Genomic DNA, 144,179 nt, shown 5'->3' with positions numbered 1-144,179 from the left:
AGTGAGATATTCAGGAAGTGAAAGAGCTTTGAGGTCCATGATTATTTGAAGGGGACACCAAAGTGGGATTATTCAATAGGTGGACTATACAGGTGTACAGAGGACTAGCCAAATGGAGCAGGGGGAAAAGGGAAGGAGGAACAGCAGGAAGGAGGGAGGGAGGGAGGGAGAAACTGCTCCAAATTTGACGCTAGAGAAATCTAGAATGAAGTGATCTTGTTTCAGCATTCACTGATTTTTGTGTTGTATGGCTGACTCACCTTTTATGTTTGTTTTGCATGGCATGTGGAGTGTGAGCTAGTTTTTGGTGCTGAGGGACACTTTGAAGACAAGGGCTAGTGACTGCCAGAGCTCCTGGTGCCACAGCCAGTGAACTTGTGAGGTGCAGTTTATGTTTGCAAAGATAGCTCTGGCTTTTCAAGACTTCAAAACAAAACTTCACAGTTGGGGTAAAGGTTTGAAGAGATCTGGAAAGCTTCAGTTTCTCAAGCCTTTAGAAAATTTAAGTTACTTGCTGTGTTGTAATTCTCATCCAGTTTGCCTTGAACAACCATTCCCAGGGCATGTCTGCTATTAATATGAGAGACTATTCCTTGAAACACCTTTTTGGGAAGCTACAGTCCTCCAGGGACTGAAAATAGCAAAGCAGCGTGTCCCAGTTTCCAAGGCATGGGGACAACAGTGGCCTGGCAGATTCCCAGCAGACACCTGTCACTGCAGCGGCCCTTCGGGCTCCTCCTATAGAGGTTCCCACCAGCATGGAGCTCTGAACCCTTCTGCTGCAGTCAGCATGGTGTGCTGGGTGACCCCTGGCGTGGCCATGGCCATGGCCATGCGGGACTTCTGCATAATTTGCTGTCCTCTCCATGCATGTCCAACCAGAGCCCTTCCCAGAACCTTAGCAGATGGTTGGCTCGGTGCTGTGTTCCTGAAATAACACTCTGCGCTTGGAAGAGAGATAGTCAATTATCAGGAGCCATCTGTGTTTGGGTGTCGCTGCCTGCTTCCTGGCTCTTCTACAATCAGGAACTGCCCCCGGAATGTGCTGCGCTCTCAGCAGTTGGTATAAATCTAGCATCTTATGGCCTTGTCCGATAACTATCCACCTTCATAAATCTACAGCTTAAATATTTGAATGAGAAGTTGAAACATTTAGTTGATTCATCAGATACTCTGGCAATATGAAACCAGCCATTTGGGTGGCCCCAGGTTCCACCCTTTCAGCATCGTGTAGCTACACTCTGAGATCTTGTTCTTTCTCCCTCCGCCTCTCATCACTTTCCAGGCACTGGAACACCTAAAAGGGGAAGTCTTACCTGGTGGGTAAGTCATAGTAAAAGGATTCCTCTTCACTAATTACATGTGAAATTATTTTTTTCTTCTTTTTAGGCACCAAAGGAATATGAATTAGATAGAAATCTAGACAAGATTGGATCTGAGATGCCTGATTCTTCGGTCTGCTTTACCTTCCCTCAGCTCTGTGATACTGGGCAAGCCAGACTCCACCTGCCAAGAGAAGGCTGCGCCCGGTGACCCATGCATCTTCCCGGAAGGTGAGCTCAGGTGCAGATGTCTCTGTAGGAGGGGCTCTTACCTGCTCAGCACTGAACACTCACCATGGCTGCTACACTTTATTTAGGAAAAAACTGAGATGGATGTGGGGTTCCTTAGGGGGGTGACATAATTCTTGTGATAAGGCCTGGGGTTATTGAATGTAAAGTGGGCTGTAAGGGCAAGGCCGTGCCTCCCTGTATGGAAGAGGGTCCTATCTGAAGATGGCCGATCACAGTGGTCCATTGACTTGGGTGTAGATGAGGTGACTGTCTCAGACTGAAGAGCAGAACTGAGTGGGAGGCCTGTGGGGGAGCTCAATGCTTACTGCAGACTCAAAAATAGCTGAGCAGTCCATCCCTGGGACCCCAGGCTCATCCTCTGAAAACACTATCAGAAACCCACTTTTTGTGGACCAGAACTATGAAGTCCCTTCTTAGGTGTCCTTCCTTTCGTTTTAAAAACGCCAGGCTGCTGTGTTATACTAAGAACATGGGAGTTCATTTGTTTGAGTTCCATCTGGGAATACTTAGAATAACACTGTAAAGAGAAGTGGCCTCAGGCTAGGAGCTGGGGGTGAGCAGTGGATCTACAGAGCTGTCTGCCCAGAGGGTCCCACGGTCCCCGTCCGCTCGAGGCTCTTTTCCCAGCATGTTCTGTGGCTATGGACAGGAGAGCAGTAGAACCATTGCCCTTCTAGGGGATCAGAGAAGTAAGGCCTGAAAATAGATGAAGATGGAGGGAAGAGGAAATAAAATCACACTCATACATGGAAGATACAGGTACAGAAACATCAAGCTGTTGTTTGTAACTCAAAACCTAAGGAAGCCACAATGGGGTTGCCCTCCATATGGCACAAATAGCTCAGAGTGTGTTGCAAACCTCTGGAAAGAATAGAAGCTGCCCCTCGCAGACCAGCGCAGGTAAGCGCCCAGCCTTCAGCTGCATTGGGCATGAGTGGGTCCTGACAGCCTCCAGACTGAAAGAGTCAGGATTATCACCGCCAGTAATAAAGGCAAGAGTTACAGTAATGAATCGGTTTGACAAAACTTTTGACACTCAGTCATCAAAAATAGTATCATAGGTAGTTTAATTTCTAAAACCAAAACAGTGACAAAATATAATATTGCTGGGAAAATCCTTTCTGTCCGAACTTGATTGCAGAACAGGCATTTGAGAACACATCTGAAACGGCGTCATTTAAAGGTCCCGGAGAGCAGGCCTTGGGGCGCAAGCTCATCTCGGAAAACCAGAAATTTAGAGCTGCGGCAACTTGCCGAGCGGTTCCAGTCCAGCAGACACCCCTGCCCTTAATCAGCAGGGAGGCCTGCCCTAGGGTTGTGGTGCCCAAGGTTCCTTCAGAGTTAGGCGAGGGGCGCGTGTGCCCGCAAGAGCTGCGCTTGGCCGGGAGCTGCCCGCGGTGCGGAGCCGCCTCTTCTCTGGGCAGGCAGAACCCTCCTGAGTTCCCATTCACGGGAATAGCAGAGCCTCGTTCAGCGAGTTGCTGTGGGGAGCTTGTAGGGACGACCATAATACCCTGAAACCCTACTGGGGTTTCGCTTTGAAATCGTTCTGGGCTGGGAGACTGAAGACAGGAGTCAGTGAGGTCTTGGGGGCCAAGGAATACACCACACAAAAGGCATTCAAAAACCTGCCTTATCTTCGCTGGCCTCCACCCTCTCCCTCCCTTCCTCGAAGCCAGAGGCCTCTCTGTGCCTGGCAGTTGCAGCCACTATCTTCCCCCTTTCCTATCTCTCCAACCCTACCCTGGATTCCTCTGGGCTCAGCCTGAGGCCCTGACATTAAAAATATGGACTGCACTTACCTCTTCCTTAAAGTACATTTCTACACATTTTAGATATATGTGCATATGGAGAGTTTACTCGAACTATACAAAATACCTTCCATTTCTTTAGATGCAGAATATTCTGCATCTACACACGCACACCATGGAGACTGATGCTGAGTGGGAAAGGACATCATGTTTTTACAACCCCTCTGAGATCTTACTCAGAGGAAGTCGTTCATTCCAGCTACATTTCATGAGCCTGACTTTGTTGGAGGTACTGTGCGAGGCTGTGGGGACACAAACACACCTGTTTGCTCTACCCAGAGGGAAGCCAGCTTCTTCATCAGAATAAGGTCTCTACAAGTCATAGGGTTAAATGTACCCATTAGCTAAGGTAGAATTAAAGTCTGTGGGCAGTCACATTACAGATACACCTGGATAGGTATTCAGCATATTACTAGTGAGTGATCAGGTTAGGAAAATAACCTAAGTTATTTTAGGGAAAGTTTTAGCTAGAAGTTGAACAGTTTTGGGTTTTTGTTTTTAATAACCTTGCAAGGGGGTCGGAGCGGGAGGAAGAAAAAGAAAAGAAACTTGCAAGGTACTTAATAACAGATACTATAAATTGACCCGTGAAATCTATAAGGTGATTTAATGATAACCTAAATGGCCTCATCCAAATTAGGAAACAAATCAAACCGCAGGAGGGGACAGTGAGCTTGATGTTTCAAAGCATCAAAGTTGTGCTCACCACAGTCAGACTGTGTGGTCCCCCTAGTGCTCAGTACTACTCTGAGTTTGCAGCCCCTAGGAGCAGGGCAGGGCACAGGGTTGGGCCTTCGCAGTGCCTTGGGGGTTCTAGGGGTCTCATTCCAGGGCCTATGGCAGAGACCTGATTTTAATTCATTTTCCCAAATAGTTAACTAATTTATTGGAGGTAAAGGAAATCCATGCCCTAAGGATGTAAGTGCTTCCTGGCTGCAGGTGTTTAGCAGCAATTATTTACTGGGTTTGGGATGAAGGGAAAGCTTGCATCCTCAAAGAAAGGCAGGACAGCCCCCATGAGGCACCTGGCCTCACCCTCTGGCCTCCCCATAGACAAAGCATGGCTAAGCCACCTCCTGCCCCAGTGCCCTACAGAGAGGGGGCCAGCTGTTAGGCAGCTGGTCAGCCAGGAGGAAGCCCAGGGAATGCAGAAGTGAGATCATTTCAGCAACCTAACGAAGGGCTTAGCTACCCTGGCTGTGGCCGGAAAACCGCAAATGGAAAAAGAAAGAGCTGCCCTGAGAAACATTTGAGAACTTGCAGTAAGCGCACAGGATCAGTACCAGAGCTGATTGCTGTACCCGAATTAAAACAAACACCATTCTTTGTGATTGCAGGGCTCCCTCTCCCGCGCTAGCCCAAGGCTCTGAGCCTTACAAAGGGCTCAGTGGAGAAAGGCAAGACTTGTCCTCCTCTTCAGTGTGGTTTTCGGAGGAGGGTGTGGGTGAGTTTAGTGAGTGACGTTTGGAGGGGAGAGGATGGGGATCGCTGGGCTCGGCAGTCTGTGTCCCCGAGCTTGCTGCTGTCCAGGCTGGCTCCTCTGGCTCTGTGCCACCCGCAACCTTAGGTTCCGGCTCTTAGCTCGGTTTCCTCACCTGCAAAGCATAGCCAGTGGTGGCGCTTCTCTCCCTGGCCTTGGAGAAAAAAGGAAAGGTAATTTGGTCCAAGAAAATCACTCTGGGAAGCCTTAAGCACTATTTCAATCCTTGGTTAACTATGAACTAAAAGAATCACTCACACAGAAACGTCAATGTCTACCCCAAACTAACTTTCCCCCTCTCTTTTCTCACTTCTTCTTTTTCACAGAATCAAGTTACACATCTTGTTATTAAATTAAGTTAATATACAGCTAGTGAGTTCTACAAGGACATTGAGCTAAAAAGGTTTATGTTGGAACACCCCTAAGAACCTTACCACCTAGTTGGGAGTATTAGTTTGTTAGGGCTGTTATAACAAAGTGCCGCAGACTGGGTGGCTTTTAAATAACAAAAATTAATTTTGTCACTGAACTGGAGGCTAGAAGTCCAAGATCAAGGTGTTGGCAGTTTCTACTGAGGTCTCTGCCCTTGGCTTATAGATGGCCTTATCCTATGTCTTTGTGTATGTCTGTGTCCTAATCTCTTCTTATAAGGACACCAGTCCTTTCCTATTAGGGCCCACCCTAATGACCTCATTTTATTCTGATCGCCTCTGTAAAGACCTCATCTCCAAATACAGTCACATGCTGTTATACTGGGGACTAGGACTTGAACATGAATTTTGAGGGACACAATTCAGCCCATGTAACTCTGGGAGGAAAATCCCAGGGCAAAATACCTCTAAAATTGAGATCAGTCAAAGGGAGAAATAAAGTAAAGAAACTCACTTATTTTTAAAAGCAGTTATCCCGTCTCTCTCTTGACCAGGCTGCAGCAACAGAGAGCTCTACCCAACCTCTCCGGTCCAGAGAAACCCTTGCAGGCCCTTGTGATTACCTATTGATATATAGATGGACTAATTCTCCCCACCCCTTGGAAACACCTATTGACATGCAGATGCACTAAAGTCAGGCAAGAGATTCTGGAAATATTACAATTTTACCCACAGCCCATGAGAATTACCAAATAAATGGTATAGACTGGGAGTCCAGATGTGGCCACGGGCATCTTTGAAGAGTCACAGAGATCCTTCTTATGTGAGGCTCAGAGATCCACACATGCAAATCCTTCTCTGGTTCTTTTGGTGATAAGCTGCTTGCAAACTCATGCTATTTAAATAATTTGCTATTTTCTAGTTAAAGAAATTCAATAAAATTCATAGTTTATTTTTATGTCTACAGGATATTATATCAAATATTCAAATCAAATGAAAAAGTCCAAATAATCATTTGAATAAATAACTTTGCTTGTTGAAAACAGTAACTAAGTTTATTATAATTTAATTATTTTTCCCCCTTTTCTCCTTTCCATATTCTTTTGGAATGGGGAGGGTTCACAAACTGTGGAGACTCTCCACTGTAAGTGAGCCATGCCATGGGGGCGGGTGATAAACACTGACCCAAGGGGCAGGGGAGATCTTAGGCCCTTAGTGGGCTGTGGCCTCCCTATAGACGAGGGGGCCTTAAACTTGGGACATGGTGTATCAATATACCAGTGGACTCAGTTGCACCATATTGTTAGAAGGGCTCCACGGAATGTCTCTACTGAATTTTACAGTGTTTCTACGATAGTTCTAAATAGTATTTCTCTAGGTGTATATACTGCAATCTAAAAATTCACTCTTTCTGAATATCTAGGATATTATTCAGCTCGACTCAAGAGTACTTCAATGAACATCCATACTATATATAATTTTGCATTTAAATCCTTACTCTTGTGTAGCCTTTTTTTTAGTGTAAGCAAAATTTTACACTCTCTGGACTTACGGTAACATTCATGGCTTGCTTCTGGGGCTTAGTCATTAGGATTATACTCAGCTCCTGAGCTGGCATGGCTACTACATACTCTTTCTTGACACACACACACCCTCACTCACTTCAGTGACTGGTTTTCTCTGTAGGGGATCACAAAGCAAAAAGAAGGAGCAGTAAAATCAAAAGCTAATGCAAACCTGGAGCCTAAGCACTTCAGTAAGCATCAGGAGTCTCATCAATGAAAGCCTTTGACATTCTTGGTAGGATTTAATGGGGTCAATGATAAGGTCTGAGTTGCCACCAGGGTAAAATAGAGACTTAAGGAATTATTTCAACAACTCCAGATAAAATTTTGAATAATTTTGCTGAAACCTTTAATTTCATTTTCTATACTATCAATTTTAGCTTACTGCCTACTCTAGAGAAATTGTTTCTTTCCTTCTTAAATAAGCACTTCAGAGACCATCATGGGATAGGGAGTGCATATTTGGCACTTGGTGTACAGAATAAGATTAAATATGTACTTTTCATCATTCTTCCCCTTTGGGTTAATTCCTAAATGTTTACAGATTAAGTTTTAAAATTAATTTTTGACTTATAGCACTACTAGAAAATCAGAAATGTAAGTACTTCTTGTTTTATTTATTATTTTTGTTTAACTGAATGGAATGGGAAATTCCCAAACAATAGTGAAGCTCTAACCTTGTAGTGAAAAAGAAGCCATAGACAATATGTACATGAATGGGCTGTGTTCCAATAAAGCTTTATTTATAGATGTTCAAATTTGAATTTCATTTCATTTTCATGTGTCATGAAATAAAATGATTTTCTCCTTTGAAAAACTATAAATGTAAAAGCCGTGCTGTCAGGCCTTACAAAAAAGGTAGTGGGCCAGATCTGGCCTGTGGGCCATGGTTTGTTTGCTGACCTCCTGACCTAGAAGAACTGAGACATCTCGAATATTTAGCACTCTCCTTTGGATAGTTATAGAGAATTGAAGGAAAGGTACTGCAAGGTAAGTAAGATGAGGTATACCAGCCAGGAAGTGAGGAATTCTTGCTTTAAGTATTTCTAGAAATTGGCTGTGGCCATAATAAGTCTCTAATTTTGGAGTCAAATCCTCCCCCACCCCTCAGATTGCACTGGCCACTGTTGTGGGATGGCTTTCAATAAGGGCCACACATGTTTTGAATGAAAAAACACCTGCTTACAATGCTAACCAGACTCAAAGGCAGAAAGCATAGCAAATGAAATCTTTTCATCCAAGCAAGCTTTTCCGGTAGTGAAACTAGAAAAGCAGTAGCACATACTGATGAATCTGTTTTCACGTTTGTACCTGAGGGCACGACCCAGTGATCCCCAGGAGTGCCTCTGCTCTGAGTTGCTGTGCAGGAGCCACTAGGCTTCCCAGGCAGGGAGGCTGTCTCATCAGTCTTTCATGTTGTGGCTCCATAACTACCTTTCATGTTGAATCCTCATTTTGTAAATCCCATTTTTAAGAGTTGTTAGGGAAGTAACAGAAATAACCTCTATTTTCTTAGCACTTTCATAATGCTACAGTGTCATTATCTTCAGCATCCTCATAAAGGTGTTAGGCTTGGAGGCAATGCAGTGTCTGGAACAGCATTATGCGTGATAAATCCACAACTGTGAGAGCTGCTTGCCTCCAGCTTATGGTCAAAGCAAAGGAGGTTCAGCAAGACACTGGCTATAAACGCACGTGTGAGTGACTCGAAGACCTTCACCAATATACTATACTACACTGTCTCTCAATTTATCTTCCCATGTTTTGTGAAGCTAGAACTGTTTTCTCCATTGTAATGAGCAAAGAGTCAGAGATGTCAAACAACTTGTCCAAACTGAATGAAATTACTGTCTTGTGACCTCAAGGCCAGTGCAGCACTTCTTTATGATTAAAATAATGTGATCAGGAAGGGAGGGTTTTAGGTTTAAAAATGAGAAGAAATAACTCATATTTATGCCACTAACTTCAGTCATTTGCAAAAAGAAGAGAATTTACAAAGTTCTTAAGAGCATAGTTTTTATTTATCAAAAATAAAAGCTTTCTCATTAATATACAAACAACCATCTTTTTAAAAATTGAGATATAACACTGAATTAGTTTTAGGTGCAAAACATGATTTTATATATTTATATAAAATTCATATATATATATTTTATGTATTGCAAAATGATTATCCCATCAGTTCCCTCACCATACATAAATTTTTTTCTTGCGATGAGAACTGTTAAGATCTCCACTCTTAGCAACTTTCTCCATTTTAGTGTTTTATTCTTTTTCTTACATGAGCTATAGTTGACATATAACATTATATTAATTTCAGGTGTACAACATGATTTGGTATTTGTATACACTGCAAAACGATCACCATAATAAGCCTAGTTAACATCTATCACCATTGTTACAAAAATTATTTTTCTTCCAGTGAAAACTTTTAATATTTACCCTTATTAACTTTCAAATTTACAATACAGTATTAACTATGGTCACCATACAATATATTATACCCCCAGGACTTAATTATCCTGTAACTGGTAGTGTATACCTTTTAACCACCTTCACCCTGCCTTTGGTGAAATCTGTTCTCTGTATATATGAGTTCAGTTTTTTTATAGGTTCCACATATAAGTGAGATCCTGCAGTATTTGTCTTTCTTTTACTTACTTCACTCAGCATGAAGCCCTCAAGCTTCATTCATGTTGCTGCAAATGGCAGAATTTCCTTTTAATGGCTGAATAATAATTCATACATATATGTGTGTCTGTATATGTACATATATGTATATCCATATATCTATCACATTTTCTTTATCCATTCACCCTTCGATGGACATTTAGGTTGTTTCCCTATCTTGGCCATTGTAAATATTGGTGCAATGAACATGGGGGTGTGGTTATCTTTGAGATAGTGATTTCATTTTCTTCAGATAAATACCCAGAAGTGGAATTGCTGGGTCATATTGTATTTCTATTTTTAATATTTTGAGGAAATTCCATACTGTTTTCCATAGTGGCTGCACCAATTTATATTCCCACCAACAGTGCACAAGTGTTCCCTCTTCTCCACATCCTCACCAATGTGTGTTCTTTCTTTTTGATACTAGCCATTCTAATGGGTGTGAGGTGGTACTTCATGGTGCTTTTAATTTGCATTTCCCTGAGGATTAGTGATGTTGAGCATCTTTTCATGTACCTATTGGACATTTGGATGTCTTTAGAAAAATGTCTATTCAGATCCTCTGCCCATTTTTTAATCAGACTGTTATTTGTTCTTATTTTGAGTTGTATGAGTTCTTTATATATGTGGATATTAACCCCTTATCAGATGTTTATGAATATATGACAGAAAATATGATTTGCAAATATTTTCCCCTATTCCATAGGCTGCCTTTTCATTTTGTTGGTTTCCATTGCTGTATACAAGCTTTTTAGTTTGATGTATCCCACTTGTTTATTTCTGCTTTTAGTGTCTATTTCAAAAACTCATTGCCAAGAGACTGATATCAAGGAGCTTATCCCCTATCTTTTTCTAGTTTCAGAACTTATATTTAAGTCTTTAATCCACTTTTGAGTTAATTTTTGTGTGTGGTGTAAGTTAGTGGTCCAGTTTCATTCTTTGGCATGTGGCTGTCAAGTTCTTTTTGCACCATTTATTGAAGAGACTATCCTTTATGCATTATATACTCTTGGCTCCTTTGCCATATATTAATTGATTATATACATGTAGGTTTTATTTCTGGGCTCTTATTCTGTTCCATTGATCTATGTGTCTGTTTTTTGACAATACCATATTGTTTTGATTGCTTGTAATATAGTTTGATATCATGACATGTGATTCTTTCAGCTTTATTTTTCTTTCTCAAGATTGCTTTGGCTATTTGGAGTCTTTTGTTGTTCCATACAAATTTTAGGGTTGCTTGTTTCATTTCTGTGGAAAATGCCATTGAAATTTTGATAGTGATTGCACTGAATCTGTAGATTGCTTTGGGTAATATGGACATTTTGAACAATATTCATCCTTCCAGTCAATGAGCATGGAATATTTTCCCACTTTCTTGTATCTTCTTCAATTTACTTCATCAATGTCTTAATAGTTTTCAATGTACAGGTCTTTCACCTCCTTGGTTATATTGATTCTTAGGTATTTTATTCTTTTTGATGCAGTTGTAAATAGATTGTTTTCTTGATTTCTCTTCCTGATAGTTCATTTTTAGTATACAGAAATGCAACTGATTTTTGTACAGACACACCTCCTTCTATTGTACTTCACTTTACTGTACAGATACTGCATTTTTTACAAATTGAAGGTTTGTGGCAACCCTATATTGACCAAGTCTATCAGCATCATTTTTCCAACAGCATTTGCTCACTGTGTGTCTGTTACATTTTGGTAACTCTCAAAGTATTTCAAACTTTTTCATTATTATTATATTTGCTGTGGATCTGTGATCTTTGATGTTACTATTGTAATTGTCTTGGGGTGCTATGAACCATGCACCTATGCAAGTTGCTGAACTTAACAAATATGTTTGTTCTGACTGCTCCACAGATCAGCTGATCCCCCTTTTCCTCCCTCAGACACAACAATATTGAAATTAGGCCAATTAACATCTAAGGGTTCAAATGAAAGGAAGAGTCAATTGATGTAGCAAACATCATTGTCTTATTTAAGAAATTGCTGCAGCCACCCCAATCTTCAGCAACCACCACCCTGATCAGTCAGCAGCTATCAATGAGGCAAGACCCTCCACCAGCAAAAAGATTATGACCTGCTGAAAGCTCGGATGGTGGTTAGCATTTTTTAGCTATAAAGACTTTTTAAAACTTATTTTTATTAAGGTATGATTGATATACACTCTTATGAAGGTTTCACAAGAAAAACAATGTGGTTACTACATTTACCCATATTGTCAGGTCCCCACCCATACCCCAGTGCAGTCACTGTCCATCAGTGTAGTAAGAAGTCACAGATCCACTAGGTGCCTTCTCTATGCTACATTGTTCTCCCCGTGACCCACCACACTATGTGAACTAAACATAATACCCCTCAATCCCCTTCTCCCTCCCTCCCCACCCACCCTCTTTGGTAACCAATAGTTCATTCTGGGAGTCTCTGAGTCTGCTGCTATTTTGTTCCTTCAGTTTTGCTTCATTGTTATACTCCACAAATGAGGGAAATCATTTGGCATTTGTCTTTCTCTGCCTGGCTTATTTCACTGACCATAATATCGTCCAGCTCCATCCATGTGGTTGCAAATGGTAGAATCTGTTTCTTTCTTACTGCTGAATAGTATTCCATTGTGTGTATGTACCACATCTTCTTTATCCATTCATCTACTGATGGACACTTAGGTTGGTTCCACATCTTGGCTATTGTAAAAAGTGCTGCGATAAACATAGGGGTGCATATGTCTTTTTTAATCTGAGAAATTGTATTCTTTGGGTAAATTCCAAGGAGAGGGATTCCCGGGTCAAATGGTATTTCTATTTTTCATTTTTTGAGGAACCTCCATATTGCTTTCCACAATGGTTGAACTAGCTTACATTCCCACCAGCAGTGTAGGATGGTTCTCCTTTCTCCACATCCTTGCCAGCATTTGTTGTTCTTAGTCTTTTTAATGCTGGTCATCCTTCCTGGTGTGAGGTGATATCTCATTGTGGTTTTAATTTGCATTTCCCTGATGATTAGTGATGATGAGCATCTTTTCATGTGTCTGTTGGCTATTTGAATTTCTTCTTTGGAGAACTGTCTCTTCATATCCTTTGCCCATTTGTTAATCAGGTTATTTGCTTTTTGGGTGTTGAGGCATGTAAGTTCTTTATATATTTTGGATGTTAACCCCTTGTCAGATATGTCACTTACAAATATATTCTCCCATACTGTAGGATTCCTTTTTGTTCTGTTGATGGTGTCCTTTGCTATACAGAAAGTTTTTAGCTTGATATAGTCCCATGAGTTCATTTTTGCTTTTGTTTCCCTTGCTCAAGGAGATGCATTCAGGAAGAAGTTGCTCATGCTTATATTCAGGAGATGTTTGCCTATGTTGTCTTCTAAGAGTTTTATGGTTTCATGACTTACATTCAAGTCTTTGATCCATTTTGAGTTTACTTTTGTGTATGGGGTTAAACAATATAATCCAGTTTCATTCTCTTGCATGTAGCTGTCCAGTTTTTCCAACAACAGTTGTTGAAGAGGCTGTCATTTCCCCATTGTATATCCATTGCTCCTTTATCATATATTAATTGACCATATATGGTTGAGTTTATATCAGGGCTCTCCAGTCTGTTCCATTGGTCTATGGGTCTGTTCTTATGCCAGTACCAAATTGTCTTGATTACTGTGGCTTTGTAGTAGAGCTTTAAGTTGGGGAGTGTAATGCCCCCTAGGTATAAGGAAATTTTAAAGGTATGTACATTGGTTTTTTAGACAATGTCATTGATTCTTAATTGACTACAGTATTATGTGAACATAACTTCTCTATATAATGGGAAACCAAGAAGTTCAACTCAGTGTAATGCAGTATTCACTTTACTGTGGTGGTCTTGAACCAAACCTGCAGTTTCTCAGAGGTGTATCTGTATATTCATTTTGTATTCTGCAACTTTACTGAATTCGCTTATTACTAACAGTTTTTTTGATGGAGTCTATAGGGTTTTCTATATATAATATTATGACATCTGCAAATAGACAGTTTCACTTCTTCCTTTCTGATTCGGTTGCCTTTTATTTCTTCTTCTTGCCTAACTGCCCTGGCTAAGACTTCCAATACTGTGGTGAACACAAGTGGCGAGAGTGGTCATCCTTGTTCGTGATCTTGGAGGAAATGCTATCAGCTCCTCACTATTGAGTATGGTACTAGCTGTGGCCTTGTCACATATGGTCTTTACTATGTTGAAGTATGTTCTTTCTATAGCAAGTTTGTGGAGACTTTCTATCATGACAATCATCTTTGATCCCTAATTTTTCTTTAAGATTAATACTTACTAAAAGCAGCTAGTTCTTATCACATGCTAGACATAGACAGCACTTTACATTAACTCATGTAATCCTCATGGCCACACTGTGAAATAGATGTAATTATTATTACTGTTTTCAGCTGGAGAAACCAGAGCACAAAGGAGGCTCCATTTCTAGATTCATCTCTGTGTTCTCACAGGTCTGGGGCAAACAGGGTTCCCAGTTTGTTAAGTCTCATTTGGGAAGAAGAGTGCAGTAGTTCTAAAAAGTACCTGAGTTCGAATCCTAACTCCCTCATTTACCAGCTCCTTGAACTTGGGCAAATTAGTCTTCTAAAACTCCAGTTTCTTGATCAGCAAAAATGAGCAAATTACTGTATACTTCACAGAGCTCTCATGTATGTCAAATTAGTTAATATATACAGAGCTTCAGCAGTCTCTGCTCATCCTGAGCACTGTGTTATTTTGTTTACCACAGTTGGGGTTGGCTCCATGGAGCCGTTTCCCAGCCCTGATGACTTATATTGATGTCATCCATTTTCTCTACTCTGCTCCATGTAATGATCAATGGCTGGCCTGGCAAACGGTTCAATGAAGTGATGCAAATAAGACCACATTAAAAACTATAGTTGTACAATTATGTAATAATATGTATAAATATTAATGTATACCCTTACATAAATCTTGTTTTACCTTTATGTAAATCAAGTACATATTTATACTTTTGTATTTTTTATTGTGGTAAAATACGCATAAAACTTACCATTTCAACATGTATATGGTTCAGTGGCATTAAGTCATTCACACTGTGCAATCAATACCACTGTCCATCTCTAGACCTTTTTCATCATCCCTAACATAAATGCTGTACCTATGAAACACTTAACTGCCCATCCCCTCTCCCCACAGCCTCTGGGAGCCACTCTTCTACTTTCTGCCTCTGTGTATATGACTGTTTTAGGTACCTTGCATTAGTGGAATCAGATGGTTTTTTATACTTAGATATATACACTGTGCACCTGTGGACATGAATTAGATGTCACCCACATGCTCCACTCCATTTTTTCCCTCCTTCTTCATTTTAAAAACGAACCATCTTTGTTTTTTCATGTGGAAGAAAAGGCTCCCCAAATCTGGGGGGGGATGGTAACCCACACTTTGGGACTGGGAAGTAGTGGCAAAGAAGGTAGAGATCTCTTCTACCTCGGTGGGCCCTTCTACTTTCTCACACATTTTATTCTTTACCCATGTTTTTCTGGACTGTTTCCATATGATGGTGGGAGTACTCAAAGCCATGGCTGGTGGTTTTTAGGCCTTTACTATTGATGGGTGAATCTTGTGCACAGGAACTTGATGGCACTCTGTATTTCTTGTTTAGTTGGGATGCCCTCAGTTGCAACAAGAAAAAATCTGACGCAATGGGCTTTGCTAATAAAGGCAATTCATTACCAAGTAGAGTTCACCAGCAGTGTGGTTCGGACCCAGAGATTTGTGGCTGTGGTTTATTCTTGGCAGTGGTTCTACCCAGGGGCTATTGCTTCTTGTTTACATCCTCTCAACCATATAGAGCAACTCCTATCTTCCTGCACATTGAAAGGACTTAAACTGTGTGTCCACTTCTGATCAATTGTTGTGACAGGACAGCTGGGACTATCCAGATTGGCTTTGACCCTTAAAACAGAGGCTAAAGTCCGTCCACCCAAGTCACATGGCAGGGGAATTCAGGATCCTTTAGGAATGGCTGATAGGTTGGTAACCACTAGAAATATCCTCTATGATAGTGCATGGGTTATTAATGCAAAGGCATGTATATTTTACTTCAAAGGACAATTTAGGGAATATCAAGTCAGAACTTAAAACCTCCCTTATCACCCACTGACTTGGGGTATTGATTCAGGTGCTGACTTATGAGCCTTGTCCTCTGCCTATGAGGTGATTCTATTTCAGGAGCTGAGTGTTGGATTTGGGCTTAAAAGACCTGAACTGAAGTTGTGGCTCTAGCTCTTAATAATAAATCTGCTCTTAGAGCTAGGCCCCAGGCCACCTACTGCCAACATCAAAACACTGAGAGGCACACAAGATGTGGGCCTCTATTGCTACTCTTGGCCTGGGTCCTCCAAGAAGTAGGGGCAAGCCTGGCCGTGGATTCATTGCAACTCTCTCAATCTCTGCTCCTGTGTAAGACAGGGATGAGCAGTTACTAAACATTCTCCTGGGTCTTACAGGCAAACCAGGGAGAGAGCTAGCTTCGTGAAGGTACATGAGAACTATGAGAGCATCACACACAGATACTGACACAACATAAAGTTGCTGCTATAAAGATTCTCTGGAAGGAGATAGATTGATTTGCAGGTTTTATTTTTTCCAAGTGCCCAAATATGTAGTTTTGACTACAGATTTTTTTCAAGATTCATGGCTTACTTCTTCAGCTGGAGCACGTCACTTTCCTCTAGGGTGAGAGACAGTTTTAAAAGTTGTCACATTGCAGTTACCATAATTCAAAACCTGAAATACTATTTAAAGAAGAAATTAAAATAAAAAGTTTAATGTAAGTTTTATAATTATTTGAAAAGTAGTAAATAGGAAAATTTGGTCTTTAAAATTCTCCTTTTGTGTATGAACAGTAAAAAATCTGACAGAGCAAGGCTAGAAAGTGTACTCAGAATTGGCACTACTGACCTCATGGTGATGCGAAAATCTCATTAATTTGTCATTTTCATTAATAGAATACGAAAAGTAAATTTACTTTTAATAGTCCTGTTGGATATGATTTCCCAGATCTGATGAAAACGTTCATGTAAAAACTTCCCTGGCCAGAGGGTGTATGAGGCATACATAGCATTTCATAATTCTGGGTGGGTGTTGCCTTTCTTGTAGGCAGAAAGGGGAAGTCAGTGGGTAAGTGAGCAAGTGCTCCCAAGAGCTCGGGGCAGGAGACAGAGATTCAAGAATTACATGTGCTGTTCTTGATTTTGAAACTAACTCATCACATGATTTCAGTTAACCTCAATTTCTCTAAACTGGAAAACGAGATGACACTACAAATACTTGCCATGTATTGAATGGTGCAACATGTAAGAAGAATTTTTTGCCATCTTTCCAGGAAAGTCCAAAAGGCAATGATGTGACTATTCTAGCTGAAGCTATAAAAGGCTATGATCAATAAAGGGTTTTTACATTTTAGCAGAGGTTTTCTGCTCAATGCTTCAACTGAAAGAAGTGGTCCATAAACTGTCATAGGACAGTGTGAAGGGTCTTTGGGTGAGCAATGCAGTCGCAGGAACTCAGGGGAGGGACTGATCCCACAGATGGTTGAAAGTGGGGACTGGAAGGCAAGGAAGTGACAGAGGCGGCCTCCTGAGGAAGTGATGTCTGAACAGAGATTGGAAGGCTGAGCAGCATGAGCAAAAGCTGGGGGAAGTTAGAGCAGCAGCATCAGGGCTGGGTGGCAGGATGAGGAGTGGAGGGTGACCAGTGAGACTGGTGATGAGCAGTAGCTGGGCCGAGCTGACCTTTCAGGTCATGGAAGGCACTGGATTGTGCCATGGGGGCAATGTGACAGAGGATTCGGGAGTGATACTCAAGGTTTTTCCTGGGGTAAAGAGAAGAATGGAACAGCCATTAAAGAATTTTAAGTTGGAAGAGATGAGTTCAGACTTAGAATTTAGAAAGAATGCTTGCTCTGGCTGCAGTTAGAAGATTGATGGGCAACATTCCTGGAGTCAGAAATAAGCTAGGAGACCATCAGTGCTAGGGATGAAGGTGGCCTAAACAATGATATTGTCAGTGAGAATCAGTGGAAAAAAGATGGTTCACCAATTATTTATTAGTTAGAAAGTCTGGCTGATTAAGTAGGATATCCATGATAAGCCAAAACTTATTTGGTCAACCAAGTGGAACAGTAGCCTCCATGGCTTGGTTACCATTTTCTACTGCCATGAAACCAACTTTCCCACAACTTGGCAGATTAAAACAGCATGCGTGTTTACCTGTTTCTGTGGGTCAGGAATCTGAGTGCAGCTTAGCTGGCTGTCTCTAACTCACAAGTCTCTGAGATTGCAGTTCAGCTGTTGGCCGGGGCTGTGGTCTCATCTGAAGGCTCCACTGATGAGGGATGTACTTTCAGGCTCACTCCTGTGCTTGTAGACCGGCCTCAGTTGCTTGCCACAGGGGCCTCTCAGTATGGCAGCTTATTTCTCTCAGGGTGAGCAATTCAAGAGTAAAAAAATATCCCCAAATGGAAGCCAGTCTTTTTGTGACCTAATCTTAGAACTAATTTTCTTTACTTCCACCAAATTCTATTTGTTAGAAAAGTTAATAGGTGTAGTCCACATCAATGGGGAGGAGACTTACACAGTGGTGTGACCACCAGGAGGCAAGGATCCTTAGGAGACCCTCATAAAGGCTGTTTACTCATTAGCAATTATACCTTGCATTGAAGACATCACCTTACCTTAGGTTGTCCACTAATAAAGATTTTGGAAGGTACTATTGCAAAATGATGTAAAATTCCAAAGAGAAATAATTATGAAAAGGTAAATTGGTATTAGTAGGAAGCACTAATGATTATCTAATGACAGTATACAGCTCTACTTCTCCTACTCTGTGGCTTTTTATCCAATTTTTTGTATGTCTCTTTTCATGCTACACTGTTTGCTGGTCTTATTTTCATATGCTATGGTATAAAATCTCAAAACAGATGGTGTCTCAGCTGTTATAGTTGTCTGGTAAAATGCAACTAGAAACCATTTCTCTCTAGAGAGAATAATACCAATTGACAAGACTGCCACTAGAATCTGAGGAGAAACTTAAAAAAATAAAAACTTCTTTGTGGGAAATTCAGTTCTTAGAAGATAAGCAATAATTGCTTCAAACTGGTTTATATTTTCTCCAACAGAAGAGCATGGGGCCATTCCAATGAATGGTATCTTTTCTGACACAGATGTTAATTTTGTGGGCATAAGTAAGTACATGTGTTGACTCCATGCAGTAGGGAGAGAAAGAAGAATAAACAGCCCAAATGGGCTTGGTCCCAAAGGGCAGAACTTGAAATTACCCTTTTCAGCACTCTCAGTTCTCTTGGGTCTCTTGTGTTTGTCTTGAGGCTGAACAAGAACAGAGCAGGACAGTATCGCTGTGCATGGAAGAGCAGACAGGAATCACAGGACCTACTGTGATCAACCAAGAGGTGGTAGCAAGACCTAAGAAGGGGGGCTCAGAGTGTTATTTTGTGCTAGAGATTACACCACAGAGATTGTTTTGAACTGTAAAACCTTGAAAAAATGCATTTATGTTTTCATGGTCTTAACAGTTAAATGAAAATAGCTGTATAAGGTTATAATGAGTGATGATACAATTTACTTAGCTATTCTTCTTCATGGAATATTGGGTTGTTTTCAAATTTTTCCTTATATGCAATGAATGTCTTCAAGTATATGCCTTTTTTTTTCTCCCTTTCAAGTATTTCCTTAGGATAGATCCTCAGGAGTCAGAAAAGTTACACAAAAGGAGTCTATCTGGATTGGACTATGGGCTACAGATCAAGAGGCCAGGAAGGATGAAGGTCATGTATGGAGGCAAAATGGAAAGGGACAACTGTGCAGCCAGTCCAATCAATGTATCAACGTGGAGGGCCTGGGAGGAATAGCAAAATCCAGAGATAAGGCAATAGACAAGACACCAGGGACAATAAACTGTATTTAGAATGAAAGGTACCTTCTGTAACTTAAATCCTGGAGTGGTGACCAGAGTCTCAGGTGAGCTTTAAAGGGTTCTAAGCCATCTCAGATTCTTTCCCACTGCTTTTGCAAAAGACACTAATGACAAACAGCCCATGAATAAATGAGAGTTCCAGTGAAACCACTGTGAATGAGTGAATTATTTTACCATGAACAGGTTAGCATTGGATGTTACTATTTTTAAATTGTTAACTGATGAAATATAAACTGGTAATATAAAGGTTGCTTTAATTGGTATTATGAATCCAAAGTCTAGCAGCACCTGGCAAGCTTATTTAATAAATGGTTATTTTGGGGGAAAAATATATTTCTTGCTTTTGCATACTATTTAAATTAATGTTTAGATGCTTTTAAAATATCCATTTCTTAGGAAAATAATTTAAAGAAAATGCATTTGAATGAAGGGGGCATATCTTACAACAGAGTTAAACAGTCCTACTACCTCTTGCTGTAGTACAAGTTGATAAGGGATTCCCCAGAATGATGGCCTTTCTGATGGAACCTCTCCTCTCTACTAGCTTTCAGGGAGAGGCTGCCAGGCCTGAAAGAGCTCAAGCAAATTCATCCAATATCCATAGCTACTCTAGGCTCAGAAACAAGTGGCTCGTTTAATACAATAACCTTCAACATATACACTTACTATTTTTAATCTGCTACTAATTCTTCATTGTTTAAAGGATTAAAAATATGAATACATTTCAATTGGGACAATTAAACTATCACAACCTTAACTTAGGACTTCATAAGCTCTTATTTGAAACCATATTTCTAGTTGGAAGGAGGAAAACTTTTATAATATTTCATCCTATGCTGTTAATATTCAAATCTGATAATTTCACTTTCCAGCTTAAATTCCAATGGCTCACTCCCAGCTAAGGATGAAATCTTAAAATTCCTAAGCATTTTTACATTTAATTCTAAGATACCCAAAACTTCAAAATGAAAGTGTTTTTTGTTCTCCAGAACTATCTCAAGGGGAGCCATTAGCAACTAACTAACCACATGTAGCTACTAAATAATTAAAGTGTAACTGGTACAAACTGAGATGTACTTTAAAATACACACTGGATGTTGAAAACTTAGTAAAAAAAAAAAAAGTTAAATATCTCCCTAATGGTTTATTTACATGTTGAAATGATATTTTCAATATAAATATATTATTAAAGTTAATTTCACCTGTTCTTTTCTATGTTTTAAATGTGGCTATGGAAAGTTTAAATTATATTTGTGGTTCATGTTACAGTCCCATTGCACGGTGCTGATACAGATGACTCTTATTAGTACTCCTCACTATTTCTACCAGGCATCTTGCAATTACAGAATGCCTGTAAATACAAGATGAAGATTTAATCTCCTCTTCTCTTGCAGAAAAGATAGTTTTGCCTCCAGGAACTCAATGTCCACTGGGGAGAGTAAGGACTTGCATGTGGGGCTGCCTCTAACCAGCCTCTCCTGCAAGTCTACCTCCTAAACCCTCTCCAATGTGCTGCTCGCCTTGGTCCTCATTACCATACACACGTCACTGATTGTGGGTGAGGGCCTCCTCCCATTCCTCCTGCTTCTGCTCAGGGCCAAATCTTGGGTTAGAGAGATATATTTAAGGTGGGCTCTTCATCCAGAGTCTCTGGGCCCCTACAGGGATCATGGATAGAAATCAGGTGGTCTAGGAACATAAAACAAAACCAAGTTCCTACTTAGCAGTACCTGTGCTTGGCCATCAACAGAAACATAGATGCTTTCATGTAATACTCTAAGTAGTTGTTACAACTTTCTTGAAATACAATTTACATGTCACTACCTGGAAATCGTGGTAGCTAGTAGACCCTCCAGCAGATTTCATTTGATGTGATGAACAAATGCTAAAAAAGGCTCCCACTGTATTCAGGATATAGCCAGTACTCCTCAGCACACCCTGCTTATTCTTCTGCAACTTCTCCATGAATGTCACATTTACTGATGCCAAACTGTAACATTCTTTTGCCTATGTATCTTCTAAATGCTGTTTCGTTCCTCAGAATGTCTTGTCCCAACTTGTTAACCTGGAAAATTACTACTCCTCTATATCGTCCTGTGATGACTTACCATGCTGTTCAAAGGGCAGCCTTTTCATGGTATGCACACCACGTTACACTCCCCAGCTCCTTACATAAATAATAGGGGACTGTACCATCTTTATCATTCATCATCCAGTCTATTGTTTCAAGTGTGGTATGTAGCATTCTTTTAGGAAGTAAATAGATGAAAATTTTTATATTAATGTACAAATATTAAAAGGGATAGTGATTTCTCATTTATGGCAGTACTTGAAATTTAAATAAATTTTAAGTTTTAGAAAATTAGCTGAGTTGAAAAAAAACTACCAGTAAAATATGAACATATGAACATAGAAGTGGCAACAGTATGATGGTAGCCGACAACTTTGCCTGAAGTTTGGGGAGCACTGGCCTGGCTGAAGTCCTGCCTTTCTGTGGTTAGGCCGTGACCTGGCAAGTAGATGAGGGCTTAGGGAGCATATCTCGTGGCCGCTCTAATCCCTCTGCTGTTTCCCCCAGAATTTGTCTGGGTCCACTTCTGGGTAGCCTTAGATAAGATACTAACATTTGGGAAAAGAGTGAATTATATAAAAACATTTTTGTGATAATTTTTCAACCCTTCTCTAACAGAAATTTTAATAAAATGAAAAATCAAAGAATGAAAGCAAATAGAACAAGATAATGTATTAACTTTATATCAACAAACAAAAATCTAAGTGAATGGATTATTTTCCAGGTAACTGGAAATTATTTAAAAAATTTTTTATGAAGGCATTAAAAACCTGATGAAAAAAGATGATTTAAAAATGCTACAATCAAAGTATCTTGCTTAAAGAGGTATCAGGTTCAATTTTCCTGGAGTTCTACCAAGGGTTCAGTGGACAGGTAACACTAATGCAACTTAGGACACAGGAAAAAAAGGAAGACTCCCCAAAGCATTCTGCAAGAATAGTCTAATTCAGATACCAAACCCTGGCAAGGTGCACAGAAAATAAACACAAATTAAAAAAAAGTAAATTTATCAAGTGAAGTGCAGAAGTAAACTAAAATAATACATTGTGATAAAGCAGAATTAATGATAAAATGCAGATATGGTTAAATAATTTGAAAATTTTAAAGTAATTTAGTATTAAATAAGAATAAAAACTCTAAGAGAGAAGTCTTTAATTTTAATGCAAGCTACAGTAAGATTTAATAGCAATGCTTCTATCCTTTCACTGCAAAATAAAAAGCAAGGAATAAGTGCCATTATTGTAACATTCCTGGCAGTTCTAGCCAAAACGCAACAGGAAAAGAGTGAGCAGTAAGAGGCATACATACTGGCAAAAAGAAACACACATGTGGATGTCATGACTGCCTATGCAGAAAAGCAAGATCAATCAATTGAAAAGCTAATATAAGAACTATTAAAAAGAGCTCAGTAAGGTGAATGGATATAAGACATCAAAAGCCTTTTTACATATGAATAATACATCTATTAGAAAATGTAACAACAAAAAATGCCCCATTCAAAATCAAACAAAAAGTATAAGATACCAAGCAAGTATAAAATACCAAGAGGATGTGAGAAGGTAGTCCGTTTGTGAGGGTTCACTCTGTACTACTTAAATTGTTAAAATATGTATTCAATAAAAAATATTTTTAAAAACTTGGCAAAAAAGAAAAAAATGCAAGACTTACACAACTGGAATGAAGCTTTACAGAGATGATCAGAGTAATGGAAGGACATATTAAGTTTTTGGACAGGAAGATTCAATGCTCTGAAGATAACACTCGTCTTAAACTGAAAATTAAAATTCCAAAGGATTTTAATAATTGAACCTGACAAATTCAAGTTCATCTAAAAAAGTAAAAATGCTCAGGAAAAGCCAAGAAAAATTTGAGAGACTGATGGGGGAATTTGCAACTATCAACACATATAACAAAGACTATGGTAATCAAGAACGTAGGGCACAGGAATGGACAAATGAGCCATAGAACACAAAGAATTCCAGAAAAAGTTACACATAGAGGTGAGATTTCAAATCAATGGAGAATATTTACCTCATTTAATAGAAAATGATGTAGCGATTAGCTATTCACCTGGTGAAAAAACTGGATACTTAACACATGCATTTGGGTAATATGTGAATTGCTCATGCCTCACTAGTAATCAGGACATGCAAATTAAAGTAACTTTGTTGATAGATTGATAACAGTAAGTGAAAACAAGCAGTGTTTTTCAAGGTGTGGGAAAAGAAGCCCCTTTCACTCATAGTTGGTGAGAATACACATTTTTGGATGGTGACTGGCATGCCATACCAAACATACAAGCAAAAGCATGTCCTTTGACCTAAAATTTCACTTTTGGAACCTACCCTTGAAGTATCTGCAATTACAAAAACTGGGAACAATTTGAATGTTCACAGGTGATGGTTAAAGAAATTCTAATGGATTGGCACTATGTGACTATTAAAAACGATAAGCGCAAATATGTATATAGGGATCTGGAAAAATTTGTAAAACATTAAATTAAAAACAAATTAAATGTCAAAATAATATAATCCCACTCCATCATGTGCACAAGCATTCATTGCACAGGGAAAAGTCTTAAAGGATGCATATCAAAGTGTTGGCAGTGAAGGGAATGTGAATGTGAAGATGGGGCTGGAGAGGAAGGGCTCAAGGCAGGGGATGAGGTAGGGGATGTGAGAAGGTAGTCCGTTTGTGAGGGTTCACTCTGTACTACCTAAATTGTTAAAATACGTATTCAATAAAAAATGTTTTTAAAAAGTTTTGAAATTTAACAAGGAAAAAAAAAGACAGTTGGACTAGAACAAGGGCTGCTAGCTTTCTCACTTCTCTTTTATCCCAAGCAGCTCGAGGGGCTTTATTTTTTTATCTATTTTACATATTTGACTTTGTGGTAATATTTTATTTGAACATGGGGGCTGCTAACCAACTAAAGTCCTTTTGAGTACTAATAACCTGTAAATAAATTTATAAATCAGTTATATTTGTGCATGATTAGCAGGCAGGAATATTTCGATTTTGGTTAGGCTTCCTATTCATATATTTTCAGGAAGACAAGTTAGTTTTAATATTAACAATATACAAGTAAAAAAGCATATTGTGGAAAAAAGTGTATGTATGAAAGTTAAGTGACAAAAACTAAAAAATACTTGGTGATTTTTGGACATCTGCTTTTACCCCTTCACCTCCTATCCCAAGTTAAATAAAGTCACATTCTAATTTTAGGGATCATATATAGGTAACTGTGTATGACCAGTGTAGCCATTATTTTTAAAAATGGTGACGTTTATTCACTATTCACAATTGCCACACACAGGGTGAAAAAGTATAAAAACCAAGAACACTGACCAATTTCGATATTATAAATTATAACAAATTAATTTAATTCTTAACGACCAGCTTGACTGCTCTGTATTGCAGGGCACTCAGCCATATGTTGTCAAGTTTCAAGAGACTACAGCTAGTATTGCTTCTCCATTCTCCAACAAAGTTGTTTTTTATTTAATAATTACTTTTTTCTAGTATTTATTGGAAATTCTCCCAATTTCAAGTTCTTCTGCTCCACTACAACCAAAAGTATGTTTTGTTTAATGTCAACATGCTCACACTATTAAAAGATAAAGGTCCGGAATCCCCAATGGCCAGAGTCCTATGTCCTTGTCTTTTTACCTACTTGTAAAAATAACTGAACATACATTTTGTATGAATACTGAGCAACACATATTCTTTCTGCTTTCATTGCCAACAATATATTTCATATTGTTTTGCAATGGAAAATTTGAAAACACTCAACTTGATAAAACAAAAAGATGTTAAAAGGCAAATTCCAGATGGAGCCAAGACATGAAGACTATAATAAAGTTCTAGAAAAAAGCTTGGATAAATGTATGTATTTTCTGGGAGTAGTAAAGATCTTTTAAGGACAAAAACTCAGAAGCAACAGAGGAAAAAGACTGATCGATCTGACTGCATAAAAATGTAAAACTTACATATGGAAAAAAGGTCACAAAATAAGCCAACAGTAAACTGGAATTTGCCACACCTACCAAAGACAAAGGCTCTTTAATGTACAAAGGATTCACACATATTAAAAAAAAAAGGTAACCATCCAAGATAAAGGATAGGGACGGTCAGTTTAAAAGACAAAACTTATTTTTTAAAGACCAAAATATATAAAAATATGTTCAAATCTCATTCATAATTAAGGAAACACATATAAACAAAAAGATACCATTTTTTTCACAAATGAGATAGCAAAAATTACAATGTTTGATTATGCCCAGAGCTAGGGAGCGTGGATGGAAACAGACAATCCTATCACAGCACAGAATAGCTAATAATTCAACAGAGGAAAACAGCCCAGTTGTCCATCAATAGGGAGCTGTTTAAATCACTTATGGCATAGTCAGAAGACAGAATACAAGATGGCCACTGAAGGCAACGAGGTAGGTCTGTCTATATGTACTGACATGGGAAGGTCTTCAAGATATACTAGTAAAAAAAAAATATATATATATATTTTATAAAACAGGGTGGGTTATTGAATGAACAGAGCATCAGTGAGGGGAAAGAAGTATATAGGGTATATTGTGATTCCTTTCTGTCTTTCAGAGGCATTACAAAATACTTCTAGCTGTGGTTATCTTTAGATAAATAACTAAAGGGTAGGAGAAGAGGATGGGGAACTTGTACTTGTCATTTCATACCATTCTGTACTGTTTACGGTTCTACCCTTAAAGGTAGAACATTATTCTAAAGGTTATAAAGGTATGAAACATTATTTCAGCAGAAGTAGGCAGATAAGACTGTAACTCATTGTTTTCTCATCTCTCTACATTTAAAACAAAAAACCATGTTCTTTTTTTAACACAAACACAATGTTAAACCAAAATATACAAAATTAAAACACATACACACATATACACACACACTGATGTTAAGCACAGGAGAAAGCCTACCTTTTCCATATCAGACATTTACTATCCTAATGTATAAAATACATAGGTAAATTATCCAAAGATATCAAAATGCTTCATTAATATTCATTAATCTTCTGGCAGTTTCCATTTCTTATGGTAATATAAGACTATAGGTACAAAACATCAGTGAATACAGAAAGAAATTCCAAATGTCTCATCTGAATAATGTTCTGACCACTACATGATGTTTTTGTCCTGGTACCATCTCACAGTCATGATTCAGAAGCTGACCTTCGGATCAGGTTCCCAAAATAAGCAGTGATTGTCTTTAATTTATTATTAAGAAAGTTTTGTTCAATTTCCACTTGACCTCCAGGCCCAGCTAAGGATGCCACCTAAAAAAAGAAACAAGAAGGTCACACACACATAACCATGATTTCAAAATCAATCTTTCATTCATATGCTTCATCTAATAAGATTTTTGCCTTTTATTTAATAAAGTCCTCATAAATGAGGTATTACATGTGTTCACTGTTACTTTCCAGATAGGTATTAATGCAATATTTGGTGGCAGAAATATTTGTTGTTCAGACATTTGATATTATGGGCAAGACCATAGTGTTACCGTACAGGACCCAATCTCTCCAATACCAGAAGCTAGAGCACTCAGACGAAGAGAAAATGAACATATCCTTCTTTATTATCAGGTTTATTAAGATAGAAACTTACAGAACAACCCCCTTTCCTGAAAACTTCTGTCCTGCTCACCCTATCTTCTTCATCTTACCCGTTCATTCATTCAACAATATTTACTGATTATCTGCCACACAATGCTAGGAATATATCAGGGAGCAGATATGATCCCACTCTGATGTGCGATTCTAGTCTTTACTGCCTGCTTTTTCCTTCTCTAACTGGTCTCTTTTACTATTCTCCTAAGTAGGTTCACCTCTTTCACCTGTTGCTTGTGTGTGTGTGTGTGTGTGTTTAATCCCCCCTTTTTTGTAGTAAAATATACTGCTCTTTTTGAGGTCTACTACATTACAGTGACAAGCTCATCCCTTTACTAGGAAGCTAAGAGCACCACCCTGTCTCCACCTCTGCAGACTTAGTATCAAAAGGATGCTTCAGACAAGCAATGCTTTACTGTAAGTTCTTGTTCAGATGAAGCTTTGTTTTAGTCCAACCTCTCAGGTCTATTAACTACCAAATACATTACCCTGTACCCCATGACTACATCACCAGAGATCAGTTTCTGGGGCCAGTAATGAGAATGGTTAAGGGCACGGGGAATGCAGCGGGAAGCTCCAGAAGTCACAGCATTGGAGACACTAAGTGTTGGAGAAAAGGGATACTCAAAGTATTAGGGACAGGTACAAACAAGGAGGCATGCATTTCCTGCCATTATAACTAGCAAAGCTACAGTTGTTCACTTTGCAAAGGAAGCGCTGTCAGTCTAGTTTGGCTTGGACACTGACAGAGCTCAGCTCAGTGGCATGACACATACTACACCAGCATCTGGCAGGAGGTAAGGCCGACTGTGTGTCACCAACGAGTATGTATTTTAAAGCATCTCAACTTCCTCTTAGAAAAAAAGTCACAGATACAGAAATAGGAAAGAAACAACAGTCATTCTATGGTGCATTCTTAAGAGGAAAAGAAAAAAAAAGCAGCAGCAGCCGTCCCGCTAACCCACCCACAAACAGCACCTTGAAGAGATGCTATGTTATCAATAGGAATAAACAACATTGCGAGTCAAACACGGTATCTGTCACAATGATAAAAAGCCCACATCCACCACACTACTTGCAAATGAGGAATATAATAATTAAAGAAAAACCAGAAATCTAAAATAGCCAAGTCATCTCAGAGTGGCAATTATTTGGAATAATTGTTTTATTTTCTATTTTAGTACCTTTCTATCAGTCTAATTTTTCACAAGGAAGGGCAAAACAATTTTTTCTTCAAGCTATAAAAGACATTTGATGAGTGTATCTAAAATATTACTGTTTCACAGTAATATTTCTATGAGTTAAGATACTACTTAAGTGCAGTGCCTCTTGTGTTCCTCTAAACAGTGATGTATTTAAAGAAAGTAAGACAGGCAAGCTGAAGTTTTCTCTGGGGGAGGTGCTGGGGAATGGAGTGGGGAGAAAGGACAGGAGGAAAGAACAGGCTGAGCTGGGAGAACTGAAGTAGAGCTGAAACAAGAGCACAATCTGCTAGGATAGGGCTAGTGACAAAAAGCAAAGTCAGAGGTAAGTTTTAATACTAGTTCTACTACTAATTTGCTGCACCAATTTATAAAGCTATTAAGATAGGTTGAAAATGTGTATTAAGATCTGAAAAACAGAAATACCACCTATCTCCCAAAAAGGTGTATTTTGTAATCTATAAATAGAATTACATTAAAACATATCTCTGAGAAGGTTCCTTCTCTCTCTCCACTTTTCAGAGGGTTGCCTGAATTTGGGTAGTCTGGATTGAAAAAGGAATGAAGATATGCTTACATGGGAGTTTTCTGAGGTCTGTTACAAAATAGTTAAACTATTTTATTCAACAACCTTTTACTGAGTGCTTATTACAGGCTTTTGTTCTAGGCAGTGAAATGTAGCAAAAAAAACCCCAAAGGAATCTCTGCCTTCATGAATCTTACAATCTAGCTGGGGCAGTGAGAAGATGGACAAATAAAGCAAGTACTGCTCCTGATATTGAGGGAAGGATGAATCTATGTCAAAATATGATGAGAAAACTTGAATCTATTTAGTGCTTAGAAATATTTTTTTAAAAAAACCCTGAATATGTTACTTTCAAGGGTTCTAATCTTTTTCTACTTTTTCACAAATATATGTATTTTAAAGGTCAGAATGCTGGAGTTAGAAAGACTGTAAATATCAGATAGTTCAAGTCAATAAATACTTTGCTTCAAGCAAACAATGCCATCAATTTTTAACTGTCTTTATTTTTCCTGAGCAGGTTTAACTGACAACATGTATTTGATTCCTTCCCCTTTCTAAAAGTTTAATAAGTTGAGGGGGGAAAAGATGGGGGATGAAGGGAAGGTGAGGATGGGAAGAGAAAGAGGGAGAGGGAAGGAAAGACAGAAAGGGGAGAAAAGTGTAGGTAGGTAAACAAAGATCAGCAACTCTGGATTACATGCTATGTTTTGGCATATTACCTAAATAGACTAGATTTACCCCAATTAATTTCAGTTAGTTTGGGCTGGAACCAGAACTACAGACTGAACTTTTCTCAACTAGATTTTTTTATAGGGCAATAAAGTTGTTCCTTGGGCACTGGGAAAGGAGAAATGGGTAAAGATCACAATGAAGGTAGTAACTTTAGTAAAAAAGTAAGCCATAAAAGATGAGTCAAATAAACACTCAAAACTGCATTTCTTCAAATGCAAGCTGATTTAAAGTAAAAATGTATAGTAACTGAATGAGAGAAAATAATTTCCGAACTGGATCCTAATGTAAAAATATATAATAAATACTAAGGATAGGAACACTTTATTACAAGAAAAATTAGAGTGCTAAAAACATGTCCTGTTACTACATTGGAAAGGAGATTATATCTTCAGTATGCAAAAATTTGCTTAGAAAAAAATCACACCAGGTGAAAATTAAATCTATTTTTTATGCAGCCTATGGATCTCTGTCAATTACAGTGACAGGTGCAGCTGGCATCTGAAATACTGGCTGTGATTACAGACCTAGTGTCTTATCTACTTCCTTTTGTCCTCATGTTCTTTTTGTTATATCTAAAAACTACACACAAATAAAAGTTGGGTAAAAAGATTTCTAATGAACAGTTCTCTGGGAAATAAAATATTTTTTGTAATTGGAAAACCATGCAATACTCAAGCTTATAAACATTAAATTAGTTCCATTTCTCTGCACATAAACAGAAATGAGATTTCTCTGCTTAAGTGAATAAATCCTAACTTTTTTGCTGATAGCTTTTCAGAACACTTGCTTTCATAGATATTATTTTCCCTCTCTTTTTTTTCAAATATTTACTTTTTGATTAAAACAAATTAATTTAAAAAGCCACCACTGTCAACAGGAAAACACTGGCATTAGGTTAAAAAAACTCTTCTGGGCAACAAAAGCTCAACTACATTAGAAGGCTGCCAATAACCCATTCATTCACCCAGCTTTGTCCCTTATGTATTCTCAGAACCAGATACTAGGAACATGAGGACTGTTCTTGAGTTCAAGAAGATACACAAAGCACGACAGACAAGATGCCCTGGAAGCCCTGCTATTAGCATAGGACTTGTATGTCGTGCTAAGTGCGGCATCCTTCTACTTTCTATCTACATCATTTACTGAATAAACTTACTCACCAGGAGTGAAGGAAATACAGCTTTTGTTCAGAAGCGTTTGTGCCTTCCCAAGTTGCTCATGAGGTAGTTGCCAGCCCCTCTGGAGAATGACACAATACACAGTACAAGGACGAACAATACTGCCCTAACTGTCCAGGGGCAAAGCTGGTTAACAAACATTAGAAGCTGATCGATTGTATCCCTAATTGCAATGTATGATTAAGCGGTGGATTTCACTAGGAACAGAGTGGGTCTAGAAACCCGGTCCCAGTTATCAAATGAGATAAGAGGATACCAGTGGTAGATAAAGTTCAGCAGCAAGTGCCTTTAATTATGTGGTGTATTTTCAGCCCTCGTTTTTCTCACCACTAAGGAGCAGAACAGAGCTGGTTCAGCAGAATTTATGTGTAATTCCCTTTGCTTCTCTTGCCACCCTGACTTCTAGTCACCATTCCCATTCTCCTGGTGGGTGAACCCAGAGATAAGAGATGAATCTTTTCTTCTCCCTAAGGAGTATTTTGTCAGTGGAAGCCAGCAAGGAACTAACTGCCATGGGGCAGAATGATAAGGCAAGTTACTGAACTTCCCTAGCTCACTTGCCAATAAAATCGGGCCAATTTCCTAACTTGCTCACTCCAGATCTGTTAGGACAACCCATTGAAATGTGCAGAGGAACCTTGCAAAGTCTAAGTTAAGTATGTCATTCAGACAAGAAACATATCTTCAGTTCCCATGCTGTATACGAATGCAGGGCACTGGTCCTGTGTAGGAGGAATGTATGTTTGAGTGCTCTGAGTGTTGAAGGTTGGTTATTTTCAGGTTAAGCAGTTTTAGAGCTTACTTTTCCTACATGTACCAGAAGTTCAATCCAGTCCTTATAGCCTTCACTGAACTCTCTCCTACTTCTGGTGCTTACACTTGGCCTAAGGGTCCTCCATTTGCTGGGACAATTTTATCATATTTACATGGATATAGTTTTGGCTATATGAGCAAGCTGCCATTAGGCCAGATTTCCACTATAGAAATTTCAGTTAGAACAATTTGACACAAATTTATTATCAAGTACCTCAAGACAAATGCTGGGCATAGAAGCCACAGGGCATAAATCTGCAAAGAAGTAAAAAGCTAACCTTTTCAAACAATATTGCCTCTCTCTCACTTACCAACTTCACATTTCCCTGTATGGCCCCGGAAGATGACTGGTTAGCCAGAGACGGGTAAGATTCCTCAAGGGAGGAACAACCTAAGACAGGCACAGTTGCAGGGGGGCCATCAGGTGAGAAATTGGGGATCAACAGAGGTGAGGCTTAGAACCTCACCCCCATTTTGACAGAAATCTTCTGCATCCGTGGATGTTTTGTTGCCCTTGCCTAGCTTGGAATAATACTTAGTCTATAGGCACAGACCTGATCATCTACATTTGCCCTCTTAAAGCACTAAATTATGTTTTCTACCTTTATCTTGCATCTACCTACCACTTCAGCATTTTATTAAAATAATAATAATAATAAGGGAGAAATGTGGGATTCACATATAAATCAAGTATAAAAATCAAACGAATAATCATATCTGACTTGATTGTTTATAGTTCATGATGCGTGATCAAAACCGAAAGTGTCTGTGATATGACTGCCCTTGCACTGTTCACCATGTAAGAACTTATTCACTATGTAAGAACTTGTTCACCATGTAAGAACTTGTTTGTTATGCTTCAGAAGATTGGAGACTGTTGAGAATTAGGCTTGGGGTTGATTAATGATTGTGCATTGAGTCCCCTATACAGAATTTTATTGTTGTTAACAACCATTTGATCAATAAATATGAGAGATGCCCTCTCAAAAAAAAAAGAATAAAAAAAAATTTATCATCAAGCTTTATATTTAGAAACTAGTAAGGCCTCAGTTTTCCATTTATGAAAAAAGCAGATATTATAATAGCTTAGAACTAATATTTGCAAAGAAACCAGTGGTAAATTTTTATTGTATTAAGCCAAACAAAACAATAAAAATGCTAATGAACTGAATTTAGTTATATTTAAAATATTTTTCTAAACAATTTCCTAACAGTTTTCACATTCATAAATGTTTAACTATTTGAGTGCATATAATTATATTCTTCTATATGGGTTGTTTCAGGAATGTCACCTATAAATAAGTCCATTCTTCTGACCTACCTGCCTACCTATTTAGCCAACTACTAAAAGTGTGCTGACAGCTATAACTAGAACTTTTCCCTTCCTAGACACTATACACTGGCTCCAAAAGGAGCCACAAGAACTCTGTCAACTAGAAGAGATCTCGATTTAAATCTCCCATCAATTTCTGTAAAGACACAACTTAAACAAACACATGCAGGATTTTTCCTAAGGTATTGGGTCAATTTGTAACTACTTTCTCACTTTACTAGGAAATAAGGTAGGTGGGGTTTGGCCTGAGTATTAACATGATGTCTGTCTGGGGGAGTCGTGCCTACATCTAGCAGGCAAGTGGCAGGTGTTACAATAATGTGGGGCCACCCAGTGGATTTTTTTCAACATAATTCTAAGGGATGCTGTTCAATGTTGCCTTGATTTCTATACTGGTATGAACAAATTATAAAGAAAAGTACATTAAATTAATTAGACCTAAAACTACAAATGCTACCACTTTTCTGAGGCTAGGCATTTTAAGAGTTAAGACTAAAGAAGTACTGCTTCAATTGAACTGGGAGCCCTCACTCTCCCCGTTCCAGTGTCTGCACAAGAGACAGGACTCCTGTCTGAGATTTAACCCACAGCGATTTCATACAAAGATGTCTGACAACTGTTGCTGTGTAACTTCTTTGGGGAGGCTAATCATTCTACTCTGCTAAAAAATGATCCATATGGTAGATACTTACTATTTAAAATAAAGTTTTTCATGTTTGGAAAGCATCCAGGATCCAAACCTAGTATTGGCTGCAATTCTATGGCTCTCAAAGGAAACAGATGAAGGAAAACACAGCGAGAAACAGGCATCAAACAGATAAAATAATTTACCCTGGGCTCTCTGAATTGCATCTAATCAGTTTCCAAGTTTCAATACTTGTTTCAGAATGTGAGATATATACCTTTCCTCCAAAGAGTCTCTCAAAAAGAATTTCAAAACTACTCAATTTTTGAGTTTGATAGTGTGAGTTCAAATAATAAGGAATACGTGTCCTGGAATAATCCTCAAACAGTAGGTAAAAAGGGAATAAGAGAGTGAGGTAATAGGGGACCTAGAAAAATATTTTACTATTTACAGAAAACGATTAGCCTCATATCCCATATGGAAAGACTGCAAGACAAGCTATATGCATACTAAGTTCCATACTCAGTTTACTTTCTTAAATGTAAATATTATCCAGGGTACTAATCATCTTGGATGAGAAATTAGCTGTTATTTTCAGACATTCCTATGGGAAAAATGCAGCTTGAGTTTTAAACAGCACACTCATAAACTTTAGGAACCCAGCCCATTTCAGTTCAGGTTGTTGTGACATCCTCAATGTTCCTTAACAAAAAAGTCAACCTCTCTCTCATCTTGCAGTACTGATTCTTCTCTCATTTTTAAAACTCTACATATGGATAGATTTTCTTCATTTTAAAAAGAAAAGCCGATACCCCAATTTTATTTATTTTCAAATTTAATACCAACCTAATGCACCTGAAATGTGGTTTCCGTTTGACTTTTATTATTCTCTAATGTCATTACTCCCTCTAGTGGTAGAAAATGTGATCAAACTACCAGCTGTAATTAAGGTAGGTTTTTGAGGTGAACCAAAAACACAAGTTAAAAGAAAAAAATTTAACTTTCTTGTTGGGCAAATGTTAACTAAGAAAATTTACTCACTGTAACTTTTACAATAAACAGTGAATTTTCAATTGTCATTCAAGTATATGAGAAAAGTAAGAATTACGGAATCAACAGGCTCTACATTAACTGGGAGTCTACCTTAATCTGAGAGACCTGAGTCACATGAGTAGCAGCAGGTATTGGGTTTAATAACAAATTTGATATAAAAATGCATGAAGAAAAGAGGATACTGCTTTTTCTTGTAACTGGTGCAGTATATGGTATTTGGGAGGTGTAATGTTTAGATATGATGGCTTATAAATAGATGACTGACAACAATATCTAATTTCATCTCCCTTTAATTCAGAAAAAGAGCTTAGGCTTGTTGATTTTATCTCCTTGTCTTTTAACCCAGAGAATCTCAACTCTGGCAACACATTATGATCTCTTGGGAAATTTAAAAAATTTATGCTTGGGCCCCATCTCAGAAAATAAATCAGAGCATCATTCCTGGTGGACCGCGGTATCAGTAGTTTTAAAATGGTACTAAAACTATAAAACTTTCAGAAGACATAGGAAAAATATCTTCATGACATTGGATCTGGCAATGATTTCTTGGATATGACACCAAAAGTGCAGCCAATACACAGAAAAAAACAGGTAAGCTGAACTCCATCAAAATTAAAGACTTTGGTGCAGCAAAGGACACTGTATCAAGAGAGTAAAAAGACAACTCATGGAGTGGGAGCAAATACTGGCAGAGCAAGTATTTAATAAGAGATAGTATCAATATATGCATATGGAAAGATGCTCAACATCACTAGTCAACAGGGAAATGCAAATAGAATCAAAGCCACAATGAGATATCATTTCATATGCAGTAGGATGCTTCTTATCAAACAATAATAACTACCAAGTACTGGTGAAAATGTGGAGAAATTGGACATCGTGCGAATTGTTGCTGGGAATGCAAAAAATGGTTCAGCGGTTGAGATGAACAGTATAGTGGTTCCTCAAAAAACTAAACAATCACCATATGATGTAGCAATTCCACTTCTGTAGAATTGAAAGCAGGAATACATACTTTTACAGCCAAAAGGTGGAAAACAGCTCTAAATGTCCACTTGCGAATGAAGGGATGGATAAACAAAATGTAGCCTATACAAGCAATGGAATATCATTCAGCCTTAAAAAGGAAGGAGATTCTGAAATATGGAGGATGACCTTTTAGGACATTATGCCAAGTGAAGTAAACTAAACACAAAAGGACAAATATTGTAGGATTCCACTTACATGAGGTACCTAGAGTAGTCAAATTCATAGTCAGAAAGAAGAATGGTGGTTGCGAGGGGCAAGTGGTTGGGGTAATGGAGAGTTAGTGTTTAATGGGTATAGAGTTTCAGTATAGGATGATGAAGAAGCTCTGAGATGGTGGGAGTACTTGTACGTAATGCCACTGAATTGTATGCTTACACATGATTTATGGTACATTTTGTTATGCATATCTTAGCACAATTAAAAAAAAGCCACTTGGGCAGTTTTAATTTGCAATCAGAGCTGGGAACCAGTGTTGCAAAGACAAAGCAGATAAACCAAGAAAGGGAGAGTGTGACAAGTTAACATGTGAAAATATCCAGTATGAGCAGTGTATGTTTCTGACAGGAGGAAGAATAAAATCTATAATCTGGCATGTATTTCTATAAATTAATTCTATCATTTCACAAATATTAAAGATGTCCGCTCTTTCTTCGAGAGAAAACATGTCCTCTTTCCATACTGGTCCTCTTGAAAATCCAAGTAATGTTTACATTCTTCCACGATAACTTTATAATAGGATCTAAGTAACAGACACAATATTTTATTGAGGGTTTATGGGCTGGAGGTACTGTAAGGTACTGTGATAAATGCCTTACCCACATGTTTCAGTTATTCCTTAGAACTATCACCAGAAAGCTAGTACTGGCAGGGCTGAGACTAAACTAGGTCTGACTCATTATCTCCTTTTTATAGCCCATTACCTGAAGATTATCCACATATTCCTAGTCCTCTGTCATTGGCGTTCTTGCTACCTTCTCCTACAACCGATTCTTCTTTAAAGGTCAGTTGACATGCTGTATTATCCAAGCTTTCCTGAAGTCACCTACCAGACAGCCAGAGCACTTGGCCTCCACCTTTCTTACAAGAAGACTGCGTTATTGTTATTACATACTTGCCTTGTAATCCCTAGAAAGACACTGACCTAGCATGACTGCTGTCTCCTGGAGACACTACAGAGGGAAACCACCTTTGGACAGACCTGGGATGGTATGAATGTGTGTGTGTAGGATGGAGGGTGGTGCCTCAGCCTGGGGCAGGAGGCACGTGCTTGTGAGAAGATAAGAGAGGACACCGGACGCCGAGAACTTAGAAATTTTGTTCCTGCTCCTCCCTACCCATTGCCTGTATAAACACATATGCTGCCTCACGTGCAGCCCCTGAGGGATCTGGTCTATGTTCAGGAGTTAAGGTAGGGCAGTCTAAAAAGAAGCCCTGCTGTGAAAAGCTGACAGAGCCAGGAGACAAGCTCTGACAGCGGCTTTCTCACCCCGCCATCTCCAAACCCCAAGAGCTGATCAATTATACTCATAGATTATAGAGCACAGCCTTCAAATGCTGCTTTTGTCCTGCTCCTCCCCAAACGTGGGGAGTTGCATCCTGAGACAGTGTTTTGTGATCATTAACTGCAGTCGTGTGGTACCTAGTTAGCAACCCCATAGCTCGTCTACCTTCATCCCTCAAGGTTATCACTGGGGCTGACACGGGCTCTAACAGTGGTCCTCAACCCAGGCTGCACATTAGAACGACTCAGGGAGCTTTAAAAGCAGAGTCAGACCTATTTTTGCGATGGGGCTTGGAGAGTCAGTTTTCACAAGTGCTCCCAGTGATTCTCAAGAGCAGCCAGAGTTGGCACTGGATTCAAGCCTGGCTTCTCTCCTTTTGGATTACTTGTATATGGCCAATACCCAGTTAGACAAGACATTTGAGGATCACAAATATTTCATGAAAGAACAACAAAATGTATCATAAACTATATCAAATACAGAAAAGATTAAACAGATTAATTTAAGCCTTCTATTATAATAATGTCCAGTAAGATATATTATTAGAGTATTAAAGAAGAAAACAGAAAGCAATGCAGAAATATTAAGTATATAGAATTAACTAAAAAATACAATAGATAGGATAGATAATACAAAGTACATTCTGAGGAATGAACTAACTGGAAGACCCAGTCTCCAGAATGAAAAAGGAAGAGACAGAGCACCAGAAAATAGTCATGGAGGATTCATATCCACATAGTGGATGTTCCGAAAAAAGGAAAAAAGATAGAGAGAAGAACATAGTTGAACAAATAATGGAGTTAACTTCTCCAGAATAAAATAAGTTGAAAAAGCTAAGAATGATAAGGCCAGCTCTCAGAGTACTAAATAGGAAAGGAAACACCCACACTTAGCAATACTGATATAAAACTTAGAATATGAAAGACAAAAGATTTTCAACAGAACGCTTAGCACACAGCAGATATGCAGTAAGTATTCATAAAAAAAAATCTACAGCATGAAATAAAGACATCATCAAACTTTTATAAGGCAGTTATTGTACCAAATTCAATTATACTAGGGGGAAAAAATAACATGATGAACAAAATGAGGATATTTGAATTTGGTCAAGTTTCTTAAATCTCAAGACTGTTGTTAAAATTGTTTCTGGTGAAATTCAAGTTTTATCTGTATATTTTTAGTTCTGCTACTATTTTGGGGAATAATCTAAAACCTCCATTCTCAAGGTAGGTTTCAGTAAAGACAGATATTGGCTAGTTACACACATTTGAAACACAACACACCGTCATCCTTTCCGGATACACAATTAAAGACCCAGAGTGCTCTATTCATGTGTAAGTACACCAGGAGCTGAGGGGATGAAGAGGGTGAAACAGGCATGGAGTTAACTACAGAACACTTCCAGTTCTCTAATAATAGTCAAAAAGCCAGGGACTGCTCATAAGCACGTTTTCAATTACAGGAATGACTTTTATCTTTTTTTGCCCCTTCTTTGTAACAGTTATGCCAGAGGCTCATAGAAGCTTTTCAGTAATGGCTTACCTGGTCAATATCAGCATTTCTTGGAAGAAAGTAAACTATGTTATTAGTGATCTTCTTGGACAGTCTGAAAATTTCAAAGGTGGACAGCATTAAGGAAAAGAACAAAAACAGCAATTAATTTCTGTTATTATATCATAACCTAAATGTACTTTGATATGTAAAAATAAGACACACATTTAAATCCTTTAATGGAACCAAAAAGAGAATTAGGTACCACATTTTGCAATTCAATAGCATACTGCTACAGAAAGGTCAGAGATTAGAAGTTAAACCTATTTATTCAATTACCCTAGTGGTGGGCAGACAAGAGTCAGAGACACATTTTCTCTTTCTGCCATTTCCTAATTATTGTGAAAATAGAAAGAACAGGAAAGCATAATACCATCATTTTCCGGTAAATATAAAGACAAGTAAATCTGGTTGCGGTAATCTATGTTCTGAATTTTAATTAGCAATTTGGAAACACATTTCCTGTTACAGTCAAACAGAATTCCTCTGGGAGTAGAGATAAAGAAAGGGACAAATAATAAACGCTATTCTTTATGAAATAGGAGTTTGCTTCAGTATCTTGTAAGAGTAACAGGAAAAATTTGGAGATGCACAGAGAATTAGCAACAAGTCAGTGTGAGTTGGAGACAAGTTAAGGGATAGTCACCTAGACTTTGGGAACATGTCTTGAGGAATTCCCAATTTCCAGACAATATTTCCAAACAATGCATTCTAGTTCTTGTTTTGTAATAGCAAAACTGAATAGTAACCAAAGGAAATATGACCTCACATTTGCTACTATTTTGTAGGTCAACTACCACTTAATTTTTACATACTTGCTTTTTATGTAAATTAAACTGTAATCTTTTCAAGAGCTATTATTAGCTGATCTCTCTCCTTTTCATTAATCTCTTTGAAACACACACACATCCTTCCTCTCCACAACCACCATGTGAGTAAACCCTTAGACTTCCAAAGGATATCCATCAGGAGACATCATCGTCCTAATGTCAAAGGTCTCTGCAGTGGCATAGTCTGGCCCTCCCCAAGGAGGGCTAAGGAACACAACATCAGCCTTTAAATGAGAAGCCAACAGCAAGAAATCTCCACAGATGAACTCTATTTTGTCTGCTATTCCATAAACTTCTGCATTATTGCGAGCAAGATTGATCTTAACGGGATCAATATCAATGGCAATCACTAAAAATGGGAAAAGGAAAGATGAGTCAGATGACACTGATTATTAGTTATACAGAACAGTTCCTCTTCTGAGTAGTCTGTTGTTTTTATTTTTCTGTCAAGAGCTTTCTTTTTTTTTCTCATGTTGCCTATGCACTTTTTTTTTGAGCAAGTAGTTTTATTTTATTTATTTTTTATTACAATTTTTAAATTAAGGATCATTGATATACACTCTTATGAAGGTTTCACATGAAAAACAATGTGGTTACTACAATCACCCATATTATCAAGTCCCGCCCCCCCCATTCCCCACTGCAGTCACTGTCCATCAGTGTAGTAAGATATCACAGTCACTACTTGTCTTCTGTGTGCTACTGTCTATCCTGTGACCCCACACCATGTGCACCAATCATGATACCTCACAATTCCCTTCTCTCTCCACCCCGCACCTCCCCCGCAACCCCTTGCCTTTGGTAACCACTAGTCCCTTCTTCGGAGTTTGTGAGTCTGCTGCTGTTTTGTTCCTTCAGTTATCTTTCATTGTTATACTCCACAAATGAGGAAAATCATTTGGTACTTGTCTTTCTCTGCCTGGCTTATTTCACTGAGCATAATACCCTCCAGCTCCATCCACGTGGTTGCAAATGGTACGATTTGTTTCCTTCTTATGGCTTAATAGTATTCCAATGTGTTAATGGACCACATTTTCTTTATCCATTCATCTACTGATGGACACTTAGGTTGCTTTCATATCTTGGCTATTGCAAATAGTGCTGCAATAAACATAGGGATGCATGTATCTTTTTGAATCTGAGAACTTGTATTCTTCGGGTAAACTCCTAGGAGTGGAATTCTCGGGTCAAATGGTATTTCTATTTTTAGTTTTTTGAGGAACCTCCATATTGTTTTCCACAATAGTTGAATTAGTTTATATTCCCACCAGCAGTGTAGGAGGGTTCCCCTTTCTCTGCATCCTCGCCAGCATTTGTTGTTTGTCTTTTCAATGCTGGCCAACCTAACTGGTGTGAAGTGATATCTCATTGTGGTTTTAATGTGCATTTCCCTGATAATTGGCAATGTGGAGCATCTTTTCATGTGCCTGTTGGCCATTTGAATTTCTTCTTTGGAGAATTGTCTGTTCATATCCTTCACCCATTTTTTAAATTGGGTTATTTGCTTTTTGGGTGTTGAGGTGTGTGAGTTCTTTATTTATTTTGGATGTTAACCCCTTGTTGGATGTCATTTACAAATATATTCTCCCATACTGTAGGATGCCTTTTTGTTCTGCTGATGGTGTCCTTTGCTGTAAAGAAGCTTTTTAGCTTGATGTAGTCCCTCCTATGTGTTCATTTTTGCTTTTGTTTCCCTTTCCCGAGGAGATGCATTCAGGAAAAAGTTGCTCATGTTTATATTCAGATTTTTGCCTATGTTGTCTTCTAAGAGTTTTATGGTTTCATGACTTACATTCAGGTCTTTGATCCGTTTCAAGTTTACTTTTGTGTATGGGGTTAGACAACAATCCAGTTTCATTCTCTTGCAAGCAGCTGTCCAGCTTTGCCAACACCAGTTCTTGAAGAGGCTGCCATTTCCCCACTGTATGTCCATGGCTCCTTTATCGTATATTGACCATATATGCTTGGGTTTTTATCTGGGTTCTCTAGTCTGTTCCATTGGTCTATGGGTTTGTTCTTGTGCCAGTACCAAATTGTCTTGATTACTGTGGCTTTGTAGTAGAGCTTGAAGTTGGAGAGCGTAATCCCCCAGCTTTATCCTTCCTTCTCAGGATTGGGTCTTTTGTGGCTCCATATGAATTTTAGAACTATTTGCTCTAGTAGGTTGAAGAATGTTGTTGGTATTTTGATAGGGATTGCATTGAATCTGTAGATTGCTTTAGGCTGGATGGCCATTTTGACAATATTAATTCTTCCTATTCATGAGCATGGGATGTATTTCCATTTATTGGTATCTTATTTAATTTCTGTGCAGGAGCTTTCTTTGAAGACTAAAGGAGATATGGCCACATGTAATAGATACAGTTTAATTAAAAATTTTAAATCAAAATTAGATTCACTTGTGTTGTACCAAGGAATGGTGATCGAAGGAACTGGCTTTCAGAGTTGTCTCATTCAGCCAGCTTTACCAAAGCAAGCAGTGAGAGTTGCCACCATTTCCTGAGAGACAAATCTGTGCTAAGCACTATGCTCTGTGGACTTTAAAGCCTGAGCGACAAACACTTGGAAAGATCACTGACAGCATGTAAAGCCTATCATGCTAAGATCTCAGAGAAGACCAATTTCCTTAAAATGAGGCAACTTCAAAGGATGACAAATTTGAACTTCTTCAGAAAAGTAAATTAAAACACATTTTGACAAACATACATAGCCAATTTATGATGAAGAAATGTAAAAACATCTGTTGATAATGTTTAATGAGACCTTTTAGGTAGAGGGAACAATGTTACATTTCTCCAAATGGGCTTTCATTTAATTTATTTCAATTTCATAATTAGCAATGCAAACATGTTAATTTTAACTCACTCATGTCTTGCAGTAAATAACTCAATGCACCTGTATGTGCACCAGTGTGTTAGCGGCAATATTTTATATTTGGAAGGGCTAAGTGGAATCCTGATGCATATGCCACGATTTTCATGGAAACATAGCTGTTTCCCAAAAAATGCCAGTTTCAAAATTTTCAACAGTGCACTAAATAAATCACTTGAACAATGAATACAAGCACCGATTATATGTTGTAAAGCCATGCATTTACAACGCCATTTCTTCTGTTCTAAATAAATTCATATTTATATGAGAAAACATGAGTATGTCCCTTTCAGCTGCTCTGTATAGACACAGTGGAAAGATATTCTGACAATACCGACACTCAACAGGAAAAGTGACCTTCAGCATCAAATGTATTTTGTTAATCCTCATGTTTCCATCTGTACTTCTTTTATAGGCTGACTTTGTTTTGAGGCCTAACAGAATGGCAACACTCTATGACACAGATGAAATACTGACAAATGTTGGATGATACTGTATAGAACTGCATTGTCCAGAAATGGTAGCCATTAGCCACAAGTTGCTATTACCTTTAAATTGATGAAAATGAAATAATATTCAGAATTTAGATGCTCTGTCACACTGCCACATTTCAAATGCTCAACAGCCACATATGTCTATGGCTACCACCCTTGTCAGTGCAGATATAGAATATATCTGTCCCAGATCTGTTGCTTCATCAGAGGGCAGATATTTTGTCTTGTTATGATACAATGCCAAAACGAAGACAAATGTTACAACTTTTGAGGAAAATCATTTTCATGCAATGAACACTGATTTTTTTAAGCTCACAGGAATGGCTAAACTCGCAAAGGCAGAGAACCTTTAGAGTAAATAGTGAATTCAGAGAAAACAATAAAAGTTATTATTTCAAGTAAACATGAAAATAGCTTTCATCTCCAGGCTGTTAGGAGGTCATATAACATTAGCAAATGTCATGTCCTGGAGCATATGAGATACTGAATAAGGCCAGTTTATCAGCATTACTCTTAAAGTCAATGTTAAGTTTCACTTCATCATTTTCTAGCTTCTATATTAAGCTTTCCAGAATCATACTCTTTCCTAGTTAACATTAAGAACTTTATATGAACTAATGAGAATCAATTGAAATTTACTGAAATGGAAACTGTATGTGTACTATAAAGGCACTGGTGGAAAAAAGCATCTTCAGAGTATGACTTAACAACTGATGTCTCTAAATACCCTATCATACTATCCCCTAAAGAGAATTTAGAAAGAACAGGAATATCAGACTTAGAAAAAAACAAAAACAAAAATCGAATAAAAGCCCTGGCTTCATGACTTAGTGATGCCCATGTGAGCAGACTACTGAGTTTCATGCAGCCTTGTTTTTTTTCTCTGCAGACAGCACAAGGACTACCTATGTGACACGGTTCTGAGGAGATGCGTGGTATAGATGTTTTCTTTTGTGTGATTGCAAAGTCAACCATGAGATGACCTAATATTTAAAAGTCTTTTTTCTAGTGTCTTAGAATGTTAAAGCTAAAAGGTATTGGAGGTTATCTCAGTTTAATGTCTTCTTTAAATTAAGGTTAAATGATGTCCAAAGTCATCAAGTGATGTGTGGCAAAACTGGGACTCTGTGCCCGTTCTTCTCTTCTTCAAAGAACAGTCTTCCATTTTAGTCTTTTTAGTTTTATATAATGTTATAACCTTGGCTCCACCAAGCTGTGTCTGTGTAATTGTGGGCAAGTTACTTCATCTCTTTATTTCCCAGTTTATCTGTGAAATACAGATAATAAAAGATACACCAAACAAGATCACTAAATAAATTAATATATATCAAGCACTTATACCAGCAGGTGATGCAAAGTATATGTGTAATATATGGTATTTTTATTTTAAATATTTGGCGTTAAATTATTAATTATATATTAAATTTCAGCAAAGATAGGCTGAAGGATAACGCAATGTTTACTGAATATATTAAAGTAAATTATTTTCCTTCCACCGATGGCTGATTACCTCTCTTTCCTGTTAAGGCAAACTGAATGGTATTTCCTCCAACTCCACAAAATGCATCTACTACAATGTCACACTTGAAGGACTGACTGACCCGGCCAGCAATGTGCTCAGCAATCTTCTCAGGTGTAACTGAAAACCAGCCCTCTGTGAAGGAAGAGGATTTCTGTTAAGAGGTTCAATTTCAAGAAGCCAAGCCAAGCATAAACAGAGCAAACATTACTTATATGTAACACCCTTAAAAAAAATTTTTTTTTCAAAAAATTATAAATTACCTAGTTTTAGAGAAGAGTTCTACAAAGCTTGCTATAAAAAGGAGAAATACCACTTCCATTCTCAATTTCCACAGAAACAACCACCTCAATTCTTGCCTGATTCTTTTGCAATATACCTCCAATAACTGCATGCAATTCTGAATTTTCAGTTTGAGGTATCAACTATTGACTACTATAGAAAATGAAAAGTTCACTCTTCTAATTGGCCAACTCCACTGAGTTTCCCAATTATTTCATACCTAATGGGGAAGCAATGAACCAGATGTGTACTGGACATTTTGGAAAAATTAAGATATCCAAAGGGTGAGAAATAGCAAAGAGCTGACAGCAAAAGGCTGCAGAGCTGTAGGAATAGCAGAACCCTCACCATTTTCAGAAATGAGGTCCAGAGGAAAGAGGACATTGCCTTCCTTCTTTCCCAACAGAAGAAATTAACTTTTCAGAAAACTATTTATCTGAACAAAATGGTGTACCAATTTTCCCATTCCCTTTCTTCACCATCACTTTAAATGGGTCCTCATTGTTGGGAGAATAAAATAAATAAACTGCTTTTATAGGATCAAAGGCTTTTTTCTTGGGTCAAAAGTCTTACTTCTCCTAACAAACTCCTGTGTAGTTTCCTCAATATACAACATTTTGTAAGTAATTATAAGAGGTTCACAGAACTCCTGAACTTCTATTCCAGAGCAACATGTCTTCATTTTCAATTTATGGACCAATATTTAGGTACCCCAATATGAAACCATCCATTCACAGAATTGAATCAAGTAAGCTGTTTAAGGTCACAGTAGGAAAACAAGAGAAAGAATCCCAAGTTTCCAGCATTAACTCATTAAGTTACATATTTCTGCACTATGTTATTTCTTCATCAGATGTTCTGTTCAATTATCTATCAATTCTTTTTGCTATCTTAGGATGCTACAAATACAGATTAAACCTGAGTCTGATGTTTTAACAACAAATATAAACCCAAATAGAGAGACTGTAGAAAGTAACTGGCCATTGTTCTCTAGAAAATATCTAAGCCATAAGAGACAAAAAAGGGTAAGCACTACTCCAGATGAAAGGAAAATAAGGAAACATGAAAACTAAATGCAGTATGTTATCCTATAATGGAAAAAGAAAAGGTTTAGAGGACATGACTAGGATAATAAACTATGGACTATGAATTATATTGTAATAATATTAAATTTGTAATTTTGCCTTGTGACATAAAAATACACACAATTCTATTTCTTAGAAAACATACACAAAAGTATTAAGGGGTAGAGGGCTACTGGTTCAGAGAAATACACACACACAGAATGATAAAGAAAATGTGCCAAAATGTTAAAAATAGTTGAATGTGGGTAAGGAGATAGGCAAATTTTCTTATTATTCTTGCAACTTCCATGTAAGTTTGAAATTATTTCAAAATAAAGTTAAAAAATTACATAAATACTTTACCTCTGTCTAATTTAATCCCATCATCAAAACGGGAGAAGAGCCTGTATCTCTGGGCCCAGTATTTTGCCAACTCAGGAACAGCAGCAATTTCAGGAGGCAGACCAATTACCTTTCTGTTCTTGGTTTTCTTCTTCTTCTTTTTAATTTCAGCTATAATAAAAAGAATATAGAGAATGCAGATGCTCACTATGAAAAAGAGGAAATCACAGGTGAATTTATTTAAAAGTGTAGTGACATCAAATACTTAACAATCTGGGCTTGCACTTGAGAACAAGTATGTGAACTCATACCAGGAGAAGCAGGAGGCACAATGGACACAACGCTGAGTTCAGATCATAGCCTCTAGTTTGCATGTATTGGCCCCCTGAGCTCTGAAAAGTAACCCAGGCTCTCTAAGATCCACTTTTTTAATACCTCAAGAGGAATGAATGAGCAGTATTTCACCTACTTCAGAGGATTATCAGGAGATAGGTAGAGGTATTATCACAAGTATAAAAGTTATTATGTCTGCTAGATAAGACACTGCTTTAGTTGGTGATTTACAGAGATCCAAATGTTTCCCTTCCCTTCTTTAAAATAGTATCTCCCAAGGATTGATTAAGCTCTAAGTCTCAGCTCATTAATCCTCCGAACTCAGCCATGATCTAGAAGTCCCACAACCTCCGTGAAATGCAAACAGGTGTCATTAGCTCCACTGAGTAGAAAAGGGCCTCATTCACTCAGAAACTGACTTTTTCTTAGATAAACAATTTTTACTAGTTTGGTTATTTAGTTTTAATTCTGAGATTAAAGAAGCAACTTAGAAAGATGAGAGTATGGTCACAGCTAAGTTTAATGATAAGAAGTAATGTTGGCAAATAAAACACTCCTTACATTTAAATGGTCCCCAAGGATAGGACTGTCTTAATATGGTCATTGCAAATAGCAAAAGGTGTCATCAAAAGCAAAGTGCAGCGTGTGTTTCTTAGGAGAGGGGGACACTGACATTCTGAGTAAACAATTCCTTACTGTACAATACCACCCTGTACGTGACTTAACATTAAGTGATCCAAAGTAGTAAATGCTAGTTAGTATTCTCCAGATCATTCTGACAACTGACATCTTCCAAATGCTCCTGGGATGGTGGCATAACCTCAGGTGAGAACTACCAGCACTGTGACTAGTAGTGATTAGGCAGGTAGGGTAGGGCAGGAAATGGGATGGAGGAATCAGACAACTTGGCACTCCTCGCTGTGCCACCTTCCAGCTGTGTGAGCTCAAATTTCTTAGTTTCTCTGAGCTTTACTTTCCACACTTAGAGAATGGGGATAATTCCACCTATCTCCCTGAGCTGCTTTGCACATTAAGTGAGAATAAAGGCACATGAAAGCATTTCAGAAGTCTGCAAATATTACATGAATATCAGTTGTATAATGACAATAAAAAAAACTTAACCTACCTTATGTATGCTACTGAGAAAGGCAAAGAACTAAGTGACACAAAGATCACAGGTTTACACACACTTAGGTCCACAGAGAAAATACTAAGGTCCAAATAAGGCATTTTCTTCACTACTAAATTAGGAAAGAAACCATCACAACAAATATAATTGCTTCATTAGGGCGAGAGTGAAATAATTCATCAATAAAACTGAATACTCTGTCACATGAAAATTTCTACCTTATAAAATTCTCAGTGTTCTACTGTACACAATTATTTTTTAAATTATGAAAGAACATTTGGTGTAAATTCAAATTGTACAGAAAGGTATAAAGTAAAAGTGTGGCTCTGTTCTCCATTCATTACAGCCAACTACTATAAATATTTTGTCAACATACCACCCAAAAACAAACTATCTCTATTAACATCCATGACAAAAAGCAAAAAGAAGAAAAAAGAAAAGAAAGCCAGGGCAATACCAAATTTCAAAAGGAATAAAAGGGATTGGCCCATGGGAACAGTTGAGCAGTGCAGACCAATCTTAATGGCACAGGTGGAGGCCTGCAAACACAGTTTTCCCACGTGCTTTCCCTTCTATTTTATTTACTCTCTTAGTCAAGAGTGTGGTGTGCTCTGTGTGCCAAAGCACAGCCATCAGCACATTTACATTTAATATGCCTTCTCTCAAAAGCATTCATGGACATTAGTAGAAAACATATATAAAAAATGTATTTATCTAATATCTAAATCCATTAGCAGACTGAAGCACAGTCAGTCTTACCTGCAGTTTCTATGTGAAGAGAGTCTGGTGTAACCTGAGTAACACAATCTTCCTTATCTGTAATGGCTGCTACTGTGCTGGCCCTTCCGTTTTTTCCTGTTTCGAGTTCACCAGTTGAAGACGTGACATGATCCTTCTCAGGTTCTGGAGTGCTTGTCCCCAGAGGGTCGTTGTCTTTTGTAACAGACATTTCCTGTTCCTCTGAATCAGTACTTGTGCAAGTGTCTTGCACATTGTCATGAGAAACTGACTCCTGTGATGCTTTCTCATCCACTGGTTCATTTACCCACTTTAGGAATTTTTCCACCTGAAATTTCAGTTGTCACAAGTGTGAATTAATTCCAAATTACACAGAATATTACCACCTGTTTTAGCTTTACTATTCATGACTTGACTGATATGCTGTGTCATGATCATTAGTGATTAGATTACTAATCTAATCAGATTACTCTGATATGTTCACTGTATCATACAAGCTAATGTGAGTAGGTAATTATGAGCTAACTATAGTATCTAGACATATCATGACCTTAATTTTTCAAATTTTATGGAGCTTTCTGTAATGGCCCAGGCTACAAGCTACATTAAAGGGTACTCAGCATCAAAGATAAACTCTAAAAAGATTTGTGCCAATTATCTTTTAATGAAGCAGTAGAGTCAGTAAAATGATCCCTAAAAACTAGGTTTCTGCTTCAAATGTTAACAAGGCTCCAGGCCAGGTAACATATGCCTCTTGCAATTTTCTGAACAAGAATGGTCTTCATAACAATCTTCATCACCATCCTAAGAGTTAGGAAATGAGAACAAAAGATGGACATGGTCAATAACCCAGAACCTTCCTTTTAGGAGATTGTGCCTACAGAGCATCAGATCTTTAAGGACACAACAGCCACATTTTTTCTTCAATACTTAGCAGTTATATTTCTGCTCTTCAACTATAGATGAATGTATGGGGCCTATCTCATCCAACACATTACAAAAAGTCCCATCAGACTGATTGGGAAATTGTTCCAGATATAACCAGTACCACTAAAATATTAAAATATCACCAGCAATCAACCAATCTGAAATATAATAAAAATAGAAGCAGTTATAAATTTGTAACATGTTTTGGAAAAATGCTGAAGTTAGGAAGGCTAGTTCCCTAAGGGTAAAACAGTCATCACAGGGGCCGGAACTTTTGTTCCATTGCCTGAAGAGCTGCTGAAGATGGGACTGACACAAAGGTCCTGCTCACTAGCAGATGTTTTCTTATGTAATGGAGAAGGATCACTCATTAGGCCTAGCAGAAAGAACTCCGACTACTTTTGTGTTCCAGGTTCTTAGAGAGCAGGTACAGCAAGGTCCACAAGAGGGGATAGGAATATTCCATGAGAGTGGACAGGAATATTCCAATTAACAATGTGAATCACTCAATTAGCACAAGACTATTAGGATGAACTTGCAAAGTTTGACTGATCACCTCTAGATAACCTAAAAAATTAAGGCTTATAATAGATGCGGTAACAGAAATTAGACTTCCAGGATCCTACTTAGCCTGGAATAGATGAGAGATAACCAGCCTGTTACTACTATGCAAGGCAATGTTACCTATTTACCTTCCCAGATACTACTACTTTGTAGCTTTTAAAACATCCCCCTTTCATACTGCTTCCAAATTACTTTTTTCAAATTTAGTTCCCACAATATATGCCTTTAGAAAGTAAGTTATAAACCAATCTTAGGTACCATTTACAAAATTTTAAGTATATCTGGTAGAAACAGGTTTCCCACTTGAAAACAATTTTAAGGAGTCAAGCTCACAAATGAGATTCTATTGTAAATATTTATACATACCTTACTCAAAGTTTTGCTTTTCTTGAGAAATGTTTTTTCTGACTCTTCAGTAAAGAAGATGTGTTTGTTTTTCATATTTATCTGTCTTCTCATGTCCAAGAACTTTGACTTGTACTTCACATTCTTCTGTAGAAACCTTACCCGCCGATGACTGAAATTTGAAATTCCACCGTATCTTACCAAACCAAAAGAAGGTGACTCAGACCTTAAGTTCTATGAGTTTGTTTCCTTACATAAAAAAAGATTAACAATTTACACTATTTTTCTGTTAGCAGCCACCATTTTCACTTTTCTTAATTTTGCAAATTATGAAATAAAATTCAAACTGCAAGGAGTTTAAGGTCTAGCTTATGTGTTAATTCTCAGGTAAATGTGAAACAACAAAGTTGGGAATAGCAACATGTCTTTTATATAGAGCAGAAAGCAAAAATTATGTAGTAAAATATAATTAAGAAAGAATAGGAAATAAATTTTTTCTCACTGTGATGTGTTACCAAAGCTCTTTAACACTTAGCTGAATATGTTTATCTTAAAAGTGGTCACTAAATTCTTAACCTAAAATAATCCAAGCTTACCAAAGAGGCAAACACCTGTTATCAAAATAATTAAGAGAATGTCTGCTCATCTACCCATTTGAATTTTTCAGGTCCTGAAATACATATATTTGCTATGAAGCCTTCTTTTGACTACATCAAACCTCTTTTAACTGCCTCTCCTATAGATTGGAGACTTAACAGTGTAATACAAAATTTAGTATAGAATTTAGCACTTATAAACTCATGAATGGTTTGGTTTTAAATGTCAGTTGTTATCTTTTAGCTATATTAGGAACTTCTTTATAAAAAGTCTTTATCTTGTCCTTCTTTTTAAAGTAGAGTCGGGTACCCTAAATAGGAGTAGAGCTAAGGTAAATCGCAGGTCACAGAATAAATCCCTATGAGTGAATACTAGGAAGAGTTAACTCAGTAATTTCTCAATAAAAATTACATGTGGTTAGAAATAAATTCTGCCAGGAATTTAAACATGGCAATACCAGGAAAATGTCTTATATTACTAATCTTTATGAGCCTTAGCCTTAAATGATTATACAAACTACAACTGTCTTGAAGTATCAAGACAAAGAGAAAATAAATAATTTTAAAAAATATTCATAGGATCATTTTTATGAGCATGCATTTTTTTAATTTTAATTTTTTATTAAGGTATTATTGATATACACTCTTATGAAGGTTTCACATGAAAAATCAATGTGGTTACTACATTTACCCATATTATCAAGTCCCCACCCATACCCCAAATGCAGTCACTGTCCATCAGTGTAGTAAGATGCCACAGATTCACTATTTGCCTTTTATGAGCATGTATTTCTGAGCTGATTTGGATTCAATTTGTAAGTCAACCTTGAGATTTATGCCCTTTTATGGCTGATTTCATAATGTGTAGGTATCCATTAAATTTTCACAACTAACAAAATAAGTCTCAATCTTCAGAAACATCAAAGACCTTAATCTTTGTTTAAATCACTGGTGCAAGCTGACATCCATGGCGGGTCTTAAGTATGCCTTAACTACTCAATCCAGTCTTTGTCAGATGCAGGAAACATTTCAGTTTTCTGATATTTAATGCTTGGGCATTTAATCCCAGAGAAAATTTTTATTTTCTGGACAGAAATGTTCAGAGCAGCTTTATCTGTTAATAGTGAAATGCCACAGACAATTCAAGTGTCCTTCAACAAACAAATGGTTGAACAACTATGGTACATCCATGCTATTAAGCATTAAGAAGGAATGAGCTATCGGTACAAGCAATAACCTGGGGGGCCTGCAAGGACACATGCTTAGATCTTAGGAACAACCCAGATGTACATACAGGATGATCAATTAAACACACAAGGATCAGATATATGTGCGTGTGCTGATATGGCAGGGTGTTCATGGTACAGTGTTGAAGGCAAAATATGCAACATATATAAGAAAGCAAGCCACAGAATATGTATGGTATGATTCCATTTTTGTGTTTTATAAAAAGGGAGTAACAAGTGTGTGTGTGTGTGCATGTACATAATTATAAAAGTAAATTAGGAAGATAAATGCCAAACTGCCTATCTATGGGGAATAACTTGAAGGAAAGATTTTCTCTCTTTTTACTTGTTTTAGGTTTAATTACTTTCATAATAAAAAGAAAAAAGACCACTGCAGCTTTGAACTTTTCATGGCATCTACACAGATGTAGACACAGGAGGTGCTAAGTGTAAAGAGAAAAATGTTTAGAAGTCTCAGGAGCTGGCTTGCATCCCTTCTCTGGGAAATTATGTGGTCTTCACCAAGTCAAAATCTCTGTAAGCTGCAGTTGCTTCATCTATGAAATTGGAACAACAGTGGATTGCGATTAAGCACAACTGAGTTACACACGTGAAGACATCAAATGTACAGTGATATCTCTAAAATTTCTACCAACAAGAGTGTTTTAATTATACCATCGCAAATCCTATCCCATACATAATCGTTATTAGCTCTTTGGATATCAGAGAGCTTTAAGATAACTGAAGAGGTTAAGATTTCTGAAGACAAAGCATTTATGTATAATTACTTTTGTCCAGAGCCATGCTTGAATCCTAGAATGGAACCACTGTCATCAAAGTCTGAATCTGGGTTTTCATCAATGTCCAGTTCATGACTAAACAAATAAACAAAAGGTAAATAGTAGTAAGTCATTACTTGCAGAGCCCACCAGCTCAGGCAAATATAAAAAGGTACACGTAGTCAATCTATGCAAACTTCCCCACCACAACAATCAATCGCAGCTTACAAATCTAGGAAGACAGAAGAGTACTTTAATCAGGATTTTCCAAATGAGAGAAAGTACCTACCAGTGTTTGGAACATAGCACTAAGCACTCAATTGTTAAACCATGTCAAGTAGTTATCTCTATTCCTGAACATATACAAATATAGATCTCTCCATCCTCCTTTGGAAAAACACCAGTAAAAGTATAGGATCATTCTAGATAACCCAGGATCATCCATCTATTAGGGATGCGTTCCAGTGCTCCCTACACCCTGGGCAATAGGACCAAGTGAAGAAAAATGGTGAGAAATAATTCTTACAAATTAAGTTAAGGTCACTGTACCCACTAGGTCCCAGGAAACATACACATAGTCACTGCCTCTGGGAACTAATGGAGGAGTTAACAAGCAATGTCTACCACGCAGAAGGAACACACTTATAGACATACTTCTAAGTACTGAGTTACTGCGCCTCCAAAGCTTGATTACTGTTTCTCTAAAAGCTGTATGGAGCATGAAGGTGTTATGTAGAGCACTTCATTTCCTGTCAGAGAAGTAAAATGCTTTCAGCTAATACCCAAGTTCTGTAATGTCCATCCTTTCCTTGTATTTCACAGCATTAACATTTGACCATATATCCTACCTTCCACTATTCTCTACGTGTTTGATTATGTACATCACTGCCTCCAGAAGAGTTGGTCTTTAGCCTGAGAGCTGGCATTGTTGCTATGTAACTGAGCAACGTGCTTATTTTTGTCTTGTCTTAGTATTCCTATTTGTAGAATGAAAGCATTGGACTGGATATTGGAGGTCTATTTTAGCAATAAAATTCTGTATAATATGTACTAAGACTTTTGGGGAAAAAAAATCAGGACTTCCTCCAGAGAGACCATATCTACTTATATATTATTAGTTAAAAGTTATCATCCATTGATAGCTACTGTCAGACGTATTACATGCTAGGTTCCAGTCCTCCCAGTAAGCTCACAAAGAGGTAACATGGAACTTGCCTCCTTTTGAGTTTGCTTGGCTTATGTTCAGGTGGATCTTCTTCACTCTCATCTCCATCAATACCATTGGGGTGTACTCTTTCTTTGACTGTGTTTGCTTCTGAAGACTCCTGTGAATCTGAAGAGGCAGAGATATTACAGTGGTTTTTCCCCCATGGTTAGACAACTCTTCTGCCATTTACAAAGGCAATCAAAACATTTCAGTGCCTTTTCTACAAACTGTATGTGCATGACAGGCATAGTGCTAGACCACATCTACCTATTCTGTATATCTATATGCAGAGACTGAGCATAAAAAAATGTAGCTATGTCCATTAAAGTTTAGAAGTTTCCACAATCTAACTATTTAAAAAGCAAACTAGAACTATTTATCTTCACAGCTGTCCAGATCTACATAAATTAATATATGAAGTTACCTTTGTGATAGCTGTCAGCTATCACATTTTGATGGAATTTTAATCTAAATGACTATAAAGACAGCATGATCACATTGATTTAAAATTGATTGCTCTCTATGAAGAAGCAAACACAGTTAACTGTGTCTAATACAGCTGTTAAATTCATAGTGGAAGTTAACAGAAAGATAAGCACCACCTTTTTTTAAAAAGCATATTTTTAACATGTGGTGCTTTCAACTGAGGCATATGTCTGTCTTTGTTCCTTTTCTTTAAACTAGAACCAAGTGGGTGGGTGGGACTACAAGTGGAGAGGTGCCTGCAGTGTAGGCAGTGGGAAGCTCTGACTGTGTGGGGGCAGAATATTTCAGGAGACCACCCAGTATAAAGTATGCTTACACAGAAATGCAATATACACCTTCTGTTTTCATCTCAAGGGAGGATCTGAAACAAATCAAAATCTAGAATTCTCAAGTTGATCCCAATGGCAGTCACACTGGAGCTAATTATAGAAATGGCTAATTATATACATAAGTAAGAGAACAGACAACAGAAACATTCAGCCTATACATGTGACTTGGGAAACAGGTCACAGAAGGCAGACTGTGAGGTTTACAGCATTTGACAAAGGAAAAAACTGGAAGACAAGGGAAGATACTCAAAGGAAATAACATGAAGTAGTAAGATAGGGACCAATACATTGACCAATATATATACTTCATGGCCAAAATAAGTACAAAAGTAATTGGGAGGGTATAAAAGAGTACCAAAAGACTAATATAAAATAATCACAGAAAGATAAAAGGATGAAAATAACACCAAAATAGAAAGGCAGAATACTGTTCTGAAGTAAGCTCCACTGTAAGAGCCCACAGAAAAGAGAAATAAGAAAGTAAAGAGGGCTCTTTAGTAACTTTCTAAAGGAAACTCTCAACTGCAATCTGCAAAGAGCAAAGCAAACCCCAACATTAAGCAAAAAGCCCAGACCTTCTGTTTCATATGGAACAAAGCTAAAAAACAGAGTCCTTATAAACAAGACTTTTCTAGCACCAAACATCAAGGATGCTAAGACAACATCTTATTAGTGGGCTTCAGGAAATTCCCAAGTTATCAATACTTCCTCCTCCCCCATTTTCCTGGGGGCCATCAGTTGGAGAACCCTTCTCCCTGGCAAGAACATGCTTACACACTCCACTCTAACTTCTCTTAACGTGCCTCTGACTGGTTTCTTTAGTCCTGAGGGTGGCACCAGTGTGCACGAAGAGGTTTTTTTTTTAAATATCACTTAGGCATGAGTCAATTATTTTCCTATTCTGGATATTTTATGAGAATCCTGAAATCAACCCTCCCAGTTATAAATTAATACCATGCCCTGTTGAGATTCTCTACAGAGCAAGACATCATTTATCCCTAATGAATTTCAGATATGACTCAAAATCATACTTGCCTAATGTCAAACATGTAGTATGAATATCTCTCTAACATGACTACTATAAACTCATTTGCTCTGAAGAAACTTGCAAGTCCCAAACTCACTGTAAATTAGATTTCTCGAGGGATATCCAAGTTTTAATTCACTGGCCACACCAAGGTATAAGAGGAAGGAATGTGATACTTTTGAGAAAGGGTAACAAGCAACTTGTGATATAAAAGTAAGACGGATCATTTCATTACACCACCATAAAGGATTAGTGTTATCTTGTTATTAAACAGATTCATTTTCCTAACCATTACTTAGTAGGGTAAGTCTTGGCTAGTCTTACCCTGAGCTGGTTGGTTTGTGCTGCTATTCCCAGACGAGGTGCTTTCCTTGGCTCCTCCATTACATGGTTCTCCTTGGCCAGAAGCAGGGCATTCTTTTCTGCTGTTAACTTCACTTAGCCCCTGATGCCCATCACAGCTTACAGAGGAATCCAACTGGCTCTGTTCTACGGCCTCTGAATTCAGACTTATGTTACTAATTCCATCGAGTATTTCATTATGCTCTTTATCACTTGAACTACAGCTTTCACTATCAACTGTAACAGATGGGGATGGGAAAGAAATTAAGTCTGCTTTCACACAACTTTCATCATTCTCACTGTCAACTTCTACTTTAGACTCACAAGTACCTGTATCACAGGTTTGTGAGGCATCAAAAGTCCAACCCTGAGCTTCCCAATAGTGGAACTGTTCCAAATAATACCAATAAAGTTGGCTGTAGTGTTGTTCCCATTCTTCCTTTGTATCAGGAATGTTCCAAGGTTCAGAACATAGAGTTTGATCTGAATGTTTTTCTTGCCAGCTTTGCCACAGCAGCCCTCCACCATATTCATTCCAATACTCTTCCCATTTCTTTGTAATTTCTAGCTTTGGAGATAATGTATTTTCAGCAGGAAGATTTTCAGTTTCAGTGTCTCTTTTGGTTTGAGGGTTACACGTTCTGGTTTTCTCACACTGGTTAACTGAAGATGGATCATCGGAAGCCAGAATGTCATCCTCTTCATATTCTTGTCTCCAAGATTCTCTCATAATTTCATCTAAGTACTTCTTTTGATGTTTTTTCTTTTTCTTTTTTATTTTAACTTTATTTCTACTATTCATAGACACCTACATAAAATAACAAATATAAAATGTATTTCATCAACTGTAAGACAAAATAGAATCCAAGTCTTTTTTGATGTCAAATGAAACAAAACACACTCAAACTCCCACCCTGGGCTTTCAGTTATAAAAACAAGGGGATGTTACTATCTAAATTTCCAAAAGCAGGAACAATCACATCTGGGACACATCACAACTTGTAGTGTTGGTTAATTTATAAATACACACATTTAAGATGAGTGGAATACTCTAATTTATGAATGCATTAGATTTTGGATAAAAAAATTCCATGTGGTATTGAAGAAAACTAAGAAACAAAATAAAAGTAAACCAATACCTCAAAATTCTTATGTGCAGACACCCCACCAAACTGAAGTGGCAGTCCCATGCTTCTCATGAGCTCAGCCTCAGAATCAAGTTCACTTTCATCTAGGTCCATGCCTTTGCTGTCATGTGACTCCGTAGCGCCCTGGGAGTAGCCATCTTCCTCTTCTTCTGTAGCATGGTCTCCTACAGATAGCATTTGTTAGTTTTAGAGAAAATTTAAACACAGGTTTTATCAACCTTAGACCCAGATTAATGCAAATGGTTTAATTGTTAAGAGGAGAAAGAAAAGGAACTGATGACAATATGGACCAGTAAAAAAATAGCAAACTAAGAATCAAGAGACAATTCCTGGTCTGTCTTTGCCTGGCACTATCCATCCAGCTGCCCATTCAGCTTGTGTTTACTGAGCATTTCCTCTGTGCTGGATATAAGAAGGAACCTGGTAGAGTAACTACAGGGGAAATACTTCCATTCACATTCTTTTTCTGCAGTATTACCAAACTAAATCAATGGATTTAAAATAATGATTTGTGAAGTTATTTTAGGAGCTGGTAGGAGAGGTGAGAGGTACGTCTTCAGGGCCCTCATGGGTACTGCAATAACAATTGGGATTTACATCCTGGGACTCTGTGGGAAAGTAGATCTAATAAAAGCATTCTGCTATTAGAAGTCTGAAATCCACTGAACTGACCGATCCTTTCAAGTCCTCCAATTCTAGGTCTTATTGAACCTGCTTTGTTAAAACAAGTGTTACTTTATCTTAATATGGTTACAAAAAGTAGGTCATACCATTAACTGGACAACCATTCAAATACTCTATTAACAATTTTAAATGTGAGATAAAAATCACTTTCTATTATTAGCATACTCAATTAGGTCTGAGCTGCACTCCAGCTAAATGATCTAAGGTAACAGACAGTAAATTTCCCATAGCAAACATGGAGACTGAAAAAAAGAAATCTTATGTGCACACATTCTACTAAAACAAAGGGGGGATAAAGGCATTTAAATAAGGAAGGGGATTCCACTCACCATCCCAGTAAATGAATTTATGAAAGCTCAGGAGAGAGCAAACTAGGGACAATGAATCAGCTAAGAGTTATGCTCCTTTCATGGTATATGTATTTCTTACGTTCAGTGGGAGCCTAGTGTCTAAAGTAACCTTACTTGTGCAGCATTACATTGAAACGCAAACTCAACATTTCATCTAGTGTTTAATTGAAGAAATGGTGATTGTTCCATCATTGCGAGAGTTAAAGGATTTTCAAGGGTAACATGACACATTTTACTTGTGCTGATTTTAGCCTATTAATTCATGCTGCCATTTCCTGTGTCTAGAGAAACATAAAAGATCTGTGTGGAAAGAACAATTGGGGTCATGATAGGAAAATCTAAGAGAGCTCAAGATGGTTTTTAGGTAACTAGGTGAAGCTCACAGTATAGACCAAATTCTGTTTATTATTCGGGAAAGTTAGCCCAGATGGTAGCCTCTTTACTTTAGGCAAAAAGACTATGGACGTTCACTTGGAATTCATCCTGAATAATTTATCTGTACAAAAGTATTTAAACAAGGAGGCCATTAAGACAGGTGGCTCTGCCTTGGTAGCTCATGTAAGCAAACCAAAATCTAGGCCAGAGTCAAAGCATTTGTATCTAAGAAAATGAAACTTAAAAGCCACCAATCACGCACAGCCAACTATGTTTTCCACTGCTTAAGCTATAACCAATCCAATCACTTCCCTGCGTGGCGCCTGCATCTTCTCTATAAAACCCTTCCTCTGGCTCCTGTCATGCAGCGTACCTAACCACCTTTGGTTTGGTGCTGCCCAGTCTTCGTAGATGTATGCACAAATAAACTTGAAAATTTTTAATGTGCCTCAGTTTAACTTATAACACAATAAAATTCTGCTAAAAAATATATGTTCTCTACTTTCCAAAGCTTCAAATTTTGGGTTGCTTTCATCCAATGGTGACAACTCAGGAAGAAATGCTACACAGGGAAAAAGAGGCTACCTTAGGTCCACACAGGAACCAGCTACAGGGAAAGAAGAGATGCTCTGATAGGGGCTATAAAGCCACGTTATAATAAACAATAAGGACTATCTATAAGAACAGAATATTTGTCATTTATAATTTTTATGCTAACAAATCAATACAGTATTATAACAAGTTAATACATATTAACAAGTTAATAATATTATAACAACTTAATACACCATTATGGTTAGTTTGAGCAAAAAAGAGCTATAGAGTTTTATACTGTATTACCTGCATTGCTGCCACTGTCTTTGACAAAGTAGCCTTTTAATCCTAAATTGCATAATTTTCGATCTCTGTGAAGCAAATTAAACAGTCAATATTGAAGTAAACTCAATTATAAATTCATAAAGAAAATAAAACAAGTTCAAGTCAGCATAGATTAGTTAATAAAAAGTTAAAGAACAGAAAACCAATCTGCTACTATATTTTCCTCATCTGGAATATGGAGGTAGTAATACATATTTTATGGGGTTGTTACAAAGGGTGACAGTTTATGTAAAATATTTAGTACATACAACATGGCAAGCATTTACAACCACTAATTATTAAAAATGAGTGGTAGTTCTGGATACTGGGGGAAGAATTCAATCCTCCTTATGATATATATAAACAATGAAGGTGTTCCCTAAATTTACTGTAAGAAGTGAGCATAGAAATGGAAAGATTTATCTTATACATATATAAATCCACATGCAGACACAAGTCTATTTGCAAATAGAACAAATTAGCCATTGCCTAGTAGACAGGACATTCATGGTCCAGGCAAAGGCTGTTTTGGGGAGTACCATACAATGAAGTTCTTATTCAAATATTTTATGAAGCTGAAACATAACAAGACAAAACAATCCAGTCTCATGATTTTTAAAAACAGTGAATGGTTAAACCTTTCTTTACATATGTACTTCTAAATTTTTCTCTATTTACTAAGATTGGAAATCATATAACCAAAATAAACTTAACAGACCACTTGAAAAGGGAGGAAATGTTGCTATTATTATCTTTCTACCAGTAAATTCAGCTGTAATAAACTCCATCATAACTGCCATAACAAGGTCGTCTTCAAGTAATAGCTAATACTACTTTTCTAATGGACTTACCTATAATAAATCCAACAAAATGAAATTCTTGTGTGCTTAATATATTTTTTGATACTTTATAAAACATAAAGTGACTCTCAGCAGGGCAGTACATGGCAGAGGGGATGAAGTGCAAGCATGCATTGGTAGCATGCCCACCGGCCCCCAAGGCATGGGACGGTGGAAGGGGCCAGGGCAGTGGGGAGAGCAGCAAGTGCAGAGGCATCAATCATGTGCCATCAGCACCCAAGGACATGGGCACTAAGCTGTCGGGTGGAGGAGAGGGCAGATATGGTTGCAAGACTGGTCACGTGTATGGAGGATAATGATAGCCAAGAGGCTCCTTGTTTATGTGTGTACGTAAAATACGCATATATACTGCCTAATGTTGTCTGCCAAGAGAGCGCAGAAAGATGAAATTCCAGGAGCAGTGAGCATAATGAGCACCTAGGTCTTGGTTTATGCATAGTATTCTACACTAAAAGGAACCAAGGTGCCTTGGAGAAACGGCAATTTCAAGCTGAAGCACAGACTATAAAAGATAAACTAGGATCATCTTATTATGTTGGTTTGGAAGAGTTCAAAGAATGCCAGTGACACAGCAAAAGGATACAGGAGACACTCAAGGGACCTCCACTAGCCAAAACCGAGACAGTTGAATACAAAACAAATAACAATAAAAATGGAATATAACCCATTAATAAACTAACAGTTTAGAGTCCATGTTAATATAAATAAAGGAAAAAACAAACACATGAGAGAGAAGGGAAAGTGCTCCATATAGAATGCAAACTAATAAAAACAGAAGCAAAGGCAGTATAGCACAGAGAAGACAAGTAGTGACTCTATAGCATCTTGCTACGCTGATGGACAGTGACTGTAATGGGGTATGTGGGGGACTTGATAATGGGGGGAATCTAGTAACCACAGTGTTGCTCATGTGATTGTATATTAATGATACCAAAAAACAAAAACAAAACAGAAGCAATGAGGGAAACAGAATCATTCTGGCAACCTTCAGAGGTAGCTGACTCAGACATGAACATGTGTCATGTTGGAATATCTGCCGACAAAATACTAATTCATAGAAAGGGAACCACTGTGATTTTACAGTGGAGAAACCTGGGAAACAGCAACATTAGGAGATGGAGGTCAATGCCACAGTGGTGGCATGGGTCTATAGAAAGTGACTCCCGAAGGGACGCAGAGCCAAGCACAGGACCCTTTCTGCAGCATTCCTGCCAAGAAGGCATGGCCTAGTTCTGTGCCTATGGAAATGTCAAAGAGACCCAGGTTAAGTAAGGTTATCCTACAGAAAGTAAAGTCTGTACTTTTTAAACTGCTGAAGGCATGAAAGGAAGGGAAGAGTAAAGAATTTGTCCAGATTGGAGAATAATGGCAAGACAGAAGTAAATGTAACATGTGGAACTACGTGGAACGCTTCATCAGAAAGGTAAGAGAAACAGTTGGGAAAGCTGGGGAAATTTGAATCCTTCTTTTGGTAAAATACACAGTGGAGATTAAGGAGTGATGGAGAATCTCGTGGTCTTAAATGGCTCAGAAAAAGACTAATGATTATGTGTGTGTACATGCACGTATGTGTATGTGTATGGAGAGGGAGAGATGAAGCAAATGTAGTTAATCGTTCACACTTCGTAAACTTGGGTGAGGGGAATATGGGATTTCCCTGAACTGTTTTTTTGTTAAGTTTTAAATTATTTCAAAATGAATTACCTAAAAAATAACTAAGTAATTAAAGCCTATTATTTATAGCACAAGCAAATTTATAACAAAAATCTACCACTCCGTCATTTCTGCATTTTCCTATCTATGTTCTATTCCAGGCTTTGCATATAAATATACAAAATTTTTACATAATTGTAATCAGAGTAGGTATTTTATATTTAGGTATATTAAGTAATACAAGGTATCTTTTCATGTTACCGCACAGCCACTGTAATGATTGTTTTTAAGAGTTCCGTAACATTGTAATTCTGTGTCTTCTTCATACGGATAACTTATAGAAACTTAAGTGTGTGGAGAAAATAGGATTACTATTCTAATTACAGAGTTCATAAGATGTATGTTAATATACTATCCTCAGAAAATAAAAATCAGTTACACTATTGTGTTTTACTTTGTGCCCTTGAGGGGAGGTGTACAAATAATCCTACTTAGTATGAGAATCAACTCAATTACTGAGAAGTTGTTTGGCACCTATGCTAATGCTTACTTTCTATGTTTTCTGCTATACGGTACTAATCTTTCAGTTTAATAATTTATTCTAGAATTCTGCTGACAATCAAATCTGTTGTTTTAAGAGTCTGGAACAGACCTTTTCCTGCCTGCAAAGTCAAAATTACACTTACAAACTCTGAACTTCACCCTGTCTCCCACTCCCAAGTACTTAGCAATGACTACTGACAACAATTTCAAGATCTTATCTCCAAGTTATTTTTGTTCGAAGGAGTTCTAATTTGTCTGAACATTAAGTGATCTGAAGGAAAAAACCATTCTTTTCTCCTTAATAATTCTGAACTCGAATGTAGCTTCTAAAAGTGAAGTAGAGCTTCTCAGTTTTAAGAATATGTATGAAATTATCCATAATGGAATAAATGCATGTTTTAGTTCAAAAAGACTAAATTCAAAGTAATAGATTTTTATGCTAATTAAGCTGTGCTTTAAATAAAGTCACTTTAATTGAAGTACAGTCATATGTTGCTTTCTACAGGTATTGCATGAGGATTTCTCTCAACTCTTTATATTTTATAACTTACATTCCTTGCTCTTTTTTTTTTGGAAAGGAGGCTTCATGAAGACAGCACCAAGACTCTACTGGGCTGCAAGCTAAGAACTAAGTGTGTGGCCTTGGTTGGTACCATATGCGAGAGGACTCTCTTTTCTTGGTCTGTACCTCCAACATACAGCCAGGTAATCTTTTCTAGTGAGCTCCAGAGCCCCATCACAGTGCCAGCCTGCATGCCTTATGGGGACTAGGCTAGCTTAACAGGTCATGCCAGGTCCTGAGAAAGGAGCAGAGAGACCCTTCTTCATGGATGAGAGGTGAAACTGGTGTCCAAGGTTATTACTAGTATGTACCAAGGCTATGGAGAATGAGGTAGAAAGATAAGCAAAGCAGAGAGAATGCCAGCTTTTAAACTTTTATGAAAACTGTTTTCTGCTTAGGCAACTTTCAAGTACCTCTAAGAGCATTCATCACTGGGAAAGATGGATTTCTGATGCCTGGTATTCAAATTTCCTGTTATACTTGTTAAGTGTTTTCTATAAAGCACCTGCTCTATCAACTAAATCCACAGAGTATGGTGATTCTGGATGAGTACTTGAACGTGGCACACTGCAAGGACTAAATAAACCTTAACTGCTGAGTTAAATTGCAAAGCGAAGACCAGGCCTGGATTGTAGTAACCCCACTAAGAGCCTTGACTGAGCAGTTCATCATCTCTTGAATACAACAATCGTCACTACCATGCCAAAGTCATCCTTTTATCACAGTACCTAACACATGGGTAGGCAAAATACACGCTGAAGTAATGATTCTCAGAAATTTCTGAAGTACTATAAGCAATTTCTCTACTGAAAACGGACTGTGGATTAGTTTCAAACAGTAAAAGGGGAAAGAGGTCTTTCTGAGAGTGCCGCAATGGGCTCCCAGAAATACTATGTGACTTGCCCAAGGCCCTTCAGCTAAGTTTTGGTAGAGGAGAGGTGTAAACAGATAGATATTCTGTGTCTAAGGCTGGTGCTCTTAATTTACAGCTCAGGAACTTGTGGGGAAAAACTCAACAAATGACTTTGTTGTGCTGTATACAGAATACTAGAGATCACTACCAGACACTGTCACATGGGTCTGATCAGAGGTAAATACAGGCTCTTTAGTTTCCAGAATCTATCTCAACTAGAATACATATGTGAAAGTATCACAGGTCACCATCTGTTCTAATGGCTTTAGATCTCTTTAATATCTTAATCAGGAAGAATCAATAAGATCACATGTTCTAGACTAACAAGAGGACAGTAAAAAAGCTTTGGAGTCACACAGACCTGGGGTTAGTGTATTCACCTAACTGGCTGTGTGATTTTTTTTAAGACCAATACTGAGACCTGGTTTTCTGCCTGGATAAATTCAGTAAGGGTAATAAGACATACCTCAGGGGGCTGCTGGGATGCCTAAATGGGAAAAAAAAGTAAGAAAATCAGTGCCTGACACTGAGTGAGTCATCAGTTTGGTAGATGAAAAAAATTTTTTTTTGCCAATTCTAGTGGATATCTTTAGTTCTCATTTGCTTGATACTACAGCAGATTTCCAATGTAACACCTTCAAAAGTTTGTTGACAGCATACTTGAGCTTGCCTTCTACCTTTCTCAGTTAATCCATGTCTCCTTCTCTTTTCATCTTTAAAATGTTGGAAATCCTCAAGGATGGATCCCACCTCCATAACCCTCCCTAAGCATGGCTTTCAATTACTGTTTGCACTAGAATGACTCAAGTTTTTAAGATAGCACAGACATCTCCAAAGCTCCAAACCAATGTATCCAACTACCTGTAACATCTATCCTGGAACATTTCTTAGGTACTTCAAAATCAGGATGTCCAAAATTGACTATCTTCTCACTGCTTTCCCAAAATAAAAACCCATGAGTCTTCTGAGGTCTCTATTTCAGTGAAAAGCATCAGAACAAGCCAGAAAACAGTGAGTTACGCTTGACCTAGTCTCCTCCTTCCCAGCCTTGATTTTTCATTTAGTTTACATCAGTTTCTCTGATATTTTCTCCTTCCTTCATTTCCACTGCCACCAATCCTAATCAACCACACCATATTCTGTTATGGGGAAAACGGTTTTAAGTGGTTCTCCTCCAAACCATCTCCATGTTGCTGCTACAGTGTAACATTTAAACTGCAAATCTGAGCCTGGCTTCTACAAAGTCCTGCATGTTTTGACCCTGCCTACCTCACCAATACTATCTGCTCTCTTTCTTTCTCTGTCATTTTGTTTCAGGCTTTGGTTTGCTCCCTGAAGGGGTTTACACAGAGTTCTGTTCGCTGGGAATGCTTCCTCCCACTCAAACATACCCCAGTTTATTTCCACTCACTATCCTTAGACCTCTTTTCAAATGCTACTTCCTCAAAGAAATCTCTGGGATTTCAGGTTAGGTTTTTGTTATCACAGCATCCTGTACTTCCCTCTTATAGCACTTACAAGTATAACTAACAAAATAATTATGTAAGTTATCTTAATATTGACCTCCTTTGCTGAAAAAGTAAATGCAAAGTGGGTAGGGACGGGCTGTGTCTTGCACCCAGTGCCTACCAGCACTCTTAATACAAGAGCACAAATAACATTCCTTGAAAGTACACATGAATACAAACACAACGCTTTTTACATTAAATTTAACGTAGTCTTTAATTTCTTTTCCTATATTCCATGAAAACACACGATTAGTAAGAATTTCTCCAAACTTAAAACTCTACTGCATTAAATTACATTCAAATTCTAGCACATAAAATTCACTTCCACAAATTGAATCTTACAATGAGCTTGTGAGAGGATTAGGGTAAATACACCTGTTTTAGAGATGAAGATTCAAGGGGCTTATTACTTCACACACATATTAAAAAATAAGTCATCTGTAGAATCTAATTCTTCAGTTTTTTCCTACTCCTCAGCTACCTTCCCATGCAGAGCAATTGCTACCGGAAACAAGTATTTTCCAAAAATACAGACAGCTCAAAAACTGCTATAATGAATTAAATCTTTTATCTAAGGTAATTATAAGTTCCATTTATGTGCATTTACACTTTAACACATCTTAAGGTTTTAAAAAAGATGTTAGCCCCAAAAAGTTACTCAAATTTAAACCGTCACTTGTGACATCATATCCATTACCGATTTCCTTTTTAAGGTTCACTTTCCCCAGTTTTAAAATGTCCCCTCAACTTAAAAATGAAATGACATACATGAGCTACCACGTTTTTTCCTAACAGTCTACAAAGCTGTTTACTCCTTCACTTAGTGGCAGTAGGCGACCGCTCCGTCAAGTCTAAGGACTTGTTTTCCTTCTTAAACATCACCTTGCCCCAGGGCACATACTCTGGCCTTGGTTTCAGGGATCAATTGCAACTAGTTTGCAACGCCTCCATTACTGGGAAATGATCGTGCTAGAAATGAAGAGGAACACGTCGGTACTTACTCCACAAATGCCCTGGAGCAGAGGCAGAGTATCTTACAATCCTCCTCCAGGTCCTCAATGAAGAGAAACATTTCGGCCACGCGGCTCCACTTCTCGCAGCACATTTTACCAACCCGGAGGAGGAAGCCCTGCGCAAGAGGCACGAGCCCGGCCTCCGGCCTCGGCTCGGCTCCCGCGGATCGAAGGAAGGCCTCGGCCGCGCGCCTTGGGGGTGAGGAGTGAGGAACAAACCCGGGGCCGCTCGATCCGCGAGAGAGCAGCGGGGCCGCCGCCGGAAGTGCCTCCGGGCCGCCACAGGAAGGGGTTGGGCGAAGGGAGGTGTCACACAGCGCCGCCCGGGATACAGCCGCGTCTGGCTTGTGCTTTACAGGTTGCGCGGGGAAAACCGGCAGCTCAAATCGCTCCGCTTGCCTGGGTCGCTGAGCCACCGGAGAGCTCCCGCCGCTTGCGGGAGAGGACGAGCCGCGCCTGCCGCCTCCCGCCCGAGGTGCGTCGGCCCCGCTGGGCCTCCGCGCGCTCCTCCCTGCCCGATGCCGGGCGGCGCGTCAGTCTCGCGGGGCTAGGAGCGGCCGCGGCCGCGCGTCCATTCTCCTGGGGCCGCTCGGGAGCCGCCGGCCCGGACGGGCATGCTCTGCTCCCCGCAGGACTCGGGGTTTGGTCCAGGCACCGGAGCGGCAGGGAGGGGAGGCCCTTCTGGGTCACAAAGATCCTATTCACCTCGCCCTGCATCTCCCTCGCGCTCAAAACCTCCAGTTGGGCTTGTTTCCTCTCAACTTAGGTGGTGGGGCGAGGTGACTCCAGACTCACTAGAGGCCTCTTCTTTTGCCGAGAGATTTGATTCCGGCATCTGAATTGAGCCTACCACGTATAAAAGCTAAAGGAAATGACGTGATTATCACGAGAGTGTAGTTGAGAGGCTACGTGAGTGGTGGCAGAGGGATCGCGCGTCCAGACCCATCAAGACTCCTGGTTTGTGCGCCTTTATTACCTGTGTTACCTGGGCGGGCGACCTCACTTCTCCGAGCCTCTTGGTGATATTCTGTAGAATAGGGGTGATTAATAGTACCTGTTTCCTAGGGCTGTTGAAAGGACTAAGTGAAACTGTTATCAAACCTATCATATATGCTACTACTAATAGTTTGGGTCGATGCATACTTTATATGCGTCGGGCACTGTCTCGTCCCTGGGGTTTGCCGCCTGCAAAACAGGTCTCTGTCTTCAAGCTGCTGATTAATAAGAAAAATATTCTTGCACATAACCAGGGCGTCTAAAACAGCAACATCACTGCTAGATTTGAAAGAAAGCAGTCAGTATTTAATGTGTGGTATGCGTTGATATCGCCCAAGCAGCTTCTACAAAGAAGCACTTTCAGACTTCAAGGCTGTTGGAGCACTCAGGGCTTGGTTTCTGCTATTAAGACCAGAATGCCATTGATATTTCTTTAAAATATATAAAAACTGAGGTAAAATCCAGACGTATAGAACAGTCATTAATAATTTGATCATGTTTACTATGAATGGAAATAAAAGATTAATTTTCAAACGAAATGCTTATTCCCACATTCCTTGTGCCTTGCTCTGATGTCAGAGATGCCCATTTAATGACTCAAGAAGGTAAAGAGCTGCACAGTTGTAGATACACCAGGATAGATGTGCAACATTTTTGGAATGAGATTAGGTTCAGAAAATAAGGGAAGAATAGTGATTATCAAACGGGGGAAGATTTTAGCTAGATGTTGAAGGACATTCTAGAATTAAAAAAAAACAACTTTGACAAGTAATTCATATCAGAACCTAGAGTTTGAAGCTTGAAATCTAAAAGGTATTGTTTAAAGATAAAATGATAGGTTTGGCCAGATACCTTACTTGAAATTTAGATAAACTTCAGCTTTATTGATGGATTGAAGTAAGTTGTATGATCACTTAAAAGTGAGTACTAAACCCTGTTGAACCATTATAAAATATGTGGAAAGGAAAAAGGGAAAATTAATTTATATTTCAGTATTTCTTTTAATTGGCAGTTTCAGCATGTCTCCATTGTGGCTCATACTGAAAGTAAGAAATGGGTCTGTTACTACATGGTTCTAAAAGTACTGGTAATGTGTGTTTAAAAATAGGTTCATTTCCTAAAGGTTTTGTAGAGAACAAACAAAACAGAAATCCTCTGTTCTCTATTAGTTTTTGAGATATTCTAATTTTCGACATCTGCAGTCATTTATAGTGTTTCTCACTATCAGTATCAACATGGTGATATTTTAACATGTCAACTGCCTAGGACTGTGTTTTATTGTAGATTTTTTTTGATAGGAAATTACCTGGAATTTGATAACTTAAATATTATATCTCCCCAAAAACATCTTTTAACAGTTCAGTTTTTATTGGGCTAAAATAAAATGATAAGGAGTCAAGTACAACCTATGGCAAATGGGAGGGAGAGAAGGGTGAGGCAGATGTAGAGGAAAGACAAATTGCAATATTAATACTTTCAGCCTTTCTGTCAGAGAGAGAGAGACTAAAGAAAGTGTAATGACAATCAGAATAGGAAGGAGAACCATATTTTAATTTTGGCTCTTACTTTTTCACTGAATTAATTTAGTAATGTTGGGCATGCCAGCTTGGCTGTGTTTAACTTTTGTTTTCTGCAAAATCAAGAGGTTGCATTCATTAAGTTCTAAACCCATTTTCTCATATTTTAAAAAGTATTTTTATCAACTCAAAAGCTTGTTATTCAAACTCTAATAGTTTTTAATGACAAGTTTTGGGACACTTATTGGTTCACATTTTTGTCAGAGATTTGGGTGAGCACAGTTCAGACCTGTCTATATTTAGCTGAAATTTGTTAGGTGCCAACTGTGTGCCAGTCATATTTTTCAAAGTGCTTTATCTGTTTTCTCATACAACCAGCCATGTATTTTGTTGACTGATACATCCCCTGTGTTTGGAATAGTGTAGAGCACAAACTACTTGCTCCATAAATATATATATATATTTTTTAGAGGGCATATCTTATATTTATTGATCAAATGGTTGTTAACAACAATAAAATTTTGTATAGGGGACTCAATGCACAATCATTAATCAACCCCAAGTCTAATTCTCAACAGTCTCCAATCTTCTAAAGTATAATGAACAAGTTCTTACATGGTGAACAAATTCTTATATAGTGAAAAGTTCTTACATGGTGAACAGTGCAAGGGCAGTCATCACAGAAACTTTCGGTTTTGATCACGCATTATGAACCATAAACAATCAGGTCAAATATGAATATTCGTTTGATTTTTATACTTGATTTATATGTGGATCCCACATTTCTCCCTTTATTATTATTATTATTATTATTTTTAATAAAATGCTGAAGTGGTAGGTAGATGTAAGATAAAGGTAGGAAACTTAGTTTAGTGTTGTAAGAGAGCAAATGTAGATGATCAGGTGTGTGCCTGTAGACTATGTGTTAATCCAAGCTAGACAAGGGCAATAAAACATCCACAGATGCAGAAGATTTCTTTCAAAATGGGGTAGAGGTTCTAAGCCTCACTTCTGTTGATCCCCAATTTCTCACCTGATGGCCCCCCTGCGACTGTGCCTGTCTTAGGTTGTTCCTCCCTTGAGGAATCTTACCCGTCTCTGGCTAACCAGTCATCTTCCGGGGCCATACAGGGAGATGTAAAGTTGGTAGGTCAGAGAGAAGCCATATTGTTTGAAAAGGTTAGCTTTTTACTTCTATGCAGATTTAGGCCCTGTGGCTTCTATGCCCAGCATTTGTCTTGAGGTATCTTTAGCACTTGGAGGAATTATGATACTTGGTAAATTCGATATGAGGCACGAATTCTATTTAAGGGTTGTAATTAGGAAGGAAGAAGAAAAGCTATAGAGGTAGCAGACGGAAGAAAACATGGGGAGATTGATTATTTCTTTGACATACCTTCTTGTAGAGTAATTTAAGCATGTATAAGTTTTAAACTACTAATTAAATTGCACACACATTAACATAACAGGAATACAGTTACATAACCAAAGCAGATCTATAATTACCAGCCATCTCCAGTGAGGCCAAGAAAACCAGTTAGGCACCCTAGGCAATTGTGATAATTTGGCTATGATATGATGGATATTGTCCAACTGTACTTGAACAGTCTGAGAGAAATCAGACAAATTAAAACAGCCCATTCCTGGGAATTGTTCACATCCCATATGTTCTTTTAACAGTAGATAGTCTATAGTCGCAAGATTTTGGAGCGCTGCAACTTGGCACTTCTCCTAATTCTTAGTTGAGTTCCGACAGTATAGATCCAGTCAAATTTGTTGTTTTACTGTATGCACAGGCCAGCTTAGATATCTCCTTCTTCATTCCAATGGCAAGTCCAGGAACCAGTGGGATGAATGCAGCTACAACTGCAGCATCGCCTGGATCTTTGTTGAGGTTTTTTGATGATCATCTTCTCATATGACTCTTCCAGAGAGTGCTGATGTTGGACGTTCTTCTTCATATCGGATCTTAGTTCATTTTCTGGGTAGCCAAATTAGGCTTTGATCCTCTGTATAAATACAAACAGATCCTTTGTCCACACATCTGCCCTTTATACCATTGTGTAGAACTCATTGGAGGTCACCACACAGGAACTGTTAGTCCGTTCTTGGATTCTGTGATTCCGCTGCTGTTTTGTTCCTTCAGTTTTTCCTTTGTTCTTATACTCCACAGATGGGTGAAATCATTTGGTATTTCTCTTTCTCCGCTTGGCTTATTTCACTGAGCATAATACCCTCCAGCTCCATCCATGTTGCTGCAAATGGTAGGATTTGCCCTCTTCCTATGGCTGAGTAGTATTCCATTGTGTATATGTACCACATCTTCTTTATCCATTCATCTACCGATGGACATTTAGTTTGTTTCCAATTCTTGGCTGTTGTAAATAGTGCTGCGATAAACATAGGGGGTGATTGGTCTTTCTCAAATTTGATTGCTGCGTTCTTAGGGTAAATTCCTAGGAGTGGAATTCCTGGGTCAAATGGTAAGTCTGTTTTGAGCATTTTGATGTACCTCCATACTGCTTTCCACAATGGTTGAACTAGTATACATTCCCACCAGCAGTGTAGGAGGGTTCCCCTTTCTCCACAGCCTCGCCAACATTTGTTGTTGTTTGTCTTTTGGATGGCAGCCATCCTTACTGATGTGAGGTGATTCCTCATTGTAGTTTTAATTTGCATTTCTCTGATAATTAGTGATGTGGAGCATCTTTTCATGTGTCTGTTGGCCATCTGTATTTCTTTTTTGGAGTACTGTCTGTTCAGTTCCTCTGCCCATTTTTTAATTGGATTATTTGACTTTTGTTTGTTGAGGCGTGTGAGCTCTTTATATATTTTGGACGTCAAGCCTTTATCGGATCTGTCATTTTCAAATATATTCTCCCATACTGTAGGGTTCCTTTTTGTTCTATTGATGGTGTCTTTTGCTGTACAGAAGCTTTTCAGCTTAATATAGTCCCACTTATTCATTCTTGCTGTTGTTTTCCTTGCCCGGGGAGATATGTTCAAGAAGAGGTTGCTCATGTTTATGTCTAGGAGGTTTTTGCCTATGTTTTTTTCCACGAGTTTAATGGTTTCATGGCTTACATTCAGGTCTTTGATCCATTTTGAATTTACTTTTGTATATGGGGTTAGACAATGGTCCAGTTTCATTCTCCTACATGTAGCTGTCCAGTTTTGCCAGCACCATCTGTTGAAGAGACTGTCATTTTGCCATTGTATATCCATGGCTCCTTTATCAGATATTAATTGACCATATATGTTTGGGTTAATGTCTGGAGTCTCTAGTCTGTTCACTGGTCTGTGGCTCTGTTCTTGTGCCAGTACCAAACTGTCTTGATTACTATGGCTTTATAGTAGAGCTTGAAATTGGGGAGTGAGATCCCCCCTACTTTATTCTTCTTTCTCAGGGTTGCTTTGGCTATTCGTGGTCTTTGGTGTTTCCATATGAATTTTTGAATTATTTGTTCCAGTTCATTGAAGAATGTTGCTGGTAATTTGATAAGGATTGCATCAAATCTGTATATTGCTTTGGGCAGGATGGCCATTTTGACGATACTAATTCTTCCTAGCCATGAGCATGGGATGAGTTTCCATTTGTTAGTGTCCCCTTTAATATTTCTTAAGAGTGACTTGTAGTTTTCAGAGTATAGGTCATTCACTTCTTTGGTTAGATTTATTCCTAGGTATTTTATTCTTTTTGATGCAATTGTGAATGGAATTGTTTTCCTGATTTCTCTTTCTATTGGTTCATTGTTAGTGTATAGGAAAGCTACAGATTTCTGTGTGTTAATTTTGTATCCTGCAACCTTGCTGTATTCCGATATCAGTTCTAGTAGTTTTGGGGTGGAGTCTTTAGGGTTTTTTATGTACAGTATCATGTCATCTGCAAATAGTGACAGTTTAACTTCTTCTTTACCAATCTGGGTTCCTTGTATTTCTTTGTTTTGTCTGATTGCCGTGGCTAGGACCTCCAGTACTATGTTAAATAGCAGTGGGGAGAGTGGGCATCCCTGTCTAGTTCCTGATCTCAGGAAAAGCTTTCAGCTTCTCGCTGTTCAGTATAATGTTGGCTGTGGGTTTATGATATATGGCCTTTATTATGTTGAGGTACTTGCCCTCTATTCCCATTTTGCTAAGAGTTTTTATCATGAATGGATGTTGAATTCTGTCAGATGCTTTTTCAGCATCTATGGAGATGATCATGTGGTTTTTGTCTTTCTTTTTGTTGATGTGGTGGATGATGTTGATGGATTTTCGAATGTTGTACCATCCTTGCATCCCTGGGATGAATCCCACTTGGTCATGGTTTATGAACCTTTTGATATACTTTTGAATTCGGTTTGCTAATATTTTATTAAGTATTTTTGCATCTACATTCATCAGGGATATTGGTCTGTAATTTTCTTTTTTGGCGGGGTCTTTGCCTGGTTTTGTTGTTAGGGTGATGTTGGTTTCATAGAATGAGTTTGGGAGTATTCCCTCCTCTTCTATTTTTTGGAAAACTTTAAGGAGAATGGGTATTATGTCTTCTCTGTGTGTCTGATAAAATTCCAAGGTAAATCCGTCCGACCCGGGTGTTTTGTTCTTGGGTAGTTTTTTGATTACCGTTTCAATTTCTTTGCTCGTAATTGGTTTGTTTAACTTTTGTGTTTCTTCCTTGGTCAGTCTTGGAAGGTTGTATTTTTCTAGGAAGTTGTCCATTTCTTCTAGGTTTTCCAGCTTGTTGGCATATAGGTTTTCATAGTAGTCTTTAATAATTCTTTGTATTTCTGTGGAGTCTGTCATGATTTTTCCATTCTCTTTTGTGATTCTGTTGATTTGTGTTGATTCTCTTTTTCTTTTAATAGGTTTGGCTAGAGGCTTATCTATTTTGTCTATTTTCTCAATAAACCAGCTCTTGGTTTCATTGATTTTTGCTATTGTTTTATTCTTTTCAATTTTGTTTATTTCTTCTCTGATCTTTATTATGTCCCTCCTTCTGCTGACTTTAGGCCTCATTTGTTCTTCTTTTTCCAATTTCGATAATTGTGACATTAGACCATTCATTTGGGATGTTCTTCCTTCTTCAAGAGTGCCTAGATCGCTATATTCTTTCCTCTTAAGACTGCTTTCGCTGCGTCCCACAGAAGTTGGGGCTTTGTGTTATTCTTGTCATTTGTTTCTATATATTCCCTGATCTCTATTTTAATTTGTTTGTTGATCCATTGATTATTTAGGAGCATGTTATTAAGCCTCCATGTGTTTGTGAGCCTTTTTGTTTTCTTTGTAGAATTTATTTCTAGTTTTATACCTTTGTGGTCTGAAAAGTTGGTTGGTAGAATTTCAATATTTTGGATTTTGCTGAGGCTCTTTTTGTGGGCTAGTATGTGGTCTATTCTGGAGAATGTTCCATGTGCACTTGAGAAGAATGTATATCCTGTTGCTTTTGGATGTAGAGTTCTATAGATGTCTATTAGGTCCATCTGCTCTACTGTGTTGTTCAGTGCTTCCGTGTCCTTACTTATTTTCTGCCTGGTGGATCTATCCTTTGGAGTGAGTGGTGTGTTGAAGTCTCCTAGAATGAATACATTGCAGTCTATTTCCCCCTTTAGTTCTTTTAGTATTTGTTTCACATATGCTGGTGCTCCTGTGTTGGGTGCATATATATTTAGAATGGTTATATCCTCTTGTTGGACTAAGCCCTTTATCATTATGTAGTGTCTTTCTTTGTCTCTTGTTACTTTCTTTGTTTTGAAGTCTATTTTGTCTGACATTAGTACTGCAACCCCTGCTTTCTTCTCGCTGTTGTTTGCCTGAAATATGTTCTTCCATCCCTTGACTTTTAGTCTGTACATGTCTTTGGGTTTGAGGTGAGTTTCTTGTAAGCAGCATATAGATGGGTCTTGCTTTTTAATCCATTCTGTTACTCTGTGTCTTTTGATTGGTGCATTCAGTCCATTTACATTTAGGGTGACTATTGAAAGATATGTACTTATTGCCATTGCAAGCTTTAGCTTTGTGGTTACCAAAGTTTCAAGGTTAGCCTCTTTAGTATCTTACTGCCTAACTTAGCTCACTTATTGAGCTGCTATATACACGGTCTGGAGATTCTTTTCTTCTCTCCCTTCTTATATCTCCTCCTCCATTCTTCATATGTTGGGTGTTTTGTGCTGTGCTCTTTCTAGGAGTGCTCCCATCTAGAGCAGTCCCTGTAAGATGTCCTGTAGAGGTGGTTTGTGGGAAGCAAATTCCCTCAGCTTTTGCTTGTCTGGGAATTGTTTAATCCCACCGTCATATTTGAATGATAGTCGTGCTGGATACAGTATCCTTGGTTCAAGGCCCTTCTGTTTCATTGCATTAAATATATCATGCCATTCTCTTCTGGCCTGTAAGGTTTCTGTTGAGAAGTCTGATGTTAGCCTAATGGGCTTTACTTTATAGGTGACCTTTGTCTCTCTAGCTGCCTTTAAAACTCTTTCCTTGTCCTTGATCTTTGCCATTTTAATTATTATGTGTCTTGGTGTTGTACTCCTTGGATCCTTTCTGTTAGGGGTTCTGTGTATTTCCGTGGTCTGTTTGATTATTTCGTCCCCCAGTTTGGGGAAGTTTTCAGCAATTACTTCTTCCAAGATACTTTCCATCCCTTTTCCTCTCTCTTCTTCTTCTGGTACCCCTATCATATGGGTATTATTCCTTTTGGATTGGTCACACAGTTCTCTTAATATTGTTTCATTCCTGGAGATCCTTTTATCTCTCTCTATGTCAGCTTCTATGCGTTCCTGTTCTCTGGTTTCTATTCCATCAATGGCCTCTTGCATCTTATCCATTCTTCTTATAAACCCTTCCAGAGTTTGTGTCATTTCTGTAATCTCCTTTCTGGCATCTGTGATCTCCCTCCAGACTTCATCCGATATCTCTTGCGTATTTCTCTGCATCTCTGTCAGCATGTTTATGATTTTTATTTTGAATTCTTTGTCAGGAAGACTGGTTAGGTCTGTCTCCTTCTCTGGAGTCTCTGTGATCTTGGTTTGCCTGTAATTTTGTCTTTTCATGGTGAGAGGAATAGTTTGCAGAGCTGGGACAAGTGACAGCTGGAAGAACTTCCCTTCTTGTTGGTTTGTGGCCCTCCTCTCCTGGGGGAACAGCGACCTCTAGTGGCTTGTGCTGGGTAGCTGGCGCAGACAGGGCTTTTGCTTTCTGCCCGGCTGCTATGGAGTTTGTCTCTGCTGTTGCTGTGGGGGTGGCCTGGCTCAGGCTGCTGCCCCTTCGAGAGGTGCTGGGTTCTCGCAGGGGTGGATGTGGTCTGGCTGTTATCCTGTGTCCTCTGGTCTCTATTCTAGGAAGAGTTGTCTTTGTTATATTTTCATAGATATATGTGGTTTTGGGAGAAGATTTCCGCTGCTCTACTCACGCCGCCATCTTGGTTCTGCCTTCATAAATATTTATGAAGTGGATTAATGATCCAGTGATCTAAGTCTTCTCTGTGCCATCCCCTTTTTGTACCCTGTAGTCTGTCCCCGCTGGCCTGGTCAAGGACAGGCCCCAACACTGTTCTGTCCTGCACCATCTGATTCTGATTCTACAGTGTTACCACTGTCTGCCCATTTCTGACTGCTCTCCCTATCATTCTTCCTCAGCTGACCGTGATGCTCCTCAGACCACACCAAGTGTACACCCTTTGTACTTCTTTTTCTTTTAGCCACAAATTCTCTTCCAGATACCCACATAGTTTGCTTTCTCACTTCCTCAGGTTTCTGCTCAATTGTACCTTTTGGAAAGGCTCTCCCAGACTACCTGGTACCCGCCTCCCCCCTAACCTGCTATAGATTTCCATAATCCTCTTACCCTGCTGTATGTTTTTCTCTGTAGCACCTGTTATCATCTAACATAGTATGTATACTGTTATTCCAATTTTACAGGTCTTAGCAAACTGAGACATAGGTAGGTTACTGTTTATGCCCCTCTCAATATCATGTAACTGGAGTCAATCAAAGGCAGTTACCTGAGTGGTGAAAGGTTATGAAGCCAAAGTCTAATCTGAGGAGTGATTGAAAGAATCAAGGATTCTGACTAGCAAATGCGATTGCTCAGCTTGTGATAGCCATCCTGAGACCTCAGACAGAGGTTGTCTAATGGAAGAGGTTCTATGTTACAGATCTAGGTCCAGTAGGGAAAAGTTAGGGTGATGTAAGCATAAGGTGGGTAGATGGTTTTTAAGATGGAATGGGACACCTTTTGAGTTTTCTGTTCTGGAAGGGTTTAAATCAAAACCAAGGATGACCATCTGTGGAGGAGGTTCTTGCATGAAGCACTGGGGCACTGTTAAGGAACTAGATCTCATGAAGATTTCTGTCTAACCTCTCACCCTGGATGTCTGTCTGCACACTGTCCCTCTTCCCCTTACTGTGTGTTAAGTTTGTATAATAAATCAGAATGTGATAGAGGATAAGAGGTAAAATTCTATTACCAGTTTGGTTGCGGGCGGTACTAATAAGGCTTTAAAATCCTAAGATTTTACAATCCTATTAAAAATAAAAAAATGAGACTAGATTATTTGGGAAATTGTATTAAGCATTAAGGATCAGATTACCAAAATGATTGCCTTTTAGGCCTAGGAAAAGCTCCTTTTAACATATTTGAGAGGCTATCATAAATTCTAATTTATTAATTATTTAAAAAGCTTTTTCTGTTGAGATGTAATTCACCATAACATTCATTATTTCAAAATGTACAACTTAGTCGTTTTTAGTATCACAAGGTTGTACAACTTTTGCTATGATTTAATTGTGGAACATTTTCATCATCTCGAAAAGACACCTCCATTTTTCTTATCAGTCGCTTCTCATTGCTCCCTTCCCCAGCTCTTGGCATCCACTCACTAATCTTTCTGTTTCTATAGATTAGCCCATTTTGGTATTTCATGTAAATGGAATCATACAAAATGTGGTCTTTAGTGTCTGACTTTTTAAATTTAGTATAATGTTTTCAAGGTTCTTATATATTTTAGTATAAACCAGTATTTCATTCCTTTGTATGGCTAAATAATTTTCTGTTGGATGGGTATAGCACATTTTGTTTATCCTTTCATCAGCTAATGGATATTTGGGTTGTTTCCACTTTTTGGCTATTATGAATAATGCTGCTGTCAAAATGTTTGTATACAAATGTTTGTGTGAATATATCTATTTTTAGTCCTCTGGGATATATACCTATGAGAGAAGTACTGGGTTAATAGTAACTCTGTGTTTAAATTTTTAAGGAACTGTTAACTGATTTCCACAGTGGCTACACCATTTATATTCCCCCCAGCAGTGTATGAAGGTTCTGATTTCTCCAGATTACTTGTTTTCTTTTTTTTTTATTATAGCCATCCTAGTTGGGGAAGCTCTCATTTTAAAAAGTAATAAGTTTGACATGTTGCATTCTAAATGATCAAACATTGATAAATTATGGGCTTAATGTGTGCTGTATTCATCTTCAGTTAACCATAACAGGCCCAGATTTCTCAAGATAAATGCTATTGGTTATAAGAAAATTAGACTGAATCCTCCATCCTTGAGAACAAGTCAAAGTGCAGGCCTTGCTAATAGTCAGTTAGGAAGTTAATCTTGGTATAAAGACAACATATAATTGTTCTTTTTGTCTGTCTGTCTCTGCATCCTGTTCTTCCAATTATTCATTTCTTGCCTCACCCACAAGTATTTGAGATGATTTTCAGAAAGATTATGTCCTATGGGACCGTGATAAATTATCTCTTAGAATAAGAACTAGAGAAAACAAGAATGGAAGAAGGAAATCTTGCATAGGAGAACATGATCATAAGGGCTAACCTAATAGTATCATCAAATATCATTGACCTTATTATCTGGTAAAGTTACCAAGTAGAGACATGGTCAGTTATGTATCAGAACTTCTTACTTTTCTGTGAGGCAGCAGTTTTTTATAGCTCTGAATTTAAAAAAAGCTTTGGGGGGCTTTATACAGTGCAACTAAACTGTAGAGGTGTCCTCACTTAAGCATTGGTAATGTGAATATAATTTTTAATTGTGATACTCTCATGCAGAGCTGTAATATTTGTCAGATTTGTGTATATCTCGCTATTTATTTTATGGAAATTCTAACTCTGAATATTAATGATTACCTTCTTTTAATCATATTTTTCTTCCATTTGTATACTATATTTTCCAGAATACATACATTGAAGCTTGGGACAAGATATTTCTTTAATTTCTGGTAAGTTAAGTGACTGGTTTATAGAGTGCAATAAAATAATTGTATGGCTTTACTTTTAGTAATTTAAGATTTAAGAGAAATTTTAGTGACTATAAGATAAGATACTGATAAAGTTTAATTATTGAATAATGTCAAAAGAACAGAGAGGTTTTCTATAAATCTGCTTATATATACGAGAATACCCCAAAATGTATATCATTTCCTAAAGAACAGGGGTATTTTTATTGAATAAAATATTGATGTTTTCTTTTGTAAAGAACAGATATCTCAACAGAACCTAGTTTAAGGTACAAATATTCAGTATGATCCATTTAAGATATGTCAGATTATTAAGATCAATCTGAAATTTCATTCTTTATCAGCTTTGTTTTCCTCTCTCAGTTATAGCTTTGGAGTTATTTCAAAAGCTAAACATGACATGCTTCATGAGCAAATGGAGTCATAATTTTCACATTGAAATCTGCAACAAAGTTAACCATTAATCTACTAATTTTTGGTATTAAGAAATAATTCTATATAGTACTTATGTAGACTAAAATATTTAATTTCTTAGCTATGAAGAGAATAAATTGGATTATTTTTCCCTTTTAGTGGCAAAATTAAAGACCTGCCATGACAATGAAGAAGGAGACAGAATTTGTCATTTTCACCTAAAGAAAGATGATAGACAAAAATCAAACCTGTGGTACAGGACAGGATTCTGTGCCCTACATGACTTGTCTGATTCACATACTTGAAGAATGGTTTGGTGTGGAGCAATTGGAGGACTATTTGAATTTTGCAAACTATCTCTTGTGGGTTTTTACACCACTGATACTTTTAATACTCCCTTACTTTACAATATTTCTTCTCTACCTTACTATTATTTTCTTACACATTTATAAGAGGAAGAATGTATTAAAAGAAGCCTATTCTCATAACTTATGGGATGGTGCAAGGAAGACAGTGGCAACTCTGTGGGATGGACATGCAGCAGTTTGGCATGGTAAGCAAGATTAATTTGATCTCTGTGTGTTGCTATTCTTGTGTCATCCCATTTTATTTATTGAGAAGATACTGAAAAATATAAAATGGAAGAGATATTTATTATTACCTGCTAGCTATTTGAATGCATTGTGCATATATATGTCTTTCTTAAAAAAGATTTTTATAAACACATACTTTCCATAGAATCACACAGCAGTGTAGATAATTACTATCAGCTAAAATATAAAAATTTATTTTTAAGATACCTAAGAGAATAAAAGACTAAAACTATATAGAAACCTTTAAAAAAATTCTTTAATTAAGAGGATGTGGTACATACACACAATGGAATATTATTCAGCCATAAGAAGAAAACAAATCCTACCATTTGCAACAACATGGATGGAGCTGGAGGGTATTATGCTCAGAGAAATAAGCCAGGCAGAGAAAGATAAGTACCAAATGATTTCACTCATATGTGGAGTATAACAACAAAGCAAAAACTGAAGGAACAAAACAGCAGCAGACTCACAGAACCCAAGAATGGACTAACAGTTACCAAAGGGAAAGGGTCTGGGGAGAGTGGGTGGGAAGGGAGGAATAAGAGGATTAAGGGGCATTATGATTAGTACACATAATATGGGGGGGCATGTGGAAAGAAGTATAGCATAGAGAAGCTTACTATGCTGATGGACAGTGATGGTAATTGGGTTTATGGTAGGTACTTGGTAGTAGGGGAAATGTAGTAACTACAGCGTTGCTCATGTGAAATCTGAGCATAAGATTGTGTATCAATGATACCTTAATAAAAAGAAATACTTGAACAGTAAAAAAAAAATGCTTTAATTATTCAGCATTTACTTCCATTTTGTTCAGAATAAGTTTGACTTTCCTAGTGTAGATTTTTAGAAGTTAGTATTAAATATAACTTACACACAAAAATTTACCCATTTTGTTTGACTCATTTCAGAAGTCACTATGTCTTTCTGAATAAATGAATAGCAATAAGTTTCTCTCCAGCATATTCATTCTTTATTTGAGAGATTGTGTAGTCATACATTTAACAATTGGTGGTTCTTCTTTGTTTGACCATCATGAAAATTGCCCTCTAGTGGCCTGTTTTCAAGGACTTGGTGTTTTTCTTTACCAATTTTTGTCTTATATATTGATCTCTTTTGTGTTTGGATTATACAAAAATACAGAGGATTCTATAGGCATGTAACAGATATGTGCTTTCTATATCATGTTGCTGAGAATCAAAGAGGTTTCACAGCAAGACCTGGAAGTGCAGATTTTGAAATAGACCCTTGAGGTTAGAAATCACCAAAGGCTGCTATAAGCAGAGATCACCAGTGACATACTTATTAGGCTAATGTGTTATCATTTTAATGCTATATATATTCTTACAAATCTTTTTTGAGCACTTACAGTGCCATACACTGTCAAATACTTAACATGCATTATTTTTAAACCCTATAACATAATAGATAGATTCCCTGTATTATCTGTAATTTACAGTTTTCCCATGAGGAAACTGAGAAACAGAGAGGTTGTTATTTACCCAAGGCACGGTAGGAAGCTAGGAAGAAGAGCCAGGATATAACTTCAGATAGCAGGCTCTAAGGTCTGTGCTCCCTTGATGTGTGTGGTATGGTAAGTTTGTCCTAGGTTGGGGGTTCAGGGTCAAAAGTAATGGTAATCAGCAGGTTTGTAAACAGGAACTATATCTTTGATGTGCTGAATTTTTAATATTTATTCATTAATACCAGTGCTCTTGATAGTCAGTACAAGGCTTACAGCCTCTCATGGTGGTTTTACATGAGGCAAGCTGATGCTCTGGCTTTCCACGTGTATGTGTCTGCAGAAACTGGCTCTGTGTACAGTGCTATTGTTCATTTGTCTTTAAAACAGCGATACAAAAATTCAGTGGCATCCTTTACAATACTGGTTGGGAATGTATATCTGCCTACCAAATATGCACCACCTGTATTGTAAGGAAGTTAAATTTGTTTATATTTTAGGAGACACAATTCAATTTGGATAAATTTAAGCATTAAACTTATTTTGTAGCAGAATATATAATTTTGAGGTATTTTTATTATTTATTTAAAAATATGCACTTATGGCTCAGTAAGTAAAATATATCATTCTTTGCCTGTTTTAATGTTTTATTATGATAACAGTTTATTAGGATAAGTGATACTTTTGCAAATGATTTTCTCTTATTCAGCCATAAAAACGGAAATCCTATCATTTGCAATAATGTGGATAGACCTTGAAAGCATTATGCTAAATGAAATAAGTCAGATAGAGAAAGGCAAATACTATATAATCTCACTCATAAAATGGAATCTTAAAAAAACCCAAATATATAGAAAAAGAGACCAGACTTCTGATTGCCTGAGGCCAGGGCAAGAAGGTGGGGAGAAGGAGGATTAGAGGAAGGTGGTCAAAAGGTGCAAACTTCCAGTTATGAGGTAAATAAGTATCAGGGATGTAATGTACAAAATGATGATTATAGTTTTAACACTGCTGTATGAAATAACAGGAAAATTGTTGAGTACAAATCCTGAGTTCTTATCACAAGGAGAAAAAAATTTGTTCCTTTATTTTCTTTCCTTTTTGTTGTATCTATGTGAGAATATGGATGTTAGCTGAACCTGTTATACTTACCATTTCACAATGTATGTAAATCACACCATCGTGCTGTACACGTTAAACTTCTACAGTGACATATGTCAAAAGTTTCTCAATAAAACTGGAAAAAATTGCTTTTCTTTACCCTGTTCTTTGATGATATATATAAAAGGCATTTCTGTGCATATTTGGACTTCATGTTGGTGTCAAATCAATTTTAATTCATGCTAAAGAATCTCAATTTGTTAACTAATAAAAATGTTCGTTGAAAAAATATGGCAAATAAAAAAATTTAAAGAAGAAAGTAATAGTTACCTAAAATTTACCATGCAGTTGAGTTGTTCTAAAGTTGTGGTGTGTTAATCATTTTTTATATGTGTGAGACTAGTAGTTTTCATGTCACTAATCAATCTTAGTGACTTCTAATGACTACATGGAACTCTGTAAATCCTGTAACTAATTTAGTCACCTTTTGAACTGTCATTTATATATAAAAATTTTGTCTTTTCAAAAAACATTATTCCTGGAAAATATAAATGATATTTTTAAAAGCTAGATGTTTAATAACTAATTAAATGACTTACCCTGAAAATTAATATAATGAGGAAGAGTCCTCAATAAGTCACTTAAAATGTTTTTGAGAAGATTAAAAACTATGTATTTTAGCACAACTGTAAAGGTAATGAGGACCATAGCGTTAACTTCAGGGAAATAAGGAATATTTTATCTTCGGGGCTTTTTGTTGCTTGTTTTATCTTGCTTTATTTTGTGTGGATATGTATGCATCATTGTGGTTTTATTTTTGTTTTACAAGATAAATTTACTTCATTGTTTGAAAATGATGTTTATGCTTATCTAACTGGTTTAACTCATTGGCAATATAAAATTTTGGAAAAATGCAGTGGTTTGATTAAGTAGTCTGATCATATGGTTTATTATTTATATTATGAATTACAGATTTTAAAAAATGGACCATAAAAGCACAAAATAACTTTTTAACTTCATATTTATTATTGTTTTTTAAATAAAAGAATATATTTTATTCACTAAAAAGGTCCTATAAATTAAACCATATGTAGCAAAGTTTTTTATGAGATAATTAAATTGGGGTATCAAAAGACATGCCCTGTACTTCAGTTGGATAAGTCTCCTTTCACCACTTCTGTCTTTCATGCAGTGAAGGAGACGTCTCCGCAGTCAGACTCTCTGAGCTTAAAACCAAGGTCTCTCCAGTTACTGGCTGGGTGACCTTGGCAAGTTACCCAACTTCCTTTTCCTTTTCCCCTTTCTCCCTCTCTTCTTCCCTCCCACTCGTCTTCCCCTCCCTCTTCCCTTCCTTTTGCAATAACTGATTTTTTAAAAATATCATTTTGAAAAAAATTTATAATTACAGAAAAGTTGCAAAGTCCAAGAGTTCCTGTATATTTTTCACCCAGCTTCCCCAGTTCGCATCTTATATAACCACTTGTATAATTATCAAATTAACCATGGTACAGTATTCATAACTAAACTACAGATCTTACTTGAATCTTAACAGTTCTCCCACCAGTGTCCTTTTACTAGGACCCCATACTGCATATAGTTGCCAAGTCTCTTCCTATCTATAACAGTCTTGTACTCTTTTTTCTTCATTACCTTAATGCCTTTGAAGAGTACTCCTTAGTTATTTGGTACACTGTCTCTCAATTCAGATCTGATGTTTTAATTATATCAAAGTTGTACATTTTTGACAAGAATACCACAAAATTGATGATATGTCCTCAGTGCATTAAATCAGAGGTTCATGATGTTGAGATGTCTTATTACTGGGAAATTGATATGTCTTATTAACTTTGATCATGTGGTTTCTGCCAGGTTTCTTCACATAAAGGTTTCACTTTGTAATTGATAAATATCTTGGGAAAGCTACTTTAAAAGTAATTTGTATATAATGCTTCTCCTCAAACAAGATACTTAACTTTTTTGAATTTCATTTTCCTGGTCTGTAAAATGGATTATTATAATTCAGTGAAGTTTCATGTAAAGTATTTAGCATAATTTGTATTACATTACTAATTGTTCAATAAATGTTAGCTATCATAATTATAGAGCATCCTCTAATAATTTGGAAGGCACCAAAATACATTGTCTATGTCTTGATCATTGTTAAGTTCAACTTAACTCACCTAAAGGTCCCTAGTGTTTTCAAGATACAGTTTTAGGCTATCCAGGTTTTTACTGTTAAACCTAGTAAGAAATGTATTTTGCAATATAGTATACACACATATATATATACTGTTCATGAAAGGTATATATGTTTTCTGCATGTGCTCTGCTCTATTTTCTATTGTACCATGTTTTATTTAAAAAGAAATATGCTCGTCATAACTTACTAAATTGATTTTACATCTCCCTGATTGACTCAACTAGCTTTTGAAAACTACAGATGTAGGTTAGCATTGCCATACCTGTAGGAGGTGTGGTATGGGGCAAGAGCATAGATTTTAGTTAGGTTAATCTGAGTTTGCATCCCGGCTCCCCATTGTGTGACCTGGGCTGTGGCTCAGACTACTTGGAATCTGTATATTGAGGCTCCCCCTCTCTGAGCAGTGGTTGATGGGCAGTGACAGTACTTGCCTTTGTGATTGCTTTCTCTGTGCTTCTACATGTGCTCTGCTCTATTTTCTGTTGTACTGTGTTTTTTAGCATAATATCAGATCCTCTGAAGATTGGTATAATGTAGGCAGGAGAAGATGGGCTGCGCTTTGAAACTGACATTGGGAAGGAGTGGCAAATTTAAGAGAGTTTCTGGAGGTAAAATGCACAGAACTTGGCGATCAGGTGAATATAGAGTGTGAGCAAGAAGGGATTAAAGTGCCCTAAGATTTCTGCTAGATGGAAATATTGGACAGGAAGTGCTCTGTAGAGACAATCACATGAACAGAAGCACAAAGATGAGAAAGTACAGTTAGGGAGCATTGTTAGTCCATGTGATTTATGAAAGAATCTGGTATCACTCGTAAGGCAATTGGAATCTTACAAGCTTGAAAATGCTGGACTAGAGTGATAATCCACTGATGCTTTATGAGCAAGGAATGGTATGATCACGTCTGTGTTTTAAGAGGGACACAGTTAAATAATATTTGGACTTCATGTTTAGTGGCACTATGGTAAATTATACTTCTTGTCAGCAATTGAATTGATTGAATTTTTCTGACTTCAGATGATTTGTTATTATATAAATAGGTCAGTTATTTCTTAAAAGCAAGAGAAAAATTCAGGAATACTCTGTTCAGAATCCCTCGAAGAAGTATTTCTTATTCCTCACAAAATTTATCTCATGGGCTAATTAATCCTTTTGGTTATTTCAGACAGCATCAGTGATCTGTAGAGCTTAAATTGAATTACTTGAATTAGAATTAAGTAATCGGAAAGAAATATTAAAAGTAAGGAAGCATAGAAAATCTTGAAATATGATTAAGTTTAATTTACAAAAATATTTTCTTGAGTTCATTTGAAATATTACCAAGTAGTTTATTCCTTCACTGCTAGAATCACAGTTACCACACCTAGTTTAATCTACTGATGATGTTATGAACTACTTGAAAAATGAATTTCCTGCTCTAAAATTTACACTGAAGTCTTCATTGTTTGAATGCTCATTTCTTAGCAAATCAAACAAGGATAACTTTAAGGGAAGAAATGAACTGAAAGTTTAGATTTCCATATTTTGGACTTTCCTTTTGTCCCTTAGGTGTAAGCGGCAGGCCTTGGGCCAGCTTTTCTGAGTAGGGCAATACGGCTGAGGGGGCTTCCTTTCCTTTTCTGCTAGTTCTTGAGATATTCTTACTTTTTAACCTTCCCTTTACCTTGAGCCTAATTCTTGGCCTCTGAATGCTTGCTCTTTTCTTTCTTTTTTTTTTTTTAGAGAAAGAATTCTAAAACCTGCTGTGTTAAAGTTTTTCCTAGACATTTTATTCTTTTTTGATGTAATTGTAAATGGGATTGTTTTCTTAATTTCTCTTTCTAATAGTTATTAATGTATGAAACAAAAATTTCTATATATATCTATTTCTATTTGTATCCTGCGACTTTATTGAATTTGTGTATTAGTTTTAACAGTTTTTTGTTAGAGTTTTTAGGGTTCTCAGTATATAATACTATGTCTTCTGCAAATACTGACAGTTTAACTTCTCCCTTTCTAATTTGGATACCTTTTTTTTTCTTCTACTGGCCCAATTTCTCTGGCCAAGATTTCCAGTACTATGTTGAATAAGAATGGTGAGGGTGGGCCTCCTTGTCTTGTTCCTGATCTTAGAGGAAAAGCTTTCAGGTTTTCTCCATTGAGTATGATGTTAGCTGTGGGTTTGTCATATATGTCCTTTGTTATGTTGAGGTGCATTCCCTCTATACCCATTTTTAGAGTTTTTCTCATAAATGAATGCTGAATTTTGTCAAATGCTTTTACTGCATCTATTGAGATGATCATGTGATATTTATTTTTTCATTTTATTGATGTATCACATTGATGGACTTGTAGATATTAAACCATTCTTGTATCCCTAGAATAAATCACACTTGATCATAGAATATGATCCTTTTAATGTATTGCTGAATTTGGTTTGCTAATAATTTGTAGAAGATTTTTGCATCTATGTTCACATGGATATTGGCCTGTAATTTTCTTTTCTTGTGGTATCCTTGTCTGGTTTTGATAACAAGGTAATGTTGGTCTTGTTAAATAAGTTCAGAAATGTTCTGTTTTTTGGGAAAACTTGTGAAGAATCCGGTAGAATTCAATGTTGAAGCCACTCAGTTCTGTAATTTTGTTTGTGGGTAAGATTTTGATACTCATTCTATCTCCTATTAGTAATCAGTCCATTCAGATTCTGTTTCTTCATGATTCAGTTTTGGAAAGTTGTGTGTTTCTTGAAATTATTTCATTGCTTCTAGGTTGTTCAATTGGTGGAATATAATTGTTCGTACTTGTCTTACTATCTTTTATATTTCTTTGGTATCAGTTAGAAGGCCTCCTCTTTCATTTCTGATTTTCTATTCACTCTCTCTTTATTGGTGAATCTAACTAAAGCTTTGACAATTTATCTTTTCAAAGAACCAGCTCTTAGTTTCATTTATCTTTTCTGTTGTCTTCTTAATCTCTATTTCATTTATTTTTGTTCTGATCTTTGTTATGTTCTTCCTTCTACTAACTTTGGGCTTCATTTGTTCCACTCTCTTTAGTTTCTTGAGGTATAAATTTATCTTGCTTATTTGAGATTTTTCTTGTTTCTAGAGGTAGTTGTTTATCACTGTGAACTTCCCTCTTAGAACTGCTTTTGCTGCATCCCATAAGTTTTGGTATGGTAAATGTCCAGTTTTAGTTGCCCCAAGGTATTTTTTAATTTCTCTTTTGATTTCTTCATCGATCCATTGGTTGTTCAGTAGGCTTTTTCTTTTTGCCTGGACAGCTGAGGCTGTGGTCTGTATGGCATGCCCAAGAGTGGTAATAAGGGAAGGAAGATCTTATGACTAAAGCCATGCTCACAGTCTGTTAGTTCTTCAGAGTTATCACTTCTCAGCTCTTGTGATATAATTTCCAGGGCATAACCCCCTAAAGCATATGTGATGCTTTCTTAAGTCTTTCATGTTCTTCTTAATCCACCAACAGCACAGGATTGCTGTGAAAAACGTTGTTGGTGGTTGGGAGCAGTGTAAAGGACAATACCCCTCCCCCATTTTAACCACCAGTTATTCCTCAGTGTAAGTGTACTGCTGTTTTTTTGTTCATTGTTTTGCTTTGTACTTATATTCCACAAATAAGTGAAATCATATGGTATTTGTTATTCTTCACCTGGCTTATTTAACAGAGTATAATACCCTCTAGATCCATCCATGTTGTTGCAAATGGCAGAATTTCTTTTTTTATGGTTGAATAATATTCCATTGTATATATGTACACCACTTCTTTATCCATTCATCTGTTAATAGGTTGATTCCATATCTTGGCTATTGTAAACAATATAAGCAGTAAACATAGGGATGCATATACCTTTTTGACTGAGGGATTTTATTTTCTTTGGTGAATTCCTAGAAGTTCCTAGAAGTAATTCCAGGAATTATTGGATTGAATAGTATTTCTTTGTTTAGTTTTTTGAGGAACCTTCATACTCCTTTCCACAGTGGCTGCAGCAATTGACATTTCAACCAATAGTTTTCTCCACATCATTGCCAGTACTTGATGTCTTTTGGAAAGTGGCCATTCTGACTGGTGTGAGGTGATATCTCATTGTGGTTTGGATTTGCATTTCCCTGATGATTAGCAATATGGAGCATCTTTTCATATACTTGTTGGACATCTGTATTTCTTTGGAGAAATATCTGTTCAGGTCCTCTGACCATTTTTTTTAATTGGGTTATTTGTTTTTTTAGTATTGAAGCATATGAGCTCTTTGTATATTTTGAATGTTAACATCTTATTGGATAAATCATTTACTAATCTATTCTTTACTGTAGGTTGCCTTTTTGTTCTGCTGATGGTGTCCTTTGTTGTACAGAAGCTTTTTAATTTGATGTAGTTCTGCTTGTTTATTTTTGCTTTTGTTTCCCTTGTCCAGGGAGATGTATCCAGAAAAATATTACTCATGCTTATATTTGAGACTTTTGCCTATGTTTTCTTCTAAGAGTTTTATGGTTTCATGTTATATTTAAATCTTAAATCCTAAATTTTGACTTTACTTTTGTGTATGGAGTTAGACAGTAATCCAGTTTCATTCTCTTGTATTTAGCTGTCCAGTTTTCCCACCACCAGTTATTGAAGAGGCTGTCTTCTTCCCATTGAATATTCATGGCTCCTTTATTATATATTAATTGACCAGATATGCATAGGCTTATATCTGGGCTTTCTATTCTGTTCCATTTATCTATAGGTCTGTTCTTGTGCCAGTACCATACTGTTTTGATTACTGTAGCTTTGAAGTATAGCCTGAAGTCAGGAGCATAATATCCCCAGTTTTTTTGTTCTTTCTCTTTGGCTGTTTGGGTTCTTTTTTGTGGTTCCATATGAACGTTAGAACTATTCTCATTCATTGAAAAATGCTGTTGGTATTTTCATAGCAATTACATTGAATCAGTAAATTGCTTTGGACAGGGTGATGACCATTTTGACAATATTAATTCTTCCTACTAGGAGCACAGGATAGATGTCCATTTATTGGTGTCTTCTTTAATTTCTTCTTTAATTTCTCTCATGAGTGTCTTACAGTTTTCAGAGTATAGGTCTTTCACCTCCTTGGTTAGGTTTATTCCTAGGTATTTTATTCTTTTTAATGCATTTATAAATGGATTGTTTCCCACATTTCTCTTTCTGCTAGTTCATTGTTAGTATATAGGAGCATAACAAATTTCTGTGTATTAGTTTTGTATCTTGCAACATGGCTGAATCCAGTTATTAGTTATAATAGTTTTTTGATGATGTCTTTAGGATTGTATATATATAATATCATTTCGTCTGCAAATAGTGACAGTTTAACTTCTTCCTTGTCAGTTTGGATGCCTTGTAACTCTGTGTTGTCTGATTGCTGTGGCTAGGACCTCTAGTACTATGTTGAATAAAAATGGTGAGAGTGGACATCCTTCTCTTGTTCCTGAATTTAGAGGAAAAGCTTTCAGCTTTTCACCAGTAAGTATGAGGTTAGCTGTGGGTTTGTTATATATGTCCTTTATTATGTTGAGATACCCTCTATTCCCATTTTGTTGAGAGTTTTTATCCTGAGTGGGTGTTGAATTTTGTCAAATGCTTTTTCAGCATTTTTTATCCTTTTAATGTGGTGTACACTTTGATCATACCATCCTTGTATCCCTTGAATAAATCCTGCTTGGTTGTGATGGATGAACCGTTTGATGTAATTTTGAATTTGGTTTGCTAATATATTTTTGAGGATTTTTGCATCTGGTACACTGGTCTTTACTTTTCTTTTTTTGTAGTGTCTTCATCTGGTTTTGGCATTAGAGTGATGCTGGAGTGAGTTCAGAAGTATTCCCTCCTTTTTTACTTTTTGGAATACTTTAAGGAAGTGTAGGTATTATTTCTACTTTAAATGTTTGGTACAATTCAGTTGTGAAGCCATCTAGTCCTAGATTTAGTCTGCTTGGTGTTTTTGATTACTGATTTAATTTCATTACCAGTGATTGGTCTCTGCATATTTTCTGTTTCTTCCTGCATCAATCTTGGGATGTTGTACTTCTTTTAGGAATTTTTCCATTTCTTCTAGGTTCAGTTTATTGGCATATAATTTTTCATAGAGTTCTCTAATAAATCTGTATTTCTGTGATGACTATTCCTTTTTCATTTCTGATTTTCTTTGTGTTGTCCTCTGTCTCTTTTTCTTGATAAGTCTGGCTAGGGGTTTGTCTTTTTTGTTTGTTTTCTAATGGGGCTATCTCTTGGTTTTATTGATGATTTTCTTTGTTTTATTCTTCTTTAGTTTATTTCTGCTCTGATATTTATTCTGTCCCTCCTTCTAACTTTGGGCTTAATTTGTTCTTTTTTTAGTTTCTTTAATTGTGAGTTTAGACTGTTTATTTGGGATTGTTCTTGTTTCTTGGGGTAGGCCTGTATTGCTTTGTACATCCTTTTGGAATCACTTTTGTGGTGTCCCACAAGTTTTGGACTGCTATATTTTTGTTCTCATTTTTCTCCTTGTATTGCTTGATTTCTGTTTTGATTTGCTCAATGATCCATTGATTATTTGGTAGAATATTGTTTAGTCTCCATGTGTTTGTAGGTTTATTGCTTTCTTGGAGTAATTTATTTCTAGTTTCTTTTTCTTTTTTTATTAAGGTATTATTGATATAAAATCTTATGAAGATTTCACATAAGCAACATAGTGGTCACTACATTCACCCATATTACCGAGTCCTCCCGCCACAACACACCAGTCACTGTTGTCATTAGCAAGCACAGTCACAATCATAGCAAGATGCCACAGAGTCACTACTTGTCTTCTCTCTGCTACACTGTCTTCCCCGTGACCCCCATGCACACCATATGTGCTAATCATAATGCCCCACAATCCCCTTCTCCCTCCCTCCCCTCCAACCATCCCCCACCCCTCCCCTTTGGTAACTGCTAGTCCCTTCTTGGAGTCTGTGAGTCTTCGGCTGTTTTGTTCCTTTAGTTTTGCTTTGTTGTTATACTCCACAAATGAGGAAATCATTTGGTACTTGTCTTTCTCTGCCTAACTTACTTCACTGAGCATAATACCCTCTAGCTCTATCCATGTTGTTGCAAATGGTAGGATTTGTTTTCTTCTTATGGCTGAATAATATTCCATTGTGTATATGTACCACATCTTTTTTATCCATTCATCTACTGATGGACACTTAGGTTGTTTCCATATCTTGGCTGTTGTAAATAGTGCTGCAATAAACATAGGGATGCATATGTCTTTTTGAATCTGGGGTTTTGTTTTCGTTGGGTAAATTCCTAAGAGTGGAATTCCTGGGTCAAATGGTATTTCTGTTTTTAGTTTTCCTGAGGAACCTCCATACTGCTTTCCACAATGGTTGAACTAATTTAAATTCCCACCAACAGTGTAGGAGGGTTCCCCTTTTTCTGCATACTTGCCAGCATTTGTTGTTCCTAGTCTTTTTGATGTTGGCCATCCTAACTGGTGTGAGGTGATACCTCATTGTGGTTTTAATTTGCATTTCCTTGATAATTAGCAATGTGGAGCATCTTTTCATCTGCCTGTTGGACATTGGAATTTCTTCTTTGGAGAAGTATCTGTTCATATCCTCTGCCCATTTTTTAATTGGCTTGTTTGCTTTTTAGGTGTTGAGGCATATGAGTTCTTTATGTATTTTGGTTGTTAACCCCTTGTCCAGTATGTTGTTTATGAGTATATTCTCCCATACCATAGGATGCCTTTTTGTTCTACTTATGGTATCCTTTGCTGTACTTTTAGTTTGACGTAGTCCCATTTGTTCATTTTTGCTTTCGTTTCCCTTGCCCAAGGAGATGTGTTCAGAAAAAAGTTGCTCTTGTTTATATTCAAGAGATTTTTCCCTGTGTTTTCTTCTAAAAGTTTTATGGTTTCATGACTTACATCCAGGTTTTTGATCTGTTTCAAGTTTATTTGTGTGTGTGCGTGTGTGTGTGTGTGTGTACAGTTAGTCAATAATCCAGTTTCATTCTCTTCCACATAGCTGTCCAGTTTTACTAACACCAGTTGTTGAAGAGGCTATTTCCCCCATTGCCCATTGTATATCCATGGTTCCTTTATTGTATATTAATTGACTATATTTGCTTGGGTTTATATCTTGGCTCTCTATTCTGTTCCATTGATTTATGGGTCTGTTCTTGTGCCAGTACCAAATTGTCTTGATTACTATGGCTTTGTAGTAGAGCTTGAAGTCAGGGAGCACAATCCCCCCAGCTTTATTCTTCCTTCTTAGGATTGCCTTGGCTATTCTGGGTCTTTGGTGGTTCCATATGAATTTTAGAACTATTTGTTCTAGTTAGTTGAAGAATGCTGTTGGTATTTTGATAGGGATTGCATTGAATCTGTAGATTGCTTTAGGCAGGATGGCCATTTTGACAATATTAATTCTTCCTATCCATGAGCATGGGATGTATTTCCATTTATTGGTGTCTTTAATTTCTCTCATGAGTGTCTTGTAGTTTTAAGGGTATTGTTCTTTTATGTCTTTGGTTAGGTTTATTCCTAGGTATTTATTCTTTCTGTTGCAATTGTGAATGGAATTGTTTTCCTGATTTCCCTTTCTGCTAGTTCATCATTAGTATATAGGAGTGCAACAGATTTCTGTGTAATAATTTTGTATCCTGCAAGTTTGCTGAATTCTGTTATTAGTTCCAGCAGTTTTTGAGTGGATTCTTTAGGGTTTTTTATGTACAATGTCATGTTATCTGCAGATAGTGACAGTTTAACTTCTTCCTTATCCCATCTGGATGCCTTTTATTTCTTGATGTTGTCTGATTGCCATGGCTAGAACCTCCAGTACTGTGTTGAATAAAAGTGGGGAGAGTGGGCATCCTTTTCTTGTTCCTGATCTTAAAAGCTTTCAGCTTTTTGCTGTTAGGTATGATGTTGGCTGTAGGTTTGTCATATATGGCCTTTAATATGTTGAGGTACTTGCCCTCTATATCCATTTTGTTGAGAGTGCTTATCATGAATGGATGTTGAATTTTGTCCACATTTATTGAGATGATCATGTGATTTTTGTCCTTTTGTTGATGTGGTGTATCATGTTGATTGATTTATGGATATTGTACCATCCTTATATCCCTGGAATAAATCCTAGTTGATTTTGTGATATTCTGCAGTGAAGCCATCTTGTCCAGAGGTTGTTCTTAGGCATTTTTTTGATTACCAATTCAATTTCGTTGCTGATAATTGGTCTGTTCAGATTTTCTCTTTCTTCCTGGGTCAATCTTGGAAGGTTGTGTTTTTCTGGAAAGTTTTCCATTTCTTCTAGGTCATCCAGTTTATTTCTAGTTTCATAACACTGTGGTCTGAGAAGTTGCCTCATGCAATTTCAGTCTTTTTGCCTTTATTGAGGCTGTTTTTGAGGCCTAGTATGTGATCTATTCTGGAGAATGTTCCTTGTACAGTTGAGAAAAATATGTATCCTGCTGCTTTGGGGTGGAATGTTTTGTAGATATCTGTTAAGTTCATCTCATCTAATGTGTTGTTCAGTGTCTTTGTTTCCTCATTTTCTGTTTGGTCGATTTATCCATTGGTCTAAGTGATATGTTAAATTCCCTTAAGATGAATGAGTTGCAGTTTATTTCCCCCTTTGGTTCTGTTAATATTTTTTTTTACATATTTAGGTGCTTTTATTTGGCCTACATATATATTTATAATTATTATATCCTCTTTTTGAACTGATCCCTTTATCATTATATGTAATTACCATCTTTTTCCCTTATTACTTTCTTTGTTTTGAAGTCTATTTTGTCTGATAAGTACTGCTACTCCTGCTTTTTCTCCCTATTTTTTCCATGAAATAATTTCCATTCCTTCATTTTCAGTCTGTGTATGTCTTTAGGTCTGCAATGATTGTCTTGTAGGCAGCATACAGATGGGTCTAGTTTCTTTATATATTCTGCCACCCTAGGCTTTTTGATTGGTGCATTTAGTCCATTTACATTTAAGATAATTATTTGTAGGTATGTCCTTATTGCCATTGTATTGTTTTTAGTTTATTTTTATATTTACTGTTTGTTTCTTTGTCTCTTACATTCTTCTCATTATTTCATAGTTTTCTTTAGTGTTGTGATTAGATTTCTTTTTTAAAGTTTATTTTGTGTATCTATTGTAGGCTTTAGGTTTGTAGTTACAATAAGGATCATGGATAGTTTCCTAAACATATAGTAGTCTATATAAAGTTGATTATTGCTCTGTGTCAAACACAATCTAAAAGTACTTCTTCTTTATTCTTTTTCCTCCTTCACACTTTTATATTAGATGTCATAATCTACATTTTTTGTATATCCCTTGACTGATTTTGTGTGTACTTGGTTTTACTACTTTTGTTTTATTAAACTTTAATTTCATACTTACTTGGTAAGTAATATGTGTACCACCTTTCTTGTGGGTTTATTTTCACTGGTTAAAAATATTTAGGCTTAAGAACAATTTCCATCTGTAGAAGTCACTTTAACATACCCTATAATGCTGATTTAGTGGTGGTGAATGTTTTCAGCCTTTGTTTATCTGGGAAAATTTTAATTTCTCCTTCAAATTTGAATGATAATCTTGGTGGGTAGAGGATTCTTGGTTAAAGGTCCTTCTGTTTCAGTACATCAAATATTTCATGCCACTCCTTTTTGGCCTGTAAAATTTCTTCTGAGCAGTCTACTGAAAACCTGATGGTGTTTCCCTTATAAGTAATTGTTTTTCTCTCTCTGGATGTTTTCAGTAACCTCTCCTTATCCTCAGTCTTTGTCATTTTAATTACTATATGTCTCGGTGTTATCCTCCTGGGGTTCCTTTTTTTATGGGCTCTCTGTGCTTCCAAGACCTGGGTGTCTATTTCCTTCCCCAGACTGAGGAAGTTCTCAGCAATTATTTCTTAAAGGGACCTGCTACCCCTTTTTCTCTCTCTTCTCCTTCTGGTACCCCCTATTATGGGACTATTTTTTTCATTTGGAGTTTTCACATAGATTTCTTAGTATCCTGTCATTTCTAGAGATTCATTTTTCTCTGTTCCTCAACTTAATTGTTTTCCTGTTCACTAATTTCCATCTCATTAATAGTCTTCTCTACTCGCAGCAATCTATCCCCTCCACTGTATTTTTAATTTTAGATACTGTAATCTTCAGCCCTGAGTGGCTCTTTTTCAACTCTTCTCTTTATTCAAGCCCTCTTTGAGATCCTCAATACTTTTCCACAAATCAGGGAGCATGTTTATGACTGTTATTTTGAAATCTTTGCAAAGAAGATTGGTGATCTCTGTTTTATTTAGCTCTTTTTCTGGTGTCTTCATCTTCTTTGGAACATGTTCCTCTCCTCCTCATTTTGTCAGGGTTTCTGTGTTTCTTTCTTTCTATTAGATGGATCTGCTATGCCTCCTTGTCTAGAGAGTAATGGATTTATGAAGAAGATGTCTTGTGGTACCCAGAAGCTGAAGTCTCATTATTTGCCAGTGCGTGGTTCTCCTTTGCAGTAGAGCCCCAGTTGTTGTTGGTGGGCTGTGGGCGGGCTGCAATGTCTGTCTGTTAGCAGTGTCCTGTCTCAGTCTACTGTGGGTGGCATCTTGCCTCAGCCGGTCCTTTGTGAGCCAACAGACACACTGTGCTGGAATTGTTGTGGGTGAGGCTGAGAAAGCTAAATGCCTCCCCCTGCCTGCCAGGCAGCCAAGTCTGGCACTGATAAGCTGAGCGGGCCAGGTGGGTGGGCCAGTGTGCAAGGAAGCACCTGCCGGCTGAGTCACTGGTGAGGGGTATGGTGCATATGGGGCTCCCACAAGCCCTTGACCAGTTGCACTGAGTGAGGGCTAGGAAGTGTCCATCTGTCATTTCTTCTGTAGAGAGAACTCTGTCCAACTCTTGCCCCTCCGGCACCCTTCCTGCGGCTGGTATATCTTTCAAACTGCCACCTCTATTTTGGTTCTCATTGTGACCACTGGAGCATGCCTGTCCTCCGCAAGTGGTAGGAATCTCCAGAGTGTCCAGCCCCGTTAATCACCAAAGGTCAATTAAATGTGGACTCGTGTTCCCAGAGCTGTTCTCCAGGGTCAGGTGTGCAGGGTTCCTGATTGCTTATTCCCTTCCTTCTCTGTTCCTCTCCCTTCCTCTTGTGGCTGGGCTGGGGGAAGGGCTGGGGTCCTGATTAATGTGGCTCTGCCACTTTACCCTTCTGTATGTGGTCTTCTCTTCACCAGATCTAGGTGGTCTGTTCTGTGATCTTCAGGCCCTTTTCAGGGCTAGTTGTGTTTGCTTTAGTTGCTTCCTTTGTGTTTGTGTGGGATGAGGTTTTGCCTTGCCTTCCTACTCCAGCCATGTAAGTACGAAAATGTAAGTATCTTTTATGTGTCTATATTTTATCTTTCTAACAGGTTATGAAGTTCATGGGATGGAAAAAATACCAGAAGGACCAGCACTTATAATTTTTTATCATGGAGCTATTCCCATAGATTTTTACTACTTCATGGCTAAAATTTTCATCCATAAAGGCAGAACTTGCCGAGTAGTAGCTGATCACTTTGTCTTTAAAATTCCAGGTAAACTTTCAGTATAGATGATAATATAAAAATGTTTAATTAACATGATCAAATTATGTGATAATCAATCTTTGAGCTGTCTAGTATCAATTGGAAAAGCTTTTTGCCTTTTAAGGGTGCCACACTTGGAACTCCTATTTGGGTGTATCTAATTTCCTGTTTAGGTAATATATCTAAATGTAAAAAAACTATGGCCAAAAATGTTATATAATTCCTTTCTTTATTCACAGGTATTTAGTCATTTTTTTTTCTAAGTTAATCGTAACTTCCACTTTTTAAAAACAAAGTGTAACTTTTGCCAAACAATTTGTATTTTGGTATAAGGTAGTTGATTATTTTCATACAATTAATTTTTCCATGAGATACTGGTTTTTGGAGTTTACTGTCAGTTTGATAGCAGGTGAAAACTGTTTTAAAAATTAGCCAGGAATATTTTATCTTAATATAATAATAGAATACTGCCTCAGGAATCATATTCTGAAGAGTCTATTTTATCTGTTATCACACTTGACTTGCTTGGTAGACTTATAACTCTTAAGATTGAGGTCTACATTCTTTTTAATCTGTTCATAAATGCTTTGTACCTTTTAAAAAAGATGAATTAACTAAATAATTTCAAACACAATAAAGCTTTTTAAAAAGCATTTGAAAATAAACTCATTGAGAGTAAATCTATGTTCTTCTGTCTCTAAGTCACCGGTAACAAGCCCATAAAGTTAATAATATGTTGTGTGAAATAATAAAAGCAAAAACCACTCATCAACCAGACAAACACCAAGCAATGATTAAATAATAGTTTTCTCAGTGCCTTTCATAGACATGGTTAATATTTTGGGTATCCGTGTGTCACTAAAAAGCCATTTGTACTTTGTGTATAAATTAAAGTAGCAATAAAAGCTTTTTCGTTAGAAAGTAATATGACAACTCTATAATAAATTTGAAAACTAGAAAAATAAGGACACTGTTATAATTTTGTCAACCTAATATAACCAGTTATCATTTTGATTTATTTCATTTTTAATTTTCTTTTCTTATTTTTACATGCAAACTATTTTGTGCTCTTTTTTGGAAAATGTTGGCATTAATATTTTACCATGTTTTATAAAGAACAGTTTTAATATATGACTAAAATTATTGCTTAAACTAGTTTTCTCTTATGGAACATTAGGTTACTTCCATTTTTCTCTTATTTTTATACAAAATAGAATGTGAATGTCTTTATTTAGTATTTGGCTTTTAAAAAATTTCCCCCCTTTATAATCTTTATGGTCTTGTAATTTATGAGACCTCCCCTGTTCATTCATTCATTGTGAGAATGCCTCTAATTAAATCAGTGACAGTGTAGTCTGAAAATATCTCCATTTTAGTATTTATAATCTTGCTTCAGATCCCTAAACCTATGAGAAGTTTGGTTAGTCTGCACAGTTTCACTGCCCATTCCTCTTTTACTGCTATTCGTGAGCCAAACACTCTTTGTTAAAACTTGATCATTTTTTGCTCTTATTATTGATTTAAAAATTTAATTGTGGAATTAGCATCATCTTTTAATTTCAAGAGATGTGACTATGGCTTGCCAATTTTGGTAGGACTAAGCATAGTCAGATTCACATTCTTTTGAGTGATTCTCTTTTCTGTAGGGTAATGGAAGATCAGATTTGTGACTGCTGATGGGATATCATTTCCAATTGCTTTAATAAATGTTGTAGACAGTGTTTGGCCTTGAGATGCAGTAGAAAGAGCTTTGGACTAGACACAGTTGGACCAAAATCTCTGCCTTGCCATTTGCTAGGTGTGTGTGACTTTGAGCAAGCTACTCACTCTCTTAGCCAACAGGATCAAAATCTCTCTTTTCCAAGGTTTTTGTGAGTTTTAATTAAGAGTTTGAGTATGCAGAGTAGCCAAGTAGCAGGTCATAACAAAGGAAGTAATCAGTAAGACATAGCTCTTATTTTACCAACAATATTAATCCTGTGTTAATCCTAAAGAGTTCTTGTTGATTCAAATAAAAAACAAAAGAATTTTCTGATTTAAGTATAGATAGTAAATGAGTAGGTTGTGAAGTTTTGTCTTGAAGAATTGGACAATACTTAAGTTCTATCTTCCTACTAATGTTTCTTTACAGGGTTTAGTTTATTACTTGATGTATTTTGTGCTCTACATGGACCAAGAGAAAAATGCGTTGAAATTCTGAGGAGTGGTCATTTGTTAGCTATTTCTCCAGGTGGAGTTCGAGAAGCCCTACTTAGTGACGAAACCTACAACATCATATGGGGCAATCGTAAAGGCTTCGCTCAGGTTGCAATTGATGCAAAAGTGGTGAGTTGGACAAAACTAATTATTAAAGTAAAGCTAGGTTGAATTTAAAATAAACACTTCAGTAGTGAACCAAAACATAAAAGAATTTACTTTCCTTGCACTACTTAAAAATTAGTGTTAGTGTATATATAACTGTTCATATGGTAACAATAGAGAAATACTCCTTATGTGTGGGAAGCCATCTTAAAAAAAAATCAATCTGCTAGTGGTCAATGGTGTAACAACTCTTATTAATGAGCTGAGACTGAGAAATGGATAAAAAGCAAGACAAACAAATCATGCCTTCTGACCCATCAACTGCAAATAAACAAATATTCTATGAATATAAAAAAAAAATCAATCTGAAAATTTGGCAGATATCCCACAAAGTTTTATTTTACATTTCAGAATCCAGCTTCTTAATAATTTTATTTGTAAAATTCTCACTATTTCTTCAGTTGTACCTTTTTCGTAAGTATAATCTGTCCAGTTCTATGTATTTTAATCCTTTGCTATGATTGAGTTAGGATATTTCAGTGATGGTTGTTGGTTGGTGTCATTACAATTCTTTTATAAAACAGTGTATATGTAACAATTTAAATAACAATAGGATTCTTATTATTTTTCATCAGCAAATGTGGTCAGTTAAATAATAGTATGAATAGAAAAATAGATATTGGTGTGATTTGGATAGTTTTAAAAGACTTTACAAATTAATTAGTAAAATTAAGTCTTCCTCTGAGATTCACTGTAATTATTCTACTTTGTAGACTGGAAAATGTGAATGCTATTTTGTCCTTTTCTTTTGCTTTGGAAAATATTTCTCAGGTTTTTGGTCTCCATGTTGTCCTTTATCCTATGGAACACTTATTTATTACTTATGAAATATTTCTTCTTTTTTATCTGTTTTCATTTTAGACTTTGCCAGAAAAAGAAATCATAGTACCTTTGACAAGGTGGTGTTCTTTTTCCAGGCTAATTGGAGACCGCTGCCAGTACTTTCACCTTTCAGTTTTTTTCTCTACCCCTTGCTGCCACGTAGAGACCAGTTTTCACCATTAGCTTTCCTGTGCCTCTTGCAAATGCAGGCTGTTGATTAAAAAGGAAAAGATTATAGTCAGCTCATTGTAATCCAAGACCAGTATTTGAAGAAGAATGGAAACTCTCCCTTTGTTTCCTAATTGCAAAGTTAAAATGTTTTGAGCTCTATTCTGTCCTGTACATACGTATATGTAAATCCTAGAAGTATGTTATTGCTATAATGCTTAATAATGTGATCCTAGTGTAAGAGATAGCATATTTCCCACGTGTTTAGTAATAGACAACATAAAAATTTAAATGCTCCCTGTGGACAGGCCGTACTACCTCTTTATATTCTCAGTCCCTAGTACAATGGCTAGCACTTAGTAGGCTATTTGTATGTATTGAATTGAACTGATTTTTTAAACACAATATTAAACGTACTAAAAGGAGCCTTTTGAATTTAATTTTATGTTAATAGTATTAGTGATATCTGAAACTGATAGCACATTTTGCTTTCCAAAAAGTCTTAACCACTGATAATAGAAAACAAAACTTTTCACTATGTGAGTAATATAGAATACAGAAGGATATATGTACAGTTGTACAAAAATTAAGGATAATCAATTTACTGTATATTAAAGCAATGATAGAAGCTAAGAATCTAATCAAAGTTGTTTTCAAGTTTACAGTTTGAATTATTTCTTCTGAGGTTTAAGATAAAAATGACAAAAATAATAGATTTGGAAGCACATAAGTTGATCATGGGATTCTAATTTCTTATCCATATGTTTACAGTTTTAAGGAATATTGGATGAAGGCCTGAAAGAAATAAATTACATAAAGAAAGGAACAATTTTTCTAATCCCTGAAAGAATTTATAGATAATTAAGATAATATGGATACTTTAACTGTTTTTGTACAAAACCTGAGAAAATTTCATGAACAACATTTTACAAGTTTAAATAAAAACAAAAATCTTTAACATTGCTTATTTACAAAATAGCATTACAAATTTGATGAATATTGTACCAGCCCAACCTTTCATAGTGCTTTTAAGGCTTTCTGTTGGTGCTCCTGTACAGTAAATAGGTGATGTATATTATTATTCCAATGTTACAGATGAGGAAACTCAGGCACAGAGAGATGAAGGGATGGAGGGATCGGGTCTTTCAGCAAGGCAGAAGCAGAGCAGAGCGTACAGTTCAGGACTGCAGGCAACTGGTGCTGTTGTCCTCCCTGACTGCATTTCACAGTGAGTTTGCTGACCTTGAGACTAGTGGGACCTTCCAGCTACATGAAGGACATCTCTCAATCCTAAATGAATGTAGTTGTAAAGGGCACAAATATACCCTCTGGAAAGCCCCATCCTAGGCCTCACAGAATTACCATAAACCTTGAGTAAAAAATTAAGACTGTAGTTAGTGGGGTTAAGTGCTCTTATATTGTGACTTAGTAACAGAAATTCAGGTGAAAAAGTCTAAATTGTGAATTCAAGCTCACAGGATATTGGTAGAAAATATTTAAGGTTCATCTGAAAGTTACAGGCTTTTTGATATAATATAAATCACCCTATTTGGTGAATTCCTGAGAATTACAACTTTGCTAAGGATTTTTAGATAACTTAAGTTCTAAATAAATTGGTAAAAAAATTAGCCCATTTACTCTAGTTGGTAAACAACAGGTATAAAAGAAAACAGTAGTTGTTTCAATAAAATTGTTTGTATGTGTTATCTCAATCTACTAAAAATCCTTTGAGATAGGATAATTGTTATTACTCCCATTTTATGCATGAAGAAACTGAGGCTTAGATATGGTAAGTAACTTGTCCAATGGTTCCCACTTTTTTAGTGGCAAAGTTTGACTCTAAGATCATGTTAAACTGATTCCCCAAGATGTGAACAGAATTTGATTCTCAGTTACTTATGCAACTAGCTTATATACAAAGTATGGACAAGGAAAGGAATGAAAAATTGTAATATCAAGTTGTAGTAAGGTAATGCTTGTAGCTTTAAGGCTGTAAGCTTAGTGCAAATTTAGAAACCATGTACCCAGGTGATAGCCTTGTAGGGTAAGCTTTCTCCTGTTCTAGAAATGTCCAGCTTCTGGAGAATTAGCTATTTAAGGAATGATATGTAACTTGAAGAGTCTTATAAAGTGCATACTTAAGTACGAATTCCAGGATTCATGCTAGTCAGTACACATAAATCCAGCAGTACTGGTCACAGAAGAAAAAATTGGGTTGATACATGAGCTGAAAGGTTTCCATTTCTTCTTGGACATTTTAAATTCTCAATTCTAATGACATTTTGTAACTATTTAAAACACTGGAATTTCAGTCATATTTTACTTTTACAAAACTAGTGATGGTTTCCTAGGTTGTAATCTGAATTTTTTTTCCAAAAAGTCAGTGTCCTTATGTGTTATCTTTGTGAATCAACTCCATCAGATTTTTAATTCTTCATCTGATTGCTTTTCTTTTTACCTGACTTCTTTTCCTTAACTGGTTTAAGGTCACTGCTGCCTATTTCTGACCCTTTTTATTCAGAGAATACAAGCAAATTCATTAGAAGCATTGTCTTTTTGTTCTATTAATTAATTCCTTCTTGAATTCATCCATCACACTTACTTTTGGTACCTGGTCTACTCTAGGCACTTTTCTAGTTGCTGGGAACAGAGCTGTGAATTAAACACTGTCTCTATTATAGGTGCCTTCCTTCTGGTGAGTGGAGAGATAAAATAAGTAAATGATCAGTTAGTTATATGGTTAGTTATATGTGAGGTAATAAGTTTTATAAAGAAAGCTATCCCTGTAGTCTCTGCGTCAGTCCACCATATTTTACTGTTTTCCAAAGCTGAATAGGAATGGCTTTTTAAATGTCACCATATTTAAATATCCCAAGCCCTGCTCACGAAGGCAGGTAATTCTGTATTAGGCAAATACTGATGGTAGACTGCAGGTAAAGTGACACTGGCCCCCTCCCTCCCAGCCTTTTCTATTTTTCTAAAACATTGTTTAATTCAGTATGTTTCGTGTACATTTTAAAGTGTCTTACTCAGTTTTTTATCTACTTCAGTTTCACTGTGGCATAACCTCCTTACATGATCCTTTGCTTCTTATCCATTGTTTTATGACATTTAAAGTCTCCATTTAAAAAAATTATATTTAATCATTGATATTCATGTAAAATTTAAAACCATGGGTCTGTGAGCAGAAATCCTCTAAAATTAATGATACAAAGAGTTCTTTTATATATATGCTTTTCTTTTTTTTTTTCAAGGAGTCTTATACTTACTTTTAATTGATGTTGAATATTTTTAGATTTAATAAGCTTACAAAAAAAGTTGTTTTCAGTAATTCCATGACAGCATCTTGCTAAAACCTGTCATTTCAATTTATATGGATTACCCCGTAAGAACCTCTGTCTTGTAACTTTTTCTTCAATAAGCATACAATTTAGTAGATCACTAAAACCAATTTAATTTACTACATTCATTTTGTTTAATAAAATTAATGATTACTGTAATCTTTGAGTTTCAAGGGTATATGTGGTATGATAGGGAAGTTGGTAAATGAAATATTATATGTTACCACTAGAGGGTAGTGTTTCTAATTTATATTTTTACAAAGTCAAGTTAAATTTAGTGTGATAAATCACCCTAGTGATGAAAGTATACCTTTATTTTAAAAATAGCTTATTTTCATAATCTTAAACAGAACCTCAAAAGTTTGCATTAATGACTCAATGGAGACATTGAATGGATTACTATATTTACTTTTAATTCAAATTCTCTCTTTAGCCCATTATTCCTATGTTTACACAAAATATCCGTGAAGGATTTAGATCACTTGGAGGAACAAGTAAGTTCTGATTCATATGGTTTTTCTAATTATAATGTAATGTTTAGAATATTTTAAATATTTGGGCTTTTGTACCCAATAAGGAATCTTTTTTAATAGTAACTTTAGATAATGGATGTACTGTGTAGATGTTTTCTGTTTAAACTCTAAATGATAACTGGTTCTAAGTAATGACAGTTCTTAGATGATAGATTTTTGTTAAAAGTCTGAAATACATACTAAAGCTCATTTGTCATGGGCTTTTTAAAATTACAGAGTGAATCATCTATTGTGGTAAGCCATATTGTTGAGGCTTCGAACAAATTTACATATTACCCAGACTGTCTTTGCAATTACCCCCTGAATAAATTACAGCTTTAAAAATGGATGACAGTATCGTACTGAATTAAGATTAGCAACCTAAGGAGATATTGTTTGCTTTGGTTTATTTACTACTTCTTGGTTTTTGTTTTTAAATATTGGGAACCATAAATGCACTATTTTCTTTACTTTTTTAATTTTAAAAGATAAGTATCTCAAAAATTAGTTTTTAGTGATTTATTTTGAGTATTTGGGTCTTATGATACATTCTGTTTCCATATGTAAATAGTGTTTTAAACTTTTGATACAATTCATGTCAATGTATTTAATTTTGCTTCCCTTTTTTGGATTTCTTTTTTTTTAAACTGAGTCCACCAGTTTATTTTACATTATCACCACTAAATTTCACACTTTCTTATTAGCATTAGTAATTCTTTGTTTTAGTGACTTTTTTATAATTTACAATAATGTTTTTAGTCTTTTAGTCTTGCTAAATTTCACACTTTCTTATTAGCATTAGTAATTCTTTGTTATAGTGACTTTTTTGTAATTTACAATGTTTTTAGTCTTTATCTAGTTTATTATGCATTTTAGTCTTATGTTTATATTAACTCATTTTATACTTCCTTTTTTTGTTTTATTCATGTAAGTCACGTATTTGTGAGTCTGACTTTTTAGTTCCTAGCTTTTGGTTGCAGTCTTTACCCTTTGTTTTATAATAATAGTAATTGGTTTGCCTTTTTTAACTTGCATATTTTCAAAAAGTCACCTTTTAAAAAAATTAATAGGTCTTATTTTTTTGAGCATTTCTAGGTTTACAGAACAAGTGAGCAGAAAGTACAGAAAGTACTCATAAACACCCACTCTACTCCCCTCGTTTCTTCTATTATTAACATCTTGCTTTAGTGTGACCCATTTGTTAGAATTGATGAAAATTCCTTCTTTAAAAAAAAAATTGTATTAATTGCCAGGAGGTGATACTATTTGCTACCTTTTTCTAAATCTTCCATAATTAATTTGAAAGTTTACAATGATATGCTCAGAATATTTAACTAGTTGAATGCTTTGCTTACTTTAAAACAGGGTTATTTAGGTGGCTTTATGAAAAATTCCGCTATCCATTTGCTCCAATGTATGGAGGCTTCCCAGTGAAGTTACGCACCTATTTAGGTGATCCTATTCCATATGATCCAAAGATAACAGCAGAAGAATTAGCTGAAAAGGTAAATTAATCTTTCTTATTCTTAGGACAGATTTTTACTTTCAAAACTATTAAACTAAAACTTTGTTAATTTATTTATTCTACAAACATGTTCTAGATCAATGGTGACTTTTTCATCATTGGGGACATGGACAGTGCATAGATACTTTTTATTGTCACGACAGGCAGGACTGGGGAGGTGAGGGTGCTATTGGCACCTAGTGGGTAGAGACCAAGGATGCTGATTAACATTCAGCAACACAGGACAGCCTCCAGCCCCCCAAAAGAACTAGTCATCCTAAAATGCCAATAGCACTGAGAGTTGAGGTTATTGGCATTGTTATTTAAAGAATTTTTTAATTGATGTTCAGAAGAAGAAAGTTTGATACTCCTGAAAAGAAAAGAATTGTTCCTGTCTGGTAGAAATATCTTTGGAGGAAAATGGAATTGTTTAAGAATGTGGGTTATGAAGTCAGATTGTTGCCAGCTCCACTGTTTTGTTTTCCGGGTGACCTCAGAGAGTCCACACCTCACCCTCTTAGTCTACAGAGAAGGAATAGTACCCACCCATAGAATTATCCCTGAGGATTACATAAAATTGCTCATGTTCATCATTTGGAACAGTGTCTGGCATATAGTAATGCTCTGTGAATGCTGGCTACTGTTGTTTTCCTAGGAACTTGTGGTCCAGTGGTGGAGCTAAACAACTAAACCAATTTTTATAAGGCGGGAAGTATCACCCCATAATGTGCTTACAGCAGAGTTTCTCAGCTTGGACACTGTTGATGTTTTGCTGTGGGGGACTGTCCTGTGCATAGTAGGATGTTTACCATCATCCCTTGCCTCTACTCACCACTGCCCATCCCCACCCTTTACCCATCAGGACCATAAAAAAAGTCCCTAGACAGTGCCATATGTTCACCAGGGGGAATCTCACGGATTGAGAACTGCTGTCTTAGGGTATTATGGAAGCACAAAGGTAAGGTGTCTAAAGTGGATCAGAGACCCTCTGTGAGGGAGGTAATGCTTGAATTCAGTTTTGAAAAACAAGAAGAATACACTGGAGTATCCAGCTCCCCAAAGGTTCCATACTTCATGTTTCCATCCCTGTGTACATGGTTTCCTTCCCTCATTACTCTTTGTCCCATTCATCCCTTCCTATCTTTGCAACCTCTCTACTATGCCTTTCACCTGTGAGACTCCTTTACTTTTACACAGAACACTTAACTCCTGACACTCTCATCACCAAGTATGTGGGACTTTCCCCCACACCAAGCAGTTCTCTGACACCAGTTGTTGTCTTACTTGAAAATGTCAGATCCCACTGGCTAAGGGTTCAGTCCCACAAGACTGCTGCCACCCCACTTCAGGTGCCAGGTATAAGTAGGCCCCAGGTTGCCTGCAACTTCTGTCTGATTTGACTGTAAATCAGAGGTTCCCATGATACTCTCCTCAGGTTTGATTAATTTGCTAGGGCAGCTCACAGAACTCAGGGAAATAGTTGCTTACCTTTGCCAGTTTATTAAAGGACATGATAAAGGACACAAATGAACAGCCAATGAGGAGATGTGTCGGGCAAGGTCTGGGGGGATCTCTGGCACAGGAGCTTCTGTCTCTGTGGAGCTGGTGTGTTACCCTCCTCATGATGTGTTTGTCTACCTGGAAGCTCCCTGAATTCTGAACTCTTGGACTTTTTATGGAGACTTCCTCTCATAGGCATGATCAGTTATTAGCTGTTTCAGCCCCTCTCTGGAGGATGGGGAGTAGAGCTGAAAATTCCAACCTTTTATTCATGGCTTGTTTTCTCTGTGATCAGCCATCATCCAGGAGCCCATCCAGAGTTGCCTCATTAAAACAAAAGACACTCCTGTCACTGAAGAAATTAAAAGGTTTTAGAAGCAGTGTGTCAAAAACCAGAGTCAAAGAAAAACAGAAGATTCTCTTGGTGCTCTTTATCCCTTAGGAAATTACAGGGGTTTTGGGAGCTGTGTGCCAGGAACAGTGGCAGAGACCAATACATATTTTCTGTTATTTCAGAGTGTGATAATTCTGTTTTTTTTTTTGTCCATATTGTTTTATAGTTCTTCTGTTATCTAACAATATGGCAATTCTATTTTTAATTTTTTTCATCTGAACTGTTTTCAGTAGTGGCTATGCCATTTTACATTCCAACCAACAGTGCACAAGAATTCCAGTTCCTCCTCATCAGCCCTTGTAACTTGTGTTTTTTTTTTTTTTTTGACAGTAGCTATGCTAATAGGTGTAAAGTGATCATTTCATTGTAGTTTTGGTTGCATTTCTCTAACGAGTATAGTGATGTTGAGTATCTTTTCATATGCTTGTTAGCCATTTGTATGTCTTCTTTGGAAAAATGTCTGTTCAAGTTGTTTACCCATTTCTAGATAGTATTATTTGGGGTTTTTTTGTTGTTGTGAATTGTAGAAGTCCTTTATAGGTTCTGGATATTAACCCCTTATCAGATACATAATTTGCAAATATATTTCCCATTATGTAGGTTCTTTTTCACCCTGTTGATTGTTTTTTTTTGATATGCAGATGTTTTTGAGGTTGATGTAGTCCCATTTGTTCTGCTTTTGTTGCTTGTGCTTTTGGTGTCATATTCAAGAAATCATTGCCAAATCCAATGTCCTGAGACTTTTCTTCTTTATTTTTTTCTAGGAGTTTTAAAGTTTTAGTCTTATGTTTAGGCCTTTAATCCTTTCTAGTTTTTGTATATTGTGTAAGAGAAGGCTCACCTCCATTCTTTTTAATGTGGATATTTAGTTTTCCCACCACCACTGTTGAAGACTTCTCCTATTGTATTGTGTTTGGCACCCTGTTAAAGATCACTTGACCACACATGCAGATGTTTATTTCTGGGCTATTTTGTACCATTGGTCTATATGTCTATGTATATGCCAGAGGCATACTCTTTTGATTACTCTGTAGCTTTGCAGTATAGTTTTGAAGTCAGAAGTATGAGGCCTGCAATTTTGTTTTTTAGCTATTCAGGGTCCTTTGAAATTGCATATAAATTTTAGGAGTTTTTGTTGTTGTTGCTGCAAAAAAATGCTTGGATTTTGGTAGGGATTGCCTTGAACTGTAAGTCTCTTTGGACAGTATAGACATCTTAACAGTATTAAATCTTCCAATCCATGAACACAAGATGTTTTTCCATTTATTTGTGCCTTCATTTCTTTCAGCAAAGTGTTGATAGTTTTATTTTGCAAGACTTTCTCCTCCTTGGTTAAGTTTATTTTATTTATTTATTTATTTATTATTTTTTTGTTTATGGAAGCTTTATTTGTCATAGCCAAAATCTGGAAATACTTCAGGTGCCCATCAGCAGGAGAATGGCTTAAAAAAACAAACAAACCTGGTATCTCATACAGTGGACTACCCCTTCACGAGGCGCTGGGTTCTCGCGGGTGTGGATGTAGTCTGGCTGTTGTCCTGTATCTTCTGGTCTCTCTTTTAGGGATAGTTGTATTTGTTGTATTTTTAAAAATATGTATGTTTTTGGGAGGAGATTCCCACTGTCCTACTCATGCCACCATCTTAGCTCCGCCTCTGGTTAAGTTTATTTTTAAGCATTTTATTCTTTTTGATGCTACTATAAATGGGATTCTTTTCTTATTTTCTCCTTTAGATTGTTCATTTTTAGTGTAGAGAAACAACTTTTTTTTGTATATTGATTTTATATCTTGTAACTTTGCTAAATGTATTCTAACAGTTTTTTTGTGGAATCTTCAGGGTTTTCTATGTAATAAAACCATATCATCTGTGAACAAAGGCTTTAAAAATATTTTTATTGAAGTATATTTGACAGACAATATTATATTGGTTTCAAGAACAACATGGTAATTTGACAGTTAAATGCTCAGCCAGCTAGTGTAGTTACTATATGTCAACATAGATGTTACAGAACTATTGATTATGTTCTCTATGCTATCCTTTCATCACCATGACTAATTTATATTATGATTGAGATTTTGTGTCCCTTTATCCTCTTCACCTGTTTCATCCACCCACTCCAACCTCTTCCCCATGGTAAACACCAGTCACTTCTCAGTGTCTATGAGTCTACTGCTGTTTTGTTCATTTTGTTTTGTTTTGTTTTTAGATTACACATATAAGTGAAATCATGATATTTATCCTTCTCTGCCTGACTTATTTCACTTAGCATAATACCCTTAAGTCAATCTATGTTATTGCAAATGGCAGGATTTCTTTCCTTTTTATGGCTGAATAATACTCCCTTATATATATATATACTACTATCCATTCGTCTATTGAAAGACACTTTGGTTACTTCCATAGCTTGGCTATTGTAAGTAATGTGGCAATAAACATAGGGGTACATATATCTTTTTTAAAAAAATATTGTTGATATGTAATCTTGTATTGGTTTCAAATGTATAATACAGTGGTTCAACAGTTACCCATATTATTAAATCCTCACCCCAGCTAGTGTGGTTACTATCAACACAGGAACATGTTACAAAATCATTAATTATATTCTCCATGCTGTACTACTATCCCCATGACCAACTTATCTCATGGTTGAGAATTTTTGTGCCCCTCTATTCCCTTCACCCTCCCTGTCCACCCACTCTGACCCCTTCCACATGGTAACCACTAGTCACTTCTTAGTGACTGTGAATTGACCATTGTTTTGTTTATTCTGTTTTGCCTTGTTTTTATATTCCACAAATAAGTGAAATCAGATGGTATTTGTCTTTCTCCATCTGGCTTATTTCACTTAGCATAATACCCTTTAGGTCCATCCATGCTGTTGCAAATGGCAGGATTTCTTTTTTCTTTATGGCTAAATAATATTCCATTGTATATGTACCACATCTTTATCCCTTCATCTGTTGATGGACACTTTGGTTGCTTCCATATCTTGGGTATTGTAAATAATGCAGTGATAAACAGAGATGCACATTTTTTTCAATTCGGGATTTTATTTTCTTTAGGTATATTCCTAGAATTGAAATTACTGGGTTGAATGGAATTTCTATGTTTAGTTTTTGAGGAACCTCCATACTGTTCTCCATAGCAGCTATTCCAGTTTATATTCCCACCAACAGTGTAGGAGGGCTCCTTTTTTTTCCATATCCTCACCAACAGTTGTTATTTCTTGTCTTTTGGATAGTGGCCATTCTGACTGGTGTAAGGTGAATACCTCTTGCAGTTTTAATTTGCATTTCCCTGATGATTAATGATGTGGCGCATCTTTTGTGAACAGACATTTTACTTCTTCCCTTCATGTGTAGTCTGATGTAATCCTCAACATCTTCACACCAACCCTATAGGGTAGACCTATTACTGCTGCTTTACACATGAGAAAGCTGGGTAACTTAGTTTTGCTAGGTTATGCTGCAGTAACAACCAATCAGAAAATCTCAGGGCCTTAGGAAAATAAAGCTTCCTTCTTATTCATGTTGTGTTTCCCCTGAGGTCCATTGTCTTCTCTATTTTGAGATTCAGGCTGAAAGAACCCCATGTGGGATGTTACCATTTGCACAGCAAAAGAAAGAGGTCAGGAGTGGAACCATGAGATGGCCCTTAAAGTTTCTGTTGCAAATAGCCCTCTCACTCCCACTAACATTTTATTGGCCAAAGCAGTCACAAGGCCACTTTGGGCTTTAGTCATGCAGGACCTGTATTCCTTCCACAGGTCAGACACTTAGAAAAGGATGTGCAGCTGAAGAAGAATGTTATATTAGATGAAACTATTCAAATCAAGCTTCTGGTATGTAGGAAGTTTCACAAAGGTAACATTAGTTATCTACGTGCCTTGCCTACGAACCTCATTCTTAGAAAACATACCTCTAATTATTTTACTAGTTCATTAAATGCACTCAGTTTATTGCTCTCCTTTGTCCTGAAAGTAAAGCCCTATGACACTGGCTTTTAGCATCAGGTCATGCTTTCCGCACAGCATGCCTCTTCTCTCATCTTGAAGATGCCTTAGTAATGGTTCCAAAGCCATGCACCAGGGCCGAGACCTCACCCTGTGACATTGCTTCTGCCCACTCACACTTTATTGTTAATGTAACGTATTGCTTTGCTGGTCCCTAACAAGTATGTTCTCCTTTAGGATATAGCTGTTTTGTTCTTTTTACATTTTTTCCTTCCTATCTTTTAGGATTTAAGTGGGTCAGAGCTAAGTAGGGACACTTTTTGCAAATACTGGCTACTTTTATGTTCAAAATAGAAGGTAATGGAGGGAGAGGGAATAAAATACCTGGCCTAGAAGTTAGAGATCTGGCTTCTAATCCTCTACCGCTAGGCAGCAGTGTCACTTTGGATAAATATATTCTTATCTAGATCTCTGTTTTCTTATTTGTAGCAAGGGGAAATTGAATTAGATAATTTCAGAGGTTTCTCCCAGGTTGAAATTTAAATGAATCCTCTTCCCTTATTTTTCTCAGTTAAGGAAAATACATTACTGATAGATAAATTCCAGTGACTTGATTTTTCACATGAGGTTTTTCATGTGAGAGAAAAATTTATTCTGTGTCACTGGTAGAGTTAGATATTTATGTATTAAAATATATAAATATAGCAAAACCTTATCAATTCAGACTAGGTAAGGAAAAAGAGGGCTTTCTGAATCATTGAAATACCTCAGTTATTGTCTCCAGTAACTTTATTAATCAGTAATTAAAGTAGCAAGTAGAATACCAAGGCATCGTTTAATAGAATTTGTTAAGGGAATTTACTTAAGTATATAGTTGCCATATACATATTTTTATTGTAAGTTGTTATTACTGAACTAAAGTATTCTTGAAATAAAGAATACTTGAACTTTTCCTTCTGTGAATACATTGTCATGATTTTACAATCTTTATTGTTAACAATATAAAGTATAGAATAATGATCCCTGGATTATTACAGTTTCAAAATTACTAGCACCCAAATTAATGTAGAAATGAAACCTCATTTAAAAAATGGATGATAGATTGTTCAGGGATTTGATTGTGGAGAAGGACCATTTTGTAAACACTGTCTAAATTTAAATTAAAATATACTGTACCAATGCTGAAGAGGACACCTGGGACATTCCCTTAGAGTTCTGTTTTACACTCTCTGTTTCCTTGTTGACAGAGTCTGTTTTTGTCTGTCTCTGCCTCTCTACATTCTCATACACACATCCATATATGTATATAGTATATATATGCACACACATTTATATTTACATATATACACATTATTTTTATATATGTGCATATATAATATATGCATTATTATGTATACATGTATTATATAAGTATAATGTATAGTAATATACATTATTATAAGGTGGAAAGAAGATGGAGAGAAGTGGACATATTTGAGTGGTATTGATGAGGTAGAACTTAGGGAAGCTGACGATGGATTGACTTGTAAATGCAAAACAGGACTTGTTAAGGATGACTCCTAGGTTTAGACTTTCTTGGCAAGATTCATGGTAGTGTCATTTGCTAAAATAGGGAGAGAACTGAGGAAAGGACAAAATGTGAAGGGAAAAAAGTTTAATCTTAAATTAAGCATGTTGAGTTTGAGGTACCTTTAGCACATTCAAAGGAAGTCATATTCAACATTCCTATCTGAAGCTGAGCATGCTAGATATGAGTTTGGAAGTTATCAGCAAATGGTAATTAAAGCTGTGAAATGGATAAGATTATCCTGAACCTTTGCAGAATAAGTGCCTGATTTAGGGATTATAATCTGCAAAAGGAGATTGAAAGGGAACAGCTTAACGTCTGTAAGAAAACCTAGTTTTTCCTCTAGTGTGAGAGTTTTACAGAAGCAAGATCAATGGTCATAGAGAGGTCAAGGAAGATTAAAAGAATGCCTATTGGATTTAATGACAAAAGGGGATTGTTGGTGATCTTTGTATTTGATCCATGCCCTTCAAGGAATTCGTATATAGGCTTTTTGCTCAACAGCACTTTGTCAGGAAGTCAGGCAAAGGAGAACTCAAACACTGAAAGTGTATTTAAGGACCCTTTAGTGCTCCCATCCCAAAACCTTCAGCAGCAGCCCATCTCTGGTCAAGGTTTTGGTAAAATCACGAGACAGCCCAGCAGTAACAAGCTTTTTAACCACCAGGTCCACTCTTATATGAAGGTATACACTTACTGCACCACACTCACCACACTAAATGCCTGCAATCAACTCTTAATCATGGCAGCAAAAGGAATCCAAGACAAAGGAGACAACTCACTGAGAAGGAACCAAGAGAATGTTTATTACAATTAACATATGCCATGAGCCAGACTTTTGAAGTTACGCCACAGACGATTCAGCCAACTAGCTCCCCTTTCCCAGAAAGTGCTCTTACCTCTGGGATGTTTTCTTATATTTCCTCCTGTAGGAAAAGAAGCATAAACACATATGCTTCTGTAGGAAAAGAAGCATAAACACAGAAAAGGGTTGCAGCAGGCAGTGAGTTAGAAAAAGAAAACATCATCGAGGATGGGCATGAAGGGGAATTCTTCTTAGAAGGGTCTCTCCTCTACATGAGGTTTGCAAGTTTCAAAGCCCAGTTAAAAGTTTTGGATTATTGTGTTATACTATGGTCAGCTGCATACTACCATAGTCTTAACAGTTACAAATATCATCCTAAGAACAATGGCTCTGTCTCCCTATGCTCTTCCTCTTCCCCTTTGAAGGCACTGTAGCATTTAGTTTGAGGTCAGGCTTTAAAGACAGCAAGATCCAAGTTCAAATTTCAGCCCTTCCATTTACCAGGTTCATGGTGTTGTTGAGGAATAAATGGGCAGAGGCTTGTAAAGCATTTCTTTTTGCTAGTACATTCTAAATGGCCATTAACTATGAGCTAGTTAATGGCCAGATATAAGGTTCTTCAGAAAAGGAAGAAGTGAGGAGGGGGACAATGAGAAAGTCTAGAATCAAAATGGTGAAAGCAACATTAGGAACCTGCTAATGGCTCAGGAAGCAGAAGTAGCTTAAGTTCTAGTGATTTATAGTCCTCATTTACTCTTGGACCAATCTCCTGGGTATAGGGCTTCTTAATCTATCACATGAAGATAACATCTGCCTGGCTATAACACCCAGGTCAGAGTGGCATTCAAGGGGCAAATGGCCATAAGTTTATTGTCCCAGTATCCCAAAGTTATTAATGCTTGTGTCAGTTTTTGTAGACTCTGAAGACCCTCTAAAGAGTTGCAGTAGGCTCTATACTGGAGGAGATTCAGAGGAAAGGATGTGCTGGGACAGGAAAATGCATCTCCTCCAGCATCTCCTTGAAGAGCAATGCTGCCCAGGTGTCCTTAGTTCCACACCTACATCCACATTACAGTCACTTCATGCAGGAAGCCAAGCCATGATTTGCTAATAGAGCTGTACCTATGTTACATATTTTTTTAAAAGGCACAGATGTTTCAAATTCAGAATCAGTACAACCTATTATATCTCTGTTCAAATGAAAACATGTATGGCAGTGTTAGGTGTTACATGAAGAAGGCAGCATGTAACACAGAACCTGCAGTATGATCTTGACTATTGTTCTAAAATCTATTTATCTGAAAGGATAATTGTATTTTCTTATTGCATAGCCCTGATATTTCTTCACCCAAAAATCTTCCTTGACACTTCAATTCATACTCAAACAAACTCTGTACTTTTTTGCTTGAAATTTAACTTCCTTCATGATTTAACTGGATCCTAATTTTAAGCCTAATAAACCCACCTTATGAACACACATTTGCAACTCCAGCCTAACTCACCAACTCTCCATTCCTTAGTTTTCATGCTCCTTCCTTCTCTGTTATGGAAATCTTTACTGATGCTTGGAGACCCAGGCGTAGTGTGTCTGGTTCATGTGCCCTTCCTTGGTCACTGCCCATCAAATGGGCTCTCAAGTCTGAACTTCCAAATACTTTCCTTTCACATCTCAACTGATATATCTCACAAATGATCTTACATTTTAATTACTTTGTACTTCACTATGACTATTAAGTAATGAACACCTTGAGATTAGAGTTGTTTTGCTATTATAGCTTACAAAGCACCTCATATGTTTTGAATAAGTGAATATTTACTTATTTTATTGAAGTATAATTGATACACAATATTGTATTGATTTCAAGTGTACAAAACAGTGATCCAGCAGTTACACAGATTATTAAATCCTTATCTAAGTAGTGCAATTACTATATGTCAACATAGGAAGATGTTACAGAACCATTGACTATATTCTCCATGCTGCCCATCCATCCCTGTGACAAACTTATATTATGATTAAGATTTTGTGCCTCATTATCTCCCTCAACCTCCCCACCCACCCACCCCAAACCCTCCTCCTTGGTAACCACCATTCACTCCCAGTGTCAATGAGTCTACTGCTGTTTTGTTCATTTTATTTTGTTTTGTATTTAGATTCCACAAATAAGTGAAATCATATGCTATTTGTCTTTCTCCACCAGCCTTATTTCATTTAGTATAATATTCTGTAGATCCATCTGTGTTGTTTGGAAATGGTAGGAGTTCTTTTTTTTATGGCCGAATAATATTCCATTGTGTATATGTACATCTTCTTTATCCATTCGTCTATTGAATGACAGTTTAATTACTTCCATATCTTGGCTATTGTAAATAATGTGGCAATAAACATGGGATGCATATGTCTTTTTGGGTCAGAGATTTTGTTTTCTTCAGATAAATTCCTAGAAGTTGAATTACTGGGTTGTATGGAATTTAAATGAATAAATTTTAAAACTATACTTCACAGAACAAAACCTGTGTGTTAGTCATTGTGCCAATCTGAAGACATGTTTTTAATTTCATGTAGACCTTATAATAACTGTAAAAAATATTTCTCATTTCACAGGTGTGAGAACTTATGGATTAGAGAAGCATATTCTCTTTTTTGGTATCATTAATCTACAATTACTTGAGGAACATTATGTTTACTAGACTCCCCCCTTCACCAAGTTCCCCCAACATACCCCATCAGTCACTGTCCATCAGCTTTGTGAGATGCTGTAAAATCACTACTTGTCTTCTCTGTGTTGCACAGCCCGCCCCATGCCCCACCCCCACATTATACATGCTAATTGTAAGGCCCCCTTTCTTCTCCCCCCACCGTTCTCCCTCCCTTCCCACTCATCCTCCCCAGTCACTTTCCCTTTGGTAACTGTTAGTCCATTCTTGGGTTCTGTCAGTCTGCTGCTGTTTTGTTCCTTCAGTTTTTCCTTTGTTCTTATACTCCACAGATGAGTGAAATAATTTGGTACTTGTCTTTCTCTGCCTGGCTTATTTCCCTCTAGCCATAATACCCTCTAGCTCCATCCATGTTGTTGCAAATGGTAGGATTTGTTTTCTTCTTATGGCTGAATAACATTCCATGGTGTATATGTACCACATCTTCTTTATCCATTCATCTACTGATGGACACTTAGGTTGCTTCCATTTCTTGGCTATTGTAAATAGTGCTGCGGTAAACATAGGGATGCATCTGTCTTTTTCAAATTGGGCTGCTGCATTCTTAGGGTAAGTTCCTAGCAGTGGAATTCCTGGGTAAATGGTATTTCTATTTTGAGCTTTTTGAGGAACCTCCTTACTGCTTTCCACATTGGTTGAACTAATTTACATTCCCACCAGCAGCATAGGAGGGTTCCGCTTTCTCCACAACCTCGCCCAAAATTTGTTGCTCTCTGTCTTTTGGATGGTGGCGATCCTTACTGGTGTGAGGTGATATCTCACTGTGGTTTTAATTTGCATTTCTCTGATGACTAGCGATGTGGAGCATCTTTTCATGTGTCTGTTGGCCATCTGAATTTCTTCTTTGGAGAACTGTCTGTTCAGCTCCTCTGCCCATTTTTTAATTGGATTGTTCCCTTTTTGTTTGTTGAGGTGCGTGAGCTCTTTATCTATTTTGGATGTCAACCCTCTATCGAATCTGTCATTTATGAATATATTCTCCCATACTGTAGGATGCCTTTTTGTTCTATTGATGGTGTCCTTTGCTGTACAGAAGCTTTTCAGCTTGATACAGTCCCACTTGTTCATTTTTGCTTTTGTTTCCCTTGCCCAGGGAGATATGTTCATGAAGAAGTCACTCATGTTTATGTCCAAGAGATTTTTGCCTATGTTTTTTTCTAAGAGTTTTATGGTTTCATGACTTACATTCAGGTCTTTGATCCATTTCGAATTTACTTTTGTGTATGGGGTTAGACAATGGTCCAGTTTCATTCTCTTACATGTAGCTGTCCAGTTTTGCCAACACCAGCTGTTGGAGAGGCTGTCATTTCCCCATTGTATGTCCATGGCTCCTTTATCATATATTAATTGACCATATATGTTTGGGTTAATTTTTGGAGACTCTATTCTGTTCCACTGGTCTGTGGGTCTCTTCTTGTGCCAGTACCAAATTGTCTTGATTACTGTGGCTTTGTACTAGAGCTTGAAGTTGGGGAGCAAGATCCCTCCCACTTTATTCTTCCTTCTCAGGATTGCTTTGGCTATTCGGGGTCTTTGGTGGTTCCATATGAATTTTAGAACTATTTGTTCCAGTTCGTTGAAGAATGCTGTTGGTAATTTGATAGGGATTGCATTGGGCAGGATGACCAGTTTGACAATATTAATTCTTCCTAGCCAAGAGCATGGGATGAGTTTCCATTTGTTAGTGTCCTCTTTAATTTCTCTTAAGAATGTCTTGTAGTTTTCGGGGTATAGGTCTTTCACTTCCTTGGTTAGGTTTATTCCTAGGTATTTTATTCTTTTTGATGCAATTGTGAATGGAATTGTTCTCCTGGTTTCTCTTTCTATTAGTTCATTGTTAGTGAATAGGAAAGCCTCAGATTTCTGTGTATTAATTTTGTATCCTGCAACTTTGCTGTATTTCCATATCATTTCTAGTAGTTTTGGAGTGGAGTCTTTAGGGTTTTTTATGTACAATATTATGTCATCTGCAAATAGTGACAGTTTGACTTCTTCTTTACCAATCTGGATTCCTTGTATTTCTTTGTTTTGTCTAATTGCAGTGGCTAGGACCTCCAGTACTATGTTGAATAACAGTGGGGAGAGTGGGCATCCCTGTCTTGTTCCCGTTCTAAGAGAAAATGCTTCCAGCTTTTCACTGTTCAGTATGATGTTGGCTGTGGCTTTTTCATATATGGCCTTTATTATGTTGAGGTACTTGCCCTCTATACCCATTTTGCTGAGAATTTTTATCATGAATGGATGTTGAATTTTGTCGAATGGTTTTTCAGCATCTGTGGAGATGATCATGTGATTTTTGTTCTTCTTTTTGTTTATGTGGTGGATGATGTTGATGGATTTTCGAATGTTATACCATCCTTGCATCCCTGAGATGAATCCCACTTGATCATGGTGTATGATCCTCTTGATCTATTTTTGAATTCAGTTTGCTAATATTTTGTTGATTATTTTTGCATCTATGTTCATCAGGCATATTGGTCTGTAATTTTCTTTTTTGCTGGGGTCTTTGCCTGGTTTTGGTATTAGGGTAATGCTGGCTTTGTAGAATGAGTCTGGAAGTATTCCCTCTTCTTCTATTTTTTGGAAAACTTTAAGGAGAATGGGTATTATGTCTTCTCTGTATGTCTGATAAAACTCTGCGGTAAATCCATCTGGCCCAGGAGTTTTGCTCTTGGGTAGTTTTTTGATTACCGATTCAATCTCTTTGCTGGTAATTGGTCTGTTTAGATTTTCTGTTTCTTCCTTGGTCAGTCTTGGAAGGTTGTATTTTTCTAGGAAGTTGTCCATTTCTTCTAGATTTTCCAGCTGTTTAGCATATAGGTTTTCATAGTATTCTCTAATAATTCTTTGTATTTCTGTGGATTCTGTCATGATTTTTCCTTTCTCATTTCTGATTCTGTTGATGTGTGTAGATTCTCTTTTTCTTTTTATAAGTCTGGCTAGGGCTTATCTATTTTGTTAATTTTAAAGAAGCATATTTTAAAAACATATCTTTGGGCTAGGGTTTATTAATTATATTAAAACGAGAGAAGGTCCAAGATTTGTAAAGTGAAGCCTCACTGAATGGTTAGCATCTAAAAGGAGGCATGTATGCATGTTCTTTAGGTAGCCATAACTGATTTAAGGTAAAAATAGTTGTAATTCATTCATCAATTTAATAGGAAACATAGTTTGGAAAGATTTCTTGATATATCCTAATTGACTTTTCTATAACTCTAATTTAAATTCCTGTTAAACTGTCTGGAAATTGAGTTATAAAGTGTATCAGTTCATTTGTAGTTTCTCTCACTTTTTCCTCCTGCATTGCCTAAAATAATTGGTGCATATGGTGATGGAAGAAAAATTTATTAATGGATGGAAAGGAGTGAAACATCCATTTGCCTACTAGAAAATTTCCTACTACTTTTTTCTTCAATTCTTTTTAGTGTTTATTGTGTACAAGGCATTATTGTGCTCACTGCTGGAGAAATGCTAAGCTGTGTCTTAAGGAGTTTACAACCTGGTGTAGACAATAGCCATGTGAAAAATAACTCTGATTCAAGCATAATAAAATAAGTATAAGAAATATAGTGTGGGTGTACTGAGAAGGAAATCATTAATTCTGAGGAGGATGGGTTTAATTAGGGAGGACTTCTTGAAAGTAGTAACATGTTAAAATCTGTACAAAATAAATTATCTATATTGAGAACTAAAAGAACAATGGCTTTTCTTTTGTTTTCTTAATAGACAAAGAATGCTGTTCAAGCTTTGATTGAAAAGCACCAAAGAATACCAGGAAACATTATGAGTGCTTTGTTGGAACGTTTTCATAGAAAACAAGAGGTCAACTAGAAGGTGATTTAATGAATTTGTATTAATATGTTTGTGTCTATAGTACTCTTTTAAATTTTATAGGCTGTATAATATCTTTTTAAAAATCATGTTAGCGTCTTTCACTGAACTTGTTTGTTTAAAGTTTGTATTGTTGGTTTGGTGTTGCAATCAGTTATGTCAAATTTAAATAATAGTTTGTTATATGCTTAATTCAGAGAATGATCATTTTCTTTTTATAAATTCCTGTAATGTATGATAACCATTTACATTTTTAAAGTTGATTTATGAATAACAGCAATTTAGGTTAAACAAACATTCCTAAATAATGCATCTAATTTTTGTATCTGTTGCACTGAGCTAATTTTACACAATGGAATGACCAAGGGTTTTGTAAAGACTAAGAAGTAAGTTAGAAGGAAAATGCTCTTTTATCTATCCCTCATTCCTTTCATTACTTTGGGAAAATCATGTAATGTTTCTGTGCTTCAACAATTTACTTTTTAAAAACATGTTAATACTATGGTGAGGAATATTATTTTAACTTCTTTATATTTGCTGTGATTGATAACTATAGAACTGAGATTATAACTGAATTAACTAAACAATACCAAGAATTTTTAGAAGTTTATGTATATATTTCTATGTAGGTTGTTTAAATTATTTCTTTAGGTATAATGTCAAGTTGCCAAGCACAATAAAAAAAATGTACTGTCTTTCAAAGTGAATAAAAAAGAAATTAGGAAAAGTAAAATTCTAATTATTGTTATTATTTTTAGTATTATGTTTTTAATGAGAATCTACAGACAGTATAGGATATGTTGTACATTGTCAGCCCTATAATAGGCATTTAATAGCATAAGGTTACAAATTACTGTTGTGCTCTGCATTTCATATGTTAGAAGCTGATTCTAGGCTGATAAAAGCAGAGAACTAAAGGAGGCTCTGCTTATGCTCAGTATTGTGATTTATTCAGTTTGTCTTTGCAACCAGTCAAATGGTTTATTGTTTCAATAAAAATATACTTGAATGATGAATTTATGTGAACACAAAGCTTTCTGAAAAATTAATGGCTTTTGATTTGTTGTCTCCTTGAAATATGAATTTTAAAAGTATTTAAACAGAATAGTTCCAGAAGTCAAATACAGTATCTCTCTCCCTTTTTTGGCTATTAAATTACTTGGATTTTTATACAGTTTTTTTTGTATATCAAGTATGTATGTATATCTATAATGTATATAAAACTAAGCAACATAAAAATAAAAGTAAAGCTGAAATGCAGTTCATTTTCTTGTGAAAATTGCATGTGACATATTCTCATTTTAAAACTGATTTTTTTTTGTTTTACTGTTTATTCTCATCCACAATCATACTCATCTATTTCAGCCACCTTGAAGAAACCTTACTTTCCAATGTAATAAATACACTTTAATTTCAATGAAAAGACTGAATTAATCATTATTTATAGATTTCTTTCGTCTGGCAGTGACCAGTATTTGTTTCAAATAGATAAATATTTCCAGAATAAATGAGTAAATGATCACAAGGATAATGTTTTTGGGCAATTATTGGGTTTTAAAAACTGAAGAAAGAACAGCCTTCATTGCTAATGCAGTGAAGGTGATTATGTTTTAGAGTATTTAAGTTTTACTGCTTTAAAGCCTCTTTTTGTTCTCTAATTCTCAGACTAATTCAGACTTCCTGTCTCACTTGGTATAAGATCTTCATCTGTGCTATGTGTAAGATAAATTCTAGCCAAAATAAGCAGGCAACGAGAGGCAACAAAGGGCCAGGCAGTTTATTTGAGCGCAATTCCTGGGCGATATTCCCCCGTCTGGCTATCACAGGCCAGGGAAGTCACACTCAGCAGGGCAGGCAGCGAGTTTTTAAAGAAGGTAGGGGGAGGCAGAGTTTAGATTTACAGCGGTGCAAGGATTGGCTAGCCTAAGGCACATTTTTCAGGTTGGGAGGGGGCAGCAGCCGGGCACTTCGGCACGTCATTAGTGTCCAATGTGCTCACCCCTCACCCCAGTGCCTTCAACTTTAACATTCCAGCCTTTTGGTCATAATGGGCAACAACTTGATCTGGCGGCTACTTCTGGCTGACAAGGGGCGTCATGTGGGGGTTTCGTAGCATGTAGTTACATTGCTCTGACTGCAAATATCCTGCCTTGCTTTCTCCAGAGGCTCTCACATTATTCTGTCTAAGCTTATGGTCCCTGTCTCATTTTCCCCTGTACAGATAGAGACTCTAGCTGCTGCCAGGGAAAAGGGGCGACAACCGCTCCGGCTGCTTCATGCTTAGAAGGGGCACAGTAAAGGGTGCAGCTAGGTTTCTATCACTGGTCAGTTGAGAGGGCCTCGTAAGGTTGGTGCTTCTATTCTGGAAGTACAAACTTGATGAGATTAAGAACGCATGGCTGAATATGAGAACTAGAAATATGAAGAGTCTAATTGAGAATCATAGCCAGGTATCATGGGGAAACTAAAATTTTGGATCGAGTTTACATCTTAATGACTAGTATTAGAATTTAGTATAGATAAGACTGCATTATTGGAGCAATATTTTTCTCTAAAGTCACTCTTATTTTTATTAGAAGTAGCCAGATTAAGAAAATAATTAACGGTTGGCTTGATTATTTGCATAAGTGCAGCAAGAAGAGCAATTGATTACATAAGCTCTTTTAAATGTGCTTTGCTGGAACTTTTTGTAAGGAATTTCAGATTGAACTTCTAAGGCCTCTTGAGGCCAGAAAGCTAAGCCAGACTTGCCATCAGGTTGTGCCTGCAGTACCTGTACATTTGGGTGAATTATCTTCTTGAGGTTTTCAAGACATCCTGAAGTTCCAGCACTTGCCAGGAAGTGACTTTCTTTACTCACCTGGTAAGGCTGCTGAGAACCTTGTAAGCAAGGTACTAGGCCAGTTCTTCTAAGGGGCTTTGTTGGCTTTATAAAGCCAATCTTAGTTTTTTAAAGTTGTCTGTTCATATCTGAGTTTACACATATCTCTCAGGTATGACGTTCCAGTTAAAGCTTTGGTAATATAACTAGTGTTTTTCATTGGTCTTCTTACAAGGAAAGCAGATTCTTATTGAACTTGTGCAAATAAACATACTGCCATGAAATATAAAAATAGTCACTGAGAGTTTTTAAATTCTGGAGGGATCAGGTAGAGAGAAAGATAAAGTTTCAATTCTGCTTATAAAGGCAGTCATTTACTAAACTTTTGTCAGCTTAAGAGAAAAAGCTTAAAACACTTTGTCAGCAACATTTGAAACAAAAAGCCACAAAATCATCTTCTTTAGTTTACTTAGTCTTATGTAACTAATACTTGTTCTGCTGAAATCTAGTTCTTTACTAGCTTAAGAGTAATAAAACAGTGACTATAAATAATAAAAGACTTACAAATGACAATGGTTAAAGATCTGATGAGAGCTTACTGTAAGACAGTTGACATAAGGAAATTCTGATATTTCTGTAACAAAACATTCAGTAACAAAGTTTAGCATTATTCCTTTTGACAGTGCATTCTAGGTAATTAAGCAGGTAATTATATATCAGATAAATAAGCTAAATTAGCCAAATACTTTCTCCAATGAGAAAAAGTTCCTCTGACATGTTCCAGGGGCCCTCTGGAAAATATCAGAGTTAACTAGAGGTAAAAAGTACCTTTTTGAATTTGATTTTGGAAAGCTGTTAAAAGTTTTAAGGGACTTGCTTAAATAGGATTATAGGTTGCTATGAAGCAATACTTATCTATTTAACCAGAATGACAACAAAATACCTCAAAGGCAAATAAAGAAGGTTACACAGTTGTTAGCAAACTTTAGCTTTTAGTCCTTTTAATATTAAGATCTCATTTTCTTAAATACTCTGACAACTCATTGAGACTTTAAGCATGAGAAACTGCTTTGATAAAACAATTAGAGAACTTTTTGCAATCTTGCAATATTAAGAGCAGACTAACATTTAAGAAAACTTTGTCTTTTTAACTGAAAACAAAATTCTAATTTTGCTGTGTACTTGATACCGAGACTCATTTGCTTTAATTTTATATAGCATGACCATATTAAATTCTTCCATAAATTTTCTACCTTTTTACATTTAGATTTCTCCCTCTAAATAAACAGCTGTACTTTAGAACAAAGTTACTTTCTTTTATTAAAAGACATATTCTTTAGCATGCAGAAATGTTTTCCTTATTACTTTAAGTAGTTTTAATTAGAACTTAAAACTATTAGGTACCTTAATTTTTAGTGAACACTGAGAAGTAGGCTATTATAAACTGTTACACTAGCATTCTTTGGATTGACAAATTTATGAACATTTTATAATTTCTGTTAACCATGAGCTTTACAACACAATCTCTCACTAAGCACAAAATGTATCTTTTTAACTTAGCAAAATTTTAAGGTTTTAGGTTACCACAAATATTTCTAGGCTGTTGATAGGTATACACACTGTAACACACAATTAAAAAGGTGTTCACTTGCCACACTTATTTAGTTCACTCATTTGTAATAACTATGCTATATTACTTACAAGACCTTTACTGAATATTAGACAAAGCTAAGCCTTTAAGCATTTTATTCTTAAAAGATTTAGCAGATAATATCAACTTAAATGACCTTAGGTAAACTTAGGCACCTGGTAACCACAAGGACATGCCCGCCTCAGCCAAACCCAAGTTAGCATTAATGCTTAACATTTTTTATCAGATTTTCTGGAAGTTTTAGAATGCCCAATTTTCACAAGCGCTTGTTTTTAAATCAATTTTTATTAATACCAACCAGAGGTAGGAAAATATTTTTCATCCACACACCTACATACAAACTGAGATACAATGACTACAGTCAGCAACACTTCTTACACAAAAACATATACACAGACAAATCAATATAAAGACTTGAGTCACTGATATCCAATTGCCTTCCCTCTCCTCAGCTTCCTGTCTGTGGCTTCCGAAACCGAAGGGCGGGAGGGGCGTGTTCTGGTGGGGGAAGAGGGCAGTGAAAGCGAAAGGAGAGGAGGAGGGGGTGGTGCAGCCACCGGAAGAGGAGAGCAGGACAACGGCATGGTTGAGAATGCAGGACTTTAAGATGGCGGTGACATATGTGAAGACAAACGACTTAAAGATGGTGGTGGAGAGAGGGGGAGGGGATTGCGAGCTGAGGGAGGCAGGCGACTGAAGTCTTCTGGCGGATCTGAAAAGGAAGAAGGACCAGGCAGAGTAAGAGGCTGACAATCTTTAACTGGAGATTGGGCCGGGAGAACCTGAGTCATTGAACACTTAACATAAAGGTCTGGACTGGAGCGCAAAGTCCAAAAATCCAGCACATATGGGATTTCACTCCACTCTCCACTCCAGTGGCAATAATTAATCAAGTCGGTGAGGAGGCCAAAATTGAAAGTTCCCTCAGGGGACCAGCAAGATTGGTTGTCCAAGGGATACTGAGGCCTGCCCTCAGAGCAAAGAAAGACCAGCTTCCATTTGCAAACTTCCTGGGACAAATACAGAGTAGCCGAATTAGAAATGAGACACCACAATGGGGTCTGACCCTCTGCTTTTGAGGGCTGGTTCCCCATGTCTGTGCCACATCCCAACTAATCCCACTGAGAGGAGTGCCCAGCATCCCAAGCTCGCCAAGTCAGGGGAGATTGCCTAGGAGCCTGGGTGAGGGATGTCTCCCCCACTGCAGGGCCAGGGGCAGGCCAGATGCCCGCAGAGGGTGGGCTGGATGCCCAAGGGGCCGGATGCCCTCACCTGGACGTAGCTATGATTTCGAATGGACCAGGTGAAATGGAGTTAGGAAGGGAAACAGACCAGGGGAAATTGAGGGACTCACCGGAAAATAGTTCATGCAGCGGAGAGCAGGCTGAGGTCCCGGGTTGGGGAAGGAGGGGGCAGGGCTACCGATGGCTGGTCGGGGCCCCACGCTCACGCTCCTTCCTGGGATTTCAGCACCAAATGTAAGATAAATTCTAGCCAAAGTAAGCAGGCAATGAGAGGCAACAAAGGGCCAGGAAGTTTATTTGAGCACAATTCCCGGGTGATATTCCCCCATCTGGCTATCACAGGCTGGGGAAGTCACACTTAGCTGGGCAGGCAGTGAGTTTTTAAAGAAGGTAGGGGGAGGCAGAGCTTAGAATTACAGCGGTGCAAGGATTGGCTAGCCTAAGGCACATTTTTCAGGTTGGGAGAGGGCAGCAGCCGGGGAAGAACGTCATCAGTGTCTGACATGTTCTCCCCTCCCCCCAGTGCCTTCAACCTTACTCTATGTGAATTTAAATCCCATCTAGAAGACTGAGGGAATATGACTAAATACAGAAATACAAGTAATAATGGAAAGGGGTGTTTTTGACCCTCTTTGAAGGGAGTGTTCACAAGCCAGAATCTGATGAAAGCTAGGGACTCTCTCCAGAAGCATGAACCTGGCACACTTTTATAGGAAATCTTTCATACCCTTTTTAAAAAGCCATTCATTTTCAAATAATTTCAGATTTACAGAGAATTTGCAATAACAGTGCACAGTACTCTTTTATCCTTCACCCAGATTCACCAATCATTGTGGCATATTTGTTTTATACTCTTCACCCATCCCTCATCCTATCTCTCTCTCCCCACATACATATCTCTATACATTTTTTCTTCTGAATCTGATATTAAGTTGCAGACATCATGTCCCTTTCCTTTACTGTTGTCTGTAAGGCATCCCTTGATGGCACCACACAGAGATGATCAAAATCAGGAAATACATCATTGATAGAATAGTATCTGATGTAAAGACCAGATTCAAATTTCACTGATTGTCTCAATAATATCCTTTATACAAGTTTCTCTTGGTGGTTCATAGCAGGATCACACATTGCATTTAGTTTTCCTGTCTCTTTAGCCACGTTTAATCTGCAATGATTCCCCAGCCCTGCTTTGTGTTTAATGAGGCTGACATTTTTGGAGACTATTTGTTTTGTACATAAGCTTTCAGTCTGTTTTTCTCTGATATTTCATCATGATTTGATTCAGGTTATACATTATTCCAGAAGTACTACATAAATATTGCTGTGCTCTTTCCAATGTGTCACATCAGGAGGCACAGAATGTTGGTTTGTGTCATTAGTAGTAGTAGAACTTTGATCACTTGGTTAAAGTGGCGCCCACCAGGTTCTTTCCCTGTGAAGTTATATTTTCCTTCATAATAAATATGGGGAGATACTTTGAGACTACTAAAATACCTGTTTCTCATCAAACTCACCCACTAATTCATCCTTGAAGTGAGTATTGCCTCAAAGATTATTATGATGGTTTCAAAGTGTGCATTTTCTGACTCAATCATTCTAAATATTATTAGTTGGTATTCTGCTATAAAAATAACTTCACCCCTGCCCCCAACACTTGTTATTACCAGTATGGTCTCTGAGATTCATATTTTGTTCAAAGGAATAGGCATATACTTTTAAGTGATTTAAATATGAGACCCTTGGAAGTTCATAATATTTATGAACCATTGAAATAGTAGGTGTTTACAGGAGTAAGTAGGGTTTGTTTTTGTATTTGTGTATGTGATTACTATTTTTAAAACAATTTAAAAACCTTTGTATTGTGGTAAAATACACAAAATTTACCATTTTAGCCTTTTTTAAGTCTATGATTCCCTGGTATTAAACATTTATAATATTGTGGGACATCACCACTATCTATCCCCAGAACTTTTTCATTAAACAGTGTTTAACTCTGTTTCCATTAAACACTAACTCCCCATTCCCTCCTCCCCTCAGCCCCTAGTAACCTCTATTCTACTTTCTGTCCCTATGAATTCGCCTATTCTACAGACCTTATATAAGCGGAGTAAAAATATTTGTCCTTTTTGTGTCTGGCTTACTTAACTTAACATAAATATTTGATGTCTTTTCTGACACCAAATGACATTACCAATGTCAGTTCGCCATCCCTGACATCAACTGGGTGTCCTTCAATTCCATTCAATCTGACGCTAACTAGCAGAGTTAACACAGACCCTACAGAGGAATGTTTCAATCCCACAAAACTGCCCCCACTTCAGATGCCAGCTGCAAATCCAGGCTACCCCACTCCTCCCTCACCTACTACAAATATGGAGGTTTCTGTGACACACCGTCACGTTGGATAATATAGTAAACAACTCACAGAGCTCAGGAAAACTTAGTTTTACTATAAAGGATACAACTCAGGAATATCCAATGGAAGAGCACAAGGTATGGGGGTGGGGAACACCGAGTCTCCGAGTCCTCCCTGGGTGCATTGCCTTCCAGCACATTGATGTGTTCACTAATCCAGAAGCTTCCCTAGCCTTCACTGTGGTGTGAGTCATTGAATCATGACCATTGGTGGTTGAACTCAATCTCTAGCCCTTTTCTCCTCCTTGGAAGTTGGGGATGGTTTAAGTGTTCTAATCCTCTAATCACATAGTTTGTTTTTTCTGGTAATCAGCCCGCTATCCTGAAACTAGCCTCCTCACCCTGACCATGAGTCATCTCATTAGCATACAAAGGACATTCCTATCACTTGGGAAATTCCAAGGGTTTTAGGAGTTTTGTGCCAGGAGCTTGAAACAAGACCAAAAAATATATATATCACATATAAAATATGTATGTGTATATGTAGGTATGTATATATATATATATGTATTATATAACAATTACATTTATATTATAACATATCAGAATTTCATTCCTTTTTTAACATTGAAAACAATCTATTGTATGTATATATCACATTTTGTTTATCCTAAGTGTTGTTTCTACTGTGAATAATGTTGCTATGAACATTGGTGTATGAGTATCTGTTTGAGTCCCTGCTTTCAATACTTTTGTATTATATAATATACCTAAGAGTGGAATTGATAGGCTAACTCTGTTTAACTTTTTAAGAAACCACAAAACTGATTTCTGTACCATTTTACATTTCCACTAGGAATGCACAAGGGCTCCAGTTTCTCCATATCCTTACCAACACTTGCTATTTTCAACTTTTTTGATGTCTTAATGGGTGTGAAGTGGTATATCATAGTTTTGATTTGCACTTCCCTAATGACTAAAGATGTTGAACATCTTTTCATATGCTTATTGGACATTTACATATCTTCTTTGGAGAGATGTCTATTCAAATTCTTTGCCCATTTTTGAATTATATTTTTACCGTTACCATTGAGATTTTGAACTACTTTTTATATTCTGGATGTTAATCCCTTACCAGAAATAATGATTTGCAAGTATTTTCTCCCATTTTGTGGGTTGTCTTTTTTTACACTTAAAAAGCTTTAAATTTTGGTATCTAATTTATTTTTTTTCTTTTGTTAGTTTTGCTTTTTGGTGTCATATCTAAGAAATCATTGCCAAATCCAATATCCTGAAGCTGTCCCCTAGTTGTTTCTTCTAAGAATTGTATAATTTTAGTTAAGTTTAGGTCCTTGATTCACTGAGTTAATTTTTGTGTCTGGTGTAAAGTAAGGGTTCACCTTCAGTCTTTTGCATGTGAATGCCCAGTTTTCCCAGAACTGTTTGTTGAAAAGACTGCACTTTTCATTGTGTGCTTTTGGTAGCCTTCTCAAAAATCAACTGATCATATATGGAAGGGTTTATTTCTGAGTCTCTGTTCTATTCTGTTGCTCTATATGTCTGTCTGTATGCCAGTTCCACAGTGTTGATTACTGTAACTTTGTAGTATTTTGAAATCTGGAAGTGAGAGTCCTTCAATTCATTCTTTTTTAAAGATTGTTTTGACTATTTGGAGTCTCTTGAGTTTCCATAAATGAATTTTAGGGTGGGTCTTCCTATTTCTAAACAACAGTGGAAAATACTGGGATTTTGATAGAGATTGTACTGAATCTGTAGATTGCTTTGGGCTTTAGGTAGTATTGTGGGTAGTATCATCTCCACAATATTAAGTATCCAATCCATGAACAGGAAGGAGTCCATTTATTTTTATCATACTAGATTTCTTTGAGCAATGTTTTATAGTTTGTACAAGTCTTGTGCCTCCTTGGTTAAACTTCTTGTTAAGTATTTTATTCTCTTATTTTAAAGGAAATTGTTTTCTTAATTCTTTTCAATTGTTCGTGTATAGAAATACAAATGAATTCTTGTGTTGGTTTTGTTTCAGCAACTTTGCTGAATTAATGTATTATCTCTAACAGGTTTTTTTGGTAGACTTTTAGAGTTTCCTACGTATAATGTCATGTTATCTGTGAAGAGATATTTTTGCGTTCTTTCAAATTTGGATTATTTTCAATTTCTTGTTCTTGCCTAACTGCTCTCAGTAGAACTGACAATATGTTGAATAGTTGTGGCAAAAGTGTACATTGTTTTGTATGGTTATTTTTCATGATCAAATATGATGCCTGTGTGAATGTAACTGAAAAAATAGGTGTGAATCTATGTATCTCTCCCATGTTGTATACATGGTGAGTTCTACACATCAGCCTGGTTTGTGTTATTAGGGTTGTTTTGCATTCTGGGTGGCTTTATGGTATTATTTATGATATATATGATTTATGGTATATAGATCATAATTCAGTAGCTGTGAAACATTTGGCTGTCTTGGTCATCCTACTTAATTTACTGTCCAGCAACTATTGATTTACCCAATTCTTACCTCTTCTGTAATATATGCCATCCAAAAGTGTTGAAAGGCAAGTACTCTCTATTTATTTAGAATCTTTGTCCAAAGACTACATTTAACATTACTTCTCTGTTTAGAACTGTTGTTGTATAGGCAAAACTGAATACATTAGCCAACCTAGTAGGCAAAATCAAATTCCAGGCAGAAACTCTTAATTTTAAAATTGGTTATCTATATATTATCTTACATAAATCTAAAATAGCCTTAAACTCTATAACTAAATCAGAAGACACAATTTTCTCAAAAAGCTATGTATTACTTTTCACCTTTATTAAAAAATTCTATATGCTGTCTTTGGCTCATTCTGGGTCAAAAAAAAAAGTAAAGGATTCTCAACAAAATATGTATAACAAAGCTCTATAATTCTCTGCCATTGAAATTGGGTTTGACCCTGGTATCTGTTAATTTGTAGAAGTAAAAGTACACTCACATCCTTTTTAAAAATCTAATTTTAATTTATACCTAACTAGTACATATTCTGAATAAGGCTTATAATGAAAAGTAGCAACCTTTGCCATACCTATTCCCAATCCCCCATCTCCCCCTGTAGACACACACATTTTCAGTTCTTTTAGCTACTTCTGGTAACTACTTCTAAATAACAGGTTTATATACCACTACTGTATTTATCTGCTGCTTTTTCTACTGATTTCCTACTAAGAAAATTGGTGATTTAGTTCATTTACATCCACTGCTCCCCATACCTCTCTTATCCCATTGGTCTAATAGAGTTATCCCAATTTTGGATTAAATTAGTATTCAGCATTATAACTATGCCAAGATGTTTACAGCTGAGCCATATAGTCTGCTATGACTAAATCTCCTTTTTTAAATAGCCTTTTTGATTCCCCTGCCAAATTAGTAATTATTTCATTTTACATTTGGTTAATTTTCTGTGGGCCCTGAATAGTTCTTCCCCAAAATTTTCCAAAAAGCTGTAGAAATGGTCAAAACAGCTTTTTACAGTTGAGCATATCAGCCCGATTGTGTGCTGCATTCTGTTCTTGGTGACTCTGCTGGAGACTTCCGTACGTCTGTTTCATTGGCACAGTTTCTGTCTGGCCCTGCTGTGTCACCCAGCAGATCCTTTGACTTCTCTCCTTTGGATGCCTGATTCCTGGAACCAGCTCTTGCTTTTTCTTGGTTTATGCCCACTTGTGGTAAGACACATTCTCTAGTCATTTCCTGAGAAATGTTGTGTAAGAGATACATGTTAAAATTTTGGAGCAGCTTCAGTCTTGTTTGGTAGACTACCTGGGCATAGAATTCTATGATAGAAATAATTCTCAGAATTTTTGAATCATTTCCTGTTATCTTCTAACATCTGTTCTTGCTCATAAAAGCTACTTAATGTGATTTAGATTCTAAGTGCTTTACATGGAATCTGTTTTTCTCTCCTGTAGTTTCATTTTATTTCCAATTCTCCCAAAATTTTTTTGACATTTCTTTAGTTCTTCATCCTTGGGGTTCTTTGTGTTTTCTTTGTGTGTGTACGATGAGAACTTTAAAAATTTACCCTTGTTGTAATGTTCAAACATGCAATAGTATTATCAGCTATTGTCACCAGGCTGTACATTACATCCCTGTGACTTATTAGTGCAAGTTTGTACCTTTTGACTTTCTTCACCTAATCCACCTACCTCCCACCCCTTGCTTTTGACAACCACCATGTGTTCTCTGTATCTATGAGCTTGTTTGCTTTTTTTTCCTTAGTTCCTCATATAAATGAGATTATATGGTATTTGTCTTTCTCTGTCTGACTTCACTTGGTATAATGCCCTCAAGGTTCACCCGTGTGTTGCAAATGGCAAGATTTATATAAGATGTATACAGTATCTTTATCCATTCACCTGTCAATGGACATTTAGGTAGTTTTCATATCTTGGTTATTGTAAATAATACTGCAGTGGCTATGGGGATGCATATATCTTTTTGAGTTATTCTGTTTTCTTCAGATAAATACCCAGAAGTGAAATTGCTGGATCATATGGTAGTTCTATTTTAATTCCTTAAGGAACCTTTATACAGTTTTCATAGTGGCTGCACCAAGTTACATTCCCACCAACAGTGAATAAGGGTTCTTCTGTCTATACATTCTTGCCAGCATTTATTATCTCTCCTCTTTTTGATAATAGCCTTTCTAATAGGTATGAGGTGGTATCTCATTGTGGTTTTGGTTTGCATTTCCCTGATGATTAATGGTGTGGAGCATCTTTCATGTGTTGGCAGTCTGCATATCTTCTTTTGAAAAATGTCTATCCAGATCCTCTGCCCATTTTTCAATGAATTTGTTTTGCCACTGAGTTGTATGAGTTCTTTGCATACTTAGGACATGAAACTCCTTACCAAATATAAGATTTGAAAGTAAAAATCAAATATAAAATTTTTCTTCCATTCTGTAGGTTGATTTTTCATTTTGCCAATGGTTTCCTTTGCAGGGCAGAAGACTTTTAGTTTGATGTAGTCCCATTTGTTTATTTTTGCTTTTGTTGCCTATGTTTGTGGTTAAATCCAAAAAATCATTACCAGGACTTATGCCAAAGAGCTTATTGCCTTTTTTTCTAGGAATTTTATGGCATCAGGTCTTAATTCAAGTATTTAATCCATTTTGAGTAAATTTTTGTATATGGTGTAAGAGAGTAGTCTAGTTTTATCCTTTTGCTTGTAGCTGTCCAGTTTTCCCAGCACCATTTATTAAAGAAACTATTTTTTTCATCTGTATATTCTTGCTTACTTTGTCACAAATTATTTGGCTACCTATGTATGGGTTTAGTTCTGGGCTCTCTATTCTGTTCTATTGAACTACATGTCTATTTATATCCTAACACCTTGTTTTGATGACTATAGCTTTCTGACATACTTTGATATTGGGGAGCATGATAATGCCTCTAGCTTGTTCTTTCTAAAGATTGCTTTGGCTATTCAGTGTTGTTTGTGGTTCTATACAAATTTTAGGATTATTTTTTTCTATTTCTGTGAAAAATGCCATTAGAAATTTGATAAGAATTGCATTGAATCTGTAGATTGTTTTGGGTAGTATGGACATTTTAACACTATTCATTCTCCCAGTCCATGAGTGTGTAACATTTTTCCATTTATTTGTGTTTTCTTCAATTTCTCTCATCAATGTGTAGTTTTCAGTGTATAGGTCTTCCACCTCAGTTAAATTGATTCCTAGGTATTTTATTCTATTTGATGCTCTTGTAAATGGGACTATTTCCTTGATATCTCTTTCTGATAGTTTGTGATTGGTATATAGAAATGCAACAAATTTCTGTTTATTGATTTTATATCCTGCAACTTTACTGAATTCATTTATTAGTTCTAACAGTTTTTGGTTGAGTCTTTAGGGTTTTATATAATATTGCATAATCTGCAAATAGTGATAGTTTTACTTATTTTTTTCTAATTTGGATACCTTTTATTTATTTTCTTTGCCTAACTGCTTCCAATACTTTGTTGAATAAAAATGGTGAGAGTGGGCATCCTTGTCTTGTTGCTGATCTTAGAGGAAAAACTTTCAGGTTTCTTCATTGATTATGATGTTAGCTGTGGGTATGTCTGATATGGTCTTTATTATGTTAAGGTACATTCTCACTTTGTTGAAGTGGGTATATCCACTTTGTTGAAAATTTTTCTCATAAATGGAAGTTGAGTTTTATTAAATGGTTGTTCTACATTTGTTGAGATGGTCATATGATTTTTATCCTTAATTTTGTTAATGTGGTATATCACATCAATTGATTTGTGGATGCTGAACCTTCCTTATATCCCTGGAATAAATCCTACTTTATCATAATGTATGATCCTTGGAATATATCATTGAATTTGGTTGCTAATATCTTATTGAGGATTTTTGCATCTATGTTCATCATGGATATTGGCCTATAATTTTCTTTTCTTGTGGTGGCCTACTCTGGTTGTAACATTAGGGTAATGCTAGCCTTGTAAAATGAATTTGGAAGTGTTCCATCCTCTTCTATTTTTTGGAAGCATATAAGAAGGATGGGTATTAATATTTCTTTCAATGTTTGGTAGAATTTAGCAGTGAAGCTGATTTTGTACTTTGTTGATGTATTCTTTTGATCTGGAAGTGTATGTATTTTATTTCTAAGAAATTTTCTTTATATTTTTGTTTTCAGGCTTAAAAAATTTTAAATTGTGAAATATAACATTTACCTAAAAGTGACTATAATGTATCAATGTTTTTTCCTATAACTTTTCTTTCCTGTGTTGTATTTGTCAGGTTTTAATCTCAGGGTTTGCTGGGCTCATAGACCATATAAAAATGATGTTTTCTATACTCTGGAAAAATTTCTATAGTATTGCTATTTCTTCCTTAAACAAATGGAAGAATTCATCAATGAGTCCATCTGTGCTTGGAGTTTTCTTTGTGAGAAGGTTCTTACTTACAAATTCAATTTCCATAGTAGTACAGTTTTTCTTTGTGTTAAGATTTTCTATTTTTTCTTGGTAAAGTTTTGATAAGTTATGTTTATATAGAAATCTTTCCATTTCCCCAAAATTTCAAATTTACTCTCATGAAATTATTCTTAATATCTTGTAGGATTTGTAGGATAATCCTGCTTTTCATTCATGCTATTGATAATTCATACTTGTTCACTCTCTCTGTCTGGCTATAAATCCCTTTTTCCCTTTGACTCTCTTCTCTTTTTGCCTTGATACTGTAGTACAGGGTTTGACAAGGTTTCTCTGTAAAGGTGGTCACTTCACAATAAATAATACTGATGTTGTGGGCTACAAACTGTTCTAACAGATATCATGAGATTTCAGAGTCTATAAATTGGTTGCTTGTTTTAGTCATCCTACAAGTTTTTAATCAGCAGGTAGTCATAAAATATCTATTATGTGCCCAAGCATTGCTATATGCCAAGGGTCTGAAAACTTTTATGTAATGAGCCAGACAGAAAATATTTTAGACTTTGCAGGTCATGTAGTCACTGTCACAACTATTCAACTCTGCCATTATAGTGTGAAAGCAGCCAAAGAAAATCCACAAGTGAGGATGACTATGTTCCAGTAGAAATATTTATGGACACTGAAATTTTAATTTCACATTATCATAAAATATTATTCTTCCTTTGACTCTTTTCCAAACATTCAAAAATGTGAAAAAACAGGTGTTGGTCTGGATTTTGGCCCATGAGCTGTAGTTTGCTCACTTCTACTATAGAAAATTCAGTTTTAATTTTCTTTTGAGTCTTCTTTTTTTGATCGTAATTTTCTTCCTTAATATTTATATTTTCTTTTTTAGTAATTTCTGCTCTTTATTGTTTCTATCTTTCTTTTCTTTGTTTTAATTTGTTTTTGTAATGTTTTGAGCTTAGGTCAAGATCAACCTTCTTTTCCAATTAATGCATTTAAAGTTACAGATTCCTTCTTAAAAATTGCTTTAATTGTATCTCACAAATTTAGATGTTATTCTTTTATCATTCAATTCAAAATATATCTAATTTGATTATGCTTTATTCTTTCTTTCTTTAGTTTATTCTTTGACATTAGGGTAACTTAGAAGTGTATTTGCTTGATTTCCAAATATTTAAGAGTTCTCTCTTTTTTGCTTTTAGTTCATTTCTAGCTTAATTCCACTGTCATCGGTGAGTACACTTGAATTTCAATTATTTGAAATTTGCTTTAAGGTCCAGCATATTGTCAATATTTGCTAAATGTTCCATGGGCATTCACAAAGAGTGTTCTATAGATATCAGTTAGGTCAAGTTTGTTAGTTTGCAGTTTTGTGATTATTCAAGTGTGGGGAGACCAATAGATTGGAAGACAACTGCCATTAAAAGATACATTGTCCCCCCCTTATCCATGTTTTGCTTTCCTTGGTTTTAGTTATTCACAGCCAACTGCAGTCCAGAAGCAGATGATCCTCCTACTGACCTATGGTGAAATTTCAATAGTAGCCTTACACCAAATCACATGCCTATGTTATTCAGCTCACTTCTCATCTTATAGGCATGTTATCATCTCATATCATCACAGGAAGAAGGATGAGGACAGCACAGTATGATATTTTGAAAGAGAAACCATATTCACATAACTTTTATTATACTGCTTTAATTATTCTATTATTAGCTATTGTTGTTAATCTCTTATTGTGCCTAATTTATAAATTAAACTTTACCATAGTTATGTATGTATAGGAAAAATCATAGTGTATATAAAGTTCAATACTATCCGTGGTTTCAGGTATCTACTGGGGGTCTCAGAATATGTCTCCTGTGAATAAAGGGGGATGACTGTTGTTTGCGACTCACAAATCTCAACAGGAAGGAGGGAACATCATGGCATCAGGGTGACACATTTGGCTCATACTGAATTTCTAAATCATATAGAAATAACTTTTTCATAAGAGCTGTTTTAAATAGGTCACGCACAAAAGGGGATGAGATGAGAATTTATTTCTCTGAACCAGACATTGTTGATTATCTACCCAGTATTCATGCTTTCCTTCCTTCCTTCTTCCTAACAGAACCCAAACTTTATTCAGATATCGAACCCTTCTCCAGGAATTCTGGGTGTTTCAGGGGATGCAGACCCCACTTGTAATTCGAGGTGGGACTCAAATGGTCTAAAGGTAATCTCACTGCCTTGATTTATTAATAATTTTTCCCTGGGAGACAGAAGTAGAGGTGAGCTGGGGATTTTGGGAAAATTCTCTCTCATTTCTGGGTGTGCTGCTAGAAATGAAGCTTTCTCTCTTTGTCTGGATTTATTGCGCATGAATTTGAGCCCTGGATCCACTGTGAGCTTGTCATTCCCAGCCTGGGCAGCAGCCAACATCAGAGGAGGCCAAGCAGAGAGATTTGCAGGGAAATAGAGTTGGAGCCATTACTTTAGTCAATCCTCAATGCCATTCTACCTTTGCAAGTCCAGCTGTATGAACCAATTACTTTCTCTCTTGTTTAAACATTCTTAAATTGAATTTTCTTATTACTGTGCAGTTTAATTGTTGGACCATATTAGATAATGCACATGTATCCCTGTTATATTTTATGTTCTTTATTTCACCCCATTATTCCAAGTTGTGACAATCTCTTCAATTCCATCATTCAACATACTGATATTTCTTTCCTTTAAAATTTTATTTATTTACTTAAACAGCTCTTTCAAGATATCTATTTAAGTTTTGATTCATGCACAGATTTGATACATAAATTTGTTCTCACACTTAATCCAAGTTTTTGATGAGCTTTTGTCCTACATTAGAGAGCTTCTCTGTGAGAGTAATTTGTACCCTGCATGATTTCAAGCTCTGTACCCTTTATCTTTCCATTGCCCAAGTTATCTAATTCTACCCTTCCTACAGCCCAAGGAGGAAGAAAACCAGCACTTATTAAGCAGCTACTCTATGCTGAGCTTACTGCTAGGTGCTCTGTATGTCATGCCTTTAATCCTCCCCCTAAATGTTCTATAAATACAGAGGAAACTGGAACCTCAAAGAGGTTGAATAACTTGCTAGCAAAGAGCTGACCTGTCTGCAAAAGTCCTTGACTTTTCCACAGCTACCACTGCTGTCTCCATTTCAGTACTCCCCATGGTCCAAGAGGGCAGAGGCCATTTTCCTTGATGTTGTGGGGATCCAGTGTCAGGCAAGGTGTCATGAGTGGAACACCACCAGTCTCCCCAGGACAGAGTGCTTTCCCCCAGCTGCTGAAGCTCAGAGCTGGGTGTCTTCCCTGGCTCTGGCCTCTGCCGAAGGGGCTGCAGCATTACCCAAGGGCATATCCCTCCCCAGACACTAGCTCACATCAGGCCATGGCAGTCTGAACATAGGCCTGACCCCTGCCTCAATTTAGGATATCTCTCAGGGTAGCCCCAGCTCCAGACCTCCCAGTGGGGTTGGCTGAGGTCTCTTGCAACTGCATCATACATAATTCAACTTCTCTTGTCAGTCCTCTTTCCTTCACTGCTTGTTGTCCAGAGACTATAGCCCTCTGCATGCTAAGACCTGTCCCAGCAGCCAACTGTATCACATGGCCAGCTCTGTGAATATACTCCATCCAGCTCTGGCCAGGCTCTTCATGCCCGAGTTCTGGTCAGGGGGTCAACTCTGAATCCCTTGTCATTTCTCATCTTCAGCCCCAGATACCTATGGATCTTCTGCCTGCCCATCTGTTGGACCCACAAATAGTGCCTGCTCCTAGGCTCTTGGATTTAATACATGGTGCTCCCAGATCTCCTGTTAAATTAACTTTCTCCAAAAAAAACAGTGAAGATTAGTATGTAATAACTCATTCTTAGCAAATCAACACTGGTTTTAGATGATCATTCTTCCTTTTCTAAGTGATCATAAACCATCCACTTGATTAACAGAGCTACATTTGTTTTAAGCAGGGTGTCTATGCACTGAAACAGTTCACTTGGCTTTCAATATCTGTACTTTCTTTCTTTATAGATCTGGTGTTCTCAACACCCCTTTGGTCCCCTCTTAAAAATTAAGACATTTATCCAAGTTCCCCCTGGAAATTTTGGTCCCTATATAGCTGTCTAAAATGTCCCTGGATATTAGTAATTATAAATTCTAATTTATCTGGACCTGGAGATTTAAAAAAATCAAAAACAATGAGAAATAACCATGTTTGACAAACACATCTTAAGCATTATTTCTTTTGAAGAAAGCTTATTCACGACTTTTCTAGTTTTAAGATATTTTCTAATGAAAACCACACCTGAATTAAAAGTGAGTGTTGTGTTCTGCTATTAAATGTTTAGCTTTATTATTAAATATTTTAAATTTGTTATTCAATGCTCTGTCATGAAATGTTTAGTTCTCCTTTCTTCCACAGGTACCTGCCATGTCCTAAGTCCTTCACAGACATGATTCACTCAATGAATCCTATGAGGTAGAAATCATGATCTCTATTATAAAACATGTGAGACAATCACATTTCCATAGAGAAACAGAAAACCTGGAGATGAAGGAACTTGCCCACAGTCCTGTGACAGCGGGGAACAGAGTGGAGAATCCCCCCTGCTCTCGGCTTTCTGTCTGCACAGAGCCTGTCCTCTCTATTTGCACACACTGCTCCTCACAGCACCAGCCCCACCCATGGGTCTGTCCCTCTCCTCTTCTTGCTGCTTAAAAGGCTCTCCCATTGTCTGTGATGGTTAGTTTTATGTGTCACCTTGACTGAGCCATGAGGTGCCCGGATATTTGACCAAACATTATTCTGGGTGTGTCTGTGAAGGTGTTTCCAGATGGGATTTGATTTGGTGAAATGAGTACAGAAGATTGCCCCCGACCCCCACCCTATGTGAATGTGTTTCCTCTAATTCATTGGAGACCTGAATAGAACAAAAGGTGAAGTAGGGAAGAATTGGCACTCTCTGCCTGTTATGAGCTGAGACATGGGTTTTCTCCTGTATTTGGACTGGAATTTACACCATTTTCCCTGGTTCTCCAGTAGGCAGATGGCAACCTTCATAAGTGTGGGAATAATTTCTATTAATTAATCACCTTATATGCATATGTATCTCCTTTTGGTTCTATTTTTCTGAAGAACCCTGACTAATACATTTTTGCTTGGTATTTCAGCCTTTGCCATTTCTTCCATCTTTCATAAATGATTGATTAAACTGTGAGATTTCTGGAGGACAGTTTGTGTAACTACATACATTCTGATATGTGCCCTTCCTGTTCTTTATACTTTGTGCTTTTGGAAGGACTTAAATATTGTATCCCTCATTCCTCTCAAGCCACCTTCCCTATTTTAGAGTCTCCAGGTATAGAAAATGTGCCTATTTTTATCTAAAGCTAGAAGTGTCTCTGCTCAGAATTCTTTTGCTTTGCTTTCAAGGAATCATTGTTTTTAACCTTTCCACCCTGTTCTTCTTGTTCACAACTGAGTTGGAATGTCAATTCTTTTATTCCTCTTTCCACTGAATGTCACATGTATTTAACTTCAAGGCAAGGCAAGGTTATAAACTGCATTTTCTTTGTTTGTTTCCTCTTAGTCAAATGAGATACTCAGCAGATGTTTTCATATTTTAATGCCTCCTATACACTGTGGGAGGGAGTTGTTTCTTTCTTTTTCCTCATTTACTTGAGTATTCCTTTTTTAGAAAATCTCCTCTCTTCCATTGTCTATTCTGTTACTTTTGAGACTTTGTATTTTTAATACTGCAAAGTGTACCTCAGATTTTTTTCTTTTTATAGAGAAACAGGTGGAGGATTAAAGATGGAAGCATAAGAGGTGAGACAGAGACCTCCTCCCAAAACCATATATAATATGAAAATATAGTTAATACAACTAATCCTAAAAGAGCAACAGGAAAGAAGGCTGCAACAGACTGCATACACCTGGAGAAAAGAGCAGACCTAATGAAACAGGGCACCAACGCCACTCCCCTGTGACCCCCGACATCACTCCAGGGGCTGAGCAACTCCAGAGAGTAGAGCTACTGGGCACTAGAAATGTCGAAAGAACCTGGTTCAAACCAAAATCCCACAAACACCAGAAAAAGGGCCAAGTGCAACTGAACTCATCAATCTTCCTGAAAGAGAGCTCAAAATAAAAATCATAAACATGCTCATGGAGGTTCATAAAAATATTAAAGAACTCATGGATGAATTGAAGACAGAGATTCAATCATTAAGAAATTCCGTATCTGAATGAAACATATAATGGAGGGATTTAAAAGGACATTAGATGTAGTAGAAGAGACGGTAAATGGAATAGAAATTAGAGTAGAGGAATACAAAGAGGCTGAGGCACAGAGAGATAAAAGGATCTCTAGGAATGAAAGAATGTTGAAAGAACTGTGCAATCAATCCAAATGCAAAAAAATTTCCATTATAGGGATACCAGAAGAAGTAGAGAGAAAAAGGGATAGTAAGTATCTTTGAATTGCTGAAAACGGCCCCAATCTGGGAAAGGGTGTATTCTCTCAGACCATGGAGGTGCACAGATCTCCCAATACAGGGGACCAAAGGAAGACAACACCAAGACATATAATAATTAAAATGGCAAAGATCAAGGATAAGGACAGACTTTTCAAAACAACCAGAGAGAGAAAAAAGATCACATACGAAGGAAAACCCATCAGGCTATCACCAGACTTCTCAACAGGACACTCACAGTCCAGAAGGGAATGGCAAGATATATTTAATGCAGTGAAACAGAAGGGCTTCGAACCAAGAAAACTCCACCCAGTAAGATTATCATTTAAACTTGTAGGAGGGATGAAACAATTTCCAGATAAGCAAAAGCTGAGAGAATTTAACTCCCACAAATCACCTCTACAGTGTATATTGGAGGGACTGCTATAGGTGGAAGCATTCCTAAGGCTAAATAGTGTCACAAGAGGTAATAAAATCACAGTAAAGAAAGTAGAGCAATTAATTACTAAGCAGATGCAAAATCAAATCAACTACACCCAAGATCAGTCAAGGGATAGAAAAATAGTACAGAATATAATACCTAATATATAAAGAATGGAGGAGGAAAAAAAGGAGGAAAAAAAGAACCTTTAGATTTTGTTTGTAATAGCATACTAAGTGAGTTAAATTAGACTGTTAGATAGTAAGGGAATTAACCTTGAACCTTTGGTAACCATGAATCTAAAGCCTGCAATGGCAATAAGTACATACCTACTGATAATCACCCTAAATGTAAATGGTCTCAATGCACCAATTGAAAGACACAGAGTCACTGAATGGATAAGAAAACAAGACCTGTCTATATGCTGCCTACAAGTGACTCACTTCAAACCCAAAAACATACACAGACTAAAAGTACAGAGATGGAAAAAGAGATTTCATGCAAATAAAAAGGAGAAAAAAGCAGGAGTTACAGTACTTGTATCAGACAAAATAGACTTCAAAACAAAGAAAGCAACAAGAAACAAAGAAGTACATTAATAATGATAAAGAGGTCAGTCTAACAAGAGGACATAACCATTACAAATATCTATGCACACAAGACAGGAGCACCTACCTACATATGTGAAACAAATACTAATAGAATTAAAGGACAAAATAGAATGCAATGCATTCACTTTAGGAGACTGGAACACACCACTCACTCCAAAGGATAGATTAACCAGACAGAAAATAAGTAAGGAGATAGAGGCACTGAACAACACACTGGAACAGATGGACTTAACAGATATCTACAGAACACTCTACCCAAAAGCAATAGGATAAACTTTCTTCTGAAGTGCACATTTTCAAGAATAGATCATATACTAGGCAACAAAAAGAGCCTCAGTCAATTCAGAAAAACTGAAATTATACCAAACAGCTTCTCAGGCTACAAAGGTATGAAACTAGAAATAAATTATGCAAAGAAAATGAAAAAGCCCACAAACATATTGAACCTTAAAAACATGTTCCCAAATAATCAATGGATCAATGACCAAATAA

At 36.8% G+C, this 144,179-nt stretch overlaps 2 protein-coding genes across 16 annotated transcripts; one reads left to right on the top strand and one right to left on the bottom strand.

Annotated features, from left to right (window-relative positions):
* Nucleotides 1–24,612: 24,612 nt before the first annotated feature.
* Nucleotides 24,613–66,886, bottom strand: TGS1 (trimethylguanosine synthase 1). Of its 5 annotated transcripts, XM_057498055.1 has the most exons (14): nt 66,617–66,885; nt 59,559–59,623; nt 57,301–57,473; nt 56,492–56,969; nt 56,144–56,398; nt 53,986–54,103; nt 52,780–52,866; nt 50,191–50,365; nt 48,355–48,661; nt 46,155–46,304; nt 44,437–44,580; nt 39,694–39,910; nt 38,723–38,801; nt 24,613–26,851 (listed from the first exon to the last, which is right to left on the bottom strand). In XM_057498055.1, the coding sequence occupies exons 1-14, from the start codon at nt 66,718–66,720 to the stop codon at nt 26,729–26,731; spliced, it is 2,475 nt and encodes an 824-aa protein (XP_057354038.1). In that variant the 5' UTR covers nt 66,721–66,885; the 3' UTR covers nt 24,613–26,728. The 5 variants fall into 5 exon arrangements, with proteins under 5 accessions (XP_057354038.1, XP_057354037.1, XP_036734787.2 ...); XM_057498054.1 differs by having other exon boundaries at nt 50,191–50,341; nt 56,144–56,969; nt 66,617–66,886; XM_036878892.2 differs by having other exon boundaries at nt 56,144–56,969; nt 66,617–66,884.
* Nucleotides 66,887–66,949: 63 nt separating this feature from the next.
* Nucleotides 66,950–122,571, top strand: TMEM68 (transmembrane protein 68). Of its 11 annotated transcripts, none has more exons than XR_005023417.2 (9): nt 66,950–67,103; nt 79,309–79,353; nt 79,945–80,338; nt 97,516–97,680; nt 99,803–99,996; nt 102,118–102,250; nt 104,797–104,857; nt 106,241–106,380; nt 121,044–121,064. XR_005023417.2 is itself a non-coding variant. In XM_057498059.1 (9 exons), the coding sequence occupies exons 4-9, from the start codon at nt 80,014–80,016 to the stop codon at nt 121,146–121,148; spliced, it is 990 nt and encodes a 329-aa protein (XP_057354042.1). In that variant the 5' UTR covers nt 66,960–67,103; nt 78,488–78,524; nt 79,310–79,353; nt 79,945–80,013; the 3' UTR covers nt 121,149–122,571. The 11 variants fall into 11 exon arrangements, 10 of the variants coding, with proteins under 10 accessions (XP_036734792.2, XP_036734794.2, XP_036734791.2 ...); XM_057498059.1 differs by lacking the exon at nt 102,118–102,250 and adding an exon at nt 78,488–78,524 and having other exon boundaries at nt 66,960–67,103; nt 79,310–79,353; nt 121,044–122,571; XM_057498060.1 differs by lacking the exons at nt 66,950–67,103; nt 102,118–102,250 and adding exons at nt 67,114–67,585; nt 78,488–78,524 and having other exon boundaries at nt 79,310–79,353; nt 121,044–122,571.
* The last annotated feature ends 21,608 nt before the right edge of the window (nt 122,572–144,179 follow it).

Source organism: Manis pentadactyla, chromosome 3, assembly GCF_030020395.1.
Source record: "Manis pentadactyla isolate mManPen7 chromosome 3, mManPen7.hap1, whole genome shotgun sequence".
In the NCBI taxonomy this organism is placed as follows: Eukaryota; Metazoa; Chordata; class Mammalia; order Pholidota; family Manidae; genus Manis; species Manis pentadactyla.
The sequence above is the reverse complement of the archived record's forward strand: the minus strand, read 5'-3'. Positions and strand labels throughout refer to the sequence as shown.

What these genes read in the sequence shown, in the direction of transcription:
- TGS1 (XM_036878892.2), bottom strand. Translation starts at nt 66,720, where the DNA reads ATGTGCTGCGAGAAGTGGAGCCGCGTGGCCGAAATGTTTCTCTTCATT. An exon ending in TGCTCCAGGGCATTTGTGGA is followed by an intron (nt 59,624 to 66,616) that starts GTAAGTACCGAC and finishes TTTGCTTCACAG; the next exon opens with AGATCGAAAATTATGCAATT. An exon ending in AAAGCAAAACTTTGAGTAAG is followed by an intron (nt 48,662 to 50,190) that starts GTATGTATAAAT and finishes CTGAAATTTCAG; the next exon opens with GTGGAAAAATTCCTAAAGTG.
- TMEM68 (XM_036878894.2), top strand. Translation starts at nt 80,014, where the DNA reads ATGATAGACAAAAATCAAACCTGTGGTACAGGACAGGATTCTGTGCCC. An exon ending in CTTTGTCTTTAAAATTCCAG is followed by an intron (nt 97,681 to 99,802) that starts GTAAACTTTCAG and finishes GTTTCTTTACAG; the next exon opens with GGTTTAGTTTATTACTTGAT. An exon ending in TAGATCACTTGGAGGAACAA is followed by an intron (nt 104,858 to 106,240) that starts GTAAGTTCTGAT and finishes ACTTTAAAACAG; the next exon opens with GGTTATTTAGGTGGCTTTAT.